The following is a 136,210-nucleotide window of genomic DNA, read 5'->3' as shown; positions in this document are numbered from 1 at the left end:
GCTGCTGTGTAGCCATGGGGGCAGCCATTCAAGCACAGGATACACAGTAGATAACAGATAAGTACTACTATAGTTTATATAAACAAGCTGCTGTGTAGCCATGGGGACAGCCATTCAAGCACAGGATACACAGTAGATAACAGATAAGTACTACTATAGTTTATATAAACAAGCTGCTGTGTAGCCATGGGGGCAGCCATTCAAGCACAGGATACACAGTAGATAACAGATAAGTACTACTATAGTTTATATAAACAAGCTGCTGTGTAGCCATGGGGGCAGCCATTCAAGCACAGGATACACAGTAGATAACAGATAAGTACTACTATAGTTTATATAAACAAGCTGCTGTGTAGCCATGGGGCAGCCATTCAAGCACAGGATACACAGTAGATAACAAATAAGTACTACTATAGTTTATATAAACAAGCTGCTGTGTAGCCATGGGGGCAGCCATTCAAGAACAGGATACACAGTAGATAACAGATAAGTACTACTATAGTTTATATAAACAAGCTGCTGTGTACATATCTATCTACTATGTGTCCTGTGCTTGAATGGCTGCCCCCATGGCTACACAGCAGCTTGTTTATATAAACTATAGTAGAGTTTCCGAAGCAAACACATCAGTTTTACAACAGCAGCACAACAGTACATTATATCTTCATTATTTTAAAAAACTTTCATTTTTGGTGTTACTGTTCCTTTAAAAATTGCCCTGAGCCCCGCTCCTCTCTCTTACCCTTTCTTCTCACCATGATACACCTTCTAGAGTTCAAACCCGGCCACAGCATGTTACTTAAATCAACTCTTAATCTCCACAATGAGAGTGGTATGTAATGGGCAGCTGGAGGATAATGTAATTATTACCCAGAGACACAGTGCCAGGATAAGGATGGATACACCCAGTAGGTTCCAGTAGCTCAGGAGGTCAAGATTGAGGGTGTCCCAAGGCTAATAAATATATGTGAACAAAGTCACAAAGGAAACAGTTTCACACTGGACCAGAATGATGATTTTTATTTGACCTTCCTTCCCATTTTTACTTGATTATAACCCAATTTCTGGTCAAGGAAGGAATCGATGGCTGGGCCAGACTGTATTACATTACCTTGCCACAGAGATAAAATGAATAAAATATTACGTGAAAGCGAAGAATTGGATTGACTCCCTGGAGGCACATTAGTAAGAGAGTGAGAGAGTGTGTGGATGAGGGAAGAGGGAGAAGCAGAGAGAGAGAAAGGGAAAGAATGAAACGCTGGTAGATTTGTCAGGAGGTCCTTGGTTTTGTTGTTGAACAGCAGTCAGGCAGTTGTACATAGGAGGGTTTATTTAGTAGAGCAGTACTGTGTGACAAGCACAAAAATCAAAGTCCCTTGTATTTTTTTACCCACAATGCAATGGATTGGATTCATTTATATGGATGCAATAGGCGAACATGTCCGATCATGCGGTGTCAATAATGCCTTAAAGGAGAAGGAAAGCTACGGAGGCATTTTATTGCCAATAGATTAGCTGCAATAGTGCAAGCTAGAATGCTATATATATTCTGTAGAATGTTTTACCATACCTGAGTAAAAAGCTCTAGAAACTCTCTGTTTGTTTAGGATTGGAGCTGCAGTATTAACATGGTGTGACATCACTTCCTGCCTGAGTCTCTCCCTGCTCTGGGCTCAGATTACAGTAGAGAAGGGAGGGGGAAGAGGAAGAGGAACAAACTGAGCATGCTCTTGCCCAGGGCAATGAGGTTTAAGCTGAAGGCAGGAAGTCTGATAAAGAAGCCCATGAGTACACAATAGAAGGAAAGAAATGCAATGTTTTTTTTGACAGGGGACTCAGAGCAGCACTACTTTGGGGGTTTACTGGTATATTTAGATGGACCTTTCTGATAAGGCTTACTTAGTTTTAACCTTTCCTTCTCCTTTAATGGAAAACTATACCCCCAAAATGAATACTTAAGCAACAGATCATATCATATTAAGTGGCATAGTAAACAATCTTACCAAATATATATTTAAGTTAATCTTGCCCTTTTACATCTCTTGCCTTCAACCACCATTGCATGATGGTCTGTGTGCTGCCTCAGAGATCACCTGACCAGAAATACTGCAGCTCTAACAGTAACAGAAAGAGATCACCTGACCAGAAATACTTGCAGCTTTAACTGTAACAGTAAGAGATCACCTGACCAGAAATACTGCAGCTAGGGTTGCCACCCGGTATTAGAAATTTACCGTCAATGTAGCTGCCGGTAAATTTGTAATACAATCAAAAGGAGCCCTTGGCCTTCTCCCAATCCCCTGTAACTTACCTTTTCTTTAGCCTCTTCTAGCGTCCGCGGGTCTCCGTTGCGTGGCCCCGCCCCTTTTGACATCACGCCACGCCCTTTTGACGTCACACCCCGCCCATTTTAGTCCCCGCCCCCAGCAGCCGGTAAATTTTTTTACATAAGGTGGCAACCCTAACCGCAGCTCTAACTGTAGCAGGAAGAGATCACCTGACCAGAAATACTGCAGCTCTAACTGTAACAGGAAGAGATCACCTGACCAGAAATACTGCAGCTCTAACAGTAACAGGAAGAGATCACCTGACCAGAAATACTGCAGCTTTAACTGTAACAGGAAGAGATCACCTGACCAGAAATACTGCAGCTCTAACTGTAGCAGGAAGAGATCACCTGACCAGAAATATTGCAGCTCTAACTGTAACGGGAAGAGATCACCTGACCAGAAATACTGCAGCTCTAACTGTAACAGGAAGAGATCACCTGACCAGAAATACTGCAGCTCTAACAGTAACAGGAAGAGATCACCTGACCCGAAATACTGCAGCTTTTACTGTAACAGGAAGAGATCACCTGACCAGAAATACTGCAGCTCTAACTGTAACATGAAGAGATCACCTGACCAGAAATACTGCAGCTTTAACTGTAACAGGAAGCAGATCACCTGACCAGAATACTGCAGCCTTAACAGTAACAGGAAGAGAATCACCTGACCAGAAATACTGCAGCTTTAACTGTAACAGGAAGAGATCACCTGACCAGAAATACTGCAGCTCTAACTGTAACAGGAAGAGATCACCTGACCAGAAATACTGCAGCTTTAACTGTGTAACAGGAAGAGATCACCTGACCCGAAATACTGCAGCTTTTACTGTAACAGGAAGAGATCACCTGACCAGAAATACTGCAGCTCTAACTGTAACATGAAGAGATCACCTGACCAGAAATACTGCAGCTTTAACTGTAACAGGAAGAGATCATCTGACCAGAAATACTGCAGCTCTAACAGTAACAGTAAGAGATCCCCTGACCAGAAATACTGCAGCTTTAACTGTAACAGGAAGAGATCACCTGACCAGAAATACTGCAGCTCTAACTGTAATAGGAAGAGATCACCTGACCAGAAATACTGCAGCTTTAACTGTAACAGGAAGAGATCACCTGACCAGAAATACTGCAGCTCTAACAGTAACAGGAAGAGATCACCTGACCAGAAATACTGCAGCTTTAACTGTAACAGGAAGAGATCACCTGACCAGAAATACTGCAGCTCTAACTGTAACAGGAAGAGATCACCTGACCAGAAATACTGCAGCTCTAACTGTAACAGGAAGAGATCACCTGACCAGAAATACTGCAGCTCTAACTGTAACAGGAAGAAGTGTAGAAGCAAAAGACAGAACTCTGTCTGTTAATTGGCTCATGTTTATTTTTTAAAATGGCAGTTTTCTATTTATGATTACCCAATGGCACATACTACTAGAAAAGTATATTATTATGAAAGTGGTTTGTTTACATGAAGCAAAGTTTTACATATGAGCTGTTTTATGCAATATCTTTTTATAGAGACCTACATTGTTTGGGGGGTATAGTTTTCCTTTAATGCCAGCTCAAAGCAGAAATTAAATTTCTAAACTGATTCAACATAGACATTGGGCATTTCAGGTACACAAAGGCCCAAACAGCCCCCATAGGACCAACAAGGGTGACTGTTTATAATTATAAGAATTTAAAGCAGCCCCTCTGGCATTTGCCAGGATCTACAGATTTCCAGTCTGGGGCTAGTGACCTGGGAAAGTATTAAATGAGAAAACCCACAGACCCAAGTCACACCTGCTCTTCCGTTTCCTTAGATTTTCCTTTACTCCTGCAGCCTATAAACCCTCACGTAGTCCTTCCATTCTTCTGTGTTCCAAATATTGGTTCCATGATTTATACCAATGCACATTCTCCGTAGAGAATCCACTGCCCTGCTGCTCCCCTTGCCTTTTAAACTGCAGACGGATTTCTGCTCGAAATGCAAAATGTGTTGCTTTGGGAGCCAAAATCCAACACGTCAACCTGCACCCGAGCAGAAACAATGCTTCTGGGTGCTGCGGGGCTGCGGAAACTCTTTCTTATCACTTTCACAAAAACGAGGGTCATTTTTTAAAGCCAGTTAACCTACCGCTATGTATTTGGAGTGTGGGAGAAAACCAGAGAACCTGGAGGAAGCCCAGTCGTGCATGGGGAGAATAACGAAACTCCTTGCAGATAATGCCCAGGCTTTAGGACCCCAGAACCAAATGCTTATTGGTTGTTATGGGTTACTGGGCTGCAGCTAACATTGCCCTGTTACTATATTACTATGAGTAGGGTTGACACCTTTCAATTTGCCCAACTCCGGGCAGGGGCCTGGGCGGTTGGCGTCGAGGGGCATATGAAGTAGGAGCAGTGGCGTAACTACCGGGGGAGCAGGGGGTGCAATTGGGCCAGGGCCCGCACCCTCTCAGGGCCCCCCCGGCAGCTAATGCCCCACGATTCCCGGCCGTTTCCGGGTGTACGGAGGGGGGCGGGGGCCCGGCAGCGCGTCCCGCGCCAGGGCCCGCCCCCCTCTAGTTACATCACTGAGTAGGAGGTGGTAATGGTGCCGTAGGGGTGGAGCTGATGATATCATGAGCGGGGTTTATGACATGGTGAACAGGCAGTTTTCACCCGAACAGCCCTTCCAAAAACCAGGCTTTCCAGGTGAAACCGGACAGGTGGCAACCCTAACTATGAGGCATGTATTAGTTAGTTTCATTCTAGGCTTGAATTCCCCAAATGTTTCCCATTCTCTACCCCTCCACCCACCTTTACATCTCATGCCTCTCATCCTGCTGGTTGTGATAGAACTAAGGAGGGGCCCAACAAATATTCACTTGATCCCTAACTGCCAGGTGTCCCCTGCCCCAGTTCAACTCTGTCTCCGCTGACACTTTTGGTTTGTCTCTTTAAATCCTCTAGACCCTTTATTCACTATTGGAGATTAGGTTCTTCTCGCTAAACACCCTGACATTGCCCTCACCTCCTCCCAATTCCCACAGAAAACCGAGCAGGAGGAACACTACATCTGACATCTCTTCCTCAGTCGATGAAGAACTTGTATTAATAACAGGAACCAGAGGGAGAAGTGCGGCTTCTAGAAGGACAGATTTCTGAAGAAAGTTCTGCTTTAAAAAAAAAACTAAAACCCACACTGAATTCTGTGGCCTTACTCATTTTCCACATAACCAATTCCTGTGAATCTATAGAAGACATTAGTTGTGACAATGTCCGTTATATAGAAGGGGTTTTCTAGTAAGTTACATTCTATATAAGACCATTGGAATTGCTGCAGGTTGTAGGGTGAATTGAGATTGACTTTTTTTGTTTTTCTTTCGGGACACTTTCTATTGTTATTTTTTATGTTTCATTAAGATGCTTTTTTACTTTTCATTATTTGTATACCTTGATGGACTACAGCTAGTGTCGGACTGGGCAGGCGGGAAACCGGGAAAATACCTGGTGGGCCCCGGCCCTCTTGGGCCCCCGTCAGCCCAGACCCGGTACTAGATTGGCCCCCCCGAACGGAAAGAAAAGTTGTGCGGTGGGCCCCAACTGCGCCAGTCCGACCCTGGGCCGCATGATAATTTCTAATTATTATTAGATCTGGCCCGCCAGTATATGGCCTCCACACTATTAGAACAGCAAGTCCCACAATGCACTGCTAGTGTGATGTCAATCAAAGGCGAGTCCCGGTTCCGCTAGTATATCAGCATCTTACCTGTGGAGCTAGCGTTACCCCTCTCCCTGAAAAATGGCGGCTGAACGGAAGGTGGACTCAGCTCAGAGCCTGACCCCAGACATAGATGAACTTGTATCCAAGATGAGACACCAAGGGGGTTATTTAGTAAACTCCAAATGAAAAAATCATGAAAAATTTTCGGAATTTATTATACCCTGAGGATGGAAAAATCTGAATCTGAAAATCCGGCAACCTCCGGAACTGTTGAGGTTGCATATAAGTCAATGGGAGAAGTTCCAATGAGTTCCCTGGGTCTCGTGCAATACCCCAACGTTTTTGAAGTTTTCAGGCGAAAATTCCAAAACAATCGAGACAATTGGATGGAAAAATCAGAAAAAAACCTGCGAAAATCTGATTTTTTTTCCCGCAAAGCAAAATTTCAGGAATAATAATAAATAAGCATAAAAGACCCGAGAGGATTTGATCGGTGTGTAGCAAAAGACATTGAGATAAATTCGGACTTTGATAAATAACCCCCCAGACTCTGGAAGTGTTGTATTTAATACTATGCTACATGACTACGCACCCACTAGACTGTTGAGGTATTTCATGTCACGGACTGGGGATGAACTGTCAATAGGGACACGTGACAGATGAGAGGTTCTAGAGATAAAAAAATAAGGGCACCTATTGCCCATGACTGGCTGGTGAGGTTGGCAAATAATGACACACCAGTATCAGTAACTACAGGGAGGGCAATCACCTGCTTTTTTATACTTAATCACAGTATTACCATGTGTAGTATATCTGTATATAAGTAGTATCAAGATTACTTGTTGGTTCATAGTTCATGCCTATAGTAACAGTGGAAAATAGTCTCTGGGAAGGGATTGTGGCTGTGGGATAGCAGGTATAGTAGGGAGAGATGGTGTCTATAGTAACAGTGGGATAATAGTCTCTGGGAAGGGAGTGTGACTGTGGGATAGCAGGTATAGTAGGGAGAGATGGTGCCTATAGTAACAGTGGGATAATAGTCTCTGGGAAGGGAGTGTGACTGTGGGATAGCAGGTATAGTAGGGAGAGATGGTGTCTATAGTAACAGTGGGATAATAGTCTCTGGGAAGGGAGTGTGACTGTGGGATAGCAGGTATAGTAGGGAGAGATGGTGTCTATAGTAACAGTGGATAATAGTCTCTGGGAAGGGAGTGTGGCTGTGGGATAGCAGGTATAGTAGGGAGAGATGGTGCCTATAGTATCAGTGGATAATAGTCTCTGGGAAGGGAGTGTGACTGTGGGATAGCAGGTATAGTAGGAGAGATGGTGTCTATAGTAACAGTGGGATAATAGTCTCTGGGAAGGGAGTGTGACTGTGGGATAGCAGGTATAGTAGGGAGAGATGATGTCTATAGTAACAGTGGATAATAGTCTCTGGGAAGGGAGTGTGACTGTGGGATAGCAGGTATAGTAGGGAGAGATGCTGTCTATAGTAACAGTGGGATAATAGTCTCTGGGAAGGGAGTGTGACTGTGAGATAGCAGGTATAGTAGGGAGAGATGCTGTCTATAGTAACAGTGGGATAATAGTCTCTGGGAAGGGAGTGTGACTGTGGGATAGCAGGTATAGTAGGGAGAGATGGTGTCTATAGTAACAGTGGATAATAGTCTCTGGGAAGGTAGTGTGACTGTGGGATAGCAGGTATAGTAGGGAGAGATGGTGACTATAGTAACAGTGGATAATAGTCTCTGGGAAGGGAGTGTGACTGTGGGATAGCAGGTATAGTAGGGAGAGATGGTGCCTATAGTAACAGTGGATAATAGTCTCTAGGAAGGGAATGTGACTGTGGGATAGCAGGTATAGTAGGGAGAGATGGTGCCTATAGTAACAGTGGATAATAGTCTCTGGGAAGGGAGTGTGACTGTGGGATCGTAGGTATAGTAGGGAGAGGTGGTGCCTATAGTAACAGTGGATAATAGTCTCTGGGAAGGGAGTGTGACTGTGGGATAGCAGGTATAGTAGGGAGAGATGGTGCCTATAGTAACAGTGGATAATAGTCTCTGGGAAGGGAGTATGACTGTGGGATAGCAGGTATAGTAGGGAGAGATGGTGTCTATAGTAACAGTGGGATAATAGTCTCTGGGAAGGGAGTGTGACTGTGGGATAGCAGGTATAGTAGGGAGAGATGGTGCCTATAGTAACAGTGGGATAATAGTCTCTGGGGAAGGGAGTGTGACTGTGGGATAGCAGGTATAGTAGGGAGAGATGGTGTCTATAGTAACAGTGGGATAATAGTCTCTGGGAAGGGAGTGTGACTGTGGGATAGCAGGTATAGTAGGGAGAGATGGTGTCTATAGTAAAGTGGATAATAGTCTCTGGGAAGGGAGTGTGGCTGTGGGATAGCAGGTATAGTAGGGAGAGATGGTGCCTATAGTATCAGTGGATAATAGTCTCTGGGAAGGGAGTGTGACTGTGGGATAGCAGGTATAGTAGGAGAGATGGTGTCTATAGTAACAGTGGGATAATAGTCTCTGGGAAGGGAGTGTGACTGTGGGATAGCAGGTATAGTAGGGAGAGATGATGTCTATAGTAACAGTGGATAATAGTCTCTGGGAAGGGAGTGTGACTGTGGGATAGCAGGTATAGTAGGGAGAGATGCTGTCTATAGTAACAGTGGGATAATAGTCTCTGGGAAGGGAGTGTGACTGTGAGATAGCAGGTATAGTAGGGAGAGATGCTGTCTATAGTAACAGTGGGATAATAGTCTCTGGGAAGGGAGTGTGACTGTGGGATAGCAGGTATAGTAGGGAGAGATGGTGTCTATAGTAACAGTGGATAATAGTCTCTGGGAAGGTAGTGTGACTGTGGGATAGCAGGTATAGTAGGGAGAGATGGTGACTATAGTAACAGTGGATAATAGTCTCTGGGAAGGGAGTGTGACTGTGGGATAGCAGGTATAGTAGGGAGAGATGGTGCCTATAGTAACAGTGGATAATAGTCTCTAGGAAGGGAATGTGACTGTGGGATAGCAGGTATAGTAGGGAGAGATGGTGCCTATAGTAACAGTGGATAATAGTCTCTGGGAAGGGAGTGTGACTGTGGGATCGTAGGTATAGTAGGGAGAGGTGGTGCCTATAGTAACAGTGGATAATAGTCTCTGGGAAGGGAGTGTGACTGTGGGATAGCAGGTATAGTAGGGAGAGATGGTGCCTATAGTAACAGTGGATAATAGTCTCTGGGAAGGGAGTATGACTGTGGGATAGCAGGTATAGTAGGGAGAGATGGTGTCTATAGTAACAGTGGATAATAGTCTCTGGGAAGGGAGTGTGACTGTGGGATAGCAGGTATAGTAGGGAGAGATAGTGCCTATAGTAACAGTGGGATAATAGTCTCTGGGAAGGGAGTGTGACTGTGGGATAGTAGGTATAGTAGGGAGAGGTGGTGCCTATAGTAACAGTGGGATAATAGTCTCTGGGAAGGGAGTGTGACTGTGGGATAGCAGGTATAGTAGGGAGAGATGGTGTCTATAGTAACAGTGGATACTAGTCTCTGGGAAGGGAGTGTGACTGTGGGATAGTAGGTATAGTAGGGAGAGGTGGTGTCTATAGTAACAGTGGGATAATAGTCTCTGGGAAGGGAGTGTGACTGTGGGATAGCAGGTATAGTAGGGAGAGATGGTGCCTATAGTAACAGTAGGATAATAGTCTCTGGGAAGGGAGTGTGACTGTGGGATAGCAGGTATAGTAGGGAGAGATAGTGTCTATAGTAACAGTGGATAATAGTCTCTGGGAAGGGAGTGTGACTGTGGGATAGCAGGTATAGTAGGGAGAGATGGTGTCTATAGTAACAGTGGGATAATAGTCTCTGGGAAGGGAGTGTGACTGTGGGATAGCAGGTATAGTAGGGAGAGATGGTGCCTATAGTAACAGTGGATAATAGTCTCTGGGAAGGGAGTGTGACTGTGGGATAGCAGGTATAGTAGGGAGAGATGGTGCCTATAGTAACAGTGGGATAATAGTCTCTGGGAAGGGAGTGTGACTGTGGGGATAGCAGGTATAGTAGGGAGAGATGGTGCCTATAGTAACAGTGGATAATAGTCTCTGGGAAGGGAGTGTGACTGTGGATAGCAGGTATAGTAGGGAGAGATGGTGTCTATAGTAACAGTGGATAATAGTCTCTGGGAAGGGAGTGTGACTGTGGGATAACAGGTATAGTAGGGAGAGATGGTGTCTATAGTAACAGTGGGATAATAGTCTCTGGGAAGGGAGTGTGACTGTGGGATAGCAGGTATAGTAGGGAGAGATGGTGTCTTTAGTAACAGTGGGATAATAGTCTCTGGGAAGGGAGTGTGACTGTGGGATAGCAGGTATAGTAGGGAGAGATGGTGCCTATAGTAACAGTGGGATAATAGTCTCTGGGAAGGGAGTGTGACTGTGGGATAGCAGGTATAGTAGGGAGAGATGGTGCCTATAGTAAAAGTGGATAATAGTCTATGGGAAGGGAGTGTGACTGTGGGATAGCAGGTATAGTAGGGAGAGATGGTGCCTATAGTAACAGTGGGATAATAGTCCCTGGGAAGGGAGTGTGACTGTAGGATAGCAGGTATAGTAGGGAGAGATGGGTGGCCTATAGTAACAGTGGATAATAGTCTCTGGGAAGGGAGTGTGACTGTGGGATAGCAGGTATAGTAGGGAGAGATGGTGCCTATAGTAACAGTGGATAATAGTCTCTGGGAAGGGAGTGTGACTGTAGGATAGCAGGTATAGTAGGGAGAGATGGTGTCTATAGTAACAGTGGGATAATAGTCTCTGGGAAGGGAGTGTGACTGTGGATAGCAGGTATAGTAGGGAGAGATGTGCCTATAGTAACAGTGGATAATAGTCTCTGGGAAGGGAGTGTGACTGTAGGATAGCAGGTATAGTAGGGAGAGATGGTGTCTATAGTAACAGTGGGATAATAGTCTCTGGGAAGGGAGTGTGACTGTGGGATAGCAGGTATAGTAGGGAGAGATGGTGTCTATAGTAACAGTGGGATAATATTCTCTGGGAAGGGAGTGTGACTGTGGGATAGCAGGTATAGTAGGGAGAGATGGTGTCTATAGTAACAGTGGATAATAGTCTCTGGGAAGGGAGTGTGACTGTGGGATAGCAGGTATAGTAGGGAGAGATGGTGTCTATAGTAACAGTGGATAATAGTCTCTGGGAAGGGAGTGTGACTGTGGGATAGCAGGTATAGTAGGGAGAGATGGTGTCTATAGTAACAGTGGATAATAGTCTCTGGGAAGGGAGTGTGACTGTGGGATACAGGTATAGTTAGGGAGAGATAGTGCCTATAGTAACAGTGGATAATAGTCTCTGGGAAGGGAGTGTGACTGTGGGATAGCAGGTATAGTAGGGAGAGATGGTGCCTATAGTAACAGTGGGATAATAGTCTCTGGGAAGGGAGTGTGACTGTGGGATAGCAGGTATAGTAGGGAGAGATGGTGCCTATAGTAACAGTGGATAATAGTCTCTGGGAAGGGAGTGTGACTGTGGGATAGCAGGTATAGTAGGGAGAGATGGTGCCTATAGTAACAGTGGATAATAGTCTCTGGGAAAGGAGTGTGACTGTGGGATAGCAGGTATAGTAGGGAGAGATGGTGCCTATAGTAACAGTGGATAATAGTCTCTGGGAAGGGAGTGTGACTGTGGATAGCAGGTATAGTAGGGAGAGATGGTGTCTATAGTAACAGTGGATAATAGTCTCTGGGAAGGGAGTGTGACTGTGGGATAGCAGGTATAGTAGGGAGAGATGGTGTCTATAGTAACAGTGGATAATAGTCTCTGGGAAGGGAGTGTGACTGTGGGATAGCAGGTATAGTAGGGAGAGATGGTGTCTATAGTAACAGTGGGATAATAGTCTCTGGGAAGGGAGTGTGACTGTGGGATAGCAGGTTATAGTAGGGAGAGATGGTGTCTATAGTAACAGTGGATAATAGTCTCTGGGAAGGGAGTGTGACTGTGGGATAGCAGGTATAGTAGGGAGAGATGGTGTCTATAGTAACAGTGGATAATAGTCTCTGGGAAGGGAGTGTGACTGTGGGATAGCAGGTATAGTAGGGAGAGATGGTGTCTATAGTAACAGTGGATAATAGTCTCTGGGAAGGGAGTGTGACTGTGGGATAGCAGGTATAGTAGGGAGAGATGGTGTCTATAGTAACAGTGGATAATAGTCTCTGGGAAGGGAGTGTGACTGTGGGATAGCAGGTATAGTAGGGAGAGATGGTGTCTATAGTAACAGTGGGATAATAGTCTCTGGGAAGGGAGTGTGACTGTGGGATAGCAGGTATAGTAGGGAGAGATGGTGTCTATAGTAACAGTGGATAATAGTCTCTGGGAAGGGAGTGTGACTGTGGGATAGCAGGTATAGTAGGGAGAGATGGTGTCTATAGTAACAGTGGATAATAGTCTCTGGGAAGGGAGTGTGATTGTGGGATAGCAGGTATAGTAGGGAGAGATGGTGTCTATAGTAACAGTGGGATAATAGTCTCTGGGAAGGGAGTGTGACTGTGGGATAGCAGGTATAGTAGGGATAGATGGTGCCTATAGTAACAGTGGATAATAGTCTCTGGGAAGGTTGAGGGACAGTAGGAATGGATGTAATTGAATGAACAGGCACATAAGATAGAGGGGCTTTATAATAAACAGGTAAAAGAACTGTATAATAACATGAAAGGCTACAGGAAGGTATAGTTGCACGTTACCATAATCAGTGCAGTTAAACTCACAATTAAAAGAGTTGGAACAACAAACTCACATCCAGATTGCAAATTCCATTTCAGAACAATAGTATCTTAAATTAGCCACAGATCAAAGATTGCTTTGCATGCAGGGGGCCAAGGGACACTTCCAGTCAGTGGGGGGCACACAGAGATCCTTCCCCTTATAAAGGAAGTGATCCAGATTGACAGAAGAGTAAACACGGAGTAAGTAAACAGATTTCCGTATTTGGTGCCTTAAATAGTTTGTATCCCTCGGACACAATGTTACAGTCATAATCGTTTGGATAAAGAGGTTCTGTCATCAAAAAGCAACAGATATGTAAAATTAGATTTATACACTGAACAATATTCTAGCCAGTTTTCTGCCTGGTATAAGGCATAGTGTCTCCAGCACTCCAGCTCTGCTTTATGGCTGAGATTCCAGCTATGAACACAACATAGAATTCTGTCTCACTGGTCACAGATCCTACCCGGATTTAACTGCATAGGGTTAGTCGTGCTCAAACATACTATAAGTTAACTTATAGGTGAACCACCCCTTTAAATAAATGAATTAAAGGGAAAGTTCACCTTTGAACACATTGCTGAACTTTAATATCTGATGATATATTTGCCTTTTATTTGTCTACATGGACCATGGTTTTCCTGCGTCTCATCCTCAGCCATCTCTCCCATTTTTTATCAAGGCAGCCATAAATGTGCCATTCTAGTATTGCTTAGGGTTGCCATCTTTTTAAAATATTCTTACAGGCCAGTGGGGCAGTGACACACCAGGAGGTGGGATAATGACATAAAGGGGTGGGATGATGACAATGAGGGGTGGGGTGATGACATCACCAGAGGTGCCAGAGAGTCTTTGGGAAGGATAAAGAGTAAGAGACAGGTACGTTTTATTGGATGGCAGGGCTTAAGGGGGGTGGGCAGGCTTAACGGGGTGGGGCAGGGTTTACGGGGCAGATCAAGGGCCGGCCAGGGGCTGCACTTTGGGGTAGAGTACTGCGCGGGTCCATTTTTTGGAACCCGTACCTGACCCGTATTGGCAACCTGCAATCCGCAACCTGGACCCACAACCCGCATTCTTACCCGCTTGGACCCGATATCCAACTCGACCTGCAAGTACCATATCCGCAACCCAGACCCACAACCTGCATTCTAACCCGCTTGGACCCGATACCTGACCCGCAAGTACCTTATCCGAAACCAGGACCCTCTGACCATCAAGCAGGGTCGGACTGGGGGGGACCGGGGCCCACCCGGACTGCTGCCGAGGGCCCCCCTCTGACCACCCGCCAGGAATTTTTTTTTCAAATATAAAAATTTAGAGAAGGGTTCTGGCCCGGCGGGTATTTTCCCGGTGTCCCGCTGGGCCAGTCCGACACTGCCATTAAGAATCAGGAAGTGCTGTCATTGTAAACTGGAAGTGACATCATCAGAAGTAGATGTGATCAGAAAAAAGAAGTGAAAATCGCTATTGAGAAGACCTGCCGCCCAACCTGCGACCCACAAACCCACAGAACCGTTGATCCGCGTCTATACCCGCATCCGGAACTTCTACACGCAACCCACAGGGCAGCGCAGGTTTTTGCGGGTACCCGACCCGCTGCAGGACTCTACTTTGGGGTGTTAAAAATGTACCGGCAACTACAGTTCCGCTAAGTTTATAATACTGCCCCCCGGCCCTGGCAGGTGTTTTCCCGGCTAGTGGCAACCCTAAGTATGCTCCTCCCCATTGCTATCAGGGTTCTAGTTACTAGCGAGCACGGAGAGGGCCCATCAGATCCCAGGAGATTTCCTGAAAAGCCTTCAGTTCTGATGGACCACAGAAAACCACAGAAATGTTGATTTTATATAAAGTATTATCTTCTGCAATCTCCTTATGGCCCCTCTTCTCCTGAAAGTCAAACACAGGTGGTGGAGGCAGATACTACAGGACAGAAGAGGGGTAGAGAGATATGAGAAGCAGGAGAAGGAAGGTGTTAGACAGATGATATTAAATGAAAACTAATGGAGGGGAGAGAAAAGAGGCAGCGTGGAGATTTGCAAGACTAAGAACATATTGTTGAAATAGTCGAGAAGGAGAAATAAGAGAAGAAACCACAGAGGCAGCTACACCTGAAACCTCTTCCCACTACACCATGATGATTGGCTGCACTTGTTTTCTAGGTAATCAGGTCTTTTTCAAAGATGATGTGCCTGAAACAGGTGGGGCCACACCCTGAAGCGACAAACAGAGCTCCTTCTGTAGGAAACTCATCAACCACAGCTGTCAGAAGTCACAGCACAACAAGAGATCAAACCAGGAGATGGATCTAGATAAGATTCACCCATGTACAAAACAATAAACAGGGCAAAGGTTTTGTTTTGGTGTCAGCTTTGGGGTTCAACATTTGCACAGGTAATACTTCACTCTTAACAAGGTTACAGATAAATGGAAACATTGGGGTGTCACCCTGCTATAGTTCCAGGGGTACCCAGGGCACAAATAAACACTCACCCCAAATCTCCCCCTAACTGACCTTCAGACTGGGCCCCCTTAGCTCATAACAAGGTTACAGATATATAGAAACATTGGGGTAACAGTCACCCTGCTATAGTTCCAGGGGTACCCAGGGTACAAATAAACACTCACCCCAAATCTCCCCCTAACTGACCTTCAGACTGGGCCCCCTTAGCTCATAACAAGGTTACAGATATATAGAAACATTGGGGTAACAGTCACCCTGCTATAGTTCCAGGGGTACCCAGGGCACAAATAAGCACTCACCCCAAATCTCCCCCTAACTGACCTTCAGACTGGGTCCCCTTAGCTCATAACAAGGTTACAGATATATAGAAACATTGGGGTATTAGACATAGTTTGAAGAATATCTATAAAAACAAACATGATTTCACCCCAGATCTCATGTAGATGTAGAACAGTAAACAGACATACTTCCAACAGGTAACAGTCACCCTGCTATAGTTCCAGGGGTGATTGAATGACTGCCCCCATGGCTACACAGCAGCTTGTTTATATAAACTATAGTAGTACTTATCTGTTATCTACTGTGTATCCTGTGCTTGAATGGCTGCCCCCATGGCTACACAGCAGCTTGTTTATATAAACTATAGTAGTACTTATTTGTTATCTACTGTGTATCCTGTGCTTGAATGGCTGCCCCCGTGGCTACACAGCAGCTTGTTTATATAAACTATAGTAGTACTTATCTGTTATCTACTGTGTATCCTGTGCTTGAATGGCTGCCCCCGTGGCTACACAGCAGCTTGTTTATATAAACTATAGTAGTACTTATCTGTTATCTACTGTGTATCCTGTGCTTGAATGACTGCCCCCGTGGCTACACAGCAGCTTGTTTATATAAACTATAGTAGTACTTATCTGTTATCTACTGTGTATCCTGTGCTTGAATGGCTGCCCCCGTGGCTACACAGCAGCTTGTTTATATAAACTATAGTAGTACTTATCTGTTATCTACTGTGTATCCTGTGCTTGAATGGCTGCCCCCATGGCTACACAGCAGCTTGTTTATATAAACTATAGTAGTACTTATCTGTTATCTACTGTGTATCCTGTGCTTGAATGGCTGCCCCCATGGCTACACAGCAGCTTGTTTATATAAACTATAGTAGTACTTATCTGTTATCTACTGTGTATCCTGTGCTTGAATGGCTGCCCCCATGGCTACACAGCAGCTTGTTTATATAAACTATAGTAGTACTTATCTGTTATCTACTGTGTATCCTGTGCTTGAATGGCTGCCCCCATGGCTACACAGCAGCTTGTTTATATAAACTATAGTAGTACTTATTTGTTATCTACTGTGTATCCTGTGCTTGAATGGCTGCCCCCATGGCTACACAGCAGCTTGTTTATATAAACTATAGTAGTGTTTCCGAATCCAACACACCAGTTTTACCAGTGCAGGGCAACACTGCATTGTATTGGCTTTCCTTTAAAACAATTACATTTTTTTGCAGTTACTGTTCCTTTAACTCATCTTTACGGCTGTTTTGATTGGGAGCACACCTTGTTACATTACTACTGACCTAATGAACATTAATCGTGCATGTGACTAGAGCCTACACATTCGCGGGGGAAGTGACATAACTGCACAAGTGGCTTTTGATAGATGACATCACAAAACACAGAGCAACTCTCCTACGATTGGACAGTTGTGGAAGAAACTGTGGTTGCCGTCTGCCCATGGGAAGCGCTGCAAGAAACACAACAATCAGTGTAATATTGGCTGCTCCTTAAAGTGACAGTAGGAAGGCCTGCAGTATACTTGTTAACACAACTACCCCTAAAAATGCCCCCAGTCCAGCAGTACTTACCCCTCTTACCATTCAGACCTGATAGTGATGTGCAGGTGAGGAAAAACCCCAATCTGTATAGAAAGTACTGTACATGCGCAGCACAACTCATGTGCACAGTGACACCTACAGGCCATTTGTATAAACACCACAATGAGCCACCAGCTCTTCAATTAGAACTGGTGTTTTTCTAAGATGCATTCAGGAGATGGATGTAGGTGAGTGCTTTGTTGAAGTATTAAGATGGCACTTAATTTTGATGTTGTACCTTTTGTAGAATCACTCATTCCTAGAGGAATCCCCTTATGCTTCCAGGATACCCCCAAACAATATGGATTCCCAGCATGTGGTTTTAGGATTGAGGTCTTAGAGTGACTACCACAGCGTTCAAACAATGCTCCACTCCTTGTTTGGGCTTTGGGCTGCCCAGATCACACAGATTTCGGGCTTTTGGCTTTTGATCACACCGATTTTGCTACCTAAACACCCCAAAGAGGTGAATCCATTGCAGACACAATTGCACTTGAGTTTTAACTCAATCCAGGACCAAGTTGCATTTTCAGTGGGGTTTACGTCACTTGAGCAAATCTTGAGCTATTGATGCAACTCATCATGAGAACATGGAGCTACTGCCAGGTCCAGGGTGGTCATAGCTTCTTGGTTCCCCAGGCTCAATATATTCAGTTGGACACCATTCAATAGGACTTATTGGTCTGCATTGCTTCAATGTTTGCTCTCCATTGTAAATGAAACCACAAGTTACTGATAAACTTCTTTGTAGTTAAATTATCCAGTTTGTAGAATAAGCCAGACACTGACACATGACATCTCCAGCTCTAGACGTTTAATACAAAATATTTGCACATGCCCAGGCACAAATGTACACAAGACTCGCACCAGGCAGCTAACGCCCAACAGGGATAAACCACTACATGCTCTTCACTCTGACAGAAATACACATATAGGGCGTTATTGATATTTTACTTGTTTTTATTGATGAATCCTATGCAACTCCATCCCCCACCATTTCCCCTATATACATCCCAACCCACAAAAACAATCCAATCCCAGGACAAGTGTAGGACATCAGAGCTCAGCACTCAGCGCAGCCTAGAAGGGGACAAAAGAGAAGAGAGATGGGGGTTATAATCACCATATGTCTCTTATTCTGATCTTCTCCATCTCATTCTTGTACCTTCAACTGCCCTCAGGTATCTCTATTATCTACTTCAGTGATCCCCAACGCTCACAAGAAACATGTTGCTCTCCAACCCATTGGATGTTGCTCCCATTGGCCTCAAAGCAGGTGATTATTTTTAAATTTTTGACTTGTAGGCAAGTTTTGGTTGCATAAAAACCAGTTGTACTGCCAAACAGAGTCTCCTGTAGGCCAACAGGCTACATACAGGCTACCAATAGCCAATCACAGGCCATATTTGGCACCTCCCTGGGACTATTTCAATGCTTGTGTTGCTCCTCAACTCTTTATACATGTCAAAGTGGCTCACAGGTAAAAAGGTTGGTGGTCTCTTATCTACTCCATACTTTTTGCTTAATTAGTGACAGTCAACAACATAGTATTTAAGTTTCCAATAATACTCATGATTAATATTACTGAGCTGTACTCTTAAACTCAGTTGCTGACTACACACAAACCCTTAGGGGACTCCTTTCTCTCCCCATTTGGTCTTTACTTTCTCCCTCTTTTTCTAACCCATTCTATTGTATTATCTCCTATCTCCTGTTCCTCCCCCCACACATACACTTTCAATGAGGATGTGTCCCTTCTGTATCCCTGCTCACCTTGGTATCCGGTGCCATAGAATCTATAAGCTGCCTGTTCTTCTGGGACTGTCAGGGAACAAAAGTATTAATCTTTAATTTCTTTAACAAAGAATTCCAATTGTCTTATCAAGTCTAATCAGGTGAGGGAAGCCTACGTGCCTCCACCCTGCTCCCCCTCATGAATAAAGTGCTGTAAAGCACTGTGTATCTTGTCAGCGCTATATAAATAAATGATGATGATGGTGATGATGATGATGATGAATGGAGGCAGCACTGTATTATGAAGGAGATCACAGAGACCTGTGGAAATCCAACTAGAATAGAAAGCAGAAAGCAAAGTGCAAGAACATAGAAGATGGTGCTTAATTTTTGCACTTTGCACCCTGCCTTCCAAGTTGTAACTGACCCCTTATACAGTATGGATTTATACATCATAATTACAGTATCTAGTCTTAGGGCATTACAATTTTCATATACTTTCATATACTATGACAGACATATAAATACTCTTACCATAAGAAAAGAGAGAATTCCCTTGGCATGAAATTTAGGCGCACTTGCATTAGGTCTACTCCTCCACTTACTACAATACCTTCTCTGAATGCCCGTTCCTGGGCTTCCCTGTTTCCATAATCAAGCAGGGGTGGGGCTTTTACCCAGAAGGTTTGGCTAAAGACCCTCCCCAACCCGACAGTCTTCTCAACCTGGACAAAGCCCCGACCCCAAAGGAAAGATAGCGAATTTTTTTCCTTCTGATGCTCCAGCTCAGGAACATAGAATCAGCACTCTCTACTTGGTATATAGTGGGGCATTGTGGGATGAAACTAGATTCCCTCACCCAGACCTTGGATGCTAATGGAACAAAAGCCTTGTACATGTTCTCCAAAATTAGAAAGCAGTTGGGAAGCATTGCAAGGTTCAGCAGTGAGGGAGAAGCATAGGTTTGTCAAGAGAAAATGGGCAGTTGGAGCAGAGCAGCGCTGAAGATTCTTGGGTAAGTCCCATTATTAAGCTTGAAGAGATTCCATCATGAGGGACTGGATGAAATGAAAGGGCTATAGGGCTATCACTGAACAAAGGCCAATGGTGTTGAAGTATAAAAGGGGGGTTTAAAAGGCTCTTTCTATAGAACCTTTGCGGTCCAAATGCAATCTTGGGTGTCCCTGACTGTACCTTTATAGGCTTTCTGTTTCAAGGTGCTGGGCGAAGCTTGCGTGGTCGGGGGGGTAGTAGGGCCCACTGCGAGTATCTGTGTTCCCGAAGGATCCAAGAATATTTATATATTGATGTAGTGTCCAAAACAAGTTGTGAGACTTGAGGTGAGACTTTGGGGTAACATACAGACTTGGGGTACACATAACATAGAGGTCTGTGGTCATTTAAGTGAGAGGACAGACATGAGTGAGCTTTGATTCGTAGTACACGTAACAAATAGGCCAATGGTAGTTTTGTTGAGAGTTTAGACATGACAAGGGGGGTTAACATGACTGTGGGGGTGACATGGAGAAGAGTGACATATAGCACAATGGTAATTTTGTTGAGAATTCAGACATAACGGGAGGATAAGGTTCAGGCATGATGAGGGGGGGTTAACATGACTTGGGGATGACACGTAGAGTTTGGGGGAGTAACATATAGGCATACAGACCAATTGATGCTCTGCCTTATGCGTTTCGCACCCACAGGCACTTATTCATAGGCATTGATGCCTATGAATAAGTGCCTGTGGGTGCGAAACGCATAAGGCGGAGCATCAATTGGTCTGTATGCCTACTTTTTAATATTTATGATAAATAAAGAGTAATTTTTGGAAATATATTTTAGAATTTTTGATTTGAGTGCCCTTTGGAGTTGGGGGCTATATTCCAGCACCTTGGCCCTTTTTTGACAGGCCTGTATAGACTGCAGCAGTTGAGTAGTACATGTTAATTTTGTTGAGGGGTCTGACATGAAGGTGGTTAACTTGACTGGGGGGGTGACACACACATTTGGAGAGTAAAAAATAGGTCAATAATAATTTGGTTTAGAGGACAGGCATGACGAGGGGTCAACGTGACTGGAGGGGTGACATATAGGCTTGGGGGACAGTAACATAAAGTCCAGTGATAGACATAAAAGGAGTAAGTATGCTTTGAGGCATATTAGAGAGAAGGAGGCTGATTATTACTAAGCGCAGACAAAGCATGCTCATATATCCATACTCTATGGATACACCAAATAAGGGTGGGAATGACAGTATGAACATTCATGGTTACTCATTTACTGGAAACACGACATACCTTCCACTGGAACAGTTTGGCTCAGGTCTTCTGTAAATGGGAAAACTCAATAGATGAATAAAGTATGATGAGCAGGAAGTAAAGAAGACTTAGAGTAAAGGCAAAGTGTGCCCCATTTCTAGTCCATCATTTACAATTGTGCTGTTGAAAGCAAGCATCTAGACCTGCCATTGCATTTATGTGGACTATTTGTGACTAAAAGACAGATTTGAAATACATGCATTGAAATTTAGAGTTGAGTAAAGTAGAGTATGGTAGAGTAGATTAGGTATAGAGTAGGATAGACTAGAGCTGAGTGGGGTAGAGTAGAAATTAGTAGAGTAGAGTACGGTAGAGAAGAGTGGGGTAGAGTAAAGTAAAATGAGTAGAGCAGGCTATAGTAGACTTGGGTAGAGCTGAGTAGAGTAGGGGAGAGCTGAGTAGAGTTAAGTAGTGTAGAGTAGAGTAGAGTATAAATGAGTAGAGGCTAGTAGAGCTGATAAGAGTAGAACATAGTAGAGTTGAGCATAATAGGGTAGAGTTAGGTGTAGCGTAGAGCTGAGTAGAGTTTAGTTGACTATGGTAGAGTAGTTACCTTCCAGTGGAGATGATGCGGGTTCAGGGTACTGAGGAACACCGCCTAAAAGAGAGAGACAGAGACAGTTATCACAGGGTTTCCTTATCAGCTCATAAAGAATCAGATATTCCTCAAAGCTTTAAGAAAGAGAATGTGGCTCAAGAACTCAATGAAGTGGCTCTGAAAAAAAGGCCTGTGGAGGTTTACACATAAGTCTGGTAGGGCAGCCTCACTCTTGTATGGTAATATATACCTATTTCATACCACAGTGCAAATGAGTGTAAATCAGAAGCTTATGTAGTGGGATTATGTCTTACCATATTTGATAGCTGAAGGATCGGGGTAGGCACCCTGTGGACCATAAGGAACTGGCACACCTCCTGTGTTACAAGTCAAATACAGTTATTACCCAAAGTGTTATTCTAAAGGAAAAGGATCACTTTTTTTGTAACGTTGGGCAGAGCAGGTAATAGAACTCCATGTGGCGAGTATGATCATATATAACTGCCGAAAAAGTTGCCCTATATTTGTGCAGACATGTATAAAGCAGGAATGTATGTTTAGTCCTTGTCTCTATCCTTTTGTTCATGATACAATATAAATAGCTTTTGGAGCTGCTGATTGGCATTGAGCATTGCAGCACAGTATTTTCAGTTACTGCAGTTATTCTCATTTACAAGTAGATTCACCTTCCTTTTCAAAACACAACTTGTAATATTCACATTTGGAATGTATCAAAACCATTCTTTTTTTGGATTTGGCTAAAGTCCAGTTCCTCCATTAAAGATCTGTCCAAACTAAATCCAAAACCCAGTCTTCATGTCCAACTTTAAGCATCCTGTTCCTGCTTCGCCCCTTTAAAATAACGTTGGTTATTTTAGAAATGATCTACCTGCAAACTGATTCTAATTACCAGAAGGCCACTTAAAGGAGAAGGAAAGTTTAGAACTAAGTAAGCCTTATCAGAAAGATCCACCTAAAAATACCAGTAAACCCTCAAAGTAATGCTGCTCTGAGTCCTGTATCAAAATAAACACAACATTTCTTTCCTTCTATTGTGTACTCATGGGCTTCTGAATCAGACTTCCTGTTTTCAACATAAACCTCCAGGGCTAGGGCTTGAGCATGCTCAGTTTGCTTCTCTCCCCCCTCCCTTCTCTGCTGTAATCTGAGCCCAGAGCTATAAGTGAGCAGGGAGAGACTCAGGCAGGAAGGGATGTCACACCAAGCTAATATGGCAGCTGCTATCCTAAACAAACAGAGAGCTTCTAGAGCTTTTTTACTCAGGTATGGTAAAATTTTCTACAGAATATACATAGCATTCTAGCTTGTACTATTGCAGCTAGTCTATTGGCAATAAGATTCCTTCTCCTTTAAAGGAGAACTAAACACTAAAAATTAATGTGGCTAAAAATGCCATATTTTATATACTAAATGTATTGCACCAGCCTAAAGTTTCAGCTTGTCAATAGTCTATGTGTACTGTATATTGTGAGTGGGTCCCTAAGCTCAGTAAGTGACAGTCGCACAGAGCATGTGCAGTGAATCAGCAGAAAAGAAGATGGGGAGCTACTGGGGCATCTTTGGAGACACAGATCTTTACTGCTAAAGGGCTGTGGTTGCCTTAGGCTGGTACAGAAGCGCAAAACATCATGTACAACATTTATAGCTACTTCTTTAGTTAAACTTTACTTCTCCTTTAAGACTCAGCGTAAATGATCCTAATGGGGGGACCCTGTATGCATGTCAATTGTATAAGAATTTCTCACCATATTTGACGGAAGCAGGGTCAGGGTAACCAGCCTGAGAAGTAAAGGGCAACTGAGCACCACCTGATGGGTAGGAAACACACAGATTTAATGCAAAGAGAAAACCAGAAAGACGGGGTAATACTAACAGGAGAAAGTGGATGGCCCTCACCAGATTTTAGAGATTTCGAGTCATATCCAAGTGCATCGGCAGGGAGGGGCTGTGACTTGTATGGAAACTTGCCAAGGGCCCCTGTGGTAGAAGAACAGCAGTGAGGACCCCAGGCACCAAACTTAGGCAGGAGATACCAGTGCAGAAGAGCAGAATATTCTTACCTTGCTTGGAGCTTTTTCCTAGGGCACCCAGAGAAGCAAAGGGAGACTTGACACCTACAGGAATAATATCACCATTATATATTTATATATAAAACATGTTTGTTTATTCATATGCTTGTAGTGATAACTGAATATTAAAAAGCAAGCATATTCATGTTTGGGAGATGCCATCTTGCTTCAATACGCTCATTCTTGATACTTCTCATTAGATGTCAACATCAGTACAGGAAAGGTTTCTCTACTCTGAGGATATGGAAATTTCCCATCAAGTGATTTATTTAACAGGGAACTCAGGAGGAGTAATATTGCTTCCCTAGACCCACCCTGTAGGGTGCAAAGTCAGAGATAAGAAGAGGTAAGTGAATTGTGTGACCTTACAGGCACATGCACTTACCTTGTCCTTTTCCATTGCCCAGAAAATTGCTCAAACCTGTAAAAGAGGAGAAGAGTCGTTGCAATAAGGCAACTCAGCAAGAAAGGTGCAAGCAAACTGCAAACTCACAGCGGCAGCAACAGAATGAACTGAGGCTAATGACTGTGCTCCAATCAGATCAAGGGGGATTTAGACTGGAGATGTAGACAAGGACTTACCATTGGGGTAGGGCTGCTGATAGGCACCTGCAAAGCAAGACAATCAGTGATTATAACAGGGACTGCAGTGTCAAAATTATGCCAGAGACCCCTTAGGCCAATTGTCTGTTTAGAGAACAGTGACACCTGGTGGTCAAGTTGTAAACCACACATAGTGCTCTTAGCTGTAGCCAGTATAACCATCCTTTCTTTTCCACTAATCTGCACAATGAGCAAGGATGATATAAAGATCAGAGATGATGGGAATCTGCTTACCATTAGGGTAGGGCTGCTGGAAAGCACCTGCAGAACCAAAAAAGCAACAGAGAGTTGGTGTCGGATCCAGTGAGAGGTCAACAGAAACCAGAAAAATGAGAGGGATAGTGACAAAACCAGAGACAGCATCACAATCAGAAAGAAAGAGAAGAATTACACACACGGGGTAGACTAAAGGCCCATAAACCTGAATGCACAAGGAATGGAGTTAGATGCACAGAAACGTTGCATACCTGTTTTAGATGGCTTGGCCCCAAGACCTGAAAGAAAGACATTTAGTTAGTGTCAGTCTATATAGAGGACCACGAGGGTTACATATATTTTCTCAAGCAGTTTCCCCTATAGTTTTGACACCTAATGTGGTGCTCGGTGAGCCCTGGGTGGTTAATTCCTTTTCCAGGGTAAAATTTGATGTAATAGCAATTCAGCAACAGCCCACTAGAGGGCAGTGTCATTTTGTATAAAAGGTTGAGCACACACATGCTCAGGGCTGTGTCGCTGAATCCCACCTAGTGGGGAGGTCACTAGAGGATTGGGTATGAGCTGGTTTCAGGCCCAGTTGGGGAAAGTTTAAAGAGTTAAAGGCAGTGGCAGATTATTTATTGAGCAGCATTATGCTCCAGCGAGGAGAGTAGTTGGGGTTATCACCCTTGCGGGGCCAAAGCCAGGGTCACGAGAGGGTGAGCTCCGGAGCAGGGAAAGTTGCAAAGGAGAAAGATACCCCATGGGATCCCTAGTGCTTGGCAAAGGGTCACCAAGACAGGTTGTACAAAATATCTTAAATTGGGAAGGTTTTCCACTGCTGAAAGTGAATGTGTGAAATTGTGATTCAGATTGACTGTGTTTCAGAAAAGAAGTTCATTGTTGAAGAAGCACCTGGGTTGCAGTTTATTCCCAACCGGGAAGATCTGTGCCTAGAAAACAGCCAACGATTTATCTGAACAAGAGATACTCAAGGTAACATTAAACCTCGCAGGGAGTTGCTCATATGCCCAAAGTCTTGGGTACATGGCAAGTCACACAATATATATATATATATAGATCCTTGAGAAAGGTCACCAGGCGGGACCGAAGCGTTGGATTAAGATGTAAATCTAGTGAATAAATACTATTTTCTTCATCTACAACGATGTGAGTGCTGATCCTCTTTATACTATATATGCAACTTTGATCATGCACCACCTGTTATACACTGATCTGAGTGCTGGTGCTGAGGGATAATATAAATATATGTTTTTATTCCCTGCTCTACACAGTCACAACTGTTTTTATTCCCCTTGAACAGAAGTGACACCTAGTGGCCTCTCTGTGTACTGGAGAAGAGTCAAGGTCAAGACTGTTTGACCAGAGGCCTTTGGAATAAATATAATCCTACAAAACATTTTTATGCCTCCCCCATACCTCAAACGACCTCTTATAATGACATTTTCATTTTATTATAATCTTCCCTCCCCCCAAAAACACATAGTACATAATTGAATAATCGTCCCTCAATATGGAAAGTGTTGTACAGCACTGGTCGGCCAATACTGGCAGAGCACAGACAGTTTTATTCAGCTTGGATAGTACTGACACCTACTGGTCATTTTGTGAATTACACAGATGGATACCTTGCTGTTGGAGGCTGCTTGGGTAGTTTCCTACCGCTTGTGGGTATCCTCCAGCAACTGCAAAAGGGCAAATAAGAGGGAAGAATTAGGATAATGAGGGTAAAACTGTAGGAGCGGAGGCAAGGAACCACCTGGAATGGTAATTTCTCAGGTAAGACCAGTCTAAAGCAACTCACCATTAGGGTAGGGCTGTTGATAAGCACCTGTAGGGGAAGAAGATAGAATCAGAAAGGAGCGACAGCATAAGAATTACTGACAGAAACAGGGAGACAGAAAGAGAGGATGACAACTAAACATTATAGGAACAAAAAAAGACTAAGCAAAGGATGAAGAACTAACACAAAAGTGGCAATGAAAGCAAGGGTTGCACACTCCGGCTCATTCCATACCTGCTTTAGATGGCTTGGCCCCCAGTCCTGAAAGAAACACATTTAATCAGTGTTAAACTGATAGTAAACTGGCGAAAAGCCCCAAAAGAACCAAATGGGGGTGTAGTGGGATAGTGCTGACACCTGCTGGTCACTGTGTGAATTACACAGATAAATACCTTGCTGTGGGTAGTTATTTGGATAACCAGCTGCTCCTTGAACGTACTCCTGGGGACCTGTATAAATGAGTGCAACAAATCAGAGAGTGGGAAAACATGGTGACAACTCTTAGTGAAAAGCAAGGCAGGGGCAGGAGGGCAAATCAACTTACCACCGGGGTATGGCTGCTGGAAAGCACCTGCGGAACCAGAAGGGAGAGCGTCAGAGACAGAACCAAAGCAACAAAGAGACTCTGCTTTAAAACTTGACCTTGAAAATGGAGACAGATTTGGACTTGAGTCTGAAGACATGGTTAAACAATTATAGTTAAATAGTGTATTTGCCCCCGTGCAGTGACCAATCATCCTTAAAAATGTCTAGGTGCCTGGTTGCCATAGGTTACTAGACTTAAAATAACTTTGCCCCAGTGACTCATAGACAGAGCATATTCGGTTTGGAGAGAGCTGACACCTGCTGGTATCTATGTGCATTACATAGAGGAGTACCTTGCTGAGGGATGTTACTTGGGTAATTTCCTACTCCTTGTGGGTATCCTGCCAGAGAGAGCAAGAGCAAGGAGAAAATGAGTGAGAAGGATGGGTAACAAATCAGAGACAAGTGTACCGAAGTAGTAAGACATAGATGCCGTACCTGCTTTGGAAGCCTTTGACCCAATGCCTAAAATAGAAATACTGAGTAAGCTTTTCACTAAAATTGCAAGGCCCCTGGATCCCTCAACCCCACCTTAGAATATATCATTGTTCTTCTTATTATCACACCGAGGGTCTTAGAATTATCTACGTATCCTTGGTATGGGAATCCAATCCCCTCCAGTAATAACCCAATTACACTGCTCTGTACTTCCCGTTAACCATAATCGGATGAGAGGCAGAGTTTTGTCCTGACCAAGAAACATGTTGGCAAGGTTCCCATTGGTTTGATCTTTGTGTGTAGTGTAAAGCAAGCAGAGCCAGTCCAAGTCGACCAGGCGATCTAGGTAGCCCGCCTGGCCACCTCTCCCCCTCAAGCATTTGCTCTTTTTTGTACAGTGACATCACGCGTGCAACCACTTGGCCGCACAGTGACATCACACGGGGCTCTAGAGAGCGTGGACATGCGTTTCAGTGTCTGGAGGGCGGTCTGAACTAGGGGTAAGAGGATGGAAGAGGTACGTGCCCAACCCCCTTCATCTTTGAGCTCTAGGCACGTGCCTCTTCTGCCTACCCCTAGTTCCCACCCTGAAAGCAAGTTGCTCCATTAAACCAGAGGGCAATGCAATTGGAAAATGTTCTAAGAATCTAAGCCCCACCCCACTGCGTGAACATTGGAAAGAGAGCAGCCCAAGAACAGGAAGTACAGAGAATGAGAGATGTCCTTTGGGATGATATTGAATTTCTATAGCCAGCTAATGATCAGCTAATTAGATCATTAAACATAGTAACATCCCACTTACCACTGGGGTAGGGCTGTTGGTAGGCACCTGCAAAACCAGATAGGGGAGAGAGAGACAATGCATTAGAACCAAAGGTTACAGAATCAGACCCATGGGAAGCTGAGAGATGGTTATGAAAATATTGAGGTTCCAGAATAACCAGGGACATAGTAACAATTCAGAACAGGTATCAGAAGCATGGAAACAGAATCAGGATACAGGAAAGAGAATGCAAGCATCATCCATCAGGCAAATAACTAAAACAACAGTAGATAATGGATATCAGATTGCAAAGAGACAGATTGGAGACTGAGAGGGAGCTGAGTCATTACCTGCTTTAGATGGCTTTGTTCCAAGACCTGCGAGAGACACACAGAAACAATAGTGAGATAGTGCCCTGGCTGGAATTGAACCTGGGACCCCAGAGCTGTAAACATGGGAGCCGACACTGTTTAAAACCATGTGTAGAAACTCTTCAATTGCTCTAATTTTGTACAATTCAAGCAGTTGGCTAGGTTGTACAAGGAAGTAAAAAATAAAGGGAATTCATGTTTGGGAAGGAAGGTTACTGCATAAAGCTCCTCTGATTTATATACTCAAAGGTTCTAGTTTAGGTGGGACAATCTTGATTTGTAAACCCTAAATAGGGTGGAGCATTACACAAAGCACATGGCTTTTTCAGACAGGGGGGGGTGTGTCTGGATGTAAGTGGCCTGGGTAGATTGAGGGTGTTGGCTTAATTATTTTGTAAAAACAAGTTGAGCACTTTTGCCATTGAATGCATTATTTTTTTTTCTAGTTTTCAAGGTATTAGCAGTTTTTAAAATAATCCACAAAATTAAGCAAAAATGGAAGAAATAATACAGGGGAGTAGTTTGGAAGCAAACTAACCTGCTTTGGATTGCTTAGCTCCATAGCCTGGAAGAGAGAGAAAGCGAACTTGAACAAACCAATTGATTAAGGGATAACATATCACAAAGTTGTCTATGTAGCCATAGAGAATGAGAGTCATGGAAAGACAAACATTCAGGTGTGGAGAGGAATTCAAGAACGTTGAACTCATCAAGTACTTAGAACTCAAGGAAACCTCTGAAGAAGCTCTGCAAGGGGAACTGTTGGGCATTTTGCAGAAAGGACTTCAGAAGTCCAAGCTGTCTTACAGGGCATGGTGCATGAGACAGGGTATGAATGATGGGATAAGCAAGAGATGGGCTGAAGATGGACTGAAAGGAAGCACATAGGGCACAAAGCAAGCTGGAAACAGAGGCTGTAGGTGAGGACAATGAGGTGATACCTGCTTGGGCTCCAAATCGTGGGTAATTCCCAGGTCCATAACCTCAAGAGAAAAAATAAACAGAATTAGGGCCACAGTGTGTGAAGGAGCAAGTGTCAGACTGGGCCACAGAAAACCCAAGATCAGGTGGTATGGATAGTATGTAACATACCTGCTTTGGAAGGTTTTGATCCAAATCCTGCAAAATAAAAAGATGTTCTTTTTAACAAAAGTGCCTCTTTCGGCTGTCCATTAGTAGATATGTCAACTCACCCATACTTTTTGTCACCAAAAAAGGCTCATTGCCCGCTGTCTGTTATTTGCACCCAAATCCCAATATTCATTGAAATGCATAGAGCCAACATGCACCCAGATCACTTTGGATACGGGTTGTCATCTCTGAATTAGATGTAGATTGTGAATTGCCTTTTATGTACAAATGACCATTAGGTGCCTTCTATCATCATTACTATTATTATTAAAATGTATTCCCGCTTTCATCCAAAATAGAGGCCTTCCTCTGCAATTTTAATCTTAAAGGCTATATAATACCACCAGAAGAGGACTACATAGGGCTGTGGATGTGGTTTCTTAATAAAGGGTCTACATGGGCCCTTCATGCGATAAGAGACAGCAAAAGTGACAGAGCACTACTTATCAAGCAACCTCACCAAAGTGGGTCTGTCTATGTATGGCCGGCTTTATTTGAAGACTCAAGACATTGCTAATTGTAGACAAGCTATTAGAGGAAAAACAATGGTGCCACAGGCAACAATTGTAATTCTACAGCTAAACCATAGGGCCAAGACCCATAGCCAAGTATATCTCATCTGGGTATGAATGAAAGATTTATACCTGGCTGTTGGATGTTACTAGGGAAACGTCTAGCTCCGTTTAAGAAACCTAAACAAAAAAGGAGAGAGTTTACAGTAAAATGGAGGATGAGGTAGGAAATCTCAGGAAAGGAGACAGAATAAGACAGGAAGCAATGGAATTTACTTGCAGAAGACCTGGGAGAGGAAATGGGTAAAGGAGAGAGATAAGGGGCAGCAGTAAAAGTAGTAAATAAAGGAATGGAATGTTACCAGGTTGAACCCCAACACCAGGCAGAACTCCAGCTGGTGAGCCATATCCTGAGGGAGCAGAAGAAGCAAAGTGAGTAGATCCCAGAGAGACAATGATTAAGAGAAAGTGGAAGATAATTAGTGAAGGACATTACCTGCTTTGGATGGTTTTCCCAAAGTTCCTGCAAAAATGGTAGGAGTTATTTGAAACTATCCAGTTTGACTTCAAACATTTTTACATTTTCTTTTTGGAATGATTTAGTTTCATTTATCCCTAATCTCAGTTTAGCACTCCTGGTTGCAGACTCAAAAACTGCCGCAATTTGATTGTCAAGGATTAGGTAGGGGGCACTGTGGAGGCTGATGAGGAAAGGGTAAGTCCTTGAGGCAGGGGCTGTATGTGCCAAAGGAAATAAAGCAAGGAAAGGCAGGAATAGGGTGACAAGGATGTAGAGTCAGACTGGAACAGGTGCAGAGCAGAACAGGATGGAGATGGCGAAGATCAGGACAGGAACAGACTGGATGGGACAGGACAGTGCGGGCGTAGATCGGGAGCTGACTGAAAGGATAGTACAGGACGGTGCAGGTGAAGATCGGATCAGACTGGGGACAGAGTAGCAAGAGTGCTGGAGCAGAAGAGGACTGGAAAGCAGGATAGCAAGAGAACTGGATAGCCAGAGGACTAGAATGGAAATGACTGGAGTGGATAGCAGGAGAGGACTGGGGTGTATAGCAGAAGAGGGAGAAAAAGGCAGAGCAAGATACAGAGCGAGATGAGGGGGTACAAGGTACAAGTCAGGGTCAGGAAGCAAGAATCAGGAACAGGCAAGGCAAGGTTGGTACAAGGTCAAGGCAGGGAAAGGTTTGGAGTAAGAAGCAGCGCAAGATACAGAATAACAAGGAAAGCAGGGCAGGGCAAGGTCGAGGTAAGGTTAAAAGCAGGACTGGAGTAAAACCGGAAGGGGAAGGCAAGGCAGATCAGGGCAAGGTAAACAAAGCAAAGTTCAGGACAAGGCAGGACAAGACAGGGAAGGGTTCAGACAAGATAAGGCAAGGCAAGACAGGGAAGGACAAGGCAGATCAAGGCAAGGAAGAATCACAGGGAAAATGGCAAGAGCAACCTAGCTAGAGGTGGTGCCACAGTACTAGGAAGGCCACTAATGCTCCAGCAAGGAGTGTTCTGAGGGCTGGCCTTAAATAGGGCAGAGTCAACCATGATTGGATGACTGCAACCAATCAGGCTGCTGCTGGGCTGGGACTGCAACGGCCAGGTAATATATATTGAGCAACCCAACAGGCTGCTCACCTGGCCCAGTGATTAAGGTGCAGAGCCAGAAACCCAAAGGTTCCTGGCTTGAATCCCAGCAGAGCCTGACAGTGATACAGCAGTGGTCGGCATTTCTCAGCAGCAGCTTCAGCCCTGTACTGAGCCTGCTTTGCCAGCAGTTATAAGATCATAAGAGTTAAAAAAAACAATGGCATAATACAAACTTATGCCATTGACTGGTGAGGATGCTGGAAGCTCACAACGAGTGATGGGCGAATCTGACCTGTTTTGTTTAGCTGAAAATTGCTCTAGTGATGCATATTGGATATTCTTTGTCTAATATGTTGAATCACATGGCTGATACCTGGCTGTTGGACGTTACTTGGGTATAGACCAGCACCGTTTCCATAACCAGGTTGGACTCCACCATTGGGCAAACCACCAGCTGGTGCACCATACCCTAAGGCAAGTGGAAGGAACAAGATTAGTAGGTTCCTCGGAAAATAACTGAGAGTTAAAAGTAATATAATCAGGAAAAGTAAATACCTGCTTTGGGTGGCTTTCCTCCAATTCCTGCAAAAAAGAAGAATTCTGAGAATAAGTTCAGATCTCATGAGTTATTGCCTTTTTAAGGAAAAATATATTGAAGATAAACCCTGATTATAGGGTGACCAGATGCTGAAAAAGGGGGTGTGGTTGTGCCAGATGCTTCTGTTAATCATACTGCATCTAATTTTTTTAATATTATTTTTAATTTCCATGGGAAATTTGCACATATTTAAAGAAGCTATGCATCTAATTTGCATTACAAGAATGGCCAACAGATAACAGGTTGCAAGGAGGAAAAAAAAGTAATTCCAGTATAGTAACCATTGCATCAGCATTCTCTTATACAAATTGGTCATCAATGCTATGGCTGACACTTATGTGTACTTGGTCTTCTTGCAAGGAATTCTATTTGTTAGCCACTTAACAAAAGTTCTCAGAAGAACTAAAGGTCCACAAGACTTTCAAAATGAATCGCATATCTTATCACTCAATGATACCTTGCTGTTGGATGGCACTTGGGTAAAGACCAGCACCGTTTCCATAACCAGGTTGGACTCCAACATTGGCCAAACCACCAGCTGGTAGACCATAACCTAAGAGGGGTGGAAGGAACAAGATGAGTAGATTGCTTGAAAAATAACAAAGAGTTACTGTAAATATAATTAGGAACGGCGTGTACCTGCTTTGGGGTGTTTTCCTCCAATTCCTGAAAACAAGAAGAATTCTTAGATTACTTTCACATCTCCTAAAATACTGGCTGTTTAAGAAAAAATACACCAAAGATAAGCCCAGATGTTCCTGGAAATGTGCATAGCTTATTAAAAGCACCATTTATTTCAGTGGGAAAGGAGTGTGGTTGTGCCAAATACATCATTTAATCGTACGTCATATACATTTGTTAATAGTATTTTTAATTTCCATGGGAAAAATGCAGTTATGAGCAGTTATGACACCAGCTGGTGCATCTAATTTGGTTTAAAAGAATGGGCAAAAAAAGAAACAAATGCCCAGAAATACAGTCACCACAGTATTCTCTGATAAATGCGAATGGGGTTGATTCACTGAGGTTGATACTCCATATTTACTGTATGTGCTTGGTTCTCTCTTCTTGCACAAGGAAGAAATTCCATTTGTTAGCCACCTAACAAATGGAATTCCTAACCAGAAAATATAAGAAAATCTAAACCACTAACCTTGTTGTTGGATGTTGCTTGGGTAAGCTCCATTTCCATAACCTAAACAATCAAACAAAAAAATGGTTTCATGGAGACCGGATGAAGGCTGAGAGTGGGAGTTGGGGTAGGACGAGGTCAGGTACAGAGAGAGAGAAAGGAAAAAGAAAGTGGATTTGTTTGAAAAAGGAAAGTAGAATTGCCAGGTTGGGAGCCAAAGCCCCATATTCCCCCTTCTGGTAGGCCAATACAATGTGTAGATGCCAAAAAAGAGAAATAGAAAGAGACAAAAATGGACATAATCGGCTAAATAAAGTACCTGCTCTGGAAGGTCTTGCCCCAATTCCTGCAAAATAGAACAAAAAATGGTAATGATATTCTTTGGAAATCAAGGACTTAGGTGTCAACACAGTTCATGTGTAGCCACTGGGATTTGAGTAAGACAGACTTAAATATACCTTAATATATCTCCTTGTTCAACGTGAGGTCAATAAAGAAGGTTTATGCTGAGCATAATTGAATCATTGATGTTAATTTTGTTATTCCTTTCACCAAACAGGAGAGACAGTGAAACAAAAAGTACTTTCATTTCCAACTTCCTCATTCTATAGAGCAGTTTTGGGTGTAGTATAAAGCAGTTCATTTAATTATTGTTTGCTGTTAAATCTCCAGTACAATGAATGTCTTTATTAGATCTGAGATCTGGGGCAGGGATGGGGCTTATACAAAGGTTATTGTCTCATTTTAATAAACTCTGTTGAGTCACGTGGGTCCCACGGACCTTTCTGCACCACTAGGGACATACTGTTGGTGCTCTTTGCGACAACCAACCCTCCCCCCATCCTGTACACTTTTGTGGAACATTCTCAAAAAATGCTTTGACTTATTTTACTTCTGCATGAGTGGAATCTCCCCTGGGGTAACCTGGAAGAACTCTGCAAGGGGCTCAGCATAAAGGTCAATTAGTGTTAGATATGGGGTGAACACTTTGCTTTTCTAGAAGACATACTCCTGGAAGATTAACATGAAGATCAAAAAGTTGAATTTGGGGGTTGAGCACTTGTTTGGTGTTCTATGTGTTGTTAGAACTGTGGTTGAATGGCTTATACATCACTGTTTTATATACATTGTTAATCTTGCCATGAGCTAAAGAGGGCCTTCACAAAAGCGTCAACATTGAAGAAGTGTGGCTTGGGTCGGAGACAGTCCATCCACTACTGTGTTCAATATTTTCACACATGAAACTTGACATCTGTGTCATGTTAGATGTTTAAATTGTTTATAGTTATTTAAAGTACAGAAGAACATACCTTGCTGTTGGATGCTGCTTGGGTAACGTCCATTTCCATAACCTACAAAAAGAGATATGCCGAGAGTGTAAACAATCAGAACAGCAGGAATTGAACAGGAGTTGCATAGATGCGGCTTCTATTCACTTCCTTTACCCAATTGAAGTCTTCCAGAGTCAAAGCAGTCAAGCAGGTTTGGACAAACTGATGCATGAAACAAAGTTGTGGGAAATATTTTTCCCACAAATAAGAGGATCTGGTGCGCTGATGGCTCCTCTAAGCAAAGTGCCTTATATTTGTGCTTATTATGTAGAATGTTTCATTGTTGGACTCACAAAAATCAAGTCATGTTTCCCAGAATATCCTTTCCCAAAACATAGAGAAATACTACCAAAAGGAGTGTATACAGCACCTGGCTTTTGTTTCCCTGCAGGGAGCACCCCGAGGCTACCGGCGGCAAATAAAGAGACGGTTACTATTACGCTTGGAAGATACGTGACATTCTGAACATTGGCAGCACTCCAACATAAACTTGGCAGAAGGGAAGAATTATCTTATGAAGATAGAGGTTGCCAGTGAGGCTAATTCAGACTGGGTAGAGTTTTTAATTTTGGGGGGCTGGCAGCAGCTCAATTCCAAGCATTTTTTCAGCCTGGCCACCAAGTTAGAAATTGAATGGGCTTCAAAATCCATTCAAAATGCATTGGCCTAAAGTTGGACATTGCTCAAAGATACAAATGATGCTTAAAATGGGCTCTCACCTGGTTTCCCAGCTTTTACACCATAACCCGCTTCATATCCATTCCGAACACCTAATGGAGACATGCTGTTAATGATTGTCTCATTCCCAAAATGCCCCTTATACCATTCTTATTAGGCGCTCACCTGCTGGGCCCTGCTGGTAACCCTGAGGCCCAAACTGGGGATATCTCCCTGCATTGTACATAAATAAACAGTAAAAATACAGTCACAGGAAAATGGAGAAAAAAATGTAATTTTAAGAATCTTTCTGATATACATCCCATCTAGTAGTGTTATCATAACCCCCTAGAGATAAGAGCAATGGAAACTCTCAACTCAATGATTTCTGGCAATTATATGGCATTAGCTGTGGGAAAAAGTTCACCCAGGCCTGGAGAATATGCAAAACCAGGGGGACACATGAGTAAAATTCTATGGAATGGGGGAGAAGGATAATCTGAGCCAGGGTGAGGTTGTTATGACTAAGACTAAGGAACATGGTCTTAGGTATCATCCAAAGCCTGCTAAGTAGTTGCATTAGAATATAAATGTGCATGTTCATGTGCAGCCAGACTGTAGGCAGGAGTAAATGGGACATAAGGGAAAGTTTAGACTATAGGTTACTAAGTGCAACCAGAGGATGTCTGGAGATTTGCCACTGACCCACAGGATCTGACTTACCTCCTGCTTTCACGGGTAGAGGTGATGATACTGGTGACTGTACAGATCCTGTTCCTTTAAAGAGAATATCATTTATATATATTTTCATGAGTCACTTAAATGCTAAAAGAGACATTAAACCAACCAGTTTGGGGTAAACAAAGCAATACATGTGTTACATGCCTTTATATGGTCACATAACGCCTTGGTAACTTCTAATATCCTTATCATTTACAGTAGGGGGTACATTATCCCTTATAACACATGAGTGATACTCAGAGTTCCCTGTATAACTCAGCCTGCAGCCTTGTGCCTTTATATGGTCACAGAACAACCCCTCAGTGACTTCTAATATCCTTATCATTTACAGTAGGGGGTACATTATCCCTTATAATACATGAGTGATACTCAGAGTTCCCTGTATAACTCAGCCTGCAGCCTTGTGCCTTTATATGGTCACAGAACAACCCCTCAGTGACTTCTAATATCCTTATCATTTACAGTAGGGGGTACATTATCCCTTATAATACATGAGTGATACTCAGAGTTCCCTGTATAACTCAGCCTGCAGCCTTGTGCCTTTATATGGTCACAGAACAACCCCTCAGTGACTTCTAATATCCTTATCATTTACAGTAGGGGGTACATTATCCCTTATAATACATGAGTGATACTCAGAGTTCCCTGTATAACTCAACCTGCAGCCTTGCGCCTTTATATGGTCACAGAACAACCCCTCAGTGACTTCTAATATCCTTATCATTTACAGTAGGGGGTACATTATCCCTTATAATACATGAGTGATACTCAGAGTTCCCTGTATAACTCAGCCTGCAGCCTTGTGTCTTTATATGGTCACAGAACAACCCCTCAGTGACTTCTAATATCCTTATCATTTACAGTAGGGGGTACATTATCCCTTATAATACATGAGTGATACTCAGAGTTCTCTGACTGATCAGTGATCAGTGTGTGTGGAAGGCAAATATTCAAGCATAAATCACTGTTTTATATTACTAAATGTTATATTTGTAAGAAAAGCAGAGGTTGTTCTTGTAATTAGTTTAAGTATCACTTATTACACCAGAATGTGTGAGGTGTAATTACTAGTATGCAATTAAACCAAAAGAAAAAAGTAGTAACCCCACACTATCTGTTTACTTTATTCATCCCAATTGCTATAAATAAAATAAATTAAGTGGAATGTATAAAGTGTTTAGTGCTTAAGATAAGTGAAAAATTAAATACTCAATTAATTGCTAACACACAAATTAATCCACCTATAGTAGTTTCAATTAATTTATAAATTCATCCAAACAACTTAGTACTTATATTCCAATTAATAAACAAAATTATCAATTAATTAATTAATTAAAGTGCCAGTGCGTGCGACGTATCAATTGGATTATAAATTCATCCACAAATTAATTAAATTATTAAATACAAATCAAGTGTTGTTATTTAAAAAGGTTTTTTGTATAAAATATTAAATAGCTAGCTTTTTATGAGTTGAAATGCTAGCTATTTAATATTTTACACCAAGAACTTTTTAAATAACAACTAATTGAAACGACTAACGATGGATTAATTTGTGTATTAGCAATTAATTGAATATTCAATTTTTTCACTTTATACATTATACATTATTTTATTATAAATGCAATTGGGACAAATAAAGTAAACAGATAGTGTGGGGTTACTACTTTTTTTCTTTTGGTTTAAATGTTATATTTAAGATTCAAAATTACGGAAAGGTCGTCTCCCGTAGACTCCATTTTATCCAACTAATTCAAATGTTTAAAATGATTTTGTTTTGCACTGTAATAATAATACTGATTAATACTTATTGTAAGCAAAAAGTTAATGTTAACATGATTTTCTAGTAGACTTAAGGTATGAAGATCCAAATTACAGAAAGATCCTTTATCCAGAAATGCACAGGTCCTGAACATTCTGGATAGCAGGTGCCATACCTGTATATACTGTATATATAATGTGCTAAATGGCTAAATATCAGTATCTAGCTGCCTCTGGTTTCACATTTCAACATGACTGTATATTCTCCCATGCATTTCACATAATGTAAAGGGCCTTCTGGGCCCCAAGACTGAGAGGAGGCAGTGGCGGCAACGTGTGAATTCACACAACTTTGTAACATTCTTAAAGTACTGAGAAGAGGAGATGGATGCGAAGAGGAATGAGTAGAAAAGCAGACATGTCTACAGAAAGAGAAGCCCAAGGTCAAAGCTTTTGGTGGAACATTCTGAACTTCTGACAATAAACACCAATGGCATTGAGAAGAAATATACATGGAATATATTCATTAATCCCATCATGCCTTATGGTATGGACCTCTATGGATGAGTTTATTCAATTTAAGCAACATAGGACACCAGGATCTAAAGTGGGGGACATTTTAAAGATGTTGTGGAGAGGATTAATGGACTTTAGAACCCTTTTAGAATGTTATCTTAGCTGAGTCACCATACTGATCCAGGAGGGTGTTACATTGAGTCTGCCATTCCACAGATGATCAGACGAAGTTGTAATTGGGTAAGTAGGGTAGAGTCCATAGGTTGAGATTCTACCCTTATGTAGGCGTACATAAACATTAAGCCTTCTCTGTGGTTCTCATAATGTGGGGACAGGAAGGACGAGGTATGTAGGAGAACATGGTGGTACATTAAGGTGCTCCAGCTTACAATATGAAATGTACTATTTGATAATACTTCATAGTATTCTTTAAACAATTTAGTTATTGCTATAACATTTTGAGGAGCAGAGAGGTTGGAACATGACCCTTGCAGTCTAAAGTTGATGAAGTCTACATTCCCATTTCCCTTTATCTGAAGGTCGTCTGCCAAGCGCAAGTGAAGAGTCGTATACACCAGAGTTCAGTTGAGTGGTGTATAATCATACTATTCTGCATAGGAAATGTATATACGGTATGTATTTGCTTTTACTCTTTAGTGTTTGCCTTGCTCCCCCTCCATCATTTCTCCTTGAGCCTTAGCAAGTATACAGGTGCCTCTACTCTTATAAGGTGGCTCAAGGCTTAAACATCAAGATTGATATGTTAAAGTTAAATATAGACTTTAAATGCTAAAAAGAATTACTGTGTGTCCATATTCTATTATTTTCAGATATAGCCCCAATGAGTATTGCGTCACCAACAGAAAACTATTCTTCATGGACCTGAGACCTTGCCCCAGCAGAACGTACAATCTAAAGTCTTTACCACTTTCAAACACAATAGGGTCACTTTCATTGAGGCACTTAACCTGCTTGTACCTCTTTTAAGTTCAAGAAGAAACTGTAGTGCAGGATAAACATAGAAATATCTTACAGACTATGCCGTGGTAGGCATTGACCTCAGGAACCCAATGGGAAAGAAAACGAATCAGGGCATTTTCATTTTAACAGATTAAAACAACAAAGTCATGTACCCTCTACCTGATCCTGGAGAAATATGTTTAGACATATAAGTCATAATCTTATCCAGAGGTAGTGAATATGCATACAGTTCCCATGCAGGAGGCTCCTTTGGTCGGAAAAAGGTCTACCACCATAGTAATGTCATTGTCCAAACGTCTATAGAATCTATTCCCTAGTCTTTATCCACTGCTCATGAACCTCACCTGATTGCCATGACATCTATTCAACCAACCTACACAGCTATTCTGCAGAATAGACTTCCCAAATTCTCATGCAGTTTTAGTCTTATATAGCCCAGTTATATGAGGTAGCCCAGGCTTTCCTACGACCCTCTTGAAGGAACGCAACTTCTCACCAAAGTCTCACATATTCCAGTTACACGTTTACAACTTCACACTATAGCTTTTGGATTCCCAGCACATGGTGCCATCTCCAAAAGAAGATATTAGGGATGAACCATGAGCCATATAGAGAATTGGAAATACAGTTTAAAAAAGACCACCACAAAGATATTCTTTCAAAGACTCTACAGTAAAACTAAGGGGGAAATGAGACATTAGTCAATGCGACCATGGGGTCCAAGCCCAAACATGACAGTTGCTTATTTACTATGGACACTGTTAATTGTAAATAAAACAGAACCAGCCATTATTAACTTTATCCACAAGGAATTCAATGTATTGACCTTATTGGAGAGAACCCCATTTACTTCCACAGTTGTGTCCATGAATGATTCATCTGGGAGACTTATCTGCTACTATACTTTATATCTCATAAAGCAGTGAGACCCAACCACTCATGTAACAATGATGTAGCCACAGATACAAACCCCCATCCACCCCACATACCTCCTTGAAGACTGCATCCCACAAGGCAACAGAGCAGAGAGACCTGCAGCAGAATGGAACCCCACATGATGCTCTAGAGTCAGGGCAGCAGAGAAAGGAGCAAGCAGTAGGGCACCTTAATATCTCCCAGATAAGCACAGCCCTCTCACATAACTCCTCCTTCTCATACATCAAAATGCAGGCCACCAATTGGAGCTTAAGTCCCCCTGCTGCCAGAGGTTTAAAAAAATCCTGAATAAGTGTAGGAAAATCTGTTTCTTAAGATCGGGGCACATCATGAAATTTAGCATGGCATCTTCGGTTGCACATTTTTATTAGAATATTGACACGGTGTTACTTATCTTAATAAAGCCATTGAAATACTATAAACTACAGTGTGTAGCTAGTATGGGGGAGTTGGGGAAACTTGGAATGAATTTCAATTCCCCTTCCTAGATGCTCCTGGCAATTGGTTCAGGTAGGGTGAAATTTGGGCTGAAATTCTTGAAACTATAGCTGGATAACTGAAACAGCAATATTATATTTAGCTGTCAACTTGTTATGAGTTATTGGGGGGCTAGAACACAGCATTATGTCAGACAGGCACCCCAAGAACAAAATATATAGTGATAGACAGGGAGAAATGTTACTGCAAGTGCAGTCCATGCAGTAGAAACAGTGATGTACCAGTGATGGCCCAAGGTCTGCTTCCCCACTGCCCATCTATCCCTCATCCAGCATGTGAGAGACCTATTTGACATTGCAAGAACTTATATATATATATATATATATATATATATATATATATATATATATATATATATATATATATAATATTTATAGCAGTTGGCTTCTTTGGGGGGAGAAGTTGAAGCCCAAGGTCTGGTGCCCTGTCTCCCCATCTATCCCTCATTCGGTATTTGGACATCAGAAGGAGGTATAATCATAAATGAGGGGTTGGGGCAGTGGGGTTAGTAAGGGGTCATGGGGGAGGAGTGAGGGGGGCATACAGTTTACCAGCTAAGGAGGTCCCTCTGTTACAAGGAAAACGGAATAATACTAATTTAACATATAATTCTTCACTAACTAATGCACATTTCAAAAGTAAAAGTAGTAACCTCCGCTGTATGCTGGCAAATGCACGGAGTTTGTCAGGTAAAATGGGAGACCTAGAATTAATTGCATGCTCCAAAAATTATGATATAATTGGTATCACTGAGACCTGGTGGGATGAAACATGTGACTGGATTGTGAATTTAAATGGTTACACCCTTTTTAGGAGGGACAGAGGGATTAAAAAGGGTGGAGGAGTGTGTTTGTATGTAAAGCCTGAATTAAAGCCATGCGCTAAAGAAATAAAAATAGCTGGCACTGGTGAGGGTGTAGAATCACTCTGGGTAGAGATTTTGACTGGGCAAAAGGTATCAAAAAGAATTATCATTGGTGTATGTTATAAACCACCTCGTATAAGTGTCGAGTATGAAGCCCAGCTACTCTTGCAGATACAAGCGGCTTCACAGCTGGGTCAAGTTGTTGCTATGGGTGACTTCAATAATCCAGACATTGACTGGGGTAATGGGGTTGCTAAGACAGAAAAAGCTAGTAGGTTTGTAAATATGCTGAATGACAACTTTTTATTCCAGCTCGTTCAAGAACCTACTAGGAATAACTCTCTTTTGGACCTTGTAATAACTAACAATACTGAACTCATCTCTAACATTTGTGTGGGTGAGGGGCATTTAGGGAATAGTGATCATAACATGGTCTCCTTTGAGATTCTGTTGCAGAAGCAATTCTATAAGGGAGGAACTAAAACACTAAATTTCAGACGTGCAAACTTTGACAGTATAAGGGCATCTCTGCAACATATTAAGTGGGAAATGCTTTTCACAGGGTTAAACACAGAACAAAAATGGGAAGTCTTTAAAATGCTGCTTAATAAATATACTTGTCAGTATATTCCACTTGTAAGCAAGGAACGTCGTTGCAAAGCAAAACCTTTTTGGTTCAATAGAAGCGTTGGTGTTGAGGTGGGTAAGAAAAGACGTGCTTTTAAGGCTTTCAAGTTATCTGGTACAGCCGAAACATTTATAAGGTACAAGGAGGCCAATAAATCATGCAAAGAAGCTATAAGGCAAGCTAAAATTGCTATAGAAAAGGATATTGCAGCAAGCAGTAAAAATAATCCAAAATTATTTTTTAAATATGTCAATAGTAAAAAAAATGAAGCAGGAAGGGGTGGGACCCTTACTATCAGAGGGGGGTCAGCTGGTTGATGAAAACAAAATAAAAGCGCAGATTCTGAACTCGTATTTTTCATCTGTCTACACAAATGAAGAACCAGTAAGTGAAGGTTTCCTTCTTAACACTCCCAATTCTAGTAATACAACTAATGATGCATGGTTCACACATGAAGAAATTCAAAAGAGACTTGAACATGTTAAGATTAACAAAGGTCCAGGGCCAGATGGTATTCATCCCAGGGTAATTAGCGAGCTTAGCTCTGTGATTGCCAAACCTCTTTACTTAATTTTTCAGGATTCATTGAGATCTGGCATTGTGCCGAGAGACTGGCGAATTGCTAATGTGGTGCCTCTATTCAAAAAAGGATCCCGTTCTCAGCCTCAAAACTATAGGCCAGTTAGTCTGACGTCAGTATTAGGAAAGCTTTTCGAAGGGTTAATAAAGGATAAGATACTGGACTTCATAGCAAATCATAATACTATGAGTTTGTGCCAGCATGGTTTTATGCGTAATAGATCTTGCCAGACTAACTTAATTTCTTTTACGAGAATGTAAGTAGAGACCTAGATTCTGGGATGGCAGTGGATGTGATTTACTTAGACTTTGCTAAAGCATTTGATACAGTGCCACACAACAGGTTACTGGTTAAATTAAGGAATGTTGGCCTGGAACATAGTATTTGTACCTGGATAGAGAACTGGCTAAAAGATAGACTACAAAGAGTGGTGGTAAATGGAACATTTTCTAATTGGACCAGTGTTGTTAGTGGAGTACCGCAGGGCTCTGCACTAGGTCCCTTGCTTTTCAACTTGTTTATTAATGACCTGGAGGTGGGCATTGAAAGTACTGTTTCTATTTTTGCAGATGATACTAAATTGTGCAGAACTATAGGTTCCATGCAGGATGCCGCCACTTTGCAAAGTGATTTGTCTAAACTGGAAAACTGGGCAGCAAACTGGAAAATGAGGTTCAATGTTGATAAATGCAGGTTATGCACTTTGGCAAAAATAATATAAATGCAAGTTATACACTAAATGGCAATGTGTTGGGAGTTTCCTTAAATGAGAAGGATCTAGGGGTTTTTGTAGATAACACGTTGTCTAATTCTGGGCAGTGTCATTCTGTGGCTACTAAAGCAAATAAAGTTCTGTCTTGCATAAAAAAGGGCATTAACTCAAGGGATGAAAACATAATTCTGCCTCTTTATAGGTCCCTGGTGAGGCCTCATCTGGAGTATGGGGGCAGTTTTGGACTCCAGTCCTTAAGAGGGATATAAATGAGCTGGAGAGAGTGCAGAGACTAAGTGCAACTAAATTGGTTAGAGGGAGGGAAGAGTTAAATTATGAGGGGAGACTGTCAAGGTTGGGGTTGTTTTCTCTGGAAAAAAGGCGCTTGTGAGGGGACATGATTAGACTTTACAAGTACATTAGAGGACATTATAGACAAATAACAGGGGACCTTTTTACCCATAAAGAGAATCACCGTACCAGAGGCCACCCCTTTAGACTAGAGGAAAAGAACTTTCATTTGAAGCAACGTAGGGGGTTCTTCACAGTCAGGACAGTGAGGTTGTGGAATGCACTGCCGGGTGATGTTGTGATGCTGATTCAGTTAATGACTATAAGAGGGACTTGGATGATTTTTTGGACAGACATAATATTAAAGGCTATTGTGATACTAAACTCTATAGTTAGTATAGGTATGGGTATATAGAATTTTAATTAAAAGTAGGGAGGGGTGTGTGTATGGATGCTGGGTTTTCATTTGGAGGGGTTGTACTTGATGGACTTTGTCTTTTTTCAACCCAATTTAACTATGTAACTATGAATATATGAATATATAACAGTTGACTTTTCATGGGAGGGGTGCAATTATTTACCTTATTTATTCTCTGCGTGTGGTGGAACGGCATGACATACAAGTCTCAAACTTCAACCCACAGAGTCTTTACGAGACCATATCTCCTAATAAAATAGAACCAAGTTGTGTTTTAAATGTTGCATTGTATTATTCCCCACTCTGATAAAACTGCTTATATAAACCTGCTTCAAAAAGTTTAGAAAAATTCCCAACACATTTTTTTGCTTCAAGGCAATCCATCGGGGCATCCGCTATTCTCTGCCTCTCCTACTAGAGGTGCGGGTTAATTCAAACATAACAAACAAGAGTTGGGACTCTAATGCATCAAGGGATACACAAAGAACTATGAGAAGAATAAGGTTTTTTTGTCTTTCCTTTTCCAATCTCCTTGAGATCACCACCAGTCAACATCCCCATTACATATTAAAAAATGCTAGAACACAAGTCTACAAAACACACTTCAGCATGTCTTTATGAAGGATAGGTCATGTCAGACAAATCTGATTGCTTTTTATGATGAGGTAAGTAAGATGCTGGACAGTGGGGGGCAGTAGATGTTACTTGGAGTAAGGTTCTTAGTGGGGTCCCCCAGGGCTCGGTATTGGGTCCACTTTTATTTAACTTGTTCATTAATGACTTAGGGGAGGGTGTTGTTAGTAATGTATCAGTGTTTGCAGATGACACAAAACTATCAGCTCAATTAATTCCATCCAGGATGTGGCACTTGCAACATGATCTTGTCAAACTGGCAATCTGGGCAGCTAAGTGGCAAATGAGATTCAATGTTGATAAATGTAAAGTCAGGCACCTGGGATGTAACAATATCCACTTATACCCTTAATGGGACTGCACTAGGCAAATCCATTATGGAAAAGGACCTTGGAGTCCTTGTAGATGATAAACTTGTCTGTAGCAAGCAATGCCAGTCAGCAGAATCAAGGGCAAATAAGGTCTTGAGTTGTATTAAATGGGGCATAGAGTCACGGGAGGAGGGGGTCCCACTGTATAGAGCACTTGTAAGGCCCCATCTAGAATATGTCGTACAGTTTTGGTCTCCATCACTCAAACAGGACATTATTGTATTAGAGAGGGTACAGAGAAGGGCAACTAAGCTGGTAAAGGGAAATCTTAGCTATGAGGAAAGACTGGCCAAATTGGGGATGTTCACTCTGGAGAAGAGGCGCTTAAGGGGAGATATGATGACTATGTATAAATATATAAGGGGATCATATAATAATCTCTCTAATGATTTATTTACCAGTAGGTCTTTCCAGCTGACACAAGGTCACCCATTCCGATTAGAAGAAAAGAGGTTCCAGCTAAATATTGGGAAGGGGTTTGTTACAGTGAGAGCTGTGAAGATGTGGAATTGTCTCCCTGAATCAGTGGTACAGGCTGATACATTAGATAGGTATAAGAAGGGGTTGGATGCTTTATTCACCAGTAGCTCCTCCCAGCAGACAGGAGGGAGCCAATGAGATTAGAGGAGGGAAAGGGGTGTTACAGGGAGAGCTGGGAAGTGAATCAGGGGTACAGGCTGATACATTAGATAGGTATAAGAAGGGGTTGGATGGTGTTTAGCAAGTGAGGGAATACAGGGATATGGGAGATAGCTCATAGTACAAGTTGCAGAAATGACACCCATATGACTTGAATGGTGTCGAGCGTCAAAAGAAATGATGAAAAAAATTACGCAGCGCATCAAAATTTTTTTGACGCCCATTAAAGTCGCCAGCAGCCAATTTTTGGCAAATCGAATCGAGTCAAATTTGTCCATCCCTAAGATGAATTTTTTCATCCTCTGAGGCAAATTGGAGAGGCTTCAAATGGTTTTTTTTTACCTTCCTCTGGATTAACTGGCAGTTAGGCAGGTAATTTATAGACTTAAAGATTTAACTTGATGGACATGTGGCTTTTTCCAACCTAACTTACTATATAACTTTAAAATAGAACATAAATACTAGTATTTCATAATTGCACATAATCTCTCGTAGATAATAAGCACCATTTAACCATTCTGCATTATAGCACAAGTAGGTGTATAAAAATTATTACTTTGCACTGACATGCCAATTATTCCTACTCAGTACTTGTAAAAATGTTTTCTTTGAAGACAAAGTTCCGAATGGATTGCAGTGTTTGCTCATCTGTGCTATAATTGCAGGCAACTTTGATCCTTTTGTAAACTTGACCTCCCTTTACAGTATGGGGGTCATGGTGGTGCAGGTCACAATATTCCCATTTCTGCTCCATTGTGAGAAACTAAATTAAAACCTGGCAGAAGAGCAAGCCATGTACACACCAAACATTGTTGTTTTGCCAGTATCATTTATTGCCAGTGCCTCTCTGGATTCACTTAATATTTCCTCAGCTATTGCTCTTGAGTAGAGAGAGATGGTGTCTATAGTAACAGTGGATAATAGTCTCTGGGAAGGGAGTGTGACTGTATGATAGCGGGTATAGTAGGGAGAGATGGTGCCTATAGTAACAGTGGGATAATAGTCTCTGGGAAGGGAGTCTGACTGTGGGATAGCAGGTATAGTAGGGAGAGATGGTGCCTATAGTAACAGTGGATAATAGTCTCTGGGAAGGGAGTGTGACTGTGGGATAGCAGGTATAGTAGGGAGAGATGGTGCCTATAGTAACAGTGGGATAATAGTCTCTGGGAAGGGACTGTGACTGTGGGATAGCAGGTATAGTAGGGAGAGATGGTGCCTATAGTAACAGTGGGATAATAGTCTCTGGGAAGGGACTGTGACTGTGGGATAGCAGGTATAGTAGGGAGAGATGGTGCCTATAGTAACAGTGGGATAATAGTCTCTGGGAAGGGACTGTGACTGTGGGATAGCAGGTATAGTAGGGAGAGATGGTGCCTATAGTAACAGTGGGATAATAGTCTCTGGGAAGGGAGTGTGACTGTGGGATAGCAGGTATAGTAGGGAGAGATGGTGCCTATAGTAACAGTGGGATAATAGTCTCTGGGAAGGGACTGTGACTGTGGGATAGCAGGTATAGTAGGGAGAGATGGTGCCTATAGTAACAGTGGGATAATAGTCTCTGGGAAGGGAGTGTGACTGTGGATAGCAGGTATAGTAGGGAGAGATGGTGTCTATAGTAACAGTGGATAATAGTCTCTGGGAAGGGAGTGTGACTGTGGGATAGCAGGTATAGTAGGGAGAGATGGTGCCTATAGTAACAGTGGATAATAGTCTCTGGGAAGGGAGTGTGACTGTGGGATAGCAGGTATAGTAGGGAGAGATGGTGCCTATAGTAACAGTGGATAATAGTCTCTGGGAAGGGAGTGTGACTGTGGGATAGCAGGTATAGTAGGGAGAGATGGTGCCTATAGTAACAGTGGATAATAATCTCTGGGAAGGGAGTGTGACTGTGGGATAGCAGGTATAGTAGGGAGAGATGGTGTCTATAGTAACAGTGGGATAATAGTCTCTGGGAAGGGAGTGTGACTGTGGGATAGCAGGTATAGTAGGGAGAGATGGTGCCTATAGTAACAGTGGGATAATAGTCTCTGGGAAGGGAGTGTGACTGTGGGATAGCAGGTATAGTAGGGAGATATGGTGTCTATAGTAACAGTGGATAATAGTCTCTGGGAAGGGAGTGTGACTGTGGGATAGCAGGTATAGTAGGGAGAGATGGTGCCTATAGTAACAGTGGGATAATAGTCTCTGGGAAGGGAGTGTGACTGTGGGATAGCAGGTATAGTAGGGAGAGATGGTGTCTATAGTAACAGTGGATAATAGTCTCTGGGAAGGGAGTGTGACTGTGGGATAGCATGTATAGTAGGGAGAGATGGTGCCTATAGTAACAGTGGATAATAGTCTCTGGGAAGGGAGTGTGACTGTGGGATAGCAGGTATAGTAGGGAGAGATGGTGTCTATAGTAACAGTGGGTTAATAGTTCCTGGGAAGGGAGTGTGACTGTGGGATAGCAGGTATAGTAGGGAGAGATGGTGCCTATAGTAACAGTGGATAATAGTCTCTGGGAAGGGAGTGTGACTGTGGGATAGCAGGTATAGTAGGGAGAGATGGTGTCTATAGTAACAGTGGGATAATAGTCTCTGGGAAGGGAGTGTGACTGTGGGATAGCAGGTATAGTAGGGAGAGATGGTGTCTATAGTAACAGTGGGATTATAGTCTCTGGGAAGGGAGTGTGACTGTGGGATAGCAGGTATAGTAGGGAGAGATGGTGCCTATAGTAACAGTGGATAATAGTCTCTGGGAAGGGAGTGTGACTGTGGGATAGCAGGTATAGTAGGGAGAGATGGTAACTGTTTTGCCCAAGGCTCTATCACCACTAAAGGTACCACTGCTATTAAACTGATGTGACTTGGTTTCCTGTAAGAGTTTGGGAAGCCTGTGATTATCGAAATCTGTACAAAGCAGAACATCTCCCCAGGACGTGGGCAATAAGAATAATCTCACTGTGAGGCCCAGTAATACCTCTGAGTTCATGATGGACTAGGTCAGAGCCATGAGTCTGTTGGTCAGATTATAGACAGAAGGAGAAGTGAGGTACAAGGGTCTCTGTATTGGGTGGGAGAGAGACCCCTGTACTGAGCCCAGGAATGTGACAAAGGAACGTGATGTTTGCGAGAGTTTCACTGAATGAGACAGGGAGAGAGAGAAGGAATGTGGTGAGGAAGGGAGAAGGATGAGGAGGAGAGAAGGGAGAGAGAAGAAGAAGTAACAGTAGATAGTGGTCACCAATGGGCGTGTAAGGGTCACTGCAAACTTCCTGCTTTTCTCATTGGTGCCGAAAGAGTCTGAATGAACTGGAGGGAATGTTGGGTAATTCAAAAGGGAACGTGAGGTTACTCAGAGGACAAGAAGGAGTAGAATTCAAAAGGTTGATTATTAGGGATCCTAGAGGGGTAATAACACAGCAGGGAGTATCCAGTGAAATAGAGGATCTAGGAGGGTTGATCATGGGGACATGAATTGATAACAATATACAAGGTTCAGCAACAAGAGTGAACAAGGTCCAAATAAAAGGTTGGTTTTTCCACAGGGTTCTGCATTGGGCCACACACCCTGCTTGTACTGATTTATTTATACCATGTAGACTATAAATTGCCTGTAAACATACTCAGTGTCAGCTACAAACTTGCATCAAGGAACAAGAAAATGTTACAAATCACTTCAGCGTTCCCTGTATAACTCAGCCTGCAGTCCTGTGTCTTTATATGGTCACAGAACAACCCCTCAGTGACTTCTAATATCCTTATCATTTACAGTAGGGGGTACATTATCCCTTATAATACATGAGTGATACTCAGAGTTCCCTGTATAACTCAGCCTGCAGTCTTGTGTCTTTATATGGTCACAGAACAACTCCTCAATGACTTCTAATATCCTTATCATTTACAGTAGGGGGTACATTATCCCTTATAATACATGAGTGATACTCAGAGTTCCCTGTATAACTCAGCCTGCAGCCTTGTGCCTTTATATGGTCACAGAACCCCTCAGTGACTTCTAATATCCTTATCATTTACAGTAGGGGGTACATTATCCCTTATAATACATGAGTGATACTCAGAGTTCCCTGTATAACTTAGCCTGCAGCCTTGTGTCTTTATATGGTCACAGAACAACCCCTCAGTGACGTCTAATATCCTTATCATTTACAGTAGGGGGTACATTATCCCCTATAATACATGAGTGATACTCAGAGTTGCCTGTATAACTCAGCCTACAGCCTTGTGTCTTTATATGGTCACAGAACAACCCCTCAGTGACTTCTAATATCCTTATCATTTACAGTAGGGGGTACATTATCCCTTATAATACATGAGTGATACTGAGAGTTCCCTGTATAACTCAGCCTGCAGCCTTGTGCCTTTATATGGTCACAGAACAACCCCTCAGTGACTTCTAATATCCTTATCATTTACAGTAGGGGGTACATTATCCCTTATAATACATGAGTGATACTGAGAGTTCCCTGTATAACTCAGCCTGCAGCCTTGTGCCTTTATATGGTCACAGAACAACCCCTCAGTGACTTCTAATATCCTTATCATTTACAGTAGGGGGTACATTATCCCTTATAATACATGAGTGATACTCAGAGTTCCCTGTATAACTTAGCCTGCAGCCTTGTGTCTTTATATGGTCACAGAACAACCCCTCAGTGACGTCTAATATCCTTATCATTTACAGTAGGGGGTACATTATCCCCTATAATACATGAGTGATACTCAGAGTTGCCTGTATAACTCAGCCTGCAGCCTTGTGTCTTTATATGGTCACAGAACAACCCCTCAGTGACTTCTAATATCCTTATCATTTACAGTAGGGGGTACATTATCCCTTATAATACATGAGTGATACTCAGAGTTCCCTGTATAACTCAGCCTGCAGCCTTGTGCCTTTATATGGTCACAGAACAACCCCTCAGTGACTTCTAATATCCTTATCATTTACAGTAGGGGGTACATTATCCCTTATAATACATGAGTGATACTCAGAGTTCCCTGTATAACTCAGCCTGCAGCCTTGTGTCTTTATATGGTCACAGAACAACCCCTCAGTGACTTCTAATATCCTTATCATTTACAGTAGGGGGTACATTATCCCTTATAATACATGAGTGATACTCAGAGTTCCCTGTATAACTCAGCCTGCAGCCTTGTGCCTTTATATGGTCACAGAACAACCCCTCAGTGACTTCTAATATCCTTATCATTTACAGTAGGGGGTACATTATCCCTTATAATACATGAGTGATATCCTTATCATTTACAGTAGGGGAGTATGTACATTGTCCCTTGTATCTGCATAGTACAAATACAGACAAAGATTGGTTTATAATATCCTATTATGTTTTGTTGTATCAGGCTGAATATTATTTCTATCTCATGCCTTTATAACCAATTGTTTATAATACAGTGAATAAAGTACCCTCTGTTGTAAACTATAAGGCTATTATAAGTCCCCAAGAAGTTCCATGATTTTATAAAGGTCATAGAACTCGGAGGTGACTTATAATATTCTCATATTTTACAATATTTGTTCCATGTATTATGATACACGAGTATAAGTGAGTCACGTGACAGAAATGACATCACTAAGCTACAGTTATAACTGATGACATCACTAATCACCGTTCATAAGGATATTATTTACAGGATATACATGGCTCTTGTGTATTATTAAACTTAAATTTTTAATCAATGTTTGTGCTCCTATTTTTCTTGCTAAATCTTATTTTTGCTCATTTAGTTAAAGTCTTACGATTGCGCCATGAGATATTGACATTGACAAGTTGCAGATGTCTTTGCTAATGAGGCCCCTTTACTCGCTGGAAGTAACAGTAAAAAGCTGAATTTCTCAGTCTGTCTGAGCCCTAGACTGGGAGGGTCTTGCCGGGACAAAAGCCGCTCATACAAAGACCCATTCAGAGTTGTACAGCTTCTCTGCTCATTCCTCTGACAATTCTGCAACTGCTGCCAACTCCTCACTCCATGCCAGTTCCCCGGCCCTCCTCCTCTTTCCCCCTGATAATCGGCTCCCAGGGGCTTCCAAGAACTTCAGCTTGTTTAACCCCCGGCGGCGGCACTTGTACCTGTTACTGAATAAAGTGTCTATTATACACTGAGCTTCTGTACATGAGGGGATGACTGATGGGTCCCTTTATCTGACGCTGAAGTGCTAGGAACACACATACGTAGCTCTGGAGCCCACGAGAGACTGTCTTATACACACAGGCTACAACTCGTCTACTGGAGAATGTGCCAGGACTTCCCAAATTCTGAGAGGAACCCAGTGGGGATTCTTTAGGTCACAGTTGTCTGACTTTTTTAAGTTCTACTGGTAAGGCCCCCTTAGCTCATAACAAGGTTACAGATATATAGAAACATTGGGGTAACGTCACCCTGCTATAGTTCCAGGGGTACCCAGGGTACAAATAAGCACTCACCCCAAATCTCCCCCTAACTGACCTTCAGACTGGGCCCCCTTAGCTCATAACAAGGTTACAGATATATAGAAACATTGGGGTAACAGTCATCCTGCTATAGTTCCAGGGGTACCCAGGGTACAAATAAGCACTCACCCCAAATCTCCCCCCTAACTGGCCTTCAGGCTGGGCCCCCTTAGCTCATAACAAGGTTACAGATAGATAGAAACATTGGGGTAACAGTCACCCTGCTATAGTTCCAGGGGTACCCAGGGTACAAATAAACACTCACCCTAAATCTTCCCCTAACTGACCTTCAGACTGGGCCCCCTTAGCTCATAACAAGGTTACATATATATAGAAACAATGGGGTGTCACCCTGCTATAGTTCCAGGGGTACCCAGGGCAGAAATAAACACTCACCCCAAATCTCCCCCTAACTGGCCTTCAGACTGGGCCCCCTTAGCTCATAACAAGGTTACACATATATAGAAACATTGGGGTATTAGACATAGTTTGAAGAATATCTATAAAAACAAACATGATTTCACCCCAGATCTCATGTAGATGTAGAAGAGCAAACAGACATACTCCCAAATCTGCCCCTAGTCTGAGCTCACCCTGTCACTGCAGCATGTGGGGAGTTGACCCCTAGGATGGGGCCCAGCAGTTTTAGAGCCGTGGCTTTAGGTTATAATGTCATGGACCCATTGTTTTACATACACACAGGGATCACTTATTTTCTACAATAGGAACAGAGGGCCAAAATCAAATGTTTACAATCATGAGGGCCACAGAATGAACTTGGTCTTCCAGCGCCTGCACTTAAAGAGAAATAAAGCCTCCAGGAATATGGTAGAAATGCTATATGGAGTTTAGTTAACTTAATGTCCCAGCACAGATGTTCAGCAGTTCTGCAATAGTAATTATAGAGGCCTTCAAAGTTGTCTATTACAGCTCCCTATCTCTGTTAGGCCATCTTTTGAGTGTCAGTGGCACTGCACATGCTCAGTGGGCTCTGGGCTGCTGAATCTAAGCTGAGGGGTAATGAGAGCAATCATCAAGCAGCGCATGCCCTGGGGACCAGTTGAATACAGACAGGGAGCTACTGGGGCATCTTCTGATCTCCTTCAATGGAACGTGTAGCTCAGCGGTTAATGATATAACATGGCATTTAATGTACAGAACAATATTCCGAGGCTGAAGCCTGTAATGAAGTGAAAGTCAGAAGAGGGACAAAGCATGTATAAAAGCATATAAATATATGGAAGTGACCTTGTCTCCTGGGCAGCTGAACGCTTTATTATTATCCCAATGGACAGTCCATCTAATAACCACTTGCCCAGTGATATGTAAGGTTGTAGTAAGGCATGTGTATGTTACATGGACCCTGTCCCCACAATTTGCAGAGTTCATAAACCAAACGAGTACAATTTGTACGACGGTCCTGACGGCATTCTACATGGGGCTGCCAAGTATTTACTAGTGGTTTGTAACATAATCCTAAAGCCACACATAATTAGTTATCTGCCTTAAGCTGGCCATAGACGCAATGATCCGATCCTATGAATCGAGGATTCGTACGATTTTCGAACCGTGTGTGGAGAGTACCGACATTTCTCGTCCGGCGGAGATCAGTCGTTTGGTCGATCGGACAGGTTAGTATATTTCTGTCGCCTGCCGATAATATCTCTGCGTGTATTGCCGATTGTACGATTTTCAGTGGGAGACTGTCACTAGCCTTGGTTGGACATAACTACCATACGATTGCTGTCAGGGGCAGAACATTGGCTCATCTGTTCTTTTACTACTTTATTTGATCGGAATGGTAAGACTTTGATCTGAATGGTTAGTGGCAGGTCGGGAGATGGAAAAGTCAGATCGTACGATGATTCATACGATCAGATTTTTGCGTCTATGGCGAACTTTAGACTCATTAGCGACATTATCCAGGAATAAACACTGAAATATATATTACATTAACATTCAGCCCTGAACCCTGATCTGTATAACTAATATGCCTTTATATGGTCACAGAACAACCCCTCAGTGACTTCTAATATCCTTATCATTTACAGTAGGGGGTACATTATCCCTTATAATACATGAGTGATACTCAGAGTTCCCTGTATAACTCAGCCTGCAGCCTTGTGTCTTTATATGGTCACAGAACCCCTCAGTGACTTCTAATATCCTTATCATTTACAGTAGGGGGTACATTATCCCTTATAATACATGAGTGATACTCAGAGTTCCCTGTATAACTCAGCCTGCAGCCTTGTGCCTTTATATGGTCACAGAACAACCCCTCAGTGACTTCTAATATCCTTATCATTTACAGTAGGGGGTACATTATCCCTTATAATACATGAGTGATACTCAGAGTTCCCTGTATAACTCAGCCTGCAGCCTTGTGCCTTTATATGGTCACAGAACAACCCCTCAGTGACTTCTAATATCCTTATCATTTACAGTAGGGGGTACATTGTCCCTTATAATACATGAGTGATACTCAGAGTTCCCTGTATAACTCAGCCTGCAGCCTTGTGCCTTTATATGGTCACAGAACAACCCCTCAGTGACTTCTAATATCCTTATCATTTACAGTAGGGGTACATTATCCCTTATAACACATGAGTGATACTCAGAGTTCCCTGTATAACTCAGCCTGCAGCCTTGTGTCTTTATATGGTCACAGAACAACCCCTCAGTGACTTCTAATATCCTTATCATTTACAGTAGGGGGCACATTATCCCTTATAATACATGAGTGATACTCAGAGTTCCCTGTATAACTCAGCCTGCAGCCTTGTGCCTTTATATGGTCACAGAACAACCCCTCAGTGACTTCTAATATCCTTATCATTTACAGTAGGGGGTACATTATCCCTTATAATACATGAGTGATACTCAGAGTTCCCTGTATAACTCAGCCTGCAGCCTTGTGCCTTTATATGGTCACAGAACAACCCCTCAGTGACTTCTAATATCCTTATCATTTACAGTAGGGGGTACATTGTCCCTTATAATACATGAGTGATACTCAGAGTTCCCTGTATAACTCAGCCTGCAGCCTTGTGCCTTTATATGGTCACAGAACAACCCCTCAGTGACTTCTAATATCCTTATCATTTACAGTAGGGGGTACATTATCCCTTATAATACATGAGTGATACTCAGAGTTCCCTGTATAACTCAGCCTGCAGCCTTGTGTCTTTATATGGTCACAGAACAACCCCTCAGTGACTTCTAATATCCTTATCATTTACAGTAGGGGTACATTATCCCTTATAATACATGAGTGATACTCAGAGTTCCCTGTATAACTCAGCCTGCAGCCTTGTGCCTTTATATGGTCACAGAACAACCCCTCAGTGACTTCTAATATCCTTATCTTTTATAGTAGGGGGTACATTATCCCTTATAATACATGAGTGATACTCAGAGTTCCCTGTATAACTCAGCCTGCAGCCTTGTGCCTTTATATGGTCACAGAACAACCCCTCAGTGACTTCTAATATCCTTATCATTTACAGTAGGGGGTACATTATCCCTTATAATACATGAGTGATACTCAGAGTTCCCTGTATAACTCAGCCTGCAGCCTTGTGCCTTTATATGGTCACAGAACAACCCCTCAGTGACTTCTAATATCCTTATCATTTACAGTAGGGGTACATTATCCCTTATAACACATGAGTGATACTCAGAGTTCCCTGTATAACTCAGCCTGCAGCCTTGTGTCTTTATATGGTCACAGAACAACCCCTCAGTGACTTCTAATATCCTTATCATTTACAGTAGGGGGCACATTATCCCTTATAATACATGAGTGATACTCAGAGTTCCCTGTATAACTCAGCCTGCAGCCTTGTGCCTTTATATGGTCACAGAACAACCCCTCAGTGACTTCTAATATCCTTATCATTTACAGTAGGGGGTACATTATCCCTTATAATACATGAGTGATACTCAGAGTTCCCTGTATAACTCAGCCTGCAGCCTTGTGCCTTTATATGGTCACAGAACAACCCCTCAGTGACTTCTAATATCCTTATCATTTACAGTAGGGGGTACATTGTCCCTTATAATACATGAGTGATACTCAGAGTTCCCTGTATAACTCAGCCTGCAGCCTTGTGCCTTTATATGGTCACAGAACAACCCCTCAGTGACTTCTAATATCCTTATCATTTACAGTAGGGGGTACATTATCCCTTATAATACATGAGTGATACTCAGAGTTCCCTGTATAACTCAGCCTGCAGCCTTGTGTCTTTATATGGTCACAGAACAACCCCTCAGTGACTTCTAATATCCTTATCATTTACAGTAGGGGGTACATTATCCCTTATAATACATGAGTGATACTCAGAGTTCCCTGTATAACTCAGCCTGCAGCCTTGTGCCTTTATATGGTCACAGAACAACCCCTCAGTGACTTCTAATATCCTTATCTTTTATAGTAGGGGGTACATTATCCCTTATAATACATGAGTGATACTCAGAGTTCCCTGTATAACTCAGCCTGCAGCCTTGTGCCTTTATATGGTCACAGAACAACCCCTCAGTGACTTCTAATATCCTTATCATTTACAGTAGGGGGTACATTATCCCTTATAATACATGAGTGATACTCAGAGTTCCCTGTATAACTCAGCCTGCAGCCTTGTGCCTTTATATGGTCACAGAACAACCCCTCAGTGACTTCTAATATCCTTATCATTTACAGTAGGGGGTACATTATCCCTTATAATACATGAGTGATACTCAGTGTTCCCGGTATAACTATAATTACAACTATCACTTTGTCAAATACCACATTCCACCAGCAGGAGGGGCACAGGAGTAAGCAATCGGCTGATGTTGAGAAGCAGCCCAAACCCCCAGCAGAGGAATGAAAGGCTACAGATAAGTGGCCCCTGTGAGGAGAAATCAGAGAGTGAGGAGCAGATACTCTCAGTGCAATTACTTTTGGTTGCAGGACATTCCCGAGTGCTGATCTCATAGGCAGCTCCGTCATTATCTGGTACCTCAAGGCCAGAAATAAGAACTAAAGGCGGGTCCCAAAATAACAGATAAATGATACAGACTGGCACAGTGTCAATCCTACTGTGAAACAGACAACTGAAGCTTCTGAAGATCAGTTTAAAGGGGAATCCACCCAAATACTGTTTTGTTTTGTTTTGTTTGGGGGGGAGGGGTTTGCTTACGTTAAGAATCTCCAATATCTATTAATTCAATATTTGTATTGATTTTAAAGTTACTTGCAAATGTAATTGTTATTTAAAACAGAGTTTGCCTGTTTGTGCCTTTTTGTTCTCCTGTTATAACTCGCATAGCTATTCCCATGTACTAAACACAATTCAGCAGGAACAGGAGTATAAATATATTTCTTTTAGGGACCTCATGAGCTACCTCTGGGGGCAAATACCTTTGGTTCCATGCAAAATGTGGCCCCACAAACAGCAGTTCTAATAACAGAGAAAATGGAGACAGTAGGAGAAAATGGAGAAAATAAGACAAAATGGAGACATTTGGTCAAGAGGGAGACAGTAGAAGACGATGAAGACAGTAAGCCAAGAGGGAGACAATTGGACAAGAGGGAGACAGTGGGGCAAGTGGGAAACCGCAGGGAAAAAGGGAGACAGTAGGAGAAGATGGAGACAATTGGGCAAGAGGGAGACAGTATTGCAAGAGGGAAACAGTAGGGCAAGTGGGAGACCGTAGGGAAAAATGGAGACAGTAGGAGAAGATGGAGACAGTAGGAGAAGATGGAGACAATTGGGCAAGAGAGAGACAGTAGGACAAGATGGAGACAGTAGGGCAAGATGGAGACAGTAGGCCAAGAGGGAGACAATTGGGCAAGAGGGAGACAGTACGGCAAGAGGGAAACAGTAGGGCAAGTGGGAGACCGTATGGAAAAATGGAGACAGTAGGAGAAGACGGAGACAGTAGGCCAAGAGGGAGACAATTGGGCAAGAGGGAGACAGTATGACAAGTGGAAGACCGTAGGGCAAAATGGAGACAGTAGAAGAAGACGGAGACAGTAGGCCAAGAGGTAGAGAATTGGGCAAGAGGGAGACAGTAGGGAAAGAGGGAGAGAATTGGGCGAGATGGAGACAGTAAGGCAAAATGGAGACAGTTGACCAAGAGGGAGACAGTAGGGAAAGAGGGAGACAGTATGTCCCTGTAGATTAGACTTTACTTTCCCGTTAAAGAAACACAATACATGTGGCCTCGTCGCATTCAGTAATGTGTGTAGGTTACTCCTGTATGAAAGACAAAGCTCAGATCTGTCAGCAGTGGGAATATACAATTGTTGGCTTGTTAAAGCTGCAGGTTTTGTTTCCCAGGACAGAGCAGTGAGAAAGGTGCAGGGGGAGGGGCAGGAAACCTGAGACCCATCATATCCCCCTCTTGGAAGATACCATCTATAGGTATACAGGTAAACATTAACCCCAGTGCTGTGGGCAAGTATTTACATGAGAAAAGCACTCGGCCGTATAACCTCCGCTCCTCTCCTTCCCCCACTCACACCCCACGGTGGGGGAGGTAATAGAGAGCAAAGAAATTCCCTTCTTGCTGTTCCATATTTAATAATATAAAGCAGAGATATACAGGAACGGACTGGTTCATTAGACGCAGCCTGCAGTGAAAACAACGCAAAATAAAGAGGCCACTGGTTCCCAAGTCCAGTCCAAGCATGAGATGTAGGGGGATGTTGCAAATAGGGTTGCCACCTTTTCTGGAAAAAATTGCCAGCCTTTCTATATATTTATCTTTATTCCCTATTAATAACATTGGGATCACTGACCTTTCTATATATTTATCTTTATTCCCTATTAATAACATTGGGATCACTGACCTTCCTATATATTTATCTTTATTCCCTATTAATAACATTGAAATCACTGACCTTCCTATATATTTATCTTTATTCCCTATTAATAACATTGGGATCACTGACCTTCCTATATATTTATCTTTATTCCCTATTAATAACATTGGGATCACTGACCTTCCTATATATTTATCTTTATTCCCTATTAATAACATTGGGATCACTGACCTTCCTATATATTTATCTTTATTCCCTATTAATAACATTGGGATCACTGACCTTCCTATATATTTATCTTTATTCCCTATTAATAACATTGGGATCACAGACCTTCCTATATATTTATCTTTATTCCCTATTAATAACATTGGGATGACTGACCTTCCTATATATTTATCTTTATTCCCTATTAATAACATTGGGATCACTGACCTTCCTATATATTTATCTTTATTCCCTATTAATAACATTGGGATCACTGGAAACCCTAATTGCACATATATTACACATCTTAGAATCTATAGAAGGTGACCCTCAAATAACATTCCCTTCCTCTTCCTCCCACAAAGTCTCTGTCCCTTCCAGCTCTGCCCAGAATAATGACCCCTCCCCATGAGATAATTAAAGGGGACCTGCTCCTTCTACAGTAATTAACCTTTGATTATGAGCAGCACAATGGGATTCAGGGATACAGATGGCCATTGCTTCTCATCCTCCCTGATACTTCTTATCATAACAATTCTTGGATCGGCATGGCTGGTTTCAGGGAAAGGTCCTGGGCCCCGTCATTAAGGGCCCTTGGTGGCTAGGAGTGAATGAGCGTGCATGGGTAATACTTGGGTGGGGTGCAGGAATGTTGGGGGTTAAACCCGTGAGGCTCTTCCTATGTATTTGCATGATTGCCAGTCTTTATAAGCAGACACCCAAAAGCAAGCACCATGGTTGCACAGAAAGTACATGGCTGGGGGGAGTAATCAGACTCCTAGAGTTGGACTATGTGAATACATTTATGTGACAGCTTGTTATAGAATCATTACCAGCTTCCTATTCTCCTATTGTAGAGCCCAGCGGGACACCAGAGCGAGGATAAAGGCTACCGGTCACATTCATCCAGTTACTCTATAACAGATACTTCCTTCCCAGCACAGGACACACAAGGAGTATCATTTGGCCCCATTCAGACTGGTCATTGTCCTGTATCACAATAGCAGAACAACCCCTAATATAACAGTTTATGAGGAGCCCCTTTAACAGGTGCCTTTTGATACAGTATATATGTAAATTGCTTCCATTCCCAGCTGCAATCTCCATCTAATTATTACACAATGACTCAATATTGCTCCTAACAGCCTCAATATTCTTGCTGAACTGTGCTTAGTACAGAGGAATACCTATGCTGCCATAGTTTTATGGGATCTCTCTGTACAGACTATGAGCAAACTTAGGGACTGTTCCTGCTGATTTGTGCTTAGTACAGGGGAATATCTATACTGCCATAGTTTTATGGGATCTCTCTGTACAGACTATGAGCAAACTTAGGGACTGTTCCTGCTGAATTGTGCTTAGTACAGGGGAATACCTATGCTGCCATAGTTTTATGGGATCTTTCTGTACAGAATATGAGCAAACCTAGGGGGCTGTTCCTGCTGAATTGTGCTTTGTACAGGGGAATACCTATGCTGCCATAGTTTTATGGGATCTCTCTGTACAGACTATGAGCAAACTTAGGGACTGTTCCTGCTGAATTGTGCTTAGTACAGGGGAATACCTATGCTGCCATAGTTTTATGGGATCTTTCTGTACAGAATATGAGCAAACCTAGGGGGCTGTTCCTGCTGAATTGTGCTTTGTACAGGGAATACCTATGCTGCCATAGTTTTATGGGATCTCTCTGTACAGACTATGAGCAAACTTAGGGACTGTTCCTGCTGAATTGTGCTTAGTACAGGGGAATACCTATGCTGCCATAGTTTTATGGGATCTCTCTGTACAGACTATGAGCAAACTTAGGGACTGTTCCTGCTGAATTGTGCTTAGTACAGGGGAATACCTATGCTGCCATAGTTTTATGGGATCTTTCTGTACAGAATATGAGCAAACCTATGGGGCTGTTCCTGCTGAATTGTGCTTTGTACAGGGAATACCTATGCTGCCATAGTTTTATGGGATCTCTCTGTACAGACTATGAGCAAACTTAGGGACTGTTCCTGCTGAATTGTGCTTAGTACAGGGGAATACCTATGCAGCAGCAGTCAATCTTATCTCTGTACCTTGCTCTAGGCCCTTACAGAAAGAAACGGCCAATGGCTCAAAATGCCTTTCCCTAGCCCTTCCTTTCCTCCCTGGTGTAATGACTCCCTGTAAGATAATTAAAGTGGACACATTCTCCTTATAATTAACCTTTAATATGAGCCGCACAATAATATTCCAAGATGATTCAATTGGTTTCTATAGTAGCAACTGACCTTATTGGTACTTATAATTAAAAACAAGAAACAGCCCATAGCTCCCCGCAGCATCAAAAGAAATACACAGTAACATAGTAATGGCTCTTACACATGAGCGTTTTTACCTGCGCTCCCCTGCGTTCCATTTTTCGGCGTTCAGCCGCAGTGGAGCGCAGGAATAGACGCATTTAATCATTTCAAATGGGGCTGTACTCACACAGGCGCATGTAGGCGCCGAACGCAGGAAAAATGCAGCATGTTGCGTCTCAACCTGCGTTCGGCGCCTACATGCGCCTGTGTGAGTACAGCCCCATTTGAAATAATTAAATGCGTCTATTCCTGCGCTCCCCTGCGGCTGAACGCCGAAAAACGGAACGCAGGGGAGCGCAGGTAAAAACGCTCATGTGTAAGAGCTCTAAGTAAGGTTGAAAAAAACACATGTCCATTGAGTTCAACCATTTTTTTTCCTTTTTATTAACTACCTAACTGCCAGTTGATCCAGAGGAAGGCAAAAAACCCATCTGAAGCCTCTCCAATTTGCCTCAGAGGGGGAAAAATTCCTTCCTGACTCCAAAATGGCAGTGGGACCAGTCCCTGGATCAACTTGTACTATGAGCTATTTCCCATATCCCTGTATTCCCTCACTTGCTAAACACCATCCAACCCCTTCTTATACCTATCTAATGTATCAGCCTGTACCACTGATTCACTTCCCAGCTCTCCCTGTAACACCCCTTTCCCTCCTCTAATCATTGGCTCCCTCCTGTCTGCTGGGAGGAGCTACTGGTGAATAAAGCATCCGACCCTTCCTTGTACCCATCTAATGTATCAGCCTGTACCACTGATTCAGGGAGACAATTCCACATCTTCACAGCTCTCACTGTAACAAACCCCTTCCCAATATTTAGCTGGAACCTCTTTTCTAGAATATATGTTCTACAAAGGCACAGGGGGGGGGAACCATTTACTCTGCCATGTGATTAAATCCTCTTTAAAAGCCTTGCATAAACCTAGGAAATTGTTACGGCTTGGGATAGTTGCAGCCTTTCAAGGTTACACCCCAGTCGCCCAACTTATTAGCAGTACCCCTTCCACTAATGACGTGTACATTGCTTTTATTAAAGCCCAATTAGGTTGTAGCAAAGCCAATACCCCACACATGGGTTTGTAGCAGGAATGTTTTATTTTGAGATAACTCCAACAAAGGTTCAACACAGTTAAGAGAGTCCTACAAGGACTATTGTGGTACCAAATATCCACATTCACCATTACAGGGAGCTTGCCGTTTAGCCCAACTTTTACTTACAGTAGGCCAGTTCTTCAAGAAGTTTGCTAGTTCTCCCTAGAGAACCATTCAAGCTAGAGCTCTTGCGTATTGCAAAAATTGTGCTTTAATGTGATTTATATGGGAACGTACAAGACTTGGGATTTTACTCTTGAGTATCAACTCAGGATTTGTTCCATCGTCCATGAACCAGAGAGTTTTATTGGTTGCCAAGAGTTACACCAGTTTAAAGTTACGCTAGTGAATTCCCCCAGTTATGCATAGACTAAACCCAAAACTATCGCACCATCAACATGGTGGAACAAGACTAAAGCTAGCCATTGCAAAGGTGTTCCCAACCCTGGCCTAGAAAAGTCAAGAAAGCTGGGCTCACAGACTCCTGTTCTTTGTTAGTATCTTAAAAAAGGTATTCAGAGAAGGATTGGAGGGGCTGGAAAGAAACAAGACATTCGGGATACAGTGTGACTTGCCCAAGTGTTTAGACTGTAAAGAGTGAGGTTATTAAGACACAGCTATACAAAACAAACATCCATTTTATTAAACCATTAACATTGTATAAAAAGGCCAAAGTCAGGCTATATAAAAAAAAAAGAAAAAAAAAAAAAGTCACAAGACAGACAAGTCTCCAGAAGCCAACACTCCCTTCAATTCAAGTGCCCTTGCTGGAGAACTCCCCACATTAATAGGAGAGAAAATGTCCACACATTACTAGTTGTGCCCTCAGACATAGTTCTTGCTGGGGTAGTCACTTCGTGGCTGGGAGGCAGCAGTGTATTGGGCAGAGTAATGATTATCTTCCCTCTTGGGGCAAGAGCAGCACAGAAGGCCTCCACCCAGGAGCATGAGAGCAGCAGAAGCCCACCCAATATACAAAGCAGCTCCAAGTTCTCTCTTCTGAGCCTCCACCACCAGCGGATTGTAGAAGTCACGGATGATGCTGTTTGCAGACCAGCAGACAGGGATGAGCAGGAGGATACCGGCCACCAGGAAGACAATGCCGGATACCATGCTGACTTTTGCCTTGGCATTCTTGTCTTCTATGCAGTTGGTGCACTTGGCTCCCACAACACCAATGAGCATGGCTAGCAGGGCTACCAGAATACAGATGACAGTAAGGGCACGGGCAGCCTGCAAGTCCTGGGACAGAGCCAACATGGAGTCGTAGACCTTGCACTGCATCTGTCCGGTACTCTGCACAATACAATTCATCCACAGTCCTTCCCAGATGGTTTGTGCCACGACTATGTTGTTCCCAATGAAGGCAGTCACCCTCCACATGGGCAAGGCACAGGTTATTATACATCCCACCCAGCCAATGAGAGCAAGAGCCATGCCAAGGATCTGGAGACCAGTAGAAGCCATCTTTTTTACAGTGAAGTTGTCAAGGTAGAGAAAGCTGTAAAACAAGACAGCAGTGTTAGGATCTAAGTTTTTTTATTTGCCATAATCTACACCATAATTTAGAAGAACCATGTTGGTTAGTCTATTGATGGACATCATGGGCAATGTTGTCAAGGCAGCAACCAAAATAGGAAGAGCCATGTTCACCACATACATATTTTAAGTGTGTCTAAAATGATATTCTAGGATTAGTAAATTAGGCATGATTTGTTACGATAGCAGTCTTCTGGCACTTGGTGGGCATAGCTCAGTTCTCTGGCACTATTTCATCTCACACTCAGTCCTACTCATGTTAATTGGCCACTGAATTAACTACCCCTCTATGGAAGCACCTTAAAATCAGTGGGTGACCTATGGAACATGCCAGCATTGTGAAGACCCAACAACACGTTGCACAACTACAGAAAAAGCAGTCACTAACCCCTATATGCAAGAAGTCACCAAGTTTGCCCAGGAGCAATAACCCATAGCAACTATTGAGACGTTTGCTTTTAAACAGGTGACCTGTAAATGCTACCAGCTGATTGGTTGCTATGGGTTACTGCACCTGGGCAAACTTATTACATAAACCCCCCCCCCCCCCATTTCTTTTTTCTTGGGGAGCCTGGAGATTTATGGTCCCCCAGGGAACATGACAGGTAAGCAAGTATCTTATAGCAAAGTTTAGGTGGGCCCTAAGTGATTTTGTCAAAACCCCCACCCCCCAAACTCCCAGTTGTACTAGTGCACCACAACAGGACGTTCTATTTTAATTACTAGCCAGAGGAAAAAGTAGGATTATGCAAATAATGAGGGGCATTGGCTGGTATATGGTTACCAAGGAGAGGTCGCTAGGTTAAGACTTGTGCCTTAAGGGCACCCCAGCAACATCTCAAGTCTACAACTACGAGACATAGAACATCCAGGTAAACACTGGTAGAACCAGGGAAGTGTTTAACAGGTAACCCGATCACATGGGATAACAATAGGGAGAAGCAGGATATATCCCCCACTCAGCGAGTTTCTAGTAAGGGAAGATACTAGCTCCAAACTTTACCGTGAAAGGGCTATGGGGCACACATGGTGAACTTATTTGACCACCACAAGTTAAACCAAATCAAAGCCCACCACCAGACTGCTCCCCATTTTCAAAGAGTTAAAGACAATAGTCATTACACCAGGTATACTTACACTAAACTACCCACAGCTTACAATTAAGTTACTATGTATAGGAGAAATGTAGAGTAACCCAAGTGGCCTTCAACAGGGTCTCACCATAGAGGTTGATTACCCACAATTACAGGGGCACTCGGGAAGCAGATATTGTCTTTACAGCAAGCGAGGTTAGAAACACAGAGAACACTTTCAGTTAACTAAGAACAATTACACCACCCCCCCAGGATCAATAGACATTTACAAGCAGTATCTATAAAGCACAAAGTCCAAGCAGTTAATAACATGATTAGACAGTTTTAGTTACAAAAACTACCAACCAACATAGGGAAAGAACCCAGATGGGCTACTCAGCCCCCCTACTCAGCCCCCCTACTCAATAAATAATCTCATCACTACCACCCAAAAGCTATGCACCCAAGTCATTAAGCAGCTTCCTTCAGCAGAGCCCAGTAGCCAAACCTGCCATCCCCAGCACTCACCTGCAGCAGAGACCAGCCCAATTCACTGTCAGAGCTCTCTCCACCCGAGGGGAGATTTATACACAGATGCCTCCACCCCCCATTGTGATGTCAGCAGCTGGGAGATGAGAGATTAGGAAATAGCTTCCCACACCTGGAGGCAGTTTCAGTGAAACCCCTAGTCACGGAGGGAAGATACTGGATGCCTTTCGGTTGTGAATCTCTGATAATTCTGTTTATTTGTGGCAACGTGAAAACACACTCACAAAAAAAGTCATCATTTCCAGCCTGGTGATAATTCTGCACTGTGCCAGGCCAAGCTGGTGTCTATACCTCATATATATCAGCCTTAGGGATCTGCCACACAAGGGGCTAAAATTAGGTAACACTGGTTTTTATGGGACAAGCCACACATACTATTTATGACCAGGGCTTTTACTATAGGACAGAATGGAATCTATTTGTTGGCAGATACATCTTATTTATAAGGCTTTCATTGATATCAGTTTATATCCCTTTCTGTGCTCCTGTGAGTACTGCCACGGCTGAGGTGTAACTGGGATTAGAGAAACAGTGAGGCACGGGGGAAATGGCATTGATAAGATCCTTATAAACGGAATGAGGAATCTTTGGGAACAGGGTGGAAGCCCTCCAGGTACTCAGATAAGGGGAAGAATAATGGCACTTGCACCCAATCTCTTCAATCAGACACAGAGATGTGAGCAGTGTGTTCTCCCAAGTGCCGCTCTACTGATCCTGGGAGTGTCCGACTGGACTGACATCTGCTCTAACCAAGCTGGACATGGATGGGCCCAGAATGTATAGCTTGGGGGTCTTTCCATTTCAGCCTGGGGCTCGTGTTACTCACTAGATAATATTGCCTGGAGCCACATGGAATACCTCCTGTCCCTGGAATTACTACATTGTAACTCAGATTCCTGTGCACATCACTGGGACAATACTATTAGCCCTGCCCTGGGGATATACCATAGGAATGATGACATAAACAGAAACTGGAAGTGAACAGGGTGCTGGGAGTTCTGGGCATAGGAAGAAACTGGGAGGAATGAGGGGGTCACAAGGAGTTCTGGGATAGAGAATTATTGGTGGGAAAGCGGGGGGCAAAGGAAGTGATGGGATAGAGAGACACTCGTGGAAAGGGGGCACAGGAAGTGATGGGATAGAGAGACACTGGTGGAAAGAGGGCACAGGAAGTGATGGGATAGAGAGACACTGGTGTAAAGGGGGCACAGGAAGTGATGGGATAGAGAGACACTCGTGGAAAGGGGGCACAGGAAGTGATGGGATAGAGAGACACTGGTGGAAAGAGGGCACAGGAAGTGATGGGATAGAGAGACACTGGTGGAAAGGGGGCACAGGAAGTGTGCCCCCTGTTCCTTATACCTGCACTACTCACTGCTGTACCTCATCCCTCTACTCCCCTTCTGTTCCTAATACCTGCACTACTCACTGCTGTACCTCATCCCTCTACTCCCCTTCTGTTCCTAATACCTGCACTACTCACTGCTGTACCTCATCCCTCTACTCCCCTTCTGTTCCTTATACCTGCACTACTCACTGCTGTACCTCATCCCTCTACTCCCCTTCTGTTCCTAATACCTGCACTACTCACTGCTGTACCTCATCCCTCTACTCCCCTTCTGTTCCTAATACCTGCACTACTCACTGCTGTACCTCATCCCTATACTCCTCTTCTGTTCCTAATACCTGCACTACTCACTGCTGTACCTCATCCCTCTACTCCCCTTCTATTCCCTATACCTGTACTACTCACTGCTGTACCGCATCCCTCTACTCCCCTTCTCTTCCTAATACCTGCACTACTCACTGCTGTACCTCATCCCTCTACTCCCCTTCTCTTCCTAATACCTGCACTACTCACTGCTGTACCTCATCCCTCTACTCCCCTTCTGTTCCTTATACCTGCACTACTCACTGCTGTACCTCATCCCTCTACTCCCCTTCTGTTCGTAATACCTGCACTATTCACTGCTGTACCGCATCCCTCTACTCCTCTTCTGTTCCTAATACCTGCACTACTCACTGCTGTACCTCATCCCTCTACTCCCCTTCTGTTCCTTATACCTGCACTACTCACTGCTGTACCTCATCCCTATACTCCTCTTCTGTTCCTAATACCTGCACTACTCACTGCTGTACCGCATCCCTCTACTCCCCTTCTGTTCCTAATACCTGCACTACTCACTGCTGTACCGCATCCCTCTACTCCCCTTCTCTTCCTAATACCTGCACTACTCACTGCTGTACCTCATCCCTCTACTCCCCTTCTGTTCCTTATACCTGCACTACTCACTGCTGTACCTCATCCCTCTACTCCCCTTCTGTTCCTAATACCTGCACTACTCACTGCTGTACCGCATCCCTCTACTCCCCTTCTCTTCCTAATACCTGCACTATTCACTGCTGTACCGCATCCCTCTACTCCTCTTCTGTTCCTAATACCTGCACTACTCACTGCTGTACCTCATCCCTCTACTCCCCTTCTGTTCCTAATACCTGCACTACTCACTGCTGTACCTCATCCCTCTACTCCCCTTCTATTCCCTATACCTGCACTACTCACTGCTGTACCTCATCCCTCTACTCCCCTTCTATTCCCTATACCTGTACTACTCACTGCTGTACCTCATCCCTCTACTCCCCTTCTGTTCCTAATACCTGCACTACTCAATGCTATACCTCATCCCTCTACTCCCCTTCTATTCCTAATACCTGCACTACTCACTGCTGTACCTCATCCCTCTACTCCCCTTCTGTTCCAAATACCTGCACTACTCACTGCTGTACCTCATCCCTATACTCCTCTTCTGTTCCTAATACCTGCACTACTCACTGCTGTACCGCATCCCTCTACTCCCCTTCTCTTCCTAATACCTGCACTACTCACTGCTGTACCTCATCCCTCTACTCCCCTTCTGTTCCTTATACCTGCACTACTCACTGCTGTACCTCATCCCTCTACTCCCCTTCTGTTCCTAATACCTGCACTACTCACTGCTGTACCTCATCCCTCTACTCCCCTTCTGTTCCCTATACCTGCACTACTCACTGCTGTACCTCATCCCTCTACTCCCCTTCTATTCTCTATACATGCACTACTCACTGCTGTACCGCATCCCTCTACTCCCCTTCTGTTCCTAATACCTGCACTACTCACTGCTGTACCTCATCCCTCTACTCCCCTTCTATTCCCTATACCTGCACTACTCACTGCTGTACCTCATCCCTCTACTCCCCTTCTATTCATAATACCTGCACTACTCACTGCTGTACCTCATCCCTCTACTCCCCTTCTGTTCCAAATACCTGCACTACTCACTGCTGTACCTCATCCCTATACTCCTCTTCTGTTCCTAATACCTGCACTACTCACTGCTGTACCGCATCCCTCTACTCCCCTTCTCTTCCTAATACCTGCACTACTCACTGCTGTACCTCATCCCTCTACTCCCCTTCTATTCCCTATACCTGTACTACTTACTGCTGTACCTCATCCCTCTACTCCCCTTCTGTTCCTGATACCTGCACTACTCACTGCTGTACCTCATCCCTCTACTCCCCTTCTATTCCCTATACCTGCACTACTCACTGCTGTACCTCATCCCTCTACTCCCCTTCTATTCTCTATACATGCACTACTCACTGCTGTACCGCATCCCTCTACTCCCCTTCTGTTCCTAATACCTGCACTACTCACTGCTGTACCTCATCCCTCTACTCCCCTTCTATTTCCTATACCTGCACTACTCACTGCTGTACCTCATCCCTCTACTCCCCTTCTGTTCCTACTCGCCCTGCTGCGCGTGTCCCTGTGTATCACTCTGCTCCAGGCTACAGAGAATACACAAATAATATGTTGGTGTTATGGTTCTATACAGGTGCTTGTTAGTCCCAGACACAGTCATCTCCCCACAGAAGCTGACAATTCAAACAGGATGCCCAATACACCCCCCTCCCCATACCCAACTCTCAGGGGTTTCAGTGAAACTCCCCCCCCCTTCAGGTGTGGGAGGTCTCTACACATCCCCCATTGTGCTTCTACCTTTGCCTTGCTGGTTCCCAGCTGCTGACATCATAATGGGGGTGGGGGCACCTTTCTATAAAACCCCCTTGGTGGGAAGAGGAGCTGATACTGTAGCTGGGCATTGCTGCAGGTAAGAGGTTTCTTTTAGAATTCTGGTTTGGCATGAGGTGCTATGTGGGGGTGCAGGAGATGAAGTTAAAGTGTTTGGGGATTCAGTGGGATATGGAAGAGTTAATTACACTGATATTCACCTGTTGGGTGGGTGGTGCCAGCACTTACTGCCCTTCCAAACATAAAATGGGCACTTAGAATTACTGAGCAGTTTGTGGCGGTTACTGATAGTTGTAGTTTTACTGGAAGGCCCATCATTTTTGTAGGGGTTTGTTTCGGGGGCTGTGGTTCCCTCTACAAAAGTAATTAACTTTTGGGAACCGTTTTAACTCCTGGAGGGAATGGGACCTCTCAACATTGAACCCAAGTGCAGACGAGTGAGCACAGCTAACTGCTGATTGGTTGCTATGGGTTACAAGGTAACATGACAACATGCATTGTGTGCAACTTAACTGCCTCCCCCCCCCCCCCAAACTAAAGGGCTTTAAAATGCACAAAAGCACAAACCTGTTTACTGTAAAGCCCCCTTTATCTTGGGATGGTATTGTAATGTTTAACCCTTATATCTGCTCTGCACCTGCTAGCCCCAGGGGAGCTTTAATAGCCCTAATCACTGCAGGGGAGAGGGGTCTCTGCTTGTTTCTGTGGGTGTTGAGTCCCAATGTTGGGAATCCAGCAGGAATGAAGGGGGGGGGTGGCATTTTGTTTGCCCACTGAGAGTGGGATTCATTGTCCCTTTGTGTTCTGTGGAATCCTGTATGATCAGGTTACCTGCAGGGGTGGGAGGGTTGAAGCATCTCAAAAAATATCCTCCTCCTCCCTATACTACGTAGGTCTGCCTGCTCCTCCTGCATATTCCTAAACCCAATCTTATGCTTGCTGGTTCCCTTCAATGCCTCCCTCCCAACCTTGCGTCCATTACGCACTTGCAATTGTATTTTGTCTTCTGCTACATTGTTTCAGGAGTCAGAACCAGCAGTGGATATGAACAGTCACAGGCGGATATTGCATTTATTTATTTATTTATATGTGTGTATATATATATATATATATATATATATATATATATATATATATATATATATATATATATATATATATATATATATATATATATATATATATATATATATATATATATATATATATATATATATATATATATAATATATATATATATATATATATATATATATATATATATATATATATATATATATATATATATATATATAATTTTTTTTTTTTTTTTTTTGTGTGTATATTATGAGTGGGGGTTAACCTTTAAGCAAATTATAATGCATAACTATTATTTTTATTGGTGACTGCAGTTATCCGTTTAATTGCTAACCAACTGCAACCTTGGCTAAAGAAATCAGCTTTAGACTCTCTCTGTATTTATTTTGGGTTAGCCATTAAACGTAATCACCCACCCTGTCCCTGAAAGCAGAGGGGAGGGGGATGATGTTTGTTTAGTAGAATGCCATTACCTGGGCCTAAACCCATTATATAAATTAAGCATTTTGCCCTAAGGGGATCCGTTTGTATATGTTCACTTCATTTTTGGTGGTTTTGGTTGCTGTGTGTACATCAGCTTATCTGTCTCACTTTGGCATTATTGTAGTTTTTAGGTGCTGCTCCATAGACTTGCATTGTATTTGGGCTAAGATGCTGCTCTTACTTTGTGTGCTGCATACTACAGCTTGAAGCATATTCTGTACAAGGAATTTAGTTTGCCGCAGTTTTCTACGGTAAATGATAAATACAAAATGTAGGGATTCCAGGCAGATTGTATTCCTAAGTACCTGCCTGTGGATGCTACACACAGTTGGGAATTGTCATACTTCTAATGCCTGTGCACCGAAATATAAACGGCACCACCTGCAGGTCTATGGTGGTTCTGCATAGTGGATATAACAATGTGCTTGTAGATCTAAAACTCCCAACATCATTGGAGGATGGTGGGGGTTGTATATAGGGTTGACGCCTTTCCGTGGCCCATGACAAATGTCGCACATAGAAGGTGATTGCAGCTGACACGACTGTTGGATGAAGGCGCAACATGCAGCGTTCACATCAGTCATGCTGGATGCAATCGGTTGCATGTCAATGTTTTAAACCACATATTCGCTTTACACTGTAAACTCTATGGCCCATGGTGTCCAATACTTGACATTGTCCTAATAGTTTACAATCTCTGTAGATATTGCGCTAGCTGAAACTGAACCAGGGTGCAGTTCTTGGGTATTTGTGCCCTGCAGTTGGCATTGGTGTCTTACAGGAATCGGGGCCTGGGTTTGATTCCCGGCCTGGGCACTGTACGCATGAGCCTTTTAGGAGCTCCTGTTAGAAGTTTGGGTCTAGTCCAGGTCTCCTCGCAGCTAGTGATGGGTGAAAAAAAAATAAATTGGCAGGTGTAAAAAACAAACAAACCATAGAATTCAATGCATTTGGCAAACTTCTCGTGAAACTGGTCAGTCACCCATCACTACACAGTCCAAAAACGTACAAGTAGAGTAGCCGACTCCTGCGTAAAGGGGAACTCCACACAAACAACTTATGCTTTTTAAAAAGTAAAACTAATTTAAAGCAACTTTGCAATATACATCAATTAAAAAATATGCAGACTTTTCATGATTTTTAATGGTTTGGAATAGTGATGTTCTGGCCGGCCCGATACCCATGGGTTTACCTGCCCCTTTTGTGATGTAATCAGCAGTGTGGGTCTTTAACAGGGAGTGTGGGTCAGGAAAAGCCAGACCTGCACATCACTAGTTGGGAACAATTCCCTAAGCCTAGCCCCCCCCCCCCGCTCTCCTGCTGATCTGTCAGACTACTTTGCTGAGCTGGCTGACTACTGTTACTTTGTATCAACAGCCATCTGTCCTCCGTCTGCATCCTCCAAACCCCACAATTCCCTGCACACGTGATTTCAATAAGGAAAGGAACATCCCAGTGCAATGCATTGTGGGTTATGTAGTTCCTGCATGCTGTCTGTAAGCTGTGGAGAATTGTTACAATTTGTAACATCAGTGTTTAGTCCCTCCTTCCCTGCCAGGATTTCAAATGATGCAGAAAGAGAAGAACTGTTACACAGCTGGATTTCTGCTTAGAAAATGGCATTTATTCATTCTTTTTGAAGAAACCGAAAACTGTGATGGGTATTTTAGGGGGTTTCTGTGTTATATGGGCCTCTTTATCAAATTTTGGTTTGTAAGCCGGGAGTTCCCCCTTTAGATTGACCATAGAGTGTCTATGATAGGAACTGTATACTCGCTTGCAGGAGCTAATACTGATTTTTACCATTATTAAAAATGGTCTGAAGCACTTGGTTCATGGTGGCCCAACATGGAGACCCATCACTGAGACCAAACTTGGCCTAGATGGGCAGCATCTGCTGCATTGGACAACTTGAGTAGTTTGTGCCTTCCCTAAACCCAAGGCCTCACATGGCTGTCTTTAGAATATAATAGGACATTATTAGCATGTGGTGAAATTGTTTTATTGCTTCTGTCTCAAGCTGTACTTTATTTGTTCAGGAAGGTGCCTGTCCAACAGGTCAACAATATATAATTATACATATCCCTATACGCACTGACATTGTAGCATTCTAACTCTTTGTCTTTGCAGATCTCTCCACTCTCCACTGTAAAAGATGGCTTCTACTGGTCTCCAGATCCTTGGCATGGCAATGTCCATCATTGGCTGGGTGGGAAGTATAATCTCGTGTGCCTTGCCCATGTGGAGGGTGACTGCCTTCATTGGGAACAACATAGTGGTGGCACAGATCATCTGGGAAGGCCTGTGGATGAATTGTATTGTGCAGAGTACTGGGCAGATGCAGTGCAAGGTCTATGACTCCATGTTGGCTCTTGCTCAGGACTTGCAGGCTGCCCGTGCCCTTACTGTCATCTGTATCCTGGTAGCCCTGCTAGCCATGTTCATTGGTATTGTGGGAGCTAAGTGCACCAACTGCATAGAAGATGAGAACACCAAGGCAAAAGTCAGCATGGTATCCGGCATTGTCTTCCTGGTGGCCGGTATCCTTATGCTCATCCCTGTCTGCTGGTCTGCAAACAGCATCATCCGTGACTTCTACAATCCCCTGGTGGTGGAGGCTCAGAAGAGAGAACTGGGGGCTGCCCTGTACATAGGGTGGGCTTCCTCTGCCTTATTACTCCTGGGTGGAGGCCTCCTGTGCTGTTCTTGCCCCAAGAAGAATGATGCTCCCTACCCAGCCAGATACACTGCCCCTTCATGCCCACCACGGAGTGACTACACCAGCAAGAACTATGTCTGAGGGCATAACTGGCTGGCTTGGACAATTGTTTTTGACTTTTTATATATACAGTATGGGACATATTTATCAGTTCCTCCAGCAAATGTGTCTGAACTGCATATATTGTGTGTTTGGAGGGGTGAATTTGTGGATTGTCTGTTTTTGGACTTTTAGCTGCCTTCAGACATTTTTATATAATTTTGTAACACTTAAAATAAAACTTTCTATCCCATTGATTCGCTGGTGTTTTTTGTTAAACTGGTTAGATGTACTCCTTGTGGTTACATGCCATTCTTGCCTGAAAATGTAGGTATGACCATTTTGTTCTTAGATCCCAACTCTCCAGCATGATTTGTTTACACCAGATAAATGAGTGAGAAAATATATAAAGCAATAACTATAATGTAGCAGTGGTCTGCTCTTTGACTGCAAATTCCCACAATGCCTTGCATATTTAAGCAATTTTTCATTACAGGTCAGTTCAAGAATCAAAAAAAAAATTATATATTCTATCAAAGGATACACCAGATGTTGAAAGCAGTGGTGCTCTACTGTACAGTTGCTGCTCTTGTACTAAGGACTTGGTAGGAATTAGGGGTGGTCAGAAGAAACAGCTGCTTATGGCCCAACTGGGGAAGGGGGGTGTGCAACTAAAAATAAAACAAAATACTGAAAGGTATACCATACTCCTATCCTGGTTTATTTGATCCTGAAAGGGGTGAGTGGTGGAATGGGTTTGGGGGAAGGAATTATATGGTGAGCAGCTGGCAGTTGTGGGTAGAGGTGATACTTTCCATTAGAGCAAGTGCTTTTTGGCTGAGACTTAAAGGAATACTTCAGTGTAAAAATAAAAACTGGGTAAATAGATAGGCTGTGCAAAATAAAATGTTTCCAATATAGTTAGTTAGGCAAAAATGTAATGTATAAAGGCTGGAGTGACTGGATGTCTAACCTAATAGCCAGAACTCTACCTCCTGCTATGCAGCTCTCTTGGTTTCCACTGATTGGTTACTGTCTGGTAACCAATCAGGCTTGAGGGAGAGCCACATGGGTCATATGTGTTGCTTTTGAATCTGTGCTGAATGCGGAGGATAAATTACAAACTTGCTAAACAGTTATGTCCCATGTGGGCCTCCTTATAGTCACTGACTAACTCAGAGTTAGAGAGCTGAAAAGCAGGAAGTAGTGTTCTGGCTATTATGTTAAGGCATCCAGTCACTCCAGTCTTTATACATTACATTTTTGGCTAACTAATGAAACACTTATTTTGCACAGCCTAATCTATTTACTGTTCCTTTAAAGTAGGAACAGCCTTGGTTGAAACTGACCATATAATTAGAGCTGCCAGCCTTAATGAGGGGGTCCCATGCTACTACATTAGTAGGGACTCCCCAAGGGTCATCTGAGTGATCAGCCCTGCCAACCAGTAAAATGGAGCTCAATGAAAAAAGATAATGCTCCGCACATGTGTTCAGCCCCCCCTCCAACCTAATGCAGGACTTTAATATACAGGTATGGGATCCATTATTTGGAAACCCATTATCCAGAAAGCTGAGTTATGGAAAGGCAATCTCCCATAGACTCCATTTTATCCAAATAACCCAATTTATGTTTTGAGTTCCCTTTTCTTTATAATAATAAAACAGTCGCTTGTACTTCATCCCAACTAAGATATAATTAATCCTTATGGAGGCAAACAAGCCTATTGTGTTTATTTAATGTTTAAATGCTTTTTTTAGTAGACATATGGTATAGATCCAAATTAGGGAAAAATCTGTTATCTGGAAAACACCAGGTTCAGAGCGTTCTGGATAACAGGTCCCATACCTGTATAAGGGTAAAGTCTAGAGTAGTTGTGAAACTATTTCAGTTTTCACTTGAAGGTCCAACCTTTGACAAGACAACATTCACTCTTAAGTCAGGGTCTACCTTGGCTAATAAAATTAATAGAGATGTAGGAAAATATTGGTGAAACATTCTCCCCCGTTTCTAACCCAAACAGAACTTAAAGGGGTTGTTCAACTTTAAATGAGCTTTTAGTATGACGCAGAGAGTGATATTCGGAGACAATTTGCAATTGGTTTTCATTTTTTGTTTGTGGTTTTTGAGTTATTTGGCTTTTAATTCAGCAGCTCTCCAGTTTGCATTTTAATCTGGTTGCTAGGATCCAAATTAACCTAGCAACCATGCACTGATTTGAATATGAATAGGAGAGGCCTGAATAGAAAATGAGTAATAAAAAGTAACAATAATATATTTGTAGCCTTACAGAGCATTTGTTTTTAGATGGGGTCAGAAGAAGGCAAATGATTAAAAAAAAAATATTAAAAAAAAAAAAAAAAAGAAAAAATGACCAATTGAAAAGTTGCTTAGAACTGGCCATTCTGTAATATACTAAAGTTGCCCTTAGACGTTTAGATTTATGGTTGCCACCTGTCCGGTTTTGACCCTTATAGCCCGATTTTTTTATTTTTTTTTGAAGGGCTGGATTCCCTATCGATTTCGATTCCCAAGCCTGTCAGCTGAGAGTCAAAGGGATTAATATCCAGGAAAATCAGTATGTGAAGGTAATGGAGTCATTATTTCCTTTCTCCCTCCCTATGTGTTCCAGTATTTCCCTTCCATTTTCTGAACCCCCTCCTCATCTCATTACCTCCATTCTCAGTAGTCCCTCACCTCATACCCTTTATTCTCAGTACATAGTAACATGACACACGTTGTTATGTTTTGGGTAGCCGAGGATGAGTAGAGTATAACAGTGATTTATTAGCAGGCTCTCATGCAGCCATTACACAACAGTAACTTTCACTTTTAGCTGTATGAATTATGCACAGTATAAGTCTGGGCACAGTGACATCTACAGGCCATTTGTATAAACACCACATATTCCCCCTATAGTAGGAAAGCATTTGGGCAAATGTAATAAACAACAACAATGCATCTTAAAGCAATAATATACATTATTCACATCATATAGTCCTGGGTCCATGCAGATAGTCTTCTGATTCTCTCCGTACGCCTTATAGGTTCACTTTCTTCAGGCCTATTGCAGTTGACATCAGGAGTAGGAAAATGTCCTTCATCAAATGGAGCTTCTCCAAAGTCATATTTAATAGGAGCAAGACGACTTGTATTCCATATGCCTCCATCAGACAGTTCATATGTGTATGGTCCTCACTGGTGTCTCACTTCAAGTGATGTAGTAAATTTAAATTGTCCTTGTTTCAGTATTCCTGGTTTCATAATTCTGACTAAAGATCCAGGCTGAAAGTGTACTTCTCTTGCACCAACGTTTTCTGTCAGTATAAGCCTTGCATTTGGCTTGTTGGCGTTTCACAATGTCAGCAGTAGATGATTTTGTAGGCACAGTATTTTGTGGAAGTTTGATGTCTGCAACATTTAACTTAGTGCGCATCTGTCTGCCATGTAATAATTCAGCTGGAGATGATTGGGTTGTTGCATGGCACATTGCTCTGTAGTTATGTAGGAACTCTGTTGTAAATACTTTCCAAGATTTCCCAGTAAGATTTGCCGTCTGTAGTGCTTCTTTCAGACTTCTGTTGAATCGCTCGATTTCACCATTTGCTTGTGGGTAATACACTGAAGATTTCCTATGCACAATATTCCTCTCTCTCAGAAAGGATTCAAACTCATATGAGACAAACTGTGGTCCGTTGTCTGATATTAACTCCTTTGGATTACCTTCTCTGCTGAAGACTGTAGACAGAAATGTTATTACTGTAGTTGATGTTATATGAGAAACAAATGCAATTTCAGGCCATTTACTGTGATAGTCCATCAAGGTTATAGCAAATCTGCAGTCTATAGGAGCATCTGTAAAAGGACCGACAATATCAATAGCAAGTTTTTCCCATGCTGAATCAGGGAATGGTACTGGTTTTACATCTGGTCTCAACTTAACTCTGTGTACAAAGTTCTTTGACAGCCCAGTGAAGTGTTGCTTTGTGGTGAAATTCTAGACACTGTCTGTGTGGCAGGCACTGGTGCTGTAGTAATGAGACCATCAACTAATTGTAGGTTTAATGCAGCAAAGAGATCCCTTCCAAGTATAGCAGTTCCCTTATTCACAATGTAAAAGTCACATTTTGCAGTATTTGATTCAAATTGTACAGTCACTGGCAAGCAACCAAGCACAGGGATTGGATCCTTTAAGTAACTGACCAGTTTCAGGGCAGGTGCAACAAGCAGATCTTTTGTATTTCAAGAAAATCTCCTTTGGTAGTATAGAAAGAGCTGAATCTGTATCAAGCATCAGGTTAATGGAGTGTCCCTTGTCAGCAGAAGCAGTACTGACACTCACAGTGCATATAAACTTGTCTGGAATAAATGTACCGGCTTTATCCACACTTAATACTGTGACATTTGTAGTAGTGACTTCATGAACATCTTTAGCAGAACTATGGCAGATCTTAGCAAAATGTCCTACTTTTGTGCATTTGCGGCACTGTTTAGCTTTTGCAGGACATGTAACATGATTTGCAGTGTGTTGTGTTGAACCACAGCAAAAGCAGTATTTTCTATTTGTATTTGCTGTATGGTTTTGCAGTGTAGGTGAATCCCTTTCCTTAGCACTGTATTTTGCCTGTGCATTATTAGGCCACAGTGCTGAATTCACAGTCTGTACATTCCCAGCAGTTCCCTGACCAGGGCTGGAACTAGGGGTAGGCAGAGTAGGCACGTGGCTAGGGCGCAAAGCTGGGAGGGCGCCAGGCACGTACCTGTCTCCTACCCCAAGTCCGGTTCCCTTCTTTTCTCTTCGCGCTTCTCAGCGCTTCTGTGCATGCGCACGGGCAGGAGTTCACGCATGCGCGAGCAGGAATTTGCGCATGTGCACTCGAGCGCATATTTGCGCATTCGCACAGGCGCCGCGACTGCCGGTGCTGCCTAGGGCGCCTGCCCAGCGTTGCCCGGCACTGTCCCTGATTGAGAGTTTTAGCCTGTGCCACTGCTATTTCAATTTGGCTAGCAACTGTAATAGCCTTTGCAAGGGTTAAATCCTGCTCTAGGAGCAGTCTCTCTCTAATGTGAGGTGAGTTTGTTTTTTCCACTATTTGGTCTCTTAGCATTTCATTTGTTAGATTCCCAAACTCACAGGTAACAACCAGCTCTCTCAAAGCTGCTACAAATTGTTCTGTGGATTCGCCATTACGTTGTCCACGTTGGCGGAATTTATATATTTCAGAAACCACATTTACTCTTGGCATGAAAAAGTTCTTTATAGCAGTAACAGCAGTTTCATAAGTCTCATCAGGTATTGGTAATGTATAGAATATATGCTGTCCCTCTGCTCCCAGACAGTGAATAAGTAAAGCTTTCTAGCAGCAGAAATCTCCCCTTGATCAGCAGCAATAATGTAATTTTCAAACATACGGATCCAAGCAGTAAAAGGTATGGTAGGCTCACCAGGGTTTGGAAGAAAAGCTGCAGGCTGCTGCAGAGGTAGAAGAGACATCTCGTCGCCAATTTGTTATGTTTTGGTAGCCGAGGATGAGTAGAGTATAACAGTGCTTTATTAGCAGGCTCTCATGCAGCCATTACACTACAGTAACTTTCACGTTTAAGCTGTATGAAGTATGCACAGTATAAGTCTGGGCACAGTGACATCTACAGACCATTTGTATAAACACCACACACGTCCATCAAGTTCAATCCTCCATTTTAGTTTTTTTTTTTAATCTGCCTAACTGCTAGTTGAGCCAGAGGAAAGAAGAAAACCACATCTGAAGCCTCTCACACTCCTTCCATTGTCAGTTATATTTGTATGGCGATGCTCAGCAGTGATTTTTATCTTCTTAGATTCTTTTCTTTCCATTTCATTTCTTGGCCTGACTTTAATTTTCCTCTCACCCCTATCATACCCTTTCATTCTTTATGTTCCTCTGTAATCCACGACCATGGTCAGCAATGCTTTTTTTGCAGATGGGAGCCTACCATACCATAGAATTGGTGCCGAACCGCAAGTTTACACTGGCAAAAAAACAATGGGACAGTGATGTACTGGAGAGAATTGGTACGATTGCTTGCTGTGATTTTCTGTGTCCAGGCATATGCACCACTGCATGGTTATAGCCTATTCCTAGTATTATATAGCTGTGCTCCCACACTGCGGGACTTGTCTTATGGCTAGTATTTTACAAATTCTGGTTCAACATACATACCCTGGTATAACATGTTAGTAATATGTATCTGTAAACTAAGGCTTTATAAAAACAGAAAGTATTGACTTGCTACACACATGGCCTTAAATAAAATAAAAAAAAAATTCCCCTCACTGAAGGATGTATTGGCGGAGACATCCAAACAGCTTTAAGCTTCAGCTTAAGGCTGTATCTGCGCACAGTTGGGAAACATAGGTGCCTTATTTATGTCTCCACACATAATTCATTATTCAGACCTCTTATTTTTATGGCAATGCTGTGTGTGTGTCTGTGGCACAAGGCCAGGGAATATCTAATGTTTTAAAGGGAAGCTGACAAAATACTAATACAGTGCTGCACCCAGAACTGAAAATCTCAAAACCACTGCTCTTGACCATTTTGTATTTTCCTTTAATTGTAGTAGTTCCACCTCAAATATACAAACTGGTAAGTGCACCGTGGTTTAAAGGGGCACTCGAAGTTTTGTTTTTGACTTGAAACTTTGCTTCAGTGTAGATTTCAGAACTGTTTTTATCAATTATTTTTTATATCTATTATGTACCTTGCAACGTGCAAATGGTGAGTGTTGCATAGATGGAGTGTGTCACCGGCACAAAATAGGCAACTGATAACTGTACATGTTGCCTGTCTATTCCCACAGAGCAGGCCTGTGACCCTGCATTTAGTGCAGATCTTGCTGCTGTAGTGATGCAGGAGGGTCTGGCCCACATCTGTTTGGTCAAGCCCAGTATGACCCTTCTCCGAGCCAAAATTGAGACCAGCATTTCACGCAAGAGGAGGGGCAACTGTACGCAGCACGAAAAGGTCCTTACATTACATTGACAACTGACTTTGTGTAACCCTGTTAATCTGACAACATCTTTACCAACCTCTTTCTCCCCATACTGATTGCCACCATTTTTTGCCTTTGCCTCGTATATTTTCGCTGGTCCTCATTTCTTCAGAAGTGCTTCTTCTAGGGGTTCTATCCCTTTGTGAGCCTGTGGCCCGAAGCATAGCTACAAGTAGGATTAATGGAAAACTATACCCCCCGAACAATGTCTATAAAAAGATATTGCATAAAACAGCTCATGTGTAAAACCCTGCTTCATGTAAATGAACCATTTTCATAATAATATACTTTTTTTAGTAGTATGTGCCATTGGGTAATCCTAAATAGAAAACTACCATTTTAAAAAATAAGGGAAGCCCTTGGGATCGTATGATTCACAGTGCACACAAACAAACAATACATGTTATGTCACATGAGCCAATTAAAAGACAGAGTTCTGTCTTTTGCTTCCACACTTCTTCCTGTTACAGTTAGAGTTGTAGTATTTCTGGTCAGATGATCTCTGAGGCAGCACACAGACCATCACAAAATGGTGGTTCAAGGCACGAGATGTAACAGGCTAATATTTACTTAAATATATATTCCAGTTTGATAAAATATGCCACTTGATTTGATATAAACTATCTGTTGCTTAAATATTAATTTTGGAGGTAAAGTTTTCCTTTAATGCTGAAGGGCATTTACATGGGTACCAGAGCAGTACAAATAGAGCAGGAAAGATAAGTATTGAACACGTCAGTGGTTTTCTCAATAAATATATTTCTAATGGGGCTCTCGACATGAAATTTGCACCAGATGTTATTAACCCAAGTAATGTAAATTTTATGTGCTTCAACCACCTCTCAGAACCCTTGCGGGCAGGGTGCAACGCAGTCCGGAAGGCCTTGCCAGGGGCAAAACATACACTAGAAAAAATATTGCTGCAGCACCTCTTTGTTGCAATAGTGGAAAAATTTGTTTATTAGGTCAGAAAAACAGGCCATGTTTCGGGCTTAATTTCGCCCATTCTCAAGTAATCCACGTATACAAAGTACTCAAAGTAGTCCATAAATTAAGTTATGTGAAAGTGGAGGTAAAAAGTATTGAACGCATGAAGAAAATAAAGTTCAAAAAAGAAACCTGCTGAAATCTTTCTGTATTTAGAAAGCAATCCTGCCCCTATCAGTGCAAATTAATATCAGCTGGTCTAGACCTAATTAATGGCCTATAAAAAGGTTTCTCATTACCAAGGCATCACACAAGAAGCATCTCATGATGGGTGAAAGCAAAGAGCTCTCTCAAGACCTTCACAACCTTATTGTTGCAACACATACTGATGGCATTGGTTACAGACGTATTTCTAGGCTTCTGGATGTTCCTGTGAGCACCGTTGGGGCCATAATCCAGAAGTGGAAAGAACATAATTTCACCCTAAACCGGACCCGACCAAGTGCTCCTCGCAAGTTTTCTGACGGTGGAGTCAAAAGAATAACCAGAAGCGTTGTCCAAGAGCCAAGGATCACTCACGGAGAGCTTCAGTACGACCTTGAATTAGCAGGTACAGTTGTTTCAAAGAAAAAAAGTACTCAACCGGCATGGCCTCTATCGTGCCGAAGAAAAAGCATGTTGAAGCTCGTTTAAAGTTTGCTGCACAACATTTGGACAAGCCAATGAAATTCTGGGAGAATATAGTCTGGTCAGATGAGACCAAAATTGAACTCTTTGGATGTCACTGCACACACCATGTTTGGAGGAGAAATGGCACTGCACATCACCCCAAAAACACCATACCAACAGTGAAGTTTGGATGTGGGAACATCATGGTGTCAGGCTGTTTTTCAGGCTATGGTACTGGCAGACTTCATATAATTGGAGGAAGGATGAATGGAGGACTTTTCCAGGACATTAATGAAAAGAATCCGCATCTACCAGGATGTTGAAGATAAAATGAGGGTTGATATTTCAGCAAGACAATGATCCCAAACACACAGCCAAGGAAACTCTCAATTGGTTTCAGAGAAAGAAAACAAAGCTGCTAGAATGGCCCAGTCAATCACCTGACTTGAAACCAATTGAAAATCAATGGAAAGAACTTAAGATCAGAGTTCACAGAAGAGGCCCCAGGAACATTCAAGATTTGAAGATTGTTTGGAAGAATGGGCCAAAATCACCCCTGAGCAGTGCATGTGACTAGTTTCTCCAGACATGAGGTGTCTTGAAGCTGTCATTACCAAAAAAGGCTTTTCTACTAAGTATTAACTAAACTTCAGTAAGTGTGTTCAATACTTATTCCCGGTGTCATCCCACTTTATTACACATAACTTAATTCATGGATTTATTTGTTTTGAGTTCTTTGTATGTGTGGATTAAGGTGGCCATAGACTCAAAGATCCGCTCGTTTGGCGACATCGCCAAACGAGCGGATCTTCCCCCGATATGCCACTAACTGCATGGCTATATCGGGGGTAATTCGAACGATCGAATTACGATGCGCCAAGGGGCTCCGACGGGTCGGTCGGGTAAAAATCCAACCTTCCCGATCGATATCGTGGCCAGATATCGATCGAGAAGACCCGTCAGAAGCCCCCATACACAGGCAGATAAGCTGTCAAATCAGTCCAAACGACCAATATCGGCAGCTTTATCTGCCCGTGTATGGCCACCTTTACTTGGGTTGTTACCCACATCTGGTGTAAATTTCATGTCAATTGCCCCATTAGACATATATTTACAGAGGAAAAACTTTGACGTGTTCAATATTTCGTTTCCCTGCTGTAGGTTGCCAGCACCATATTGATAGAAGTGGTGAAAGCTGTGTCCTTTCAGCACTGAGAAATTAAATTACCCCAAAAATTAAATTTTTTTTTAATTCAAATATACTCAAAACTTGACTGGGAGGTTATTTAAGAAAAAAAATCGAATGGCTAATATCAATCGAATAGTTCTGACCTGAAAATTCGATTCGTATTCGATACGTATGAATTGAGTTTTTCTCTGAAAAAAACAATCGAATGTCAGGAAGGCTATTAACATTTAATAGAATATGAATGTGTGAATTTTGAAATTCAAATTTACTATTCGACCCTTGATAAATCTGCCCCTTAGGGAAAGATATATCAAAAATGAGAGATTAGAGCTCATCGCAAAAAAACTCACCCACATTCTCCTATGGAATTTTTAAAAGTGTACTTGTGAAATGGTGAACTTTAACCTTTACCCATTGATATCATATTTTAATAAATCTGCTCCTTAACGTTGGCCTTCTATTTAGAACCAAGACCTGCCTTCTGAATGGTACTTAATGAATGCTTATGGTGCCTGAACCCGGTTGTCTTCTTTTCTAAATGAATAACACATGGCAAGTACAAAATTTGGCATCTACTGAGGAGCAAACCGTTACCCAGAGTCTACTGCTCACACCTGTATTTGAAGAAAGTGGTGATGGAATGTGACTCAACAAGGGGATAGACTTGTGGTTTCCTACCTTGATTTTTTGTACCTTGATGTTTTCTCTTTCCCAATGCCTGCTTGTACCTGTACCTTTGCTGTCCTTCCTTCCCTACTGAATTATACTATTATTATTAATTATACTATTATGCCTGTCGTACCTTCCCCTCAGTGTATCTCTATTCCCAATAAATGATAGCTGGCTTCTCTTCCATCCACAGGCTCTAGAGAAGTTCTATGAGCAGGTTATGCAGGAAATTCTGCGGCACATCAACTTTGATGGTGAATAATCTTCACATTTTATACCTCATTCTTTGTGTTCCCCCTTCTCTTGTTTAGTTTACACCTTGCCTCATTCATTGACCATCCTTGTTTTATCCAAGCTGACTGTGCAATAGATATGGGATAGAATTTCTAGTAATAAGAGCTTATCTCTGCCTAAATATGGATAAAATCCTTTCCGAGCTCTTGTGTGTATTTATACACAGGAAAGTTGTCTGCCCCTGTGGCAGTTTATATTGTGTACATTCTTGGCATATCTTTGATGCATATATTTTTAGTCATGTTTTTTCTTGATACAGTCTGCCACTGTTTTTCTTATTCTGAGCTTTATAGTTTAATACAGTGTATGTCTCCCCCGTCTCTAGTGGTAAAGGTGGTCCTTGTTGCCTCTCCCGGATTTGTTCGGGAGCAGTTTTGCGAATTCCTTTTCCTCCGAGCCGTGAAACAGGATCTGAAATTACTGCTTGAAAACTGCGGCAAATTCCTACAAGTGCACAGCTCATCCGGGCACAAGTACTCTCTCACAGGTAATTCCAATCATTCACCAGTGGGGTGCACCCTTTGGTCTGAGGGCCAAGCATTCAGTTCTGCCTCAGCCACAAAAAGATCAGGGAAAACCATGCAAAGCCTTTAACTCTGGGCCACATGCAACGCCTAGTGTCAAAGCCTTCTCCATCTGATCCAAACTCATCAAGTCCAACTGGTATAGCACCAATGTATGGGCCTGGGTATATGCCCAACACAGGTGCAGAAAGTAGATTCCATCTTGAACATTCTAAATTCTGACTGGCAGAAGCCAAAGCTCACAGTGGAATTGGATAAGTACTTCACACTGTCGGTGGAACAGGTCAAATGTGCTGCTTCTGAGACACGTTATTGCACGTCAGTGGCTAATTTAACCCCAATATGTTGAAAAAAAAAGAGTTGAAAGAGTCCGATGTTCAGAATTCACTTTGCTGCCCTCTAGTGACCACAGGGTGTAAGTGCAGTCTGGATACTTTGGCGCTAGAGTCCAGCAGGTCTGGTACCTACAATGCAGTGGGATTGCATGGCTAGCACTAGCGGATAATTATATGCAGGTGAAGTGAAGGTGTAAAGCTGGTCATAGACATGCAGATTTTAGCCTTCTATCCGATGAACGATCATACGTCACAATCTTCTGACTTTCCACTAATCGTTCAGATTAAATAAAGTAGTAAAAGAACAAATCTTTTCTGTGTTCTGCCAGTGACAGCAATCGTATGGAAGGTATGGCCAACAAATAGTAGTGACAGTCACCCACTGATATCGTCAGGCAATACATGTAGAAAAATTATTGTTAGCAGCCAGAAATATTCTAGCCTGATCGACTAAACAATCGATAGCCATGGTACAAAAAATGTTGGGATGATCCACACACTGTTCGAAAATCATACGAACCTTTGATTCGTATGCGTCTATGGGCAGCTTAATTGCTTTCTGTTGTTAGTGCTGGTACGGGGAGGGGAGCCCTCACTCCTCTCCTACTTCCTGCCCTCAGATAGTTTCATTATAGTTTAAAGTATATTTTATGCTACTTCGGATACAGGGATCACTGACTGAGCAACTACACAGCTGCCCATACACCATCAGCTGCACTCAGACTTGCACTCGATCATACCATATAGAGGACTTAGAGACAGATTGTCTTCCAGATTAATATCAGATAAGAGCGTGTCTTTCTATGCACTAAGACTTCTTAGTAAAGAGTCACACACTCCTGCAATAAAGAGTTGGTGGCTCCACAAAAGGATGAACAACAATGCTTTTTAGTTTCAAGTGAGTCAGAGTTGGACTTCCAAAGGGTTCTGGTAATGGACTATTAGCACTTACTCACTACAAGCCTCAAGTCCCTAACAGGTGAGGAATTACACATGGCAATTCTTCACTACAGGGGGTATGAGTCAAATTTTTACTGAGTCACCGTTTAAAATGATACTGTCATGAGAAAACATGTTTTTTTTCAAAATGCATCAATAATAGTGCTGCTCCAGCAGAATTCTGCACTGAAATCCGTTTTTAAAAAGAGCAAACGGATTTCTTTATACTTAATTTTGAAATCTAACATGGGGCTAGACGTTTGGTCAGTTTCCCAGTTGCTCTCAGTCATGTGTCTGATAAACTTCAGTCACTCTTTACTGCTGCATTGCAAGTTGGAGTGAGCCCATCAGCAGAACAATGGGAAGATAACAGCTCCCTGGTAGATCTAAGAACAGCACTCAATAATAAAATCGAGGTCCCACTGAGACACATTCAGTTACATTGACTAGAAGAAACAACAGCCTGTCAGAAAGCAGTTCCATCCTAAAGTGCTGGCTCTTTCTGAAAGCACATGACCAGGCAAAAATACCTGAGATGCACCTACACACCAATATTACAACAAAAAAATACACTTATTGGTTCAGGAATTATATTTTATATTGTAGATTGAAGTATTTGCAGTGTAAACAGTGCAATTTAGAAATAAAAACGACACCATAACAATCATGACAGAATCCCTTTAAAACTGAATCTAATCCTGGTCAGACCCTTGAAGCCAGGAGTCGGTCTGAATTACCTTTGCATGGAAGGGTCCTTAGCTCTTGCCCTGGATGTAGAGTTGTGTAGTCAGATACGGATTCTAGAACTGGGCAACTAATAAGTTGAGGCAATCAATGAAAGTTCATCTTTGTTCTCAAGCACAGATCAGGTCTGGACTGAGAGTCCAATTAGGTACACAGAGGTCCAAGCAGCCCCCCACCAGCCCACTAAATACTGACTTTCTATGGCAGCCCCTCTGGCATTTGCCAGAACCCACAGATCGTTCCGGGCTGTGTGTCTGTGTGTGTGACAAAGCAGAAATATGTGTATATTAGAAAACTTGTGTGTTTAAAGTTCCAGAGAACTTTTCATTGTATCCCTTCTTCCTTTCCTACTACAATTATTATTAACATGTATTTATAGAGCACCAACATATTGCGCAGCGCTGATGCCATTGTATCTCCTCTCCCCATTTCTTAGGCCGCCTCGGAGATAAAAGCACTGGGCGATTTCTACAAAATGTTGCGGCATGAACCAGACCGAGTATTCTACAGGGGAGAAGTTGGTTCCATTACCTGTTCCTATTCCTGATGCTCATTTCTCCCTATGCTCGATTCTTGACACCTCTTGTATAGTTTCTGTACTCCTCAAGTTGTACCGGCCCCCTTCTAGCTCTTTCAGCCAACAAACAGACACACTTTTTTAGTCAGTGCAGGCTAGAGCAAGTTTATGGTTGTTACCCCTCAGGGGTCTTCAGTTGTTGCCTCACCCCAAGAACTTTTATCAGCATTTCTAATCAACACCCCACCTACGGCTCTGGCACAACATACTGAGCGAATGGTGAGCGCACACTCCATGCCCTGAAGAGCTCTCTCGAGGGACGATCCCTCAGACGTACTGCCTCTGCTATACTGATATTGTCACGTAATCTCCCCCGTGACGTTTCACACTTTTGTCTCTTCCATTTCAGGATAAAGCAAGTAGAGAAAGCTAATGAAGCTCTGGCCATTGACATCTTACTAGTTACAGATGAACTGTTCAGGTTGGTACTTTAAAGGGGTATACGAAGGTTCTCATCTGCACTCATTCTTCCTCAGTTCACCACTGGTTCTCTCTGTTCCCTGCATACTTGGCTTAAAGGGGTTGTTCACCTTTATATTAGCTGTTAGTATGATGTAGAGAGTGATATTCTGAGACAATTTGCAATTGTTTTTTATTTTCTATATGTGGTTTTTGAGTTATTTAGCTTTTTATTCAGCAGCTCTCTGGTTTGCAATTTCAGCCATCTGGTTGCTAGGGACTATATTGCCCTAACAACCATGCATTGATTTGAATAAGAGACTGGAACAGGAGAGGCCTGAATAGAAAGATGAGTAATTAAGAGTAGCAATAACAATACATTTGTAGCCTTACAGAGCATTTGTTTTTTAGATGGGGTCAGTGACCCCCTTTTGAAAGCTGGAAAGAAAAATAATGAAGACTAATTGAAAAGAATTGGCCATTCTGTAACATACTAAAAGTGAATTTGAAGGTGAAACACCCCTTTAACATCACCATGGAATAGAATAATAAAAATATATTGGGATTATATGGGGATTATATTGGGATTATATTCTGTTTGGTGGCTGAATAAAAGGGGATACTCCCCGACTGCATTAACCAGTGTGTGTGTGCGGATCCGTTTTCTATACACAGAAGGAGATTAGACAGATCTTCTCTTTCACAGGTGACTAATCTCCAAATGCTTTCCCAGCAGCGATCAAATAAATCACCTGTAGTAAAACATATATATGCATTGCTTCTTATTTCCCAAAGTCGCCAGAAGTTTTCTTTTTTTGTGGCTTGACATAAAGGAGGAGCCTAAACACTATATGTGAATGCCTTGCCTGTTTTTTTTTTTTACGACTATAATTTAAAGGAGAAGGAAAGGTTAAAACTAAGTAAGATTTATCAGAAAGGTCTATATAAATACACCAGTAAACCCTCAAAATAATGCTGCTCTGAGTCCTCTGTCAAAAGAAACAGCACATTTCTTTCCTTCTATTGTGTACTCATGGGCTTCTGTATCAGACTTCCTGTTTTCAGCTTAAACCTCCAGGGCTTGGACTTGAGCATGCTCAGTTTGCTCCTCTCTCCCCCTCCCTTTCCCCTTCCCTCCTCAACTCCCTGCTGTAATCTGAGCCCAGAGCTATGAGTGAGCAGGGAGATACTCAGGCAGGAAGTGATGTCACATCAAGCCAATATGGCAGCTGCTATCCTAAACAAACAGAGAGCTTCTAGAGCTGTTTACTCAGGTATGGTAAAACATTCTGCAGAATAAATATAATGTTACAGCTTGGACTATTGTGGCTAATCTATTGGCAATAAACTGCTTCATAGCTTTCCTTCTCCTTTAAAGGATTATGTCTCTCATGCTTTCCCCTTGTTTTTAACCTGTTTCCTCCAATAGCTATCCCTCTCACACTGTCTCCTCTCCAGTGCTTCTCCTACTCACACTCTGCACTCCTCACTTTCTGTCCTTTTCATTCCATGTGCTCTATGATGCTTATCCTGCAGGCACACACAGGTAATGACATTCACGCACACAGACAAATTGTGGAGAGCACAAAAATGTTGTGCTCGCCTGCCATCATTCCTACTCATGGTGCATATTCTTTGCACCATTTCCACCCAAGGTGCATGTCCCCTGCCCCCCATCCTTACTGCCATGTTTCCTGACTGCTGCTTCTTGCTGAAGGCAACACATCTTCTGTATTGTCATTAAATCTCTACAGTAGATGCTGTTTCTGACACTGCAACTTGTGCCTCTTAACACTATGGGTTATGTGTCAAAATCCGAAAATATCGGAGTATTTTCTAAAAACTACTCCGACCAAATCGCCACAGGTTTTTCCCCCCTTATTTATCAAGACATTTTTCCGGAAATTTCATGTGTGGGGAAAAAACTGAAAAAAATTGTGGAAAAAAAAACAAGTCGTAGGAATTTTTCTGATTTTTGTCTGAAAACAACAAAATCTTCACATTATTGCACGAAACTCAGCGCAGATCAGATATCTTCGGGACTTCTCCCATTGACTTATTTACAACCTTGGCAGGTCTGAGATGCTGGATTTTTCAGGTTCAGACTTTTTCCCTCCTCATGGTATAATAAATCCCAATTCTAGTTTTTCGTTTCCCAATAAAAATTTGGATTTTATAGAAAAAACCCCCCCAGAGTTTTTGGCATTTGGACTTTGATAAATAACTCCCTAAGTTTTTCAATACTACTGAAATGAACCTTTCAATGCTCATACTGACATCTGGACGTGCCAACGCGGACTCGCTACGTTAGACTTGTGGACAGTGTAAAGGATAATGGGGGGACTGTAAGGTAAGTTAATAATTGTAAATGAAGGACTGGCAGGGTGGGGTAGACTAAAGCTTCAGTCTAGGATTCGGCTGTATCTTAAATACTTGCATCTAGTGGAACCAACTGTGACCCCAATGATAGGGCAGTAGAGAGAAGCAGCATGTTGAACAGTGATATTTAAGGCAATGCTTCATTTTATTACTGACTTCAATTTTTATTTCCTTCCATTAGGATCTTTTCCAGTTTACATGTCTCAGGAGAGCGTAACCATGGGGTGCACAGGACGATGTTGGAGTTGGCAGTGTTAGAAGGAACATGGCAGAGAGCAATATTAGGGGTTTGCTTAAGGGAGCAAGTACAACAGGTACTGATTCCTGGCTAGGCATGCTCCCACGAGCTTCATGGTGGCGAAGAGACCCGAAAGAACACAAACATCCAGAAGATGTCGCCCGGAAACTCTGCTGCCCTGCTCTGCAGATTAAGGTCAGGGTTTCTTCAGGGGCTTCTTTCTAAAGGACTAGTAACACCGAAAAAAATTTTAAGTAAAAAAAAATTGTAACCCCCTTTAGTAACACCTCCATTGTGCTCCATGTTAAATATTTGAATGCTTTATCCAAAAATACCTTAAAATTCTGCTTCCAGTTGTGCAGTGACTTCACAAATAGGGCGATATGGCGACATGCCCTCTTCTACAGCCTTTGTGCACGCTCCACATCTCCTAAGACCGGAAGCCAGTTACTGACGCACTTGAAAGGGTTTTTCAGCATGCCTCTATTATCCTTCAGCATGATTTGTTTCCATACTGCGATCAGTAATGGCAGCACCCAGGTCAGCCATGAATCTTCATTATCATTGTATCATTGCGCTGACTCCTTCACTGCTTGCAGCTCATACAGAAATAAATGGCAAGGAGATAAGGTTGTCGGGCTGGGAGATGTGGAGTGTGCAGATAGGATGTAGAAGAGAGTATGTCACCACATCGACGTATTTGTGAAGACAGGAAGCAGAATTTCAGCATGGTATATTTGAATAAAGCATTAAAAATGGTTAACTTTCTTCAGGATTGTAGTGGAGGTGACTACAAGGGATTTTTTTACTTAAAATTTTGTGGTGTTACTGGTCCTTTAAGGTGGAGAGGGGAAGGGGCGAGTTAGTAGGTAGTTAGTTCTCTTTTAAATATAACACAAGCAACTTCGAGGTAAGACTTGTCTTCTCTGATGAAGAGTCGAGCTCCGATGAAGATTAAACTCATTTATTCTTGTATTTCTGCTCCTCTGTTGGTTGCTATTGGACACATTGTCACCTGGCAAGGGAAATAGAAATCAAGCTCTCTCCATATTGTTGGTTGAGTGTTTTGTTGTTTCGCAGTTGTCACCTTATGGTGTTGGGCGGTACAGCCAGGAAGCACCATGAAAAAATAGGGCCTCTGTGAGCTACTGGAACAGCAAGAGAAGAACAAAATAGAAGGCACAGAGGAATCTGCTCATTGCATTTATACCCTATTCTACATTTTCCTCAGTGGTGATCTGTTTTAAACGAATAGAATTTAGCATTGTGTCAACAAGGTGATATCTTTTCCATAGGGAAATTGTCCATCCAGAATACACTTCAAAGTATTTATTTGCTGTGTGGGAGGAGATATCAGGGAAGCCATCTTAAAATCAGAAAACCCCTGCACAGGACTCTTATCATAAACATATCGCACAAAGAAAATAATCTCTGGTTTATGGCAAACCAGGCAGGTTTTCCCGTTGTCGTTCTTTCTAACTATAGGAGAGCTTGTAACCAGCGGTGTCAGGCGGAGCTCGGCCCGAAATTTCAAGGGGTTGTTCACTTTCCAAACACTTTATTAAGTTCAGTTGTTTTCACCATAAACAAAAACTTTTTTCAGTGCTTTCCATTTTTTACAGTTTTCCCAAAATGTAAGTTTAAATGAGAAGGAAAGGCAATTTACATTGGTGGTGCCAAAAGTTAGGCACCCCCAAGTGATTATATTTACGTACCTGACACCCAGGGCTGGTGCTCCTATCAGCAGAAATCTGCACTGGCCTGGGGTTCTTCCAGTGAGCACCACGGAGCAAGCCTCAGTGAATGATTCAATGACACAGAATCAGCAGCATGTCTGTTGGGTCTGTTGGATTTCTGTTAATCAACTACACCTATTGTACATGACTGATACACAACTGTATATGACTAAGAGCCTTAGCCATGCACCTACTCTTAAGGGAGAACTAAAGTTCTCCTTTAATGGCCATACTCTAGTGTTCTGAGGCCTTGAGAAGGCTTGTTGCAAAGCTACTTAAAGAATCAAGGGTGGACTCGAACTGGGAGCTCGAGGCCACAAGGTAGTGCTTTCGCCGTTTACAAAGAGAACATAAATTCAAAGTAAACACTTATTAAGAACATGCTACATTTCCTCTTTATGGCTATCCAGTTGCTATAGACCACATACCCATGTATAATCCAGAGGACATCCCTACAGTAGATCCATTCCTGTAGCACGTGGCTGTCCAGCCTGTGTGGCATATGGGAACACGTATAAAGACGATATTGAATGGGATGGCATTTTTTAAAGGTGTCACAGCAAGAAGCAGATTAATGAGCTACGTTTAGGAGAGATCCCTTTAATCTCCTTAAAGGTACAGAGATGATGGTTATGCGAGAGACCAACAGATAAGGAGCCCTCAGAAAAAAAAAAGATTAAAAGGCTGAAGTGTAAGAAAAGAGATGGTGGTTGAAAGATGAGAGGAACGTGCTGGCGCACAAGATTGATTCTCCAGTAGATAAGTAGAGGAGGATGTCTCTTCCATGCAAGGACAGTGTGTGTGTTTAATACAGAAATGCACCAACTACAGCAGTCTGGATGTACAGAAATATAATTACCCTCAGACTGTCGGAGGGTGCTCGTGTCGTTAGTCCATTGGAAAGCTGCAGGTTACCAGACCCTCGTATAGGCACTGTTCTAGACAGACTGCACCAGGTAACATATATATATATATATATATATATATATATATATATATATATATATATATATATATATATATATATATATATATATATATATATATATATATATATAGATATCAACAAAATAGAAGCTGCCGGGGTAAGAGGGAATTCCACAGGACTTACGCATTTTTCAGACATGAATAAAATATTTGGAATAGTTTCTGTTTTGTGGATGGGAGGGCAGGAATGTCCCCAGGAGTTCAAATTTCCTTATCCAGTTGAAAGTGGTAAAGAACTCTGGTCTCCAACATCCCAAATTTCTCATTGTCACCATGTGCCTAGGTGAAAGGGGTCAGAGCATGGGCAGGTAAAAATTTGTGGCCAAAAGTACCCAAAATTTTCTTTTGCAACTGTCCATTCAAATTCACATGCTGATGAAACGGAACCCCTGCCTGCACCTCGCAACAATTCCAAGGTTACCTTTGCGGGCTGTTTCAAAAGCTACAACAAGGCTACGGCCCACATGGATACTAAATCTGTTATTAATGCCACATCCTGAAATGGTCATCATTCAAATGCAAAGGAGAAACATTTCACAACTAGCCAGGCCCAAATTTTTTGAAAGGCCCCGGCCTGGGGCGGCAGAATTTTAGGGGGGAGGCATGCCACCAAGCCACACCCGTATTGGTTAGGAAACACTGGAGATTCACAGGAGATACAATCGTTTTTAAAATTTCCTGTGCACCAATCCCCAGAACCCAATGCCAAAAAGTAGATGGGGCGATGAACGGCAGCGGGCCTAGGGGTGCCTGCTATGTAAATCTGGCCCTGCAACTAGTGAGTATTTACTAAAGTGAATGCATCTGTAATGGTGCATTGAATGCAAGTGGTGGTGCCCTATGTTGCTTGGGAAACTTTGCCCATTATCCTATGTTCATAAATGAGCCCAAGTTTTATTATTTAAACAAGGGCGAAACTACCGGAGGTGCACCCCCTTGGGGCCCTCCAGAAGCTGGCGCTGATTCCAGGCGCACAGATTAAGTCTGCATCCGTGCCCACCCCTCCTTGGTTCCTTTACTGTATTTGAAGTAATGTAGGTCTTCTCTGATCATCTCAATTTTTTCCTTTATGAAATTTACGGAATTCCAGTGTAATCCTGACATCTCCCAGCATTCTGTACATCAGCTTCTTGTAATACGTGATAGATATTTTTGTGGTGTCGAAAGGAAACACTCGAGCACTGAAAGTGTTGCTGAGAATGTGTGATGCACTGACTCTGTAATTGAAAGTTTATAGTGGGAATGACCCTGACACCGATGTTTCACAGCCCCAGGCATTGTCAGTCAGCCACTGAATTGAGTGCGGCACCTCTGTGTCTGCCATGAAATTCATTGTAATACGTCAGCTGTCTCCCCATGGGATTACAGATCTCTGAACAGTCACCAGTGAGAATCTTTCTTAAAAGGAGAGTTGTGTAACATTTCATAACATTGGCACGGCTGCCCATCACTTAAAAACATTTGCTTCTGCTCTTCACCACTGGTTCTGCCATAGGCACAGCATTAAGCTGCCATACGCAAGCCAATGGAAGTTGAGTAGGTTGACCTATATCTGGCTGAAAATCACCCAGGTATCTATCCTGCCAAGATAGAAAATTCCATCAGACAAGGGCCACATTGGCATATTGATGTGGTCCACTCCCAGTGGATCACCTTAGGCCTGCAATGTGATAAAAACATTGCCACAGAGACCATATGATTGGCTCAGCCTTGGTTGGGGGGACCAAGTCACAAACAAGCAGAACATTCTGTTTATATCTAGTTTCCCCCATAAATCTATTCCGTATTGTGACCACAGTTGATCAAAGGTGACTAATATAGGCCAAGATCACTTATGATGGAGCTGAAGCTGCGTTTATGATGGAGCTGAGTTTTGATTTATGGTCATCAAGATGAATCGTTGCCCTACTATCAGCTTTCGTTGGCAATTCCTGACGGCCAAAGGATGAAAAGGACTGAAAAACCACCACTTGCAATGTAATGCTTCTCCCTTTCTGGAAAAGTTGGCAGTAAAGGTTTAGGGTGTTTCTCCACCATCTGAGATATACCAGCAGTGAAAATGCCCCATTAGAACTTTGTTTCCTTTGTCAGAGGTAAATTAATGTAACCAAGGATGAAAGATTGTTAAAAACTCTGACTGATATAAACCTGCCCAAACTAGCTCAGAAGTGCAAAAAAAAAGAGCCAGCTTAAGTCTTGGAAGTCAAGCATCTTGAACACCTGCACGTAGAGTCATTGTATGGGTAAGCCACAGATAATCAGATATTCGTTTTGGATCTTGAGTTGGATTATAGTATGTATTGTTGGCCGCAGGATGGTTTGGGATTGGCAAGACCTTCCATGAATCATCACATGTATCACACTTACTACTGGAAATGTTCATTAGTTAATGTTAGAGTCCATGAAGTTCCACCACACACCATGACAACACCCTTGTAGAGGAATCTGTTTTGCCTGCACCACCTAATAATATAATCCTGGTACTTCAACTCTCTGTATAACCCTTCCTAACCCAGGAGTCTCCTGAAGGCGGGTGCTATGGCAGTCTCTTGCAAAGCCACATTCAATCCTTGACGTCCAGCTCAACAGTCCTGGTCTCAGCACAACATAAAGCACTTCTGATGATGACAAAGTTAGGCTTGGGATGCACGCTAACTTGATTAGCCTTTTCTCCTGAATCCTTTCATTAGCTGTTCATCTCTAGACTTTCTCTGTTTTAGACTCTTGAACACTGAAACCCAAAATAGCGCTCTATATTTTAGATGGGACCTTGTAAAAGGGAAGAATTGCCGTATCTGATGAGAGATGTCGTATTATGCAGCAAATTGTAAAGTATCTGTGAGTAATTATGTAAATTAATTTAATTGTATGCTACATGTGCACACTATTCCATGCTAATTAAGCACAAATTAATATCTCATCACATCCCTAACTAATCCCAGGCAGGGTGCGGCCACATTCCTTTGCTGTGCAGCAAGATCTGTATGACTTGGAGTACAGAATTAAAGTTCTACTGAAAGAAGCCAAGGAAAATGGTAAAATAAGGTTTATCAGGGTTGTGAGCTAAGGAAGCCTAGCCAGAATGTCAGTTAGGGGGAGATTTGGGGTGAATGCTTATTTGTGCCCCGGGTTCCCCTGGAACTATAGCAGGGTGACTGTTACCCCAATATTTCTATATATCTGTAACCTTGTTATGAGCTAAGGGGGGCCAGCCTGAAGGTCAGTTAGGGGGAGATTTGGGGTGAGTGGTTATTTGTGCCCTGGGTACCCCTGGAACTATAGCAGGGTGACACCCTAATGTTTCTATATATCTGTAACCTTGTTATGAGCTAAGGGGGTCCAGTCTGAAGGTCAGTTAGGGGGAGATTTGGGGTGAGTGCTTATTTGTACCCTGGGTACCTCTGGAACTATAGCAGGGTGACACCCCAATGTTTCTATATATCTGTAACCTTGTTATGAGCTAAGGGGGCCCAGCCTGAAGGCCAGTTAGGTTGAGATTTGGGGTGAGTGCTTATTTTTGTACCCTGGGTACCCCTGGAACTATAGCAGGGTGACTGTTACCCCAATGTTTCTATATATCTGTAACCTTGTTATGAGCTAAGGGGGCCCAGTCTGAAGGTCAGTTAGGGGGAGATTTGGGGTGAGTGCTTATTTGTACCCTGGGTACGCCTGGAACTATAGTAGGATGACTGTTACCCCAATGTTTCTATATATCTGTAACCTTGTTATGAGCTAAGGGGTCCATTCTGAAGGCAGGGTGACACCACATAATTGTAGGAATGCCACAGTTTGTACAATAAAATGAAACTCCAGGTGGCACAAGAGCACAAAGCTGATGTCCTACCAGTGACCCTGAGAAGATGCTGGTGCCTGGGGGCAAAGTTGCAGAGAGAGGTGCAGGTCGGCAGTTACTACAGACCAGAGAGCAGTCATGCACAGCTGGATTAAAGGCCGGTTGAAACAGAGATCTTAGGGCTTGATACAATTAGTGGTGGAAATGTGAAAAGGGGCTTTTTCCTTCCTTCCCGCATTTTGCTTTGAACCTGCAAGTGAATGTAAGTACTCACTCCTCCCCTTTTATAGTCCTTGTAGGAAATGTATTTACCTATTGTTTTCCTATGGGGAGTGAGCTGCTCTGAATTGCAAATGCCTTGCAACCAGGAGACCGGGTCCATTTTAATTCAAGGAGTTGTGGGTTGACCTCCACTCCCTGGGAAAAAATGGAGACAGGTTTCCAGGTAATGCTCCAAAAGGAACCCAGGAGTACCAACTTCCTATGGGATTTAATGAAGTTTATTGCCCCTTATGTTTCCAAGCTCCAAGCTGCCATAGGATGGAGGGAGCTGCTATCAGAGTTCTGAAGGAGATGTTTATGGGGATAGAGGAGGTAGGCCTCACCTTGTTTGTGGGCACACTGGGTATATGGCTTTTGGAAGGAAAAAAGGAGAGACAGCCCTCTGAAGGCACACAGGAGAGGGAAAGGAGACAGTAGCCACACGTGACATCACTTAGGCAGAAGGAGCAGGAGAGAGAGATGTATGTGGGTGCACAGAAGAGCAGGGCCATCCTAAGTGGTTGAGGGGCCTGGGGCAAACTGTCCAGTGCAGGTGGGTAAGTTGATGGAGGAGTCAATAAGCAGTGATTTAATGCTAACCCTCCCACTGTCCTTTTCAAGAATTAGATGCAGGACACCTGACCCAATTTGTTACCTCCCCCCAGAGACGACTTTGCAGAAAAGACAGCTTAAAGGGGAATGGCACAAGTGAATGTGGTGTTTTGCCATCTGCACCAGTTGCAGCTTGCTGAGCATAAAGCAAAACATTAGAAATTGCCCCTCCTCCTGGGTACATGGAAGAGACAGCCCTATATGGGTACACGGGAGAGACAGCACTATGGGGGTACACAGGAGATACAGCACTATAGGGGTACACAGAAGAGGCGGCACTATAGGGGTACACAGGAGAGACAGCACAATTGGGGTACACAGGAGAGAATGCACTGTGGGGGTACACAGGAGAGACAGCACTATGGGGGTACACAGAAGAGACGGCACTATGGGGGTACACAAGAGAAACAGCACAATAGGAGTACACAGGAGAGATGGCACTATGGGGGTACACAGGAGAGACGGCTCTATAGGGGTACACAGGAGAGACAGATTTATGGAGGTACTGGTAAATCAAAATCCCTATGAAAAGGCAAGGAAAGTCAAAGACAACTCCTCAGAGAGGAGGAGGGCAGCTCCCTGCAGGTAGGGAGGACAGGTAGTAACATGAGATGCCTTTAGGTTGTCTCCTCCCAGAAATGATAAACACACAAACAGTGATGAGACTTCAGGGAGCTCAGTCTGTCTGGCAGGACACATTGCTGTCTGTCTCGTGCTCTGAGCTCAGGGTCCCTCCACTCTCAACCTATTCCAGCACGTCTTCATGTGAGGATCTTATTATTTCCTGGGGAAAATGTTTTCCTGGCCCTAAGGGGTCGCTGACTCCCGACAATGTTGGTGGAGATGCTGTGGTTGTTGCTGCTGGACATTGTCCTGTACGTGAGATCAGAGGTCGCGCATCCAGGTAAGAAGGGTATGAGGGCACTGGTATGGTGGGTTCAGGACTCTGCAAATAGGGGACACGGTTTAGTTTTAATTACAACACACAATATTGGATTGTGCCGCCTAATGAAATAAAAATAACAACATGATCAATAGCCTCTGATTAGCTGCTCTGAACTACAACTCCCAGCACCCCCTAGTAGTGGTTTGAGCAGAAATCCAAAACAGTACCCATCACGTAAAGCTTTTTACAGCGGCCCATTCAGCTAATCGAGGGTTAAACTTGCCCAGCAGTTTCGGTGTAACCACATACATACATGCCCACTCCCCTCATTCCTGCCCCAGGGTCTCCTGTTCTCTCTCACTGGGCGGCTGCGTGTTGGGGCGGGTGGGCCTCATTCCCAGGGATCTCCTTTGAAGTGGGATTCTTGCTGGGATGATGTGGGTCTCTTTATTCCAGGGGGTGGTGGGGAGCAGCTGTCTGTCCCTTTGAAGTGTTTTCCTTTGAAGTGAATGAGGGGAAGGAGTTGGGGCGTCTCAGGGTGCAGGAGGGAGTGCAAGCTGGGACCCTGCAGAGCAGCACCTGTAGGCAGTGGGGAAGGAGCTCCGCAGATTTATCACTTCTCAGGGTTCAATGGTCTGATACAGTCACACTTTATATCAGGGATATCCAACAGGCAACCATAGGCCGTCACAAACTGCTGGGAGTTTGAGCTCCATAAAGCTGGAGGGCTGCAGATTGGATTATGAACACACGGGATCTTAGAGTCTCCCAGAGCAGCACTTCTGTGTGCAAAGAAACCCCCAGTGGCAGCAACATTGGGTATCACAGTGGTGCAACATTCACCAGCCGTTTTTTGCTCTACTCGGGCAATAGCACATAACATGATTACGAGCATTTTTATGCCTGAGTTTTCTCTGTTGAGTAAAAAACAGCACGGTTATCACCGAGGCTAATCTGCACCCATATAGGTAAATTGGGCACAAGTTGAAGTGCTCTTTTGCAGAGGCCGGGAATTGTGAGTGATAAATATTTAGGGCTATGCACATAACAGTTCTTATATACAGGAGACTTTATGTTTCTTATCTTGGCTATGTACCAAAAATTCCTCAAATCTCCCCCTAACTGGCCTTCAGACTGGGCCCCCTTAGCTCATAACAAGGTTACAGATATATAGAAACATTGGGGTAACAATCACCCTGCTATAGTTCCAGGGGTACCCAGGGCACAAATAAGCACTCACCCCAAATCTCCCCCTAACTGACCTTCAGGCTGGGCCCCCTTAGCTCATAACAAGGTTACAGATATATAGAAACATTGGGGTGTCACCCTGCTATAGTTCCAGGGGTACCCAGGGTACAAATAAGCACTCACCCCAAATCTCCCCCTAACTGACCTTCAGGCTGGGCCCCCTTAGCTCATAACAAGGTTACAGATATATAGAAACATTGGGGTAACAGACACCCTGCTATAGTTCCAGGGGTACCCAGGGTACAAATAAGCACTCACCCCAAATCTCCCCCTAACTGACCTTCAGGCTGGGCCCCCTTAGCTCATAACAAGGTTACAGATATATAGAAACATTGGGGTAACAGTCACCCTGCTATAGTTCCAGGGGTACCCAGGGCACAAATAAACACTCACCCCAAATCTCCCCCTAACTGACCTTCAGGCTGGGCCCCCTTAGCTCATAACAAGGTTACAGATATATAGAAACATTGGGGTAACAGTCACCCTGCTATAGTTCCAGGGGTACCCAGGGTACAAATAAGCACTTACTCCAAATCTCAACATAACTGGCCTTTAGGCTGGGCCCCCTTAGCTCATAACAAGGTTACAGATATATAGAAACATCGGGGTTACAGTCACCTTGCTATAGTTCCAGGGATACCCTGGCCAAAATTTTACCATGACAGGCTTTAGAGTGGGCCATCCTATCCATTGCTTTGAAATCCCTCTAGTCAGGCAGTTTGGGAGTCTGTGCTTTAACCCATGTTATTGCAATGGTCACCCACAAGGCAGAAGATCTTCCTAAAGTTTCCCCTCCAAAGTGTATTTACAGTATCGTGGAATCTCCCCTCCCAAAACTAGTGCCCATGAAGAACAGGCATGGGAGAGGTAATGCAAATAAACACAAGCAATGCAGGTACAAGCCAAAGTACACACAACATTTCAGTACCATTCATCTCGTTATTATATGCAAGCTGGCACAGCAAAACAAAACTCACTTAGCTGTGTTCTTGGTAGTGGAAGGTTGCAACCATTTATATATCATCAATATATTGCACAGGGATCCCATACAGACCCACCTGAAAGGTACACCGTGTTTACCCAAAGACTTCTCTGTATGCTGCAGATGGCTCTCTCCCACTAAGCAGGTGTTGCCCTTAAGGGTACATCTTGTACTGACATCGTCAAAGGAACTATGCCATACGTTATTGTTAATTGGCAGCTGTTTCTAACCTGTCATTGAGTTAATGCACTTATCTGCCCTTTTGTTGTTTGAGGCAGGGCAAGGAAATTCCAGAACTCAATGACATGACGCTGTATGAAGAGCAAGGGAATGTCCCCAGGGTGTTAACGCATCTGGTTTTCTTCTCTACTAAGTTCTCTAAGCAGACGTTGCTGGGACCTACAGCAACAAGGGATCATCATTAGAACTCCAATCTGCACTTCTTTGAAGCCTCTGGGCTGCTGTCAGTCTTCTTTCAGGAAGACTAATCTTTTTTCTTCTTTCAACGAAGAGCTCCAGAAGCCTATAAAGTGATGGTCCACTTAGACATTGATAGCTGGGTGGCTTGCTTGGTCCACATCTACAATAATTATTTGAGGTAGTACCAAAAAGGCTCCAAAAGAGAACCAACCATTCTTGGAGTAGGGTTGAGTAGATATAGTTCTATGGTCAAACACCACCACCAGCATCTGGCTATTGTTCCTTTATAGCGATGAGCAAAAATTTTCACCAGGTTTCCCCATGAAAAACAATACCGTAGACTCCAATGGGTGAAAAAATTTTGTGGCCCATAGACTTCAATGCATTTAGCAAATTTGCTGCTGTTCTGCAAATTTCCAATGAAGCAAAACTGGTCAGATTTGTCCATCACTATTCATATATCACATTCAATTATATCTACTGCTTTTCCCCCTAAACTATTAGAGCTGTCCGAATGCTTCACGGTGAATGGGAGAGACTACCGAGGGACAGTGAGCCAGGCGGGACCCGAGGGAACACCTTGTCTGTACTGGAACCAGACCACACAGCACTTGTACAATGCTCAGTCTGATCCTGATGGGGAGCTAGGGCTGGGCAACCACAACTATTGCCGGTAAAGTGCGGAAGAACTTTGAAATCTTCTTTCCATGTTACATGTGCTAGATCAACGTCTTTACCTCTGCTCGCTCTCTGACCATAATGAAGGGGAGTAATATACTGTATATACATGAGCTTCCACTATGAATAAACTGTACCACACTCTGTAATCAGTGCTGCATACAGGACTGGGAGGTGGCATCACACAGGTGACCCTAGAAAACCCCTTGACTTGCACCAGTAGGCACACAAAACAGGGTAATTTGTAGCTAAAGGGAACTACCATGAAAATGTAAAAGAAGCTTTATCATACTGAAATAAGAAACCAGAACTATAATCAATAAAAAAAATATGTACTGTTTTTGAAATAATCAAGTTACTCTTCACTGTTCGCATCTGTTTCTCTTCACTTTCTCTCTGTGTAGGAATTCAAAATTAAGCACCTGCTTTGAGGCCACTTGTTGCAACATCCAAGGGGATGGTGAGCAACATGTTGCTCGCAAGCCGCTGGTTGGGTATCACTAGTCTAGAAGATGCATTAGCTCACTCAACTGTTCTTGCTTAAACAAAATAACTGCCTCTGACACAAATCCTGCATGCAGAGAGACACAATTTCTATAGTGAGCTCTAATACATCTTCTAGGCATAAGCAGTCCTAAAGTTACACAATTTTGAGCTTTTCCTATTTCAGTGTGATGAAGCTTAAATTAAATTTTCAATTTGGTGATAGCTCCCCTTTAACGCTTGTTTATTGCAGTTTGAGTACAGGGCACCCTTGAGCCTGTAAGTGATGCCCTCTATGGGTAGCTTGCACCTTCTAATGGCACAGGCACGATTGCCTCCTTCTGCATTTGTGCCACCACCATTGGTAAAAGGGCCTATTGGTGTTCATCAACGGTACACACACACCCTTTTTTTAGCACAAGCTTAATGAATAGCTAAATTATTGTTTTAATAATGAAATATTTATGGTGTTCGTTATTGGCACTAAACAACTTCCTGTCTAATTTCCTGGTTTTACAGAGTCTCTGTTTGAGGAGTAGGTAGTAAACTACCAGTACTCGGGTACCAGTTCATATTCACATTAGCCCCACTAGAACCCATGTCCTGGTTAAGGGAATCTAATCTCTCTGAATTTCTTACCCAGGTGCAAGTTGTGGTTCCCTGTTATTGTGGCTAGCTATAGCATAAGCAAAGTGATATAGAAAGGAAAGGGGAAGCTCTGTGACTTAAACATGTGAGGCCGATGGAGTGTGAGAGTGAACTAATTAAGTTGTGGCAAAGGGCCCTAGCAGAGGAAGCAGAATTATGAGTTAAAACAATTAACAAGATGGGTTTCAAGGTCTCTTGAGAGAAACCAGTTTTTTGGTAAAAGAAATTCACTTTCTACACTTATAATTTCCTGGTTTAGGTTGTCATTGGTGATTAGGGATTTACTCTAAATATTTGCTTGTCTCACCCTCTGACCAATACTTGGATCACATTGCCAGGCAGAACTAGCTGGAGAAAATTATACTCATGGCATGATACAGTTGTTTCCAGCTGCCCCCTTAAGGTTACAATAGGGTTGCCAGCAGCAAAAGCTGGACTAAGGGAGTGGGGCTGATGACGTTGGGGGTGGGCTGGTGACATTGAGAGTGGAACTGTGACATCAAAGTGGCGGACCAGTCCCGTTCATTTTACTGAAACATAGTGCAAGCTATTGGCACAAATCTTGTTTTTTACCCTCAGTATTTTTATATTATCTTTATTTTATATACTCCTGCATAGAAATCCTGATGCGGATGTCCAGCCTTGGTGCTACGTGTCAGAGAATGAAGAAGGCATTTACTGGAAGTACTGTGATATCCCATCATGCCACAGTAAGTGCCAATCCAAACTCATGCCCCTGTGATATCCCCCTCATGCCACATTAAGTAACAATCCAAAACTCATGCCCCAGTAAGTGCCAATCCAGACTCATGCCCCTGTGATATCAAATCATGCCACAGTAAGTGCCAATCCAGACTCATGCCCCTATGATATCCCATCATGCCACAGTAAGTGTTAACTCAAATTCATGTCCCAGTAAGTGCCAATCCAAACTCATGCCCCTGTGATATACCATCATGCCCAAGTAAGTGCCAATCCAGATTCATGCCCCTGTGATATACTATGATGCCCCAGTAAGTGCCAATTCAGACTCATGTCCCTGTGATATCCAGACTCATGTCCCTGTGATATACCATCATGCCCCAGTAAGTGTTAACCCAAACTCATGTCCCAATAAGTGCCAATCCAAACTCATGCCCCTGTGATATACCATCATGCCCCAGTAAGTGCCAATCCAGATTCATGCCCCTGTGATATCCCATCGTGCCCCAGTAAGTACCAATCCAGACTTGTGCCCCAGTAAGTGCCAATCTAGACTCATGTCCCTGTGATATCCCATCATACCACAGTAAGTACCAATCCAGACTCATGTCCCTGTGATATCCCATCGTGCCCCAGTAAATGCCAATTCAGACTCATGCCCCTGTGATATCCCATCGTGCCCCAGTAAGTACCAATCCAGACTTGTGCCCCAGTAAGTGCCAATCTAGACTCATGCCCCTGTGATATCCCATCATGCCACAGTAAGTGTAAATCCAAATTCCTGCTCCAGTAATTGCCAATATAGACTCATGCCACTGTGATATCCCATCATGCCACAGTAACAGTTAATCCAAACTCATGCACCTGTGATATCCCATCATGCCCCAGTAACAGTTAATCCAAACTCATGCACCTGTGATTTACCATCATGCCCCAGTAAGTGCCAATCCAGACTCATGCCCCTGTGATATCTCATCATACCCCAGTAAGTGCCAATCCAGACTCATGCCCCTGTGATATCCCATCATACCCCAGTAAGTGTCAATCCAGACTCATGCCCCTGTGATACCCCATCATGCCACAGTAAGTGCCAATACAGACTCATGCCCCTGTGATATCCCATCATGCCCCAGTAAGTGCCAATCCAGACTCATGTCCCTGCGATATCCCATCATGCCACAGTAAGTGCCAATACAGACTCATGCCCCTGTGATATCCCATCATGCCCCAGTAAGTGCCAATCCAGACTCATGCCCCTGTGATATCCCATCATGTCCCAGTAAGTGCCAATCCAGACTCATGTCCTTGTGATATCCCATCGTACCCCAGTAAGTGCCAATCCAGACTCATGCCCCTGTGATATCCCATCATGCCCCAGTAAGTGCCAATCCAGACTCATGCCCCTGTGATATCCCATCATGCCACAGTAAGTGTAAATCCAAATTCCTGCTCCAGCAATTGCCAATACAGACTCATGCCACTGTGATATCCCATCATGACCTAGTAATTGTTATGACATTGTGATTTCCCATCATGCCACAGTAAGTGTAAATCCAAATGCATGCCCCTGTCACATGGGAAAGTCAGTATGTTGGTTGATTTGAAATAGAGTTCCATGTTGTCTCTAAAGTATTAAAATATACAAATGTTGTACCATGCAGTACTGAAAGGTGAATGTCTAAAAACACCAGCTTTTGTCTCATACCTTCAGTGCCTGGATACCTTGGCTGCTTTCTAGATTTTGGCACCCCTCCTGCACTCAGTGGGGCGAGTGGAACGTCCTCCAAGCTTACTGTCCAGGCCTGCATCAGATACTGTCGTACTAAGGGCTACCAGGTATATAAGAAGCTTCCAAATATTTAAGTAATATTCCATGACCAATGGCCACTGATCATTATACAACCCATGCTACTAACTAAACTGTACTGTAGACTCATTCCACCATGAAAGTCACTTATCTGTTCAGGTTAATTTCACTTTGTACTGGCTGATACGACCCATGCTTGACTTTCCGTCAAACTGATTATCTTGTCAGTATGCAGGTGTGGAGGCGGGATATGCCTGTTTCTGTGGCGATCCATCAGACGTAGGCACCTTGCAGCCCACCAGCAGCTCCCAGTGTGACCAGTACTGCTTTGGAAAGCCCAATGAAATATGTGGAGGTGATGGGAAGATTAGTGTGTACAGTGGTAAGCATATAGAGTAATGACCAGAAACAATGTGTATGCATGTGGTGGGATGGGAAAACACATATCAGGGTATATGCAAGAATGCAATCTGTTACTTCTTTCTCTACAGCATGGGTTGGAGCTTGTCATGAGAACCTAACTTCTTGCTCTGGTGTCCTGTACTCTCCGGACTTCCCTGAGGAATATGGTCCTGGTGTCTCCTGTATATGGGATATACTCTCTCCGGGCAGTACTGCTGTTGAGCTACAGTTCCACATCTTCCAGATTCCAGACCCCAAGGACATTTTAGAGGTCAGGGATGGGGCAAGTGGTACTTTGCTCATGAAGATTCAAGGTGGACAGAAACCTCCTAGCAGTGTCACACTTCCAACTGGTCACCTCTGGTTTCACTTCCAGTCTGACCAAGAGTTTGGTGGCCCTGGTTATGCTATAACTTATAGAGGTAAGTACAAATTGCAAAATATATATAATATATAGAGCAAATGTAACAGAAATGTTATGCTTATGTTTTCTTGTGTGGAGATAGTTTATGGGTATGGTGTGGTGGTGACAGACCTGCATGGGCATGTATGGGTAAGACAAGGCATAGAAAAGAGGAATCAAGGTTCTGCTTAATTTAAGGTAAATTGTTTTTGATACAGGACTGCCAAATAAGTTGACCAACTCCACCCCTACTAAAGAAACATCTGACGAACTCTATTTGGTGTCCACCAACAGTACATTTGAACATTATAGTACAGAGCATGCAGCTTCCAGTAAAGGTGAGTGCCATATTATCACTGAGACCAAGGGAAGAATACTAAAGGTAACTGCAGGAAGGAAGAACCTTGACTTGTGAGACAGCAAGACAAATGGAAAAAAAACTTTTAGCACTTTGTATAGGAAGAGGATCTAAACTAGGAATAAGTTTTCTACAAAATATCGAGACACTTCCAACTTTCAGCCCCCTGCCCTTTTCTGTCTGTGTTTTGTGACACTAATGATGCTGGTCTTCATGTGTATTATTCAATGTTCCCAATAAGACAAGATTTTATTTCATGACCTTCATAAGCCCATTATATTTCCTAATGGGCAGACCAGTGGGCATCACATGCATAGTAAACAGAACAGGAATTTGCTATACGACCCTTAATAAATTTGCCCCAAAGTGTGAGTAAACTGCACCCTACTCCAAAATATATTGGTTGAACATAGGGGTGAGAAGAATGAGTAAAAGTGGTACAAAACAACAGAAGAGTGGGAATTGTAGCATAGTGATAGGAAGATAATCATGGAGACGTTTAGGGGGAAAAACAAGTGAAAACAATTCAGTTAAAGAGAAGATGGAGACAGAAATAATAAAATCGTCAGGAAAGAATTGGGATCAAGAAGAACATAATGGAGAGTGGTGTGAGAGGAAAGAAGGAAGATGAGGTTAGGAAAATAGGGTTGGAAAAAGTATTTATAAAGGATAAAGCTTCTGGAGATTGTTGTAGTCCTCTTAAGCTGCTCTAAAATGCTAGAATATTTAATTTATATATGGGTTGCCAAACAAGATCAATTTCAGTCCTTCATGCATGTGTTTGCCCAAATTAGGCAATGGGCAACATGTGCTTTTTATCATAGGAACAGTGTAAAGTGTAAATCTTTCAGTCAACTGTGCATGGGTCCAATATCACATATTACTTATAAATTAAAAGCATGCAGAGTGTCTCAGTGTAATAAATGTTTAAGTGAGACACGGTGCATGCTTTTAATTTATAAGTAACGTGCTTTCCCCCCGCAGTGAGTTGATAACATACTGGAGGAACTTGAGTCATATTTTCTGTATAGTTGTGCTCAGCGCCGCTCAGTCCTTCCTGCCTTCCATTCTGAACTGGGAGCTGCTGTACCTATTGAAGCAGGGGAACACTTGAGCTACTGCCACCTTCAGACCAGGTGGTACATCTAGGGTTCCCTTAGCACCCTGCGTCAATTTCAGCAGCGCAGATGCACCTAAAGGATCGAGGGCAGATGTTATTTGCAAGCCGAACATGATGAAAGGCAGACTTTTAAATGATTAAGACAGACTTCAAAAATATTTGGTGCATCTGCATCCGATTTGCATGTGCAATTGTGTATTTTTGTGAATGAGACACAACTGAGGTAGACACAGCACAGTTGCATCAAGCGTATCATTCAGTTCTATCCACAGTGTCGCTAGAATTCTGGGAAAAAATGCAACCTTAGTCCCAGCAATGGGTCAGTTATGTCCATGGATGACCAGATACTCCACTTGGCTTGTACTTGTAATTTACAAGTGGGAGTCAAGGTTGTAACCATGTCTTTCTCTTGACAGCCTTGCTCTTCCTGGCAGCTGCACTGGTGCTTCTAGCTGTCTGCATTGGAATTATAATATGGAGGTAAGAATATCCTAAAAGGGCACTTTTAACTGATTGTGATACTGAATGGATGGTGGTGAATACATTTCTTCACTGGGTATAAAGGCAAAAGAATAGTCGATGTGTCCAAACTGAAAATGTAATCGATGGGACAATGCACCTTGTTGAAAGGTTGTTGACAGGTGCATGATGCAACAGCAGATGAGAAAGTGAGAGAAGCAATGGCTCTTTATCACTTCCTAAGCTATGTGACTGGTCAGTTGTCAGCCTGAAGGAATAGAACAAGAAGACGTACACCCCTGATGTGTGTTTGGCCATCACACAATATCCATTTGGCCTCCACTGGTCAGAACCCTTTGAGGTCGGCAGTATATGGCCACCTAAGAATCAGCTTTTACCCCTCATAATATTATTCTATATTATTCTATCTCCTTTTTTTTTTTACTGTAGTAAAGAACTGAAGTGGTATAGGGTATTTTTCATTTGACTACTAGAAGGTGGCAGAAGGGGATGCCATTTGGGGATTATTCTTCATAACATAACACCCAAGAGCTAAAATAACCTGAAAAATATGTCCTTATAAAAAGGTGTTTAGTGATGCCACATGACTCACAGTCTTGACTATTAGATGTCAGTGATGGGTTCTGTGACCTTATAAAGGAACAATGCTGCAGGCTGAGTTATACAGGGAACTCTGAGTATCACTTGTGTGTTATAAGGGATAATGTACCCCCTACTGTAAATGATAAGGATATTAAAAGTCACTGAGGGGTTGTTCTGTGACCATATAAAGGCACAAGGCTGCAGGCTGAGTTATACAGGGAACTCTGAGTATCACTTGTGTGTTATAAGGGATAATGTACCCCCTACTGTAAATGATAAGGATATTAAAAGTCACTGAGGGGTTGTTCTGTGACCATATAAAGGCACAAGGCTGCAGGCTGAGTTATACAGGGAACTCTGAGTATCACTCATGTGTTATAAGGGATAATGTACCCCCGACTGTAAATGATAAGGATATTAAAAGTCACTGAGGGGTTGTTCTGTGACCATATAAAGGCACAAGGCTGCAGGCTGAGTTATACAGGGAACTCTGAGTATCACTCATGTATTATAAGGGATAATGTACCCCCTACTGTAAATGATAAGGATATTAAAAGTCACTGAGGGGTTGTTCTGTGACCATATAAAGGCACAAGGCTGCAGGCTGAGTTATACAGGGAACTCAGAGTATCACTCATGTATTATAAGGGATAATGTACCCCCTACTGTAAATGATAAGGATATTAGAAGTCACTGACGGGTTGTTCTGTGACCATATAAAGGCACAAGGCTGCAGGCTGAGTTATACAGGGAACTCTGAGTATCACTTGTGTATTATAAGGGATAATGTACCCCCTACTGTAAATGATAAGGATATTAGAAGTCAGTGAGAGGTTCTGTGACCATATAAAAGCAAAGGCTGCAGGCTGAGTTATACAGGGAACTCTGAGTATCACTCATGTATTATAAGGGATAATGTACCCCCTACTGTAAATGATAAGGATATTAGAAGTCACTGAGGGGTTGTTCTGTGACCATATAAAGGCACAAGGCTACAGGCTGAGTTATACAGGGAACTCTGAGTATCACTCATGTATTATAAGGGATAATGTACACCCTACTGTAAATGATAAGGATATTAGAAGTCACTGAGGGGTTGTTCTGTGACCATATAAAGGCACAAGGCTACAGGCTGAGTTATACAGGGAACTCTGAGTATCACTTGTATATTATAATGGATAATATACCCCTACTGTAAATTATAAGGATTATAAGGATGTTAGAAGTTACCAAGGAGTTCTGTTACCATAAAAATTCATAAGGCTGAAGGTGCTTTTATTTTACAAACAGAGAGCATTCTTTCCAAATCATCTACTGTACATGCTATGTTCCTGCCTGCCTCTCATGGTGTTTTTCTAATACTGACTTTTGTTTACTGCGGCCCTTAGGTACCCATCTTGGTGTTCCAAAAACCCTTGTGCTATGGTGCAGCCTACAACCTGTTCCATGCTGTACAGACACAAGAAAGAAAGAATGGGTGACCTCACCTGCGTCAATCAGTCATCCATGAAATCACTGTTATAAAGGTGAATTTAGAGTAAACTCAATAAGCTTTGTGATGGCTCTGTGCCATTAATACAAGCACTATGTGGTGCCATTACATGGTCATTCTCTGCACCTTTCCCACAAGAAGTCTGCAAGGCCCGCATGACGATAAGATGGGTAAATACACTGCAAGATAAAGACCCTGTACGAACCAAAGACACCGCAGATTAAGGACACTGCAAACCACGCATCTAGCAGTAGTAGGGATGAGCAGTAGCAGGGAATGAAATGCTCAGCAAACATGGATTACTATGATGATGGAACCAGGCAGAGCGCAAAGCATCAGCCTAAGAGTACAGGGACACAGTATGGACTCAAGCTCTGCAATGCAGAGGCAAAATATAGATCAATGCACTTCAGGTCTGTACAAGAAGGAGGAACATTCTCTAGAGTACAGTATTAATAAATGCTCTTAGAACAAAACACTTCAAGTATGTAGATGGCGCAGACCAAAAGTTGAAAAAATGGAAGTTGAAGCCAGGGTAAAACTTTGTGGCCTACAAACTATTTATTTTATTGCAAATACCTACATGATAAACAGATGAGGGCAACAATGTTGCAGGTATCTTATAAAAAAACCTCCCCAAGTACGAGACCTTGGAACAGAAAGCAAAGGAGCAATGGTCTAAAAGCTAGAAACATTGTTAGAACAGAGCTTAAAGAAGCTTTTGAGATGCCACCAAAAAGCAAACATGGCACAAAAATAAAATACCTGGAACACATGGCTTGTCTTCCTTTACTGTGGCAAATAGTGAACCTGTATAGTTACAGAACGGAACGATCATGGACAACCAAATTGATTGCCAGCTCTTTGCCTGTGTTGCAAAAAAAACAATGCTGGAAATTGTGCTCTATTAAAATAAACATTTTGTAAAAACTTGGCCCCATAAACATATATCAAATAATAAACAACTGCGCCCCCTTGGCAAACTGACTACTTTGAGCTGAAAATAAATTTTATTAGAAATCAGGATTTTGCCAGAAAAGTCTTGTGATGTTGTGATGTCAACTGACATTTCTCTGGTCAGTTCTAAGCAAAGAACCATCACACATAGGTTCTATTTCTGAAAAAAAAATATTTTGTCCACCTAACAAAAATGAACAAAATGTTATTATTTTAACAGCGTAAAAACAGAAAATATCTTGAAAACTAGAAAAAAATTTATTGAAACAGCAAACGTGCAATAGAATGGTTTTACATTTTGATGCTTTATATTTCTTTTAATGTGGCAGAGCATATTCTCTCTTCAATAATGAAGCTGCACGCCCACCTTGGCTTGGTGCACAAAAAAAGTAGGCAGTTTGGGATGCTTTAGAGGCCAAACAATCTGAAACACCCCTGCTTTGTGTTATACCAGAGACCTTACTGGAGAAATCTCCTGAATATTACATTAATTCAAATGCTACTGGCACTGTAGAAGGCTCAGCTCTGGAGTGCAGGATACTTGGAAATAAACTAAATAAAAAATTAAGCAAAACACTGCTGGTCTCCCTCAGGGCCAGACAGGGAAATGTAGTACAATGGCTCTGGGGCTAGGCACCATCACCAATAGGAAAGAGGAAGGCCCAATACCTACTACTGTGGGTAATTTGCCAATCTGATCCCACCTGACCCATGAATCATTAACTGCATGGATAAAGGGAAAGTTCAGGTTTTACATAGTGAAGTACCTTCACAATAGCTGTTTAATTCCACATTGTGTACATTCTCCGGCGACATACCCTTCCTGAGACTAAAGCAGCTGCCCCCCTTGTAGAAGACACACAGAATCTGTCCCTGGTGTTGTCACATGCTTGTAACAATGCCAATATCTTCTCAGGGCTGTGCCAATGGTGACCACATACAGCTCCAGTAAACAGGCACTTTTAGCTGATGTTCCATCACCTGACCAATGGGATCTAGTTTCAACTTCCTGATGATTTGGGTGGTGAGCAGGGGCCAGGGTATCTGTCTAGGCTGCAAAAAGCCTGTGTAGATTGGAGTTTGGGTTTTTTTCTAGGTCATCAGTTGATTCCAAACTTCCAAATTGCTGTACAAGCTGACACAAGGGACATTATACTAATCTTCTAGAAGACAAAATATTAACAAGCGCAATTGGCAACTCAGCTTCAGATTGAGGGATGTGATCCAATTCTCATATTAGTGATGGGCAACCAGCAACCTGGTGGACCTTACAGGAAACTGTACTATATCCTTCCTTGTGTGTGGCTACCCCCATCCTACTGTGCCTCTGGGGGAGAACATGGACAAGGACTGGAGATAATCCAGGTGTTCCAATAAAGGTGTCATTTTTAGTTGGATAATTCTTCGCCCATATTTATATCAAGGAGCATATATTATTTATCATGAGGTGATGCTATAGGACAATGTCTTCCTCATTAATTCAAACCAGTCAATGTGTTAACAGTCTTTAGTTCTGAATACCCATGCAGTGAAACTCAAGCCCAGATTGGTGGGCAGGCCACAAAGTCACAGGCTTAAGGTGGCGATATCGCCAAATAAGCGGATCTCTACCCGATATGCCCACCTTGTGGGGAAGCCCGTCAGAAGGCCCCATACACTCGGCCTGTTGGCAGCTTTTATAGGCCCGTGTATGGCCACCTTAAGGACGGAAAAAACTTGGAGGCGGCATACCACCCGCTGGATGTTTCTCCTCCTGTGACTAGGGTTGCCACCTTTACTTAAAAATATTACCGGCCAGTGGGGGGCGGGCACCAAAAGGGGGCGGTCTGTGATGCAAAAAGGGGGCGGAGCTATGTGGTGTGCCGCAAAAGGGGCAGAGCAACATTGCAGAGATGTCCACAGAGCTGGAAAAAAGGTAAGTTCTGTGCGAATTGGGGGCAGGCCAGGGTTTTTTTTTAAAGGGTGTTACAAATTACCGGCAACTGCCGGTAAATTTGTAATACCGGCCCCGGCCTTGGCAGGTGTTTTACCGGCTAGGCCGGTAAAATACCGGCCTGGTGGCAACTCTACCTGTGACTGCTCAGGAAAATTTGACAGTTGTTTGAATTTCCTGCCCTTCCAGTTCCCAGTGGAGGTGATCATCTATCTAGAAGGAAGAGCAGCGAGGGAGGCAGGGGTGAGAGGGGGGGACTGAGATGGAGTGTAAGAAAGTAGTTGGGGGGAGATGGTGTAGCTAGCAGGGGAGTTCTGGTCTGGAGCGGATTTTATATACCCTGATGTTAAAGGGTACGTTGGGGGTAACAGTAGTGTTTTTTACTATAAATTGGCTCTACCAGAGCTAGGTCACTTACACCGAGGAGCTCCTGATATCAACGACCATGTTGTCAAGCGTGCATGCACATAATGAGTCTGATGTCACTCGCATGCAGGGGCTATTCTGGCACCTCCGTCACCTGCAGACGCTTGCCGTTGCTGCGCCCCTCCCCCATGCAGTCACCTTTTTGCGCCGGAAGGGGTTGAGGGGGGTACACGAAGGTGGAAGAGGAGTCCAAGGGGACCATCATTGTGCTCTCTGCGCTAGAATCGACAAATTTCCCCACCCCTGGTAACCAGTAGTCTGAGGCAAGTTTCTCACTTGCCTCATTGGCGCAGCACATCTGTGCACAAGTTGCATCATGGCAGTTTGAACTGGGAACTCCCTCCCGGTGCAGGTGTCATACTGCAGGCAGGGGGCAATTAAAGCAACAAATACTGTGAATGTAGAATAGATGAGGGGCCTATTCTGAGCACTTTTGTCATTTACATTCATTATTTATTTTTCTTTAATTCCAAGATATTAAGGAATACATGTGCTGTTAATATGAATGAATTTTGTTCCAACAGCGCCACCTGCTGGTCAGTTTCCCACCAGTCTGACCACCAAGTAGTCAAGGAAGTTGTCAGGAGAAAGAAAGAGGCTGCTCTAATGTTCTTCTACTTAGGCAAAAAAAAATAAAAACCTTTCTGAAACTAAGAAGAACATTAGAGCAGCCTCTTCCTTGACTACTTGGTGGTCAGGAACTGACCAGCAGGTGGCGCTGTTGGAACAAAATTCATTCATATTAACACAGAGGTCCCCAACCTTTTTTACCCGTGAGCCACATTCAAATGTAAAAAGTGTTGGGAAGCAACACAAGCATGAAAAAGTCCCTTGGGGTGCCAAGTAAGGACTGTGATTGGCAATTTGGTAGCCCCTATTAGGGATCCACCATTCTGGATTCAGTCGAACCTCTGAATCCTTCACGAAAGATTCTGCCGAATACCGAACCGAAACCTAATTTGCATATGGCGAGAAAATTTTCTACTTCCTTGTTTCGTGACAAAAAGTCACACGATTTCCATCCCTGTCCCTAATTTGCATATGCAAATTCGGATTCAGTTCGGCCGGGCAGAAGGATTCGGCCGAATCCAAATCCTGCTGAAATAGGCCGAATCCTGGCCAAATCCCGAACCAAATCCTGGATTCGGTGCATCCCTAGCCCTTATACAAGAGGCTCTGCTTGGCACTATACTTTATGCAATTAAAACTTGCTTCCAAGCCTGGAATTCCAAAATAAGCACCTCATTTGAGGACACTGAGCATAACATCCAAGGGGTTGGAGAGCAAGATTAGGGGAGATTAGTCCCCCGGCGACAAATCTCCTCTTCTTCGGGGTGACTAATCTCCCCAAACTGCCTTCCTGCCGGCTAGATTGAAAATCGCCGGCGGGATTGGAACTCGGAGTGCTTCATTTTCCGAAGTCGCCCGAAATTGCCTCGTGAGGAAACTTCGGAAAATGAAGCGCTTCGAGTGCCATCCTGCCGGCGATTTCGACTCTAGCCGACGGGAAGGCAGTTCGGGGAGTTTAGTCGCCCCGAAGAAGAGGAGATTTGTCGCCGGGCAACTAATCTCCCCGTCTCTGCCTGTTTGTCTCTGCCCTTAATATCTTGGAATCAAAAATAAATAGACAATGAATGTAAATGACAAAAGTGCTTAGAATAGCCCCCTCATCAATTCTACATTTGCTTATTTTAAAGGTTTACTTATCCTTTCATTTTGGAAACTGTATCATCTACTTGTATCCTGGCCATTTGCCCACGTATAGAACTTTTACACTTACCGCCCAATTTATCCAGCAAAAGCCCAAAAAAAATTGCCTTTGTGAAGTAAATAGAATAAAATAAATTAAAGGATTTCAAAGGGTAAGTTATATTTGGTGCCACGTTTCCCCCGAGATGCAAAGAATTACAATAATAAAGGAGAATAGTGATTCCCTCTAGAGGAGGGCCCTTACCAGCAGCCCGTCTTGTGAGGGAGACAATCAGTTACTGAACGTCGAGTCTCAGCGCCTCAGGAAGGTTAGTAACGCTTGGGACAAGCTCATTGGATAAACTCACCAGCCGGCGGCTTCCTATTGGCTCGCCGCGGGCAAGATGCTCCTTATCATGTCTGACAGCTATAACCCTAGAGGAGTGGGCGTGTCCAATTCAAAGCGTTCACTCCCACTATGGCCCCGCCCCCTCTCCGTTATAAGAAGCCTGTAGGGGGTTGGGCCGTGGTTGTCTGACAGCGCGCGCTGGTGGAGGGAATGTGCTAGTGAGGGGCAGAACTACGGAGAGGATGCGGCGTCCTAGAGGGTGAGGGGGTGGAGCCAAGTTGCTATACGCTTTTCCCATCTGTCTGACTGGAAGGGTTTGGAACTGGAGCCGCTCAAGTCACCGGGAGGAAGAGGGGAGGGGTGGCCGGGGGAGGGGGCGGTTCAGCAGGGGGATAGATGACAGGAGGCCGGAGAGAGGGTGAGTTATTCCCCCCCCCTCAGAAACCGAGATTTTTTACCTCAGAAATGCGGTATTATGGCATCCTTGAGGTTACCTCATAAATCTGCTGTGAGGGGGGGGATGATACAAAATGGTCTGCACTGATTGCATTTCCATTGCACTAATTTCTGTCCACTCCTGCTGCTCCATGAGGATTTATAGGTGACATCGGATTTTCATTGACCCCCAGGGACCCTACGGTAATGGTATTGCCTGTCCAGGGACGTCACTATTGGTCGCTGGCTGACCTAAGGATTGTTTCATTTACAAAGGACACCCCTTCCCCCCCCACCCACCCAAGGATGGACGACTGGCTTCTGCATACACCGTAACAAGGAAAATCCCATTATCCCCGTATGCCCTATTCGGTACTAAGGGATACCTGGACGGGACTCGACAGACAACGAAGTTTCACCAGCCTGGAACAGCTGAGAGGATATATTTCCCATTCATTGGATGTGCTGTTACACAAGGACAATGCCTTTCTTATTATTAGGGACACCCGCCCGCTGTGGGAAATTAGATTCAAATATCCAATCATTTCTGAACTGATTCACTGCAAATGACACCCTGTCTCCCCTAAACCGACTATTAACAGACATTTACCAGCAACTTCGTTAATTATATTTGTCTTGGCTTTTCTGGACTGGTAATAAGGGAAGTTTACCAGCGACTTCGGTTGATAGATTTTTACTCGTCTATTACATTGGTTTTTCTTGAATGGTATCGAGGAATATTTACCTGTAACTTTGGTTAAAAGAGTTTGTTCAGCCTCATGTTACAGACAATGTCCTTCGTTGGGGTTATTATTTGCACTATATAGGACTCAACGGATATGCAGATTCGGACGGCACCCTTTTGTAGTGAGGACTTTTTAAGTGGTTGAAATGGAAATGGAATGTTCCTACCTCTTCCTTTAAATAAGTAAAAAGCAGGTTACGAGACTTATCAAACTCTTACAGTTGTAGTTGAGGAATCCCACTGAGGTCTTTAAAGAGGAAGAGCTGTTTTATAGTTGGTGGACTGCATGTTCAGGATTTGTGAGAGTCACATTGTGTTTGAAAGTATTTATTGTCTAAGAAAAAGTATTAGAAGGAAAGCACTGGGCAGTAATAATAAAAAAAACTACTGTAAGCTGAAACTTCGGAGCAAGGAGAAGAGAATAAAAAAAAAAACGAAATTGAAGAGCGAGAGAACAAATGCTGGCTGAAAAACATGACACATTATACTTCCGTGCAGGAGATCTTCTTGGGTGAAAAATATTCTGAATGAATTGCGAACGATCTTTAAATTTATTGGAGACGTGTGTATGACGACAGGAATATACCTGAGATTCAGTAAGAAATGTGCCCTTGTTTTATATTTTTAATAGATACAATAGATGTTTTCAAGCTGCTTTACAAATCTCTGCTCTTTTCTTATTTTTTTTCTGGATTAAGTTTTCTAAAACCAGCCTGTCACCAGTGACTGTAATAATCCTCATAAATAGAGAAGGCAAAAGTCTCAAGGTAGGGAGAGGTATTATCTGTCTCTGACAGGCTATTTTCAGCTCTCTTTCAGTAGGGCAGTGTTGAAGAATTTCTGTCTACACAGTGATTTTTCCAGTGTTCCATAAGTAAGGGCACTTGAATGAATGGGTTTTCCTCTCTAAAATAGATGTTCAAGGAGTGGAGCTATTTTTTTCACTGAAACATTGTAATATTTTGTTTGTGGCTCAGATAGGGTTCTTTATTCGGATTCCAATTACACATGGCTTTCCTGAGTGGTCCCCGGCTCCTAGACTGGGCCAGCTCGCCGCCTCACCTACAGTTCAATAAGTTTGTGTTGACAGGATATCGTCCTGTGGCAAATGGAGGTGAATGCATGAGGAGCCTCTTCTATCTGCACAACGAACTTGGAAACATCTACACACATGGTAAGATTTGGGATAGCTGTTGGTTGGTGGTATGATGAAAAATTATGGGGAGTAACCTTATTTTAACCATTCTTTACATCCAGTTTTTATAGTCTGGTTGCTTTGTACTGCTTTGTACAGTTGATATAACGTAAACCTGTTTTGTTAATGCCTGCTGCTTTAGCCTATTAAGGTGGCCATACATTGAACAATCAGTTCAAAGGGCCAAATGACTATGGCATGGATACAGGCCTTTGGCGCAAGGACCACATCAACTAGCTGATGTGGTCCCAATGGGATTTTTGAACCTGCAAAATCGACATCGTCAGGTTTACCTGTTGGAGACACAATGAGTTGCAAACTTGGTCTGTTGGCAGCTTATATTGGCCTTTGGCCACCTTTAGACTCATGCACCCATCCCCGTGGTGTTTTGTTCACAGGAAAGTAAACCGCATATAAGTGCTTGTAATGCTCATTTATGGCTTTCAGGCCAAAAAACACCATTCATGTCAAAGAAAGGAGTTATAAGTGGTGCAGAAGTACACCAGTGCAGTAAAGCAATATGTTGCACACTGCTAATAAATGAACACTTGCAGTTTATTAAGTACTGCCTGAAGCTGTTTATTCCTTTCTTCTCTATGATATATGTAAAGCAATATGTGCAATTGGGATCCTCTTGTTAAAAGCTTCTTTAGGGCATGTTTCTGGTCAAAATGACCTGTACTGGCAGGTGTTTTCTATTAAAACCAATGATGGACTGCTCAGTTGAGTTTAAACAATTCCTCAGCTGGCAGAGAATATGCCCTGTTTGCCATGACTGTTACAGTCAATTCTAATAGTAAACTGTTTCCTGGAATGTGTTGAGGCAAAGCTTTCATAAATCTAAGCTACTGAAACCGTGAAGATGCTCCACTATCAAGCTTAGAAACTCACAGGTCTGTGGTTACATTGCATCTCCATTTTAGAGCCCCCTATGTTTTTCTTTGTCGATGGCCATTTATCCATTGTTCCATATGCTAGCTGGATAGAATGTAATACAGTGCCAATGTTGTACATGTCTGTGCAGCTCTTGGCATGGCTGGGGGCATATAAATCTATTGGCAGCACATGCAACTGCCACTCTGGTGTGACATCTCTGGCTTAGAGCATGTGGCATTACTACTAACCAGTTAATGACATGGGATTATAATAAGTAAGATGGCAGTGCTTTGCTAGAATGTTCCCAAAGACATTTTTCCCTAAAAGGAGCGCAGGGCCAGGGCAAAGACATAACAATTCAGATACCTGGGAGTTACCAGTGAATTTGGTTTTCTTGTCCTTTAAGTAAAGGTAAATCATATTTGACAGAGTACCCTGCTTATCCACCCCCCTTTCCAACTTTTCCCCAGCTGCTCGGCGAACATGCTTGAAGAGGTAACTAATACCAAAAGATTGCAGCAGACGTTCACAGATCCATGAACAGCCAAGGCTGTGGGTAAACATAATGTTTTTGTAATAAAGTTATATTTTTCATTCATCTATAGGCCTTTTCGTGGATCTATCAGTGCCCGCTGCAATCTTTTGCTTTGAGCTACCCCTGATACTGACTTCAAGTAGCTCTTTCTACTTTTTCTGCTACCACTTATTATTTTGTGTAATTTATGTCATGTAATTGTTTTTGAGTAATTTATAGGGATGCACCGAATCCAGGATCCGGTTCGAGATTTGGCCAGGATTCGGCATTTTTCACCAGGATTCATCGAATCCTTCTGCCCAGCCGAACTGTATATGAATCCTAATTTACATATGCAAACTAGGTGCAGGGAGGGAAATCGTGTGACTTTTTGTCACAAAACAAGGAAGTAAAAAATGTCTTCCCTTCCCACCCCTAATTTGCATATGCAAATTCGGATTCGGTTCGGTATTCGGTCAAATCTTTCACGAAGGATTCTGGGGTTCGGCCGGATCCAAAACAGTGGATTCTGTTCATCCCTAGTAATATATTATCTTAATAGAATCATGTTTTATTAACATTTTACTCCTCCCCTACATTTAATTTTGGTGTTTTTAAAGCAATTACTGTTCTATTGTTGTAAAAAGAGCCTCTTGTGTTGCTTGTTATGTAGCCAAGGGTTGCAGTAGAACAAAGTGCAAACTTTACAGTAAAGGACATTCTAAATATCTGCACAGGTGAGTGTATTAGATGCATACCCATGACTGTGCAAACTGTATACAGGAAAAACCTGCTGACTTCAGATAATGCATATGTTTGTTAATTGTGGCTAGCAGAGGTCAATAAGGACAAGTGGTGTTTTCAGCTTGTGTCGTAGCTTTCGCAACTACAGTTGCATTCATTTGTTTCCTTAGCTGGACATAAGCTCGGCTGAATGTTTGGCATTAAAAGAATACTTTCATGAGAAAATTTTTTTTTTTATAAAAAAACGCATCAGTTAATAGTGCTACTCCAGCAGACTTCTGAAATCCATTTTTCGAAAGAGCAAACTGATTTTTTTATATTTCATTTTGAAATCTGACATGGGGCTAGAAAATTGTCAGTTTCCCAGAAGCCTCCAGTCATGTGACTTGTGGTCTGATAAATGTCAGTCACTCTTTACTGCTGTACTGCAAGTTGGAGAGATATCACCCCCTACCTTCTCCCCCCAGCAGCCCATCAGCAGAACAATGGGAAGGTAACCAGATAACAGCTCACTCGTCAATAGTAAAAATCCAGGTCCCACCTTCAGTTAAATTGAGTAGTTGAAGCAATATTGCAGTAATTTGGAGAAACAAGGTGCCCCAAATAAATTGTAAATGACTCACCAAATAGTAAATGTGGTCCGGGTGTACCAGCCCCAGACCCCCAGCTTTAGGGAGCGGTACGGCAAAGGTATGAAGAAGAAGCAGGGCCAACTGGCACTCAGACAGATCGACGTAACCAGAGAAAATTAGTTAAAAAATATATTTTATTGGGTGCAGAGTGCAGAGACTAAGTGCAACTAAATTGGTTAGAGGGTTGGAAGACTTAAATTAAGGGTAGACTGTCAAGGTTGGGGTTGTTTTCTCTGGAAAAAAGGCGCTTGCGAGGGGACATGATTACACTTTACAAGTACATTAGAGGACATTATAGACAAATGGCAGGGGACCTTTTTACCCATAAAGTGGATCACTGTACCAGAGGCCACCCCTTTAGACTAGAAGAAAAGAACTTTCATTTGAAGCAACGTAGGGGGTGCTTCACAGTCAGTGAGGTTGTGGAATGCACTGCCAGGTGATGTTGTGATGCTGATTCAGTTAATGACTATAAGAGGGACTTGGATGATTTTTTGGACAGACATAATATCAAAGGCTATTGTGATACTAAACTCAATAGTAAGTATAGGTATGGGTATATATTATTTATGTGAAAGTAGGGAGGGGTGTATGTATGGATGCTGGGTTTTGATTTGGAGTGGTTGAACTTGATGGACTTTGTCTTTTTTCAACCCAATTTAACTAAGTAGCTATGTCAGTGTTGTAATGTTCAGTTGCAAGAAAAGTGGATTTTGTATGGTCAGCTCTTAGTGATTAGTGGGCATCTCTACCCCTGGGTGGCATTTAGCATTTGTGTGTTTCTCTGATTGAAGGCAATACGTAAAAAGTGGACCTAGGAGATACATGGGAGATTTAAAGGCAGTTATGCCTATGATTACATGTGAGATATGACACAATTTGATGTGATATAAACCTTTTTTTATTGCAATACTTTATTGTATGTTCATCTGCAACTTGATCTTTCCCTGGCTTCATTTTCTGGGTTCAGCATCCAAACCATGGAAAAGGTTGGATGAGTTAACCGGTTTTCCACATTATTTAGGGGACCAGTAAAGGGCTTTGACCCAGGTCAAATTATAGGACAGCTAGCAGTTGCAAGTATGGTAGGGAAAGATAGATTATTTGAGAGGTAATTAATCACTGCTGCCCAAAACCTGGAGATGTGGGGACAAGACCAGATTATATGAAACAAATTGGCAGATCTAATTCCACTTCTAGAGCAGTGGTCTGTTGGGGTTCGATTCCCTTACGCACGTTTTATGGAATTTTTGTGCCTATATTATTGTAGAGTATAGAATACTTGTCTACATGTAGGGCCTTTATTTATTGAACTTTTCACTCTCGGGAATCGCGCAAAAAGCAAGTGTGCTTGATAAGCTTCCCCAGTCTGTAAATACAAGATATATTTTTTTTTATCATGGTTTTAAAGCTGTCAGATGTAAACTTTTCCATAGGTCCACAAATGACTCTTTATATTTACTGTCATTTTTATTGCTGATGAATGCACGTATGTCATTTTTAAAAAAAACAAAAAAAACTTATCATGTATTGGCATAAGATGAGGCAGAGCAACAAGGCTGTGCTTACTTACATCAAAAGATTGCAATTGTGCAACTAGAAACAAATAAGAGCTCATTTCTTATTCATTAGCTTGACTTAAAAGCCTGGTAAATGACCAGTACAGTTTTCTTGTTCCTCATCAGAAATTGAGATATAGCTTGTCAAACAGAAGATTAACAGAGATTAAAACCTCATCTGTCAATGATATATTAGTAATATGGGTATGAGTGGAAATGCAGAAAAATTAGATTTTGGCACCCCATGTCAATCTCTTGTCTAAGTTACGTATATATGATGATATTGAGGCTTAACTGTTTTAATCTAAATGTTGTAGACTAGGCAAAGTAGACCTGCTCTACAGTTAAATTACACCCCACAATAAAACAAAAGGATTGCAGTTTAACAACAATAGATGTAGATGTTTTAGCTGGCAAGGGCAATGTGCATATTTGTACTTGGTAAGGGTTTTGTGTCCTGTTCGGAGGTGGCATTAAGTTGGTAATACATGGCATGATCTACTTATTTTGCAAGGTCACCGATTTTGCTTCACAAATGGGGCGGATTTGATTACGTTTGCCCTCAAACATAAGTCAAACTGTGGCCTAAAATAAAGGGCAGTAAGCCTAAACAATAAATATGAGTGTCGTTCATAACTTTTTTATAATTACATGCCCTCCAGGCAAATAGTTGGATCTTGCTAAGTGCCTATGGAGACCAATCAGCAATGCAAAACCATGTCTGTCCTGAGATTCAAAATAAGCATTTCAAGTACACTGAAGTAAAAACAGCCTCTTACAAGCCCCATAAATATGCTGATGCAGTTCTTGTCCAAATGAGCTGAGCTGCCTGATAGATATTTGGCTGATATAGTAAGCTTCTGGCTCAGGAGGCCTCAGTTAGCCCATGTATGGCTACTGGAACGTTACTGCTTAGTGGAACTCTTTATCAGAATGTCCATTTATTAGCTTGTCTGTAAAACTGGCTACTAAAATTTGTTTTGTGTGATATTCAGAATGTGTGTGTTGGGCGGAGTATGAATACTTTATCTTTATACCTGAGATACTATAAAGGTTAGTTTATTGATCGGGCAGTTTTGTAAATTTGGTCAGTTGATTAGGAAAGGGCGAATATGATGCTTCATTTCGCCAAAAATTCGCCGCCGAAATGTCGCAGACGCCCAAGTCTATGGGTGTCAAAAAAATTTTGTTGCGCGGCGAATTTTCTTATGCACGACGCCATACAAGTCTATGGGTGTCATTTTTGCAGCGAAAAAATTCGCCCATCCCTACTGGTAGTTTTATAAGTTTTGTTTGGGTTGGTACGTATTATGAAATAGAATGATGCTTACTTCAGATGTGCTATATTTCACTCTATATGTTAATGTTACTCCATCTCTCTACCCAACTGTCTACCAATATTTACCATTAGTCATGGGCAAGATTAAAATTTCTGTGTATGGCTAGTTTTAGGCCACACTTTTCAATGCCGAGCTTAAACATTTGCAACTCTGTGATCACACTAATGCAAGCAAGTCTTGTGATCATGGCCTTTCTTTGACTCAGATTTTCTGTAGTCTTCAAGCAGAAGATAACATTTTAGGCTAGGTTATTATCCTGCCCCTTTCAGTATGCTTAAACCATTACTCTAGTCTGATGTTTAAGATAAGAATTTAAAGTCTTTAAAAGCTTTGAGGTGAGTATGTGGAACGCTCCTGTAAGGAGCTCTGAGTCGTAATCTCTTTAGTAGTGACCTGGATTCCTTCAGCTAGGATGCTTGAGATCTGTATTTCTCAAGGACAGGAAGCAACATTTTGCGCTGTTCTTATCGGTGCCAGGGTAGAGAACTTGGTATGAAACAACAACTACTTATTTCTCTTTGTGAAAAGACAAAGGACATTTCCTTGTTGGCAGGTGCTTAACAGTGGGGTAGCTGCTGTTCTCTTTACACGTTTAGATTCAGGGAGATTAGTCGCCCAGCCATAAATCGACTCTTTTTCGGGGCGACTAATCTCCCTGAACTGCCTCCCGCCGGCTAGAATCTAAATCGCTGGCGGGATGGCACTTGGATCGCTTCGTTTGCCAGCGAGTTACTGTCGATGGGCGACTAGTCTCCCCAAATCTGAGCGTGTGTCTCTGCCCTTGAAGAAGAAGAAAAGTGTTCTTGCACTTGGGGGTGTCAAATGTTAGGCAAACTCCAAGTGATTGTATTTACTTACCTGAAACCCCCGCCCGGTGTTCCTATCAGCAGAAAACTGCACCGGCCCGGGATTATTCCAGCGAACACCACGGAGCGATCCTCTTCCCCTCTTCCTCTTTCCTCGTGTGGCTGCGCAGTAGAGCAGAAAGCTGAACTTTAACTAAAAAGTTGGCCATTTTGTTCTATTGCACGTGTCTGTCCCAGTAAATTTGAAGAAAGAAGAAGCCGAAAGAGGATCATTCCGTGGTGCTCACTGGAATAACCCTGGGCAGTTTTCTGCTGATAGGAGCACCGGCCCTGGGTTTCAGATAAGTAGATACAATCACTTGGGGGTGCCTAACATTTGGCACCCTCAAGTGCAAAAAGACTTTCCTTCTCCTTTAAGGTAACACAACCCCTCCATTGATACATTCAGCAATGCCACTGTGCTGCAGAGGTTATTGGGAAGGGCAGGTTCTGTGCTGCAGAGGGTATTGGGAAGGGCAGGCTCTGGCTTTTCAGTGCCTCTAATGCAGATTTAACTGTGATCAGCGATTCAACTTTATGTATGTTATGTTCAAGGCTCTATTTATTTAGTACCGGGCTCTGGTGTCGTGCAGACCAACATATGAGAAGATGAAATGATTTAATCAATACAACCAACCATGTCTAATATTAGGTTATAAAGCAAGGATCGATAGCATGTATAAAAAACCCTCCAGCTTATAAAAGCATTAGGTCTAGCATATTCTAAATTAAGGACTTGTACTGCTGGCCAAAGAGAAGCTGTAATAATCGTCATTGCTTTTTGGTTGTGTTGCATAGGGCATTACTTTCAGTCACGGCAATGATCTTCATTTGTGTGTGTATGGTATATAATATAATGTGTGTGTGTGTGCAGCTTAAGTAAAATACAAGATTTCCGTTTTGTTCTCTCAAACTACCCTCACCATTGAGCAAACAAGTTTGCTGTAAGCTTCTTGCAAGCATAGAGGTCGTTGCCTGTGTCCTCCCCAGGTACAATCTTGCTAAGGTAAATCTTCTAATATTCTTAGACAAATAACCTAAGCTGCCGTCAATGTCACTGCTGTACTAAAATAACTTAACCCCCCCCCCCAATGCCTACCTTTCTTTTTTTTTTTTATTGAAAGCCTACAAACCCTTGTACCGCATGAGACCAGTTCATGGCATTATGAGAAATACTAGTGTTTTTCAGAAATGACTACTTGAGCTGCTGTAGATTATAGCATGGTATGCAGATATTATTGCTGTAGTTGTACAATTTAGGACAAACCTACTACTAAATGGGCAGCATCCAAAGGCAGAGACACACTGCTATTTCAGGAGATTAGCCGCCCAGCGACAAATCGCTTCTTCTTAGGGTGACTAATGTCCCCGAACTGCCTTCCGCTGGCTAGAATGTAAATCGCCAGAGAGATGGCACTCGGAATGCTTCAATTTCCGAAGTCGCCTGAAGCTTTCGTGTGAGGCAACTTCGGAAAACGAAGCGTTCCGAGTGCCATCCCGCTGGCGATTTAAAAGGGCTTTGAAAAGATGATTTAAGAAAAGTATAAGGAGGGGAGAGCTTACTCAGCATTTTACACTCCTTTAACAAATACATCTGAGCAGTGCCATCTCTTATTCCTTATTGCTCTTGTCCTTTCTGTTTGGCGTATAGGAGAAACATATGAAACCTTTTCTTTTTACTAAAGGATGAAAAAAAAGACAGGAACCAAATATTGTCTTGCTAGTTTTTTTTCCCCCTCACCTGACTGGGTCATTCTATAGCACCTCTGGATCATCCTTAATTACTAAGCTAGTGTATTTTAATTTACTCTGACTCATCTTGCACTCACAGGGTTTTTCATGCTTGACTGGCCATTTAAGAATCTCAAATTCATGTCAGTATATTAAATCAAGCTATTTCAACCCATGTGACCACATTCCCAGCCAGATTATTTACATCCCAGCATTTTTGTAGTTAAATATCTTCTCAGTATAAAATCCTTGAAATTGGCAGCTGTACCCTTCAAATGGACCATTACTCCATCAATGAGCGTTCTTTTGCAGTCCGATGTTGCTAGGGTTCTTTATTACAGAAAGGTTTTTTTCAAGGTTAAAGCTTGCAGCAATAAATAGATGGACATATTGTTTTGTATATATTTCAAATTGACTTGGATAAAATTTTGTCTTACTTTTGTCTGTGGAAATATATGGATGCAGCTAAAAATGAAGTAGACCACTGGTTCCCAAACTATGTGGCTTGCCTCTATGGGGAGTCCTGGATTAGTTGCAGGTAGACTCAGCCTCAAGGCCTGTTAAAGAGCACCTGTTAAGATAAAATATTTTCCCCCACCAAAGGTGTGGGTGAAGGGCAGAGACACGCTGCTATTTAGTCGCCCATCGACAAATCGCTTCCTCTTCGGGCGACTAGATCGCTGCATACTGCCTTCCCGCCAGCTAAAAGGTAAATTGCCAGTGGGATGGCACTCACAACGCTTCATTTTCCAAATTCGACCAAAGTTGCCAAATCATGGTTGGGAGTTAGGTTGAATTTTTATATTCCTTCTGCCAGGCTGAACTGAATCCTAATTTGCATATGTAATTTTTGTCACAAAACAAGGAAGTAAAAAATGTTTTCCCCTTCCCACCCCTAATTTGCATATGCAAATTAGGATTTGCATTCGGTTCGGTATTTGGCCGAATCTTTCGCGAAGGATTCAGGTGTTCGGCCGAATCCAAAATAGTGGATTCGGTACATCCCAAGTTAGATGAGACCGATATTCAACATATTATATATATATATATATATATATATATATATATATATATATATATATATATATATATATATATATATATATATACATACACAGATCCTATTTGTATACACAGCACTGTACCCACATTATGTAGTTGTGTATGTATGTTTTGCGCTTCCTATTGTTTTTTTATATTCCTGCATTGCTTGCTTTGTCCCATGATGTTTTATACATTGTGATAGTAAGTCACGGTGCAGCAATTTCATATAACAACGGGCATTCCTGTGTTATGGAAGAGTGTTCAGCTATTCAGGCCTTCCATATGAATTAATAAGCTTCAAAATATGGCTTCAGACTCTTTATTAATGAGCTTGGGCTTGATACTTGATTTGGAATTTGCTTACATTAGAAGGCAGGTTAAAGGCAGGAATTCCTGGTTGTTTAGTGGCATGCAGTACCTCAGCACGGTAAGTAACACCATGGATTGGATTACAGGCTTGATAAAACACGTTTGCTTCTAGCGCTATCTTGTTTCCAGTAGAGAGAGACTGTTGGATTCCCTCCAAAGAGCAGACAGCATTACAAAAGTTATGGTTATGGGCATTTAATACTCGCAGTTGTTCCATCAAAGCTCTGTCATGTATAGGTTCCATTTGCACCAATGCCCACACATTCATGGCTTTATTGCTCTAAAATTGTTCTATAGATCCATCTAAAACAGTGGTTCTCAAACGGTGGGGGTAGGGCCGAATCGCAGTAAGGATGAATAATTCCTATTTTCACTCGAAAGAGTGCAATTTATGACGAATGCTTATATGTTGTCTTAGACACAAATGTTTTTCTATATATGTGTTATGAGCTCTGGTGAGTCATGACCCAACAGTTGGATTTCTGAAGGGGTTTGAATAGATAAATTCCAACAATCTATTATCTAAAGATTCTATTTTATATAGCAGGCTGAATATCATATCGTTTACGAGCTTCAAGTAAGTGAAGTCTTGTTTCTGTACATTTCTTGCAGGGATCCCACTTCTCTGTTTCCTTTTCCTGCTTCCTCTTCACATACACTGGCTTCAGCTGTCCGTGCCATGGCTAGGTTTGGTACATTACCTGGCATGTGTAACTCCACAATTGGGCAGTGTTGTGTATCATCTCTTCATGAACCATCACGGTGGGGCTCCAGTCTACCACAAACTTCTTACATTTGACATGTGTGGAATCTGTCTGGTTAACACGCTAGGTAAGTCTTTTTTGTGCCTATCGACACTCCAGTTTTCTTTTTAAAAAGCCTGTGAAAGGGTAGAACTACATGGGCCATTTAGGTCCGATCCAACGACACGACGCGGCGAAACGCTGGTGTCAAGTCGGATGTGCTGGGGATAAGGTTAGAAATAGAAATGTCGGAAGAAGTCGCAGCGTGCATCCAACATGACACGACTGTCGGATGCAGACGTTGCATTCTGTCGGATGAACGTTGCGATGCCATCCGACATTGCTGTTGCTTACCTTGTTTTCCGTTGCGTCCAACTTGACGCCTACATTTAGTTCTACCCATATACATTCATTGTAATATTCGTTAAGTCTATAAACCATCAGATCCAATAAAGAGCTACGCAACTAAATGAGTGTATATAATTAAGCATTCTTTATCCTCAAGGTTTAAGTCAAGATTTCTTTAAGTAGTTTGGGGGATGCCACTGATACTTATAGATAGGTAAATTGGATTTTTAAAAATCCTTCTATTTTCCCCCAGGACTAATATCTATAACTTGTTCCTGTGCTGCTGTTTTTCCCCATGATCTGCGTCATGTGTAATTTGATATAGAAAAGCATTTGATCTAGAAATAATTTCCTGTGGCCAAAGTCCTATGACTCCCCTAGACATCAATGCAACACAGCGGTACAATGCTGTTTACTTTTAATTGATGAATCAGCCAAGTTAATTAATCAGCCAAATTAGTTAAGCCACAGTATATTAAGGTGATGGCACTTTGTTAGCTTTGGGAAATCCCTTGGGTCACGAAGCGCCCTAAAATACATTTACACTGTGGTATTATATTCTCTGTCCTAAAGAAGATGCCACATGGGACGTTGTGTCCCGTGGCGGTTATGATTTACCATGATGATTGATCATATTTTTACCACCAGAGAGTTACACTGACACCAATGAAAAGGTATGTTTTTGATATTTTATATATACACAAGAGCCCTTAATAATATCCTTTATAAACAGTTCTTACCGATGTAATTCCTGTCACGTGCCTCAATGAAACTTGTGTATTATAATAAATAAATAAAATGTACCCACTGTTGTAAAATATGAGGATATTAGGAGTTACTTTGGTCATGGAACTCCTCCGTGCCTTATGATATTCTTATATTTTACAATAGGGGGTATGTTATTCACTATATATAACAAACATTAATATACAAACAATAAAACATCCAATCAAGAAAACAATTAGCTGACGGAAAGTTTTTGGCATCTTCTAGATAGAAGCTCAAGCTGAAAACCCCCCCCCCGCGGCTTTATCCTAAAAAAGTGAATGTTCCAATATTCCTAATCAAAGCTCACCCGTCATTGAAATTGACCTGGGTGCGTGGCCCCAGGTCTGTCTTTTAAGGGTTCAGCATTCTCTGCATTTAAATTCAAACAATATAAGCGTTGTTCACACTCACCAATGAGAAAGGGTGGCCCGGGTGCAGCGCCCCGATCCCGTAGCTTGGGTGAGATGTAAGGAAAAGGAAGAACAGGCACGCACTCCTGCGACACACCAGGTTGGATAAAATTCCGATCTTTATTCCATGGGTTCCTAAGGACATTTGATTTTAACCTATGGAATAAAGATTGAAATTGTATTCTTCCTTTTCTTCTAGAAGCAGCCATTTGGACTGACTACAGCCACCTACTTGATAGTCCTGTCAGTTGCAGACAACCAGTTTCAGCACTGGTGAACTATTTAAAACAAAACAACAGAACTCCATTGTGGCCAAGCTGCTAAGTTGGAGGATGAGCCCATTACACTATACGTCTACTTGTTCATTTTATTCTCTCCTCCCAGTCTTTTTCTCTCTCATTCCCCCATTTCTGCACCATTTTTGGTCTCCCTCCATCTCTCTGTTCCCTCCCACCTCTGTCCCTGACACAAGACAAGGGTGTCCTGTGCTTACAACCTTGGTGCTATTTGGAGGCTTTCTCTGGAAGCTTCTGATTTGTGCTGAGGCTGCAAACACAAGACAATTGCAGTTCATTACTGCTTGTACCAATTGGAAACAAAAGCAGATGTACTGCGGCTAGAGAACACAGTGGGACCATATGGTACTATGCCATTAGAAATAAAATCCTGCATAAAATTTTTCCGCAATTAGACAAAATGTGCTGGAGAGGTCAACTGAGAGAAGGGACCCCACTACATATATGGTCTGAATGTAAAGAAATACAAGTATTCTGGGGAAAGATCTTTAATAATATCCAAAAAAAGAACTCCCTTTATTAAAGGAACCAGATATTCCTGCTTTAGTGGCTCTTCATTATGATTCAACGAAGGGCAAGATTATTAAAAAACATCTTACACTTTTTATGCTAAAAATAAAAGATACGATGCAAGGACTACCAGGAAAGCAAACCCTTCCCTTATGTTCCTTCTTACATAGTTATATCGGGTTGAAAAAAGACAAAGTCCATCAAGTCCAACCCCTCCAAACGAAAACCCAGCATCCACACACACACCCCTCCCTACTTTTAATTAAATTCTATATACCCATATCTATACTAACTATAGAGTTTAGTATCACAATAGCCTTTGATATTATGTCTGTCCAAAAATTCTTATTTTTCCTCCAATACCTTTTTTATTCTGTTCAATTTATAGAATGGTATATATATATATATATATATATATATATATATATATATATATATATATATATATATATATATATATATATATATATATATATATATATATATATATATATATAATATACCTTGATATTTATTTAACATTAATGTATGTATTTTACATTCAAAGTGAAATGGAATATTTGATATTTTTCCCCCCTCCTTTTTTCTTTCTTTACCCTCTAAAAATTCTCATAAATAAATAATTTACAAAAAGAATCAAATAGGAAATAGTGCATACAGTATGTTTTTGTTGTGTAAACTTTGGCATTGTAGTTAACTAAATTCTGCCCTTTTGTATTACACTTTTAGAAATGCTAAAGTTATAAAGTGTTCGTTTTTAGGGCAGTTTTTTTACTTAAAAAAATGTTCTGTGAAAAAACTTCTAAATTCGAATTCAAAAAGACCAACCGAAATTAAGTCAAAGTTTTTGTTTTTTGTTTGGTCGAATAGGTCAGTTTTCGATCGAATAGGTCCGTATTCGGCTGAATATGAATCGTACTAATCAAAGGAATAGCACATTCGATCGAATTTGATTCAAAGTTTTTCCCCAAAAAAATTTAGATTTTTCACAGTCCACCAATTGACTCCGAATAGGTTCCAGGAGGTCCCCCATAGGCTAAAACAGCAACTCGGCAGGTTAGATGGCGAATGGTCGAAGTCGAATTTTTAAGTAGACAGTACATTATAAATTTCGATATTCAAATTTTTTCAAAATCGAATTTGGACTATTCCCTAGTCGAAGTACACAAAAAATAGCTCGAAATTTAAATTTTTTTAACTTGAAAATTCCCCTTGACCTTTTATAAATGTTCCCCTAATTGTATATCAGCACTGTCATTACATGGGGAAACGTATAGGGCAGTTAGATGACAGGTCTATGAGGCCACATGCTGCCCACCGGCTGTACAGGATTTATTTTTTTACTGCATTATTTTCTTTTTCTGCAGGTGCCCTTCCAATCATATACTGTACCTTGATGTGCTACCCATCCACTAGGACTTTGGCCCTTCTGGCATATTCTGCTTTATCGAGCTACGTGATCTTCTGTGCAGTCAGCGCCCACAGCAATGTCAGTCGGCTCTGCTCATTTGCCTGGCAGGCCGCATTCCGCTTCTTCATTTTTTACCTGCGCTGGGCAGACCTAGGTTTTGGACACCCATCCTCACTGCGCTGCTACCTCTTGATGGATGGTTTGGCCTTGCTTGGCGGCATAATTAACGTTTCTCGTCTACCCGAGCGCCTTCACCCAGGAAAATTTGACTACTGGTTCAACAGCCATCAGATCATGCATGTCTTGGTGGTGATCAGCATCCTGTATTTGCACTGGGGCGTGACTTCTGATCTTTCTTGGATCAGTAGCCATTCCTGCCCCTCGGACTGAGACTCTTCATCAGCAGGGTTAAGATCATCCTTCTTCCTAAATAGTCTGATTAGACCTGAGGGCAGCTTAGCTTTTAGAAAAAGCGGCAGTGTTTGAGAGGAGGTAGTGGTGCTCTATACCATATTGTAGCATGCTGCTGGTACGGGGATGAAGTGCACAAGGCAAGCCCCGCTCCACAAGAAAATGTTTTATAAAGTACTGTAGAAAACTTGAAGTTTACCATATTTTAGAATATATAAACAAAAAATACATTTGCATTAAAGGACCAGTAACACTAAGATTTAAAAAAACATTATAGTACCTCCTCCTTCCAGCACAATGTTCACTATTTTAATGCTTTATTAAAAAATACCATAATGAATATCTTCATCCGGTTGTGCTGTCTCTCAGAAATAGGGCAATATGGCGACATGCCCTCAGCTTTATTCTACGTGCGCGCTCCACATCTCCTGGCCCGACTTCTTCTTAAGCCGGAAGTCAGTTGCTGCGCTGCTGTGGAGGATTTTTCAGCTTTCATGATTTAAATTTAAGCCTGATGAATGCTGCGAGCAGTGAAGGCAGCACCCAGGTCAGCCATAAATCCTCTACAGCAGCGCAGCAACTGATTTCCAGTTTAAAGAGACACTGACACCAGAAATGAACCTTTTTTTACATCTACCATAAAATTGACTTTGCATGCTTCTTATAATTTTGCCATAAAGTATTTGCCCAAAGCTTTTACATTACCTATCTGACTCCATGTGATCGACTATGAGGGGGCTGCCATGTTTATGCAGCAGGAGTCCGTTAGCATTAGAAACTCTAACTGACAGGCTGAGACAAGACAAGTCAGGTTGGCAAAACAGTCAGGTTTAGGAACTTCAACTAACAATTAAAAACAGACCTCTCAGCAAAAAAGTAGTTTTTAAGTGTCAGTATCACTTTAAGAAGTCGGGTCAGGAGATATGGAGTGCGCACGTAGGATGAAGCGGAGGGCATGTCGCCATACCGGCCTATTTCTGAGACACAGCACAACCAGAAGAAAATATTCATTATGGTATTTTTTTAATAAAGCATTAAAAATAGTGAACATTGTGCTGGAAGGAGGAGGTACTAGAGGGCGCTATAATGTTTTTTTAACTTAAATTTTTTTAGTGTTTCTGGTCCTTTAATCATCTGCAGTGAAATACTGTCTCTGGCAGAGAGGCAAAGTTAGGACTAAACAGGCTATAATTTAACGAGACTGTTCTGGAACCACTTTTTTTTCCAGGCTCTGACAAGAAATGTGTTGCCAGTGAACTGGCCATAAAGGGTATATGGGTATTTCAGTGTTTACATGACGACAGCCTCAATCAGTCAGGGCTACACTGCTACATGTGGCCCGTCTGTGGTGGACATAGGCATTTGATTGTTTTACCTCAAAAAAAAAAATATATTTTAATATTTATATGGGAAAGGCCAGATGGATAGGGAAGGAGATCTAGAGCTATATGAAACCACTCCATTTACATTTGACACATACAGAAAGTAGCTGTGGCATAGTATTAAATGGTTTGTGTCAGAGATAATGTAAATGCCACTAACTAAATTAGCACCATTATGCAGCCAGGATTCTGCATATTAGTTGCCTGTTTTAGCAGTGTTGCTTCAACAAAATGGTAGATTTGAGCATTTTGTCGGCAGGCAGGACGATGCTCAGATTTGCTTCTTAAGGGTAAGGACACACGAGCAGATTCGGGGAGATTAGTTACCCCGGCGACAAATCTCCTCTTCTTCAGGGCGACAATCTCCCCGCTGTACTGCAAGTTGGAGTGATATCACCCCCTTCCCCAGCAGCCTAAAAACAGAACAATGGGAAGGTTGACCAGCACTCAATAGTAAAATCCAGGTCCCACTGAGACTGATTCAGTTTCATTAAGTAGGAGAAATAACAGCCTGCCAGAAAGCAGTTCCATCTTAAAGTGCAGGCACAAGTCGCATGACTGGGGCAGCTGGGAAACTGACAAAATATCTAGCCCCATGTCAGATTTCAAAATTGAATATAAAAATATCTGTTTGCTCTTTTGAGAAATGGATTTCAGTGCAGAATTCTGCTGGGGCAGCACTATTAACTGATGCGTTTTGGAAAAAAACATGTTTTTACATGACAGTATCCCTTTCAATTTGCAAATCACACAAAGGGCACAATGGAGTCAGTATTTAAGAAGGTATATATCATTAAAGGGTTAAAGAATTATGAATCTGTTACACACATGGCCCATCTTGTGTCTTCCTCAAGAGAGAGCCGCATAGTGTCATTATAGGTGCTTTTCCATGTGCAGTGTTGAAAATGAACTAACTTTTGCCCAGGTTGTAGTTCCTTTGGATTTGCTAAAGCACAAATCAAAAGGGAAATTTGTTATATTCACGATGACTTGCTGCTGTTGCAGTGATACTCA

The 136,210-nt window shown here is 42.5% G+C and overlaps 5 protein-coding genes and 1 long non-coding RNA gene across 10 annotated transcripts; 4 read left to right on the top strand and 2 right to left on the bottom strand.

Moving 5' to 3' along the window:
* Positions 1-18,109: 18,109 nt before the first annotated feature.
* eln2.S (tropoelastin 2 S homeolog) lies at positions 18,110-40,713 on the bottom strand. Of its 2 annotated transcripts, XM_018239382.2 has the most exons (38): positions 40,515-40,713; positions 36,253-36,306; positions 35,716-35,763; positions 35,592-35,642; positions 34,852-34,893; positions 33,861-33,887; positions 33,563-33,604; positions 33,049-33,075; positions 32,867-32,962; positions 32,367-32,393; positions 32,185-32,280; positions 30,709-30,735; positions 30,575-30,622; positions 30,345-30,392; positions 29,662-29,688; positions 29,511-29,552; positions 29,108-29,134; positions 28,549-28,575; positions 28,238-28,264; positions 27,436-27,462; positions 27,291-27,338; positions 26,957-26,983; positions 26,805-26,861; positions 26,647-26,673; positions 26,434-26,460; positions 26,258-26,314; positions 24,881-24,907; positions 24,648-24,674; positions 24,393-24,419; positions 24,196-24,231; positions 23,802-23,855; positions 23,638-23,718; positions 23,487-23,549; positions 22,035-22,097; positions 21,736-21,780; positions 21,162-21,191; positions 18,901-18,948; positions 18,110-18,207 (listed from the first exon to the last, which is right to left on the bottom strand). In XM_018239382.2, exons 1-38 carry the CDS (start codon positions 40,579-40,581, stop codon positions 18,191-18,193), a joined length of 1,638 nt encoding a protein of 545 aa, XP_018094871.1. In that variant the 5' UTR covers positions 40,582-40,713; the 3' UTR covers positions 18,110-18,190. The 2 variants fall into 2 exon arrangements, with proteins under 2 accessions (XP_018094871.1, XP_018094872.1); XM_018239383.2 differs by lacking the exon at positions 22,035-22,097.
* A 22,892-nt stretch (positions 40,714-63,605) lies between these two features.
* On the bottom strand, positions 63,606-66,147 carry cldn6.1.S (claudin 6, gene 1 S homeolog). Its single transcript, NM_001088861.2, has 2 exons — positions 66,126-66,147; positions 63,606-64,486 (listed from the first exon to the last, which is right to left on the bottom strand). Exon 2 carries the CDS (start codon positions 64,450-64,452, stop codon positions 63,811-63,813), a length of 642 nt encoding a protein of 213 aa, NP_001082330.1. The 5' UTR covers positions 64,453-64,486; positions 66,126-66,147; the 3' UTR covers positions 63,606-63,810.
* Positions 66,148-73,911: 7,764 nt separating this feature from the next.
* On the top strand, positions 73,912-74,792 carry cldn6.2.S (claudin 6, gene 2 S homeolog; the record flags this gene model as incomplete). The annotated part of the gene is given in 1 exon segment (NM_001088604.1): positions 73,912-74,792. A coding segment is annotated over 1 exon segment (645 nt). The 3' UTR covers positions 74,582-74,792.
* Positions 74,793-76,898: 2,106 nt separating this feature from the next.
* On the top strand, positions 76,899-87,281 carry LOC121399064. The gene is made up of 3 exons (XR_005964723.1): positions 76,899-77,127; positions 85,219-85,279; positions 85,645-87,281. It is a non-coding gene; the product is annotated as an uncharacterized LOC121399064 (long non-coding RNA).
* Positions 87,282-98,383: 11,102 nt separating this feature from the next.
* On the top strand, positions 98,384-112,557 carry kremen2.S (kringle containing transmembrane protein 2 S homeolog). 2 transcript variants are annotated; one of them, NM_001088883.1, is given in 9 exon segments: positions 99,535-99,747; positions 102,884-103,052; positions 104,807-104,898; positions 106,602-106,726; positions 106,926-107,079; positions 107,189-107,521; positions 107,721-107,840; positions 109,397-109,460; positions 111,431-112,464. In NM_001088883.1, coding segments are annotated over 9 exon segments (1,266 nt in total). In that variant the 5' UTR covers positions 99,535-99,674; the 3' UTR covers positions 111,567-112,464.
* A 4,516-nt stretch (positions 112,558-117,073) lies between these two features.
* On the top strand, positions 117,074-134,530 carry paqr4.S (progestin and adipoQ receptor family member IV S homeolog). Of its 3 annotated transcripts, none has more exons than XM_041577901.1 (4): positions 117,074-118,664; positions 118,767-119,242; positions 129,530-129,748; positions 133,360-134,530. In XM_041577901.1, exons 2-4 carry the CDS (start codon positions 119,077-119,079, stop codon positions 133,791-133,793), a joined length of 819 nt encoding a protein of 272 aa, XP_041433835.1. In that variant the 5' UTR covers positions 117,074-118,664; positions 118,767-119,076; the 3' UTR covers positions 133,794-134,530. The 3 variants fall into 3 exon arrangements, with proteins under 3 accessions (XP_041433835.1, XP_041433834.1, XP_018094868.1); XM_018239379.2 differs by having other exon boundaries at positions 117,075-118,664; positions 119,046-119,242; XM_041577900.1 differs by having other exon boundaries at positions 117,074-119,242.
* The last annotated feature ends 1,680 nt before the right edge of the window (positions 134,531-136,210 follow it).

This window comes from Xenopus laevis, chromosome 9_10S (assembly GCF_017654675.1).
Source record: "Xenopus laevis strain J_2021 chromosome 9_10S, Xenopus_laevis_v10.1, whole genome shotgun sequence".
Lineage (NCBI taxonomy): Eukaryota > Metazoa > Chordata > Amphibia > Anura > Pipidae > Xenopus > Xenopus laevis.
This window is presented reverse-complemented; position numbering and strand designations above follow the sequence as displayed.

What these genes read in the sequence shown, in the direction of transcription:
- kremen2.S (XM_041577699.1), top strand. Translation starts at nt 99,455, where the DNA reads ATGCCTTTAGGTTGTCTCCTCCCAGAAATGATAAACACACAAACAGTG. An exon ending in TTATGCTATAACTTATAGAG is followed by an intron (nt 107,522 to 107,720) that starts GTAAGTACAAAT and finishes TTTTTGATACAG; the next exon opens with GACTGCCAAATAAGTTGACC. An exon ending in GCATGCAGCTTCCAGTAAAG is followed by an intron (nt 107,841 to 109,396) that starts GTGAGTGCCATA and finishes TTCTCTTGACAG; the next exon opens with CCTTGCTCTTCCTGGCAGCT.
- cldn6.1.S (NM_001088861.2), bottom strand. Translation starts at nt 64,452, where the DNA reads ATGGCTTCTACTGGTCTCCAGATCCTTGGCATGGCTCTTGCTCTCATT.
- paqr4.S (XM_041577901.1), top strand. Translation starts at nt 119,077, where the DNA reads ATGGCTTTCCTGAGTGGTCCCCGGCTCCTAGACTGGGCCAGCTCGCCG. An exon ending in TGGAAACATCTACACACATG is followed by an intron (nt 119,243 to 129,529) that starts GTAAGATTTGGG and finishes CATTTCTTGCAG; the next exon opens with GGATCCCACTTCTCTGTTTC. An exon ending in CTGTCTGGTTAACACGCTAG is followed by an intron (nt 129,749 to 133,359) that starts GTAAGTCTTTTT and finishes CTTTTTCTGCAG; the next exon opens with GTGCCCTTCCAATCATATAC.
- eln2.S (XM_018239382.2), bottom strand. Translation starts at nt 40,581, where the DNA reads ATGTGGGGTTCCATTCTGCTGCAGGTCTCTCTGCTCTGTTGCCTTGTG. An exon ending in GGGATGCAGTCTTCAAGGAG is followed by an intron (nt 36,307 to 40,514) that starts GTATGTGGGGTG and finishes TTCTCTTTAAAG; the next exon opens with GAACAGGATCTGTACAGTCA. An exon ending in AAGTGCCATCCAACAGCAAG is followed by an intron (nt 32,394 to 32,866) that starts GTATCATTGAGT and finishes TCTTTTTTGCAG; the next exon opens with GAATTGGAGGAAAGCCACCC.